The 134338-nt window shown below is 40.9% G+C and overlaps 4 protein-coding genes and 1 long non-coding RNA gene across 8 annotated transcripts; 3 read left to right on the plus strand and 2 right to left on the minus strand.

Moving 5' to 3' along the window:
* Positions 1 to 9445: 9445 nt before the first annotated feature.
* On the minus strand, positions 9446 to 32390 carry LOC100559143 (nuclear receptor coactivator 5). 3 transcript variants are annotated; one of them, XM_003223997.4, is made up of 15 exons: positions 32252 to 32390; positions 30216 to 30282; positions 27072 to 27104; positions 26489 to 26569; positions 24994 to 25026; positions 24426 to 24506; positions 22931 to 22963; positions 22364 to 22444; positions 21199 to 21278; positions 20834 to 20960; positions 15091 to 15290; positions 14199 to 14474; positions 12957 to 13178; positions 11650 to 11793; positions 9446 to 9783 (listed from the first exon to the last, which is right to left on the minus strand). In XM_003223997.4, exons 2-15 carry the CDS (start codon positions 30272 to 30274, stop codon positions 9725 to 9727), a joined length of 1509 nt encoding a protein of 502 aa, XP_003224045.2. In that variant the 5' UTR covers positions 30275 to 30282; positions 32252 to 32390; the 3' UTR covers positions 9446 to 9724. The 3 variants fall into 3 exon arrangements, with proteins under 3 accessions (XP_003224045.2, XP_016850954.2, XP_008113838.1); XM_016995465.2 differs by lacking the exon at positions 14199 to 14474; XM_008115631.3 differs by lacking the exons at positions 22931 to 22963; positions 24426 to 24506; positions 24994 to 25026; positions 26489 to 26569.
* A 258-nt stretch (positions 32391 to 32648) lies between these two features.
* On the plus strand, positions 32649 to 41366 carry cnep1r1 (CTD nuclear envelope phosphatase 1 regulatory subunit 1). Its single transcript, XM_016995464.2, has 7 exons — positions 32649 to 33190; positions 33410 to 33776; positions 35072 to 35143; positions 35471 to 35544; positions 37440 to 37549; positions 38436 to 38490; positions 39499 to 41366. Exons 2-7 carry the CDS (start codon positions 33752 to 33754, stop codon positions 39538 to 39540), a joined length of 378 nt encoding a protein of 125 aa, XP_016850953.1. The 5' UTR covers positions 32649 to 33190; positions 33410 to 33751; the 3' UTR covers positions 39541 to 41366.
* Positions 41367 to 41711: 345 nt separating this feature from the next.
* Positions 41712 to 75819, plus strand: heatr3 (HEAT repeat containing 3). 2 transcript variants are annotated; one of them, XM_062961894.1, is made up of 15 exons: positions 41712 to 41851; positions 55159 to 55331; positions 56688 to 56775; positions 59225 to 59337; positions 59465 to 59574; positions 60868 to 61008; positions 63004 to 63284; positions 64861 to 64951; positions 66276 to 66430; positions 67356 to 67438; positions 71838 to 71974; positions 72261 to 72349; positions 73431 to 73574; positions 73667 to 73843; positions 75066 to 75819. In XM_062961894.1, exons 2-15 carry the CDS (start codon positions 55279 to 55281, stop codon positions 75180 to 75182), a joined length of 1779 nt encoding a protein of 592 aa, XP_062817964.1. In that variant the 5' UTR covers positions 41712 to 41851; positions 55159 to 55278; the 3' UTR covers positions 75183 to 75819. The 2 variants fall into 2 exon arrangements, with proteins under 2 accessions (XP_062817964.1, XP_016850952.2); XM_016995463.2 differs by lacking the exon at positions 41712 to 41851 and adding an exon at positions 46481 to 46718.
* A 4192-nt stretch (positions 75820 to 80011) lies between these two features.
* On the plus strand, positions 80012 to 115025 carry tent4b (terminal nucleotidyltransferase 4B). The gene is made up of 12 exons (XM_003224002.4): positions 80012 to 80922; positions 94275 to 94398; positions 96824 to 96870; positions 99346 to 99466; positions 102144 to 102251; positions 104141 to 104269; positions 104563 to 104776; positions 107478 to 107604; positions 107701 to 107804; positions 108860 to 109041; positions 110193 to 110351; positions 111941 to 115025. The coding sequence occupies exons 1-12, from the start codon at positions 80420 to 80422 to the stop codon at positions 112118 to 112120; spliced, it is 1998 nt and encodes a 665-aa protein (XP_003224050.1). The 5' UTR covers positions 80012 to 80419; the 3' UTR covers positions 112121 to 115025.
* On the minus strand, positions 92439 to 100412 carry LOC134293664 (uncharacterized). Its single transcript, XR_010000610.1, has 3 exons — positions 100365 to 100412; positions 99064 to 99149; positions 92439 to 92754 (listed from the first exon to the last, which is right to left on the minus strand). It is a non-coding gene; the product is annotated as an uncharacterized LOC134293664 (long non-coding RNA).
* Positions 115026 to 134338: the final 19313 nt, after the last annotated feature.

Below are 134338 nucleotides of genomic sequence, written 5' to 3' on the forward strand. Positions count from 1 at the left end.
GTGCAGCCATTGAATTCTTGACAGCTGAAGGTGTCACCCCAAAGGAGATTCATCAGAGAACGCAAGATGTTTATGGTGATTGTGTTGATGTGAGTTCTGTGCGTTATTGGGCGAGTAAGTTTAAAGATGTTGAGGTGGGAACATCTGACTTTGTTTGCGTGACAAAGAGTTGGATGTCCTGTGACAGCAACCACCAAGTTTCACAAGCAAAAGGTTGAAAGATTGATTCAGGACGATCGCTGTATCACTCAGAGAGAAAATTCATGCATAATCGGCATTTCACAAGAATGTGTGGGTCACATGATTGCTTTGCTTGGCTATTGGAAGATCTGTGAATGATGGGTCCTGTGAGACGCTGGTTGCGGAAACGGAGTGTCGACTTCTTCCGTGACGGCTTCAGAAAACTTGTTCATCATTGGCAAAAATGTATCCAATTGTCTGGTGATGATGTGGAAAAGTGAATAGTGGTAGTTAAAGAGCACATTCTAAGGATTATTTCTGTGTTTGATTTATTAAAATATTCCCATCCAAACCCAAGTAACGAAGGTGGAGGCGTTACTTTTCATTAAACCCTCGTATTAAGCAATTTGAAAAGACTTCCCATCTGAGCTCAGTCCAGCCATCAAGGAATAGAGAATCTACAGCCACCCAGGTATTGTTAGACTAAGCCTCCATCATCCCTTATCATTAACTGTGCTGAATGGGGCTGATAGGACCTGGAATTCTTCATTTCAGAAATGATACAGGTTTTGCACTTTTGATATAACAGGCCTCCCTTCCCACTGAAATTTCTGGACCGGAATAAAAAGCAAAATTAGTTTTTATGTATGCAATAAATGTGTGAGGAACGTAGCCTCTCTCCCCAGACTCTCAGCTTGCTTACCTTGAGCAATCTTTGGCATTATATCGAAATAAGGCTGAAGACGTTTTTAAAAAATGCCTTTAATAAAGCCTTGCTCCTTTTTGGGGGGGATGTTGTTTTGTTTACTTTTGCACACAAACTCGGTGGAACAAGAAAATCAATTAGGCAAAATTACTTTGCACAGCCAAGCCGTAACTGTTTATTGAACAGTTATGCTCAGAGACCAGAGTTCAGGAGATGACCTTAAAATTCCCAGTCCGTTTGGCTAGTGGAAAGCAGGATAATGTTGGAGTTTAATGTGTTTGATTTCCAGGAGGATTAAAACAGGAGGCATTAAGAGCGCAGGACTGTTTCTTAGGCAAGTAGAACAATGCTCCATAAATAACACTCTTAAAGAGGCGGCAACCCATTTTGCCTAGTTAATAAAAGGCATAAATTAACCAAATAACAAGGGTTGATCCTTTTTCTGTTGGCAGGGCAAGCACGCCTTTAGTTAAGCAGATAATTGACTTGGTTCAGAGTGTGAAGGAGAATGCCTTTTGCTATTTCCCAATGGCTAGGAAATCGGGGTGTACTTTAAAACCAAAAGTGTAGGCAAGTTAGTACAAGTTTAGTCTAAAAAGGATGGTGATATTGGATAACAAGAGAATCAGGCTGATATTTATTTATTGACAATATTTATATTCCGCCTTTGTCACCCCAAAGGGGACTAAGGGAGGATCACAATGCACATATACATGGCAAACATTAAATATATGACATACGACATATATATAGACACAATTTAACATTTCAGCTTCCAGCTTCATGAGGGTATGCTCGATTCTGGAGCTGCTGCTTCACTGTCCATTTGTGACACTGAGTCCTTGATGGAGTACTTCCTCATTCTTCCACACACTGCTGGAAGGTTTTATTATATCGTAAATTTGTTAAATTAGCCTCCCCGCATAAAGCGGTACCTAAATTTCCTACTCAACCGATGCAACAATCTTTCGGGCTGCATAGGTCAACAGCAAGCTAGGCTATTAATGGTCGGGAGCTTATTCTGATTCGGGCTGGCTTCGAACTCATGACCTCTTGGTTAGTATGCCATCATAACTTTGGTGAAACACTTCTTGCTGTGATTTTGTTGACTCCCTCCATGTGTGGGTGGCATACAATTGCAGCCGTGGCATCCATATCACTGGTCCATTGAACCTGTTCTGAATTTCAATTCAAATTTCAAAGAAGCCAGTCATGGGCAAACTTCTTTGCCTTGGGACCTGACCGAGATGGCTGGGCAAGGAAGGAGAGCAGCTGGGCACTCACTGGGTGGGACGGGCCTGGGAAGGAGGGGGATGGTGAGAGGGTGGAGATGGGAAAGGGCAGGACAGGGCCCGGGTCATCCTTAGGTTGTCCTCCTGAAATAAGGATGAGTCTGCTCACCCCATCCTTATGCCAGGAGGAAAATGAGACATGAGGCAACTGCCCCGATCCTCTTCCCTGATCCTCCTCTTCCAATCTTTGAGCTGTCCTCTCAGCATCATGAGGGTGAGACAGGTGATGGCCGAGAGAGCTCCAGAGGGCTCTTAGCTGCTGCGTGAACTCCTCAGGCTGTCCTCTCAGCATAAGGACAGGGCTGCTGGCATCGTCTTTATGCTGGGAGGAGGACGAGACATGCGGTGGCTGAGAGAGCTCCAGAGGGCTCTCAGTTGCTGTGTGCCTTCCTCCCCCGTTTTCTGTATAAGCATGCGGTTGGTCACTATGTTCTTATTCTGAGAGGACAGGGAATGCTGTGTGTCCTCCTCAGGCTGTCCTCTCAGCATAAGGACAAGGCTGCTGGCACCGTCCTTAAGCTGGGAGGAGGACGAGACATGCGGTGGTTGAGAGCGCTCCAGAGGGCTGTATGCCTTCCCCTGCTTTCTGTGTAAGGATGCGTTTGGTCATCACGTCTTTATGCTGAAAGGAAGAGCAAATGTCCTGAGGTAAGCACCCAGGAGGCCGCATCCGGTCCCTGGGACTTAGTTTGCCCATGCCTTGTCTAGACAAATTCACCATCCCACTGACATAAAAACCATAATTTACCATGTTTCATGTGAGTGTCATTTAAAAAGTTGAACATCATTAAATACTCACATCACTAAGTGAGCATCATGAAAGCAAGAGCTGAGTTTGGTGACTGCCATGTTTGTGGCTTGCATTGTCTGTATTTTGCATTTCCCCTTTGGAATGAGTAGGAGGCTTCAGTGGTTATACCTGACCTCTCCTTCCTCTCCTACAATTGCCAAACCAAGCACAACTGGTCTCTAAAACCGCTTGGTTCATTTCTGCCTTAGTTTAGTCATCAATTATTGGATTAAATTAATCCACAGCTCGATTCATTCCTTTAAATGAGCGATCCACAAAAGAACGTTCTCTCATTGTGTTTCCCGCATCCCGGGAGCCAAATCCAACTACTTTCTTCTCTCGCTCTGTAAATGTTTTCATTTTGTTGCTGCAAATGGATGGGGAAATTACACATGGGATTGGGCAGGAGTTCTCTCTTGTACCGAGACCCCCGCTTGCATCGCTTGCATCTTCGCAATGCTTCACATTGTCTAAGTGATGGCGTCTCCGCCAGGCAGATGCTTTGAAGCATAACAGAAGGTGATTCTAGTAAGAACTTGGCAGGCTTTGGTCTAGGAGAGAGAGGTTTCGGAGGGCAGCCTAAGAGGAGACGGAGTAAGCTATAATGAAGGAGCTACTGCTCCGGAGGGAAGAAGTATTCTGGGAGAAGTGATCCCCACTGAATACAGAAGAAGTTTCAGACAGCTGCGAGTGCCGGAGGAGAGAACTAATGGTAGTCTCTTCCATGACCACAAGGTCATTGCAAAGGAAGACGCCGTCCACGGCCAGCCCCACTCGGAACAGGGCGCTTGCTACACAACAGCTGTACGATGCCCTCAAGGAAAGGTCACACTTTTCAAAACTCAAAAAGTGATATTTTCTTTTGCTTTCCTCTCGCTCGCCCCGTCTCCACTTGTATTTTCATTCATGGCAGACAACAGCAGACACAGGGGAGGGCTCCCTTCTCCTTTTTTATATATAGTTCCTCAAATAACACTTGCCAAGCATCAGCTCCAAATGTGTTGTGCAAATTCTAGTTGGAATAATTTGTCCGTGTTATCATTTATTATGTGAAAGGGCAAGGACCCAAAGGCAGGCTAAAAATGCAAAGAAACCTTCGGGAATTCCTGCTTGGCCTTGGACTATTGCTATCAATTCTAGTTAGCAAATCGCATAATGTTGTCCTTAAGAACCTTGCCTTCTAAATATTAATAGGCATTAGGAGATCTTCTTACAAGGAAGCCCAATAAATTCAAGACCTCCACGACCACCTTTATCTGCAGCAGATACATGTCATGACTTTGCATGGATATAGGGATTGCTATTGAATGAATGGGTTCTAGCAAAAGGGTACCATAAAACCAGCTGAATGACCTAGAAAATTCCTAGAGAATACATATTTTATTGGGGATAATGGATTATAACCTATTAAAACCATAACCTATAGGAGATTATGACCTGTTAGGATCATAACCTACTGGGTATCAGAGTTTTAGGAGTGTTCCTTTAGTTTGAGTAGTAGATGATCACTGGACACATAAATATCTTGTTTATATTTGACGCTGTCAGCAGACAAAGATTCAAGCAGACTTCTTTTAAAATAACATGCTTGTTTACTCCTAACTTCATGTATTTAAATATACAGGTACATTTCTTGTCAGGTTAAGCTTTAAAATATATCTGTTTGTATCTTTAACTTACCATCTTTAAAGGTTTCTTCATAACTATATTGCTCTGTACTGCTATCTTTCATAACAGTCTATTTCTAAGGAAACTCAAGCCTCAACGTCTTCTAAGTCCTAACACTGGCTTCTGCACTTTAACAGACTCAAGCCTCAACGTCTTCTAAGTCCTAACACTGGCTTCTGCACTCTAACAGACTCAAGCCTCAACATCTTCTAAGTCGTAACACCACTGGCTTCTGCACTCTAACAGACTCAAGCCTCAACATCTAAGTCCTAACACTGGTTTCTGCACTCTAACAGACTCAAGCCTCAACATCTTCTAAGTCGTAACACCACTGGCTTCTGCACTCTAACAGACTCAAGCCTCAACATCTAAGTCCTAACACTGGTTTCTGCACTCTAACAGACTGAAGCCTCAATGTCTTCTAAGCCCTAACACTGGCTTCTGCACTCTAACAGACTCAGGCCTCAACGTCTTCTAACTCCTAACATTGGCTTCTGCACTCTAACAGACTCAAGCCTCAACATCTTCTAACTCCTAACACTGGCTTCTGCACTCTAACAGACTCAAGCCTCAACTGTCATCTTTTCAAAAGTGAACATTCTAAACGGTCACATGGCCTGCAGCCCCTCCCACTACTTTAAGTACAAAGAGCTAAGAAAACTGCAAACCAAATAAGACATATACTTCAGGAAATAAACGGACACATTATAAAATATTAAATAGAGGAGACTTGAGAAGGTTGCTGTCTTCAACATATTTTGTCTGACACAAGTACATGACATAACGGCTACAGGTTTTCAAACTAGAACCCCGTTTGCATGCATATCAACATCTATACGTCTCCCTAAAGATTTCACGCTAACTACTGTTATCATAGCTATATTTGGTTTGTGGCTTCATGATAAGGAGTATTGTGGGGTTTTTTTTTGCTGGCTGCGATGTCTAGCACAACATTGGTGTAATCCATTGTCTCCAAAAGGGTACAAGATTTGAAAGTCAAGCCCTATGAAGAGCATCTCAGGGAGTTGGGTATGTTTAGCTTGGAGAAAAGAAGGCTGAAATGGGACACGAGAGCCATGTTTAATATTTGAAAGGATGTCATATTTTGGAGGGGTCATTCTTGCTTCCTTTTGCTCCAGAGATTAGGTTATACAGGCAAAGAGACTGCATCTAAACATTAGGAAAAGCTTCCTAATGGTAACAACTGGGGTTCGTCTAACACAAAAGCATCTTGCGGCTTTTCGGCAAGAACTTTCACTGCGTACGACCCACTTTCTCAGATGCATGAAGTATCATCTTAGAGCTTGAGGTATGTATCAACAGCGTATGGTTGTGGGTAGGATCGGAGTGGGATAGGCAACCCAAATAAGAACTGCATGATCAACGCTAGGCTTGTAACAAAACTCTTGGTGATAGTGCAGACATCCTGGCAATGGGTCAAGAGACAGCTAACAAATGCAGTGTGACACCTGCTCAGCAGTGTATCAGAATGATTTATCTCTGAAGTTGTAAAGCAGAGCAACTATATGTCTGGAAGGCAATATTTTGCCTCTGGGTCCCTCTGGGGGCCTCCTGAACTGCCAAAAATGTCAGAAAGAAATGAAAACCAGAACTAGCCAGGAGTCAAATGCTGATTTTGAAAAACGTATTTTAAAACATGTTCAACTAGAAGGAAGATGCAATAAAATAAAGGTGAGTTGCCATTCTGGGAGACATTTCACATCCTTTGTTTCTCTGACTACCAACTTGGAAAGTGGTGTTCCTGTAGAAGGGACCTAAAAACAGGTTTCGAGGTTCCACTATACTCATCTCTTGTTAACGGTTTGATTTGTTCTGTGGTGCAAAAACTATAATGGTCCTGTTGCACTTTGTAGATTTTCTAATATCCTCTCTATATGAAGCTGATATCTTCATATCAGCTTCATATATGGTGGCGCGCTAGGTTAAATTGCTGAGCTGCTGAACTTGCTGACCGAAAAGTCAGTGGTTCAAATCTGGGGAGTGGGGCGAGCTCCCGCTATTAGCTCCAGCTTCTGCCAACCTAGCAGTTTGAAAATGTGCAAATGTGAGTAGATCAATAGGTACTGCTACAGCAGGAAGGCAACAGCGGTCCATGCAGTCATGCCGGCAACATGACCTTGGAAGTGTCTATAGACAACACCGGCTCTTCGGCTTAGAAATGGAGATGAGCACCAACCCCAAGAGTCAGATTAGACTTAATGTCAGGGGAAAACCTTTACCTTTACCTATCTTAAATTACCTAGTTGTGACAAGTATGTGGCTTTCATGCAAAGGATTTTGGATTTATTCCAAACTATCTTCAGTTAAATAGTATCTCAGGTAACAGGACTGCAAAAGGCCTCTTTGTCTGTGATACTGGAATGCTACTACAAGTCAGAAGATACTGCTCTGGGAAAGACAGGTGGTATTTTCAACAGAAATGAAAGACAAAAATAGGTAATGGCTATGTTCATACTGACCTACATGTAGCTGCATTAAAGAGCAAGGAGAAAATGATGGTATTCATCATCCTAATCCATCTTTGACTAATAACTTGCTGGCACTCTGTTCTTAGTCACTTAAGGCTGCCAAATTAGGCTTGGTCAAGTTAATAAGAAGGGTTAAAGCCTCTGTAGAGACAAGTATATCATTCAGCTGTCAAATGACTGTACTAAGGTCTCTTATTGGGAGAGTGCTTTCTGGATGGCACTCTATGTAAATCATTTATACCCAATCTGTTGCACCATTTTTAGGCAAGTGAACATATCATTTCTAGGAATTCTTACATGACAGTTTTCAAGACTCACTGCTTCTAAGCTTTGGAGAGTGAAGCAGTTTTGGTCACCTTCATGGCCAAACTGTATTAGTATTGAGACACTCAGAGTATATCAGAGTTTGTTCTGCTGGCTCTCTCTGGCTTTCAAAAACATTAGATATGCTGTTTGGACCTCCTGTTTGGGAACACTGTTGTGCAGTGGTTCAGATATTCAGTTTTGCCACGATGCGCTACTATGGTCCCTTCGCAGCTCTATTATTATTATTATTATTATTATTATTATTATTATTATTATTATTATTATTATTATTAGAGACCTTATAGGATGTCCCTCCTACATAAACAAAGTTTTTGCACTTTAATAAACATTTTCCATGTTTTTATGATACATGTTTTTCCATGTATAATGGAAATGACATTTATAACCCAGGAACAAAAATTGTGTTACATAGTGTTATTCCCAAACACAGCAAATTCATTGAATTAATGGGAACTTGAAAACTCACTTACATAAGTATGTCAACCTGCATTGATTCATTAGGCCTACTCTATTTGAGACTAATGTAGGATTTAAGATAGAAAGTTATGTGCTGAACATGTTTAGTATAAACCTTTGCAGAAATGGGCTGCAGTTTATAAAGACTATATCAGTTAAATCCTGTATTTAAGTGTCACAAAACCTTCAGTGGCATATTATTCATGAGATGGTTTCTGCTAAAGAAATTTCATTTCTTCCTTCTTATTGATTCCTACCACCGGTATTTTTCCAATTTAAAAGGAAGCAGAATTTTTGCTTGGGCAAAGGATGCCCTCTTCTGGTGAAAGTCAAGTTTTCCAGTAAGCAGAAAAATGCAAGAATAGAGCGAAAACTTACCTTCAGAGAGATTATTTGTATGAGCTACAGGTTCTTCTGTGAAGGAACAAAGCTGGCTAATGAATGTTTGTGCAGTTTGAAAAAACTCTTAAATACCCACAATGGGAACTGTAAAAATACAAGAATGTTTCTTTAAATTAAGATTTTGCTAAGATGAAAGATTTGTTGAAGGAAATTTGTTATTTTTCAAGGTTAGACTGCACTACTCAAGCAGGAGAGCACAACAACCATAAACCAGTTTACATATACATTTTAGGGGTGTATTTGAGAGGTCTATTTTACAGTTGTGCCCTAAATTCAGTGTAGCATTAGCAAGATGTATACTAGTAGAATTTTGTATTGTTTTGCAACTTCTCAAGTGATAAAAGGTTTGTTTTTACTTGTGCATACACTGCCATTTCCCATCTTGTGGGTTATTCAAAACAAATGCTAGTGATTTGCTATAAATAGAAAGGTAATTTGTTTATGCAATAAGCCAACTTGCCCTTTTGCTAGTGACCTAACCAGCTGCCATCTTGATGTAACAGGCTTAACGAATTGTGTTAAAACTCTGAAATTCACAAAAAGGTGTGGAGGGTTTGTAAGAGAATGAGAAGCTTGAAAGGAAAGCTTCACAAAACATAAATTTTAGAAATGAACATTTGATAAGTGCTAGCATTTATTAATAAAATGTGTTGATGCACCAGTAACACTCTCAATGCACATCTTGGGTTCAAACAAAGAGCTGGAAAGCACATACTATTTTTAAAAGGAAAAGTTTATAATATTTTTATAGTGTGTTCATATGCATGAATTAGGTATCTAAACTAACAAGAATTCTGGTGGAAAAATAGGTGTGATTATTTACTATGTCATGATTCCAAAGTATCTACAGAAGTCAGTAGGATTGCTCTAAATTACTGGAAGTCCTGACTCTGCAAGACAGCTGTATACACTGAACATCAGAAATCAATTTCCTGAGCAAACCACACATTATTACAGATCCTTCGGGCTGGAATACTTCAAAACAATTCACCAGGAGATACCGGTAGCAAAATAGCCCCAGGTTGAGTCCATCTCTGGCTGAGAAGCTGTGTACATTAAAGAAAAAACTTCTCATGGGCTAAAAACTGAATGGTTAAGTGATGCCTAAGCCACAAAGAACTCAAATTACAAACTCTGGAAATAAATTCTTTTATTGGGGGATTTTACTGTTTCAAAACATATTAGTACTACGAATCTAAAACTGACCCTCCCACAAATGTGTATTTTTATTTTTCCACTCAAGTAAAAAAAAGAAGAAAAGAAAGTTCTCAGGAATGTGTACAACAAAAATTGATGCATGTTTAAGCTTGCCTGGAGGTATGAACAATATATGTACGTCACGCTCTGTTGTTTTGGAAGAAGACAGTTGCCATTGGGGCTGACAGTTCATTCCGTTATTAATCCTGGAGTCCCATCAAGCCAGGAACTTTGGCTTGGGCACCCAATGGTGGTGTGCTGATCTCGCCTGAGTAGCTGCAAAAAGGAAGAGCAGGTATGTGATCCAAGATGGCTGGCTTGTTACACCTTAGAACAAGCCTCTTCAACCTGTGGCCCTTCAGGTCTTTTGGACTTCAGCTCCCAGAATTCCTGACCACTGAACAAGCTGGGAAGAGCTTCTGAGAGTCAGAGACCCAAACAGCCAGAGGGCCGCAAGTTGAAGAGGTCTGCTTTGGAACAATGCACTCAGACCATGGCTATTCTTTCTACAATAAGGATGTGCAGGCTTGGCCAAAACCCAGTAACAAGAGCTTATCAGTACAAAATTGAAAAACTGCAATCATAACAAGGCAACTATCCATTTTCTGAATGTTTCCATTTTCCCCAGAATGGCCTATCTTGCTTTTATGGCATTCTAAAGGTACTAGGAACTTGTATGCTTTCCTTCCTTCCTTGTACTCAAGACTGGAAAAGAGAACCAATAAAAGCAGCAATGACTCAGTGACACTTGACAAATGTACAGCCTGTAAATGTACAGCCTGTTTTCTGTTCTGTTAACTGGTAATTTCTTTGGCGATTAAACTGTTTGATAAGTATTTTTGAAATACTTGTAATTTGCTCCTCTTTCCGTTAAAAGTAGAGAGACGTGCATGTGGCAAAAGCAGTATCTCTCCTTCCTTTTCTAGCTCCTCTGACTTACAAAGTGCGAGAATTAAGCCACTTCAGGGTGCCCACACATGAACAAATGTAAATACAGAACGGAAGCAGGGGAATGTAATGCAACAAACACATTTTTCACTCAGCAAATGAAATTGAAAAGCCCTAGCAATTCCTGAGCACATCCTAAATCTGCACAAAAATAATTTTTGGAGAAGGAAGACAATCTAAATACAGCAATTCCCCCGCCTGACCTTTTGAACTTTGAAGATATTATTTCCAAACTCTTGGCAGTCAGGAAGGCTATAGGCACACATTACAAATGGCTCTGGCCCACATTCACATGACTGTAAAGCTCAGTTCTCTCATATACAACTTGAAATTAAACATGAGCTGCTTTTAAGTGATGTCTAAAGTTATATACATGCAAAGGGCACTGGCTTCTAGCTTAGCTCATATACCAAAAGTCTGCCGTGATTCACCATTAATGAGAAGTATCTGAAGTTCAGTACTTTGCAATACTCGGGGACTCTGGCGGATATCCACCATGTCAAGCCAGAAAATGGTATAGCTAGCTAAAAATATCTGGAGCCATAACCTTCTTGGAACTTTTTATTTGACTAATCTTAGGCCAAACACATAATCTTGGAAAAAAGTACTAAAGGTGAGAAGGCCTGTAACCTTTTAATTAAGAATTCCCAGCCTCATTTAAGTGGAGTGACATTCAAAAGTAGAGCAAGACTCTAATCTCCCAAATCTTTACTCTGGAAATTTGGTAACATAAGATCCTTATCACCATGAAGGAAAGGGTTAGTAAAAGAAAGATTTCTACTTGAAAAGAGGGCAGAAATTTAGCAGGATAACAGCCTCTTGAGACATGTCATAGAGCAGAATGCATGGAGTTTACAATTTAACACTCTTGTTTTCTCATCTATATCTTTATTCCTAGATTTTATTGTAATTATGAAGAAGCCTGAGATATTGTAGTTGCCCGATGCCACCTTGTGACTTTCAATTTGAATAGGGATTGAAAGAAAAATGCCAACCAGTGTTTGGAAAGTAACTAGAAGGCGTGGGATTCAACAACAGGGATTTGAAACCAGTCCAAAAGTAACTTTCCCCAGCTCTGAATCCAACACACTATCCACTGCACTTTATAGTCTCTGGCCAACATGAATTAGGGTGAGAGCTTACAGGAAAGCACAACAAACAGTCCTCAACCCTCCAAGCACACCCAGCCATTACCTGGCGTTGGCAACAGGCCTGGTCGGCTACCAAGCAGTGGCCGCTTTGCAGGTAGATGTGGAGGAGGAGTAGTAGTGAGGTGGATCGGCCTTTTCACGGACTTTGTCAGGAGAGGTGGAGGTTTACCCTTGGGGCCAGTCAGTGCTGTTTCAAAACAACAAGGCAAGCAATTATATGGGAGTTGGGGTAGGCCAGGGGCTTCTACTTGCAAATATATGGAACTTTAAAAATTACTATTAACTTACTCTTGAAATATATAACCCATCAAAATGATGTACGATAATAATAATACAGAATTATAATGCAATCGTAAAAGCAGAACAGGAGAAACACGTCAAGAGAATCTGAGCAACAGGGAAGCAAACAGCAACAACTGGCTAAAAAATATTCTGGTGAACAGCATCTAATAAGAGGAGCAGTCATCTATAAACTACACAGCCCAACCAGCTTTTTTTTTCTTGGTGTCTTGGTTTTAGGCCTGTTCCTGGGATTATTTGGAGTACTGGTTCTGAAAATTGCATTGGATAGACGGAATCAACTCTAGTTTCTTAGATAAGAGTTATCACAGTTTTCTATGGGTGAATGGTAGATGGCATATTTTCTGTATCTCAAAAACTAGAGCTGATAGGAGAGACCTGGTGCCATTTTTGGTATCAGCAGGTCAAAAGGGTCTAACATTTGAAGCACCAAAATGTGTTGGCCAGTGCAATGTCCCAATACTCAGCTGCACAGGTATATAATCATATTGACAGGAAAAAAGACTCTTTAATAAGAAGTCTTTGCTTACTGCTGGAAGACTAAGGGGAGATACTATACTAGCAGCCCTATTTTCCCACTGCAACCACTGAGAAGGTCCGCTCGTATTTTCTCCAAATCTGCCTCTGATAAGATCTTAAAACTCATACTGACAAATACTGAAGAAGTTGGCATTCCAGATAAAATATTCTCCCTCAGCAAATAGCTACCTATTGTCCACCACATGTCTCATCCAAAGGACTAAATCCAGATTTCCCTAACCTGTTGTCCCTTTCCTAATTTGCTCATTGGGAGATACTGGAAGTTAAACAACTATAATCTGGAAGGTATTTGGTTGGAGAAAGCTAGATCAAATCTTACAATTAATCCAAACAGTGATTCTGTGCTACAAAATCACCAAGAATAGGGACACTGCATTTGTGAATTGTACATTTCATTTTACACTACCATATCGGGTCTTTTGTCTCAACTAAGATCCCCACAAACTCTTTCCTACAGCATCACCAGCTTAATTGCAAAGCAAAGTTAATACGATTAAGAGTCCTACCAACCTGGTGTTGGAAGAAGGGCGCCCAATGGTCTTTCACCCAACAAAGCTGGCTTAGCTGAAGACTTGGAAGATTGGCTTAATGCAGGATTGCATCCCAGCATTGGAAGAAGCGGTGGAGGTTTGCTTAGAGTCTGGGGGAGAGAGCTTGTACTTGGCCTGACGCTTGGTGGGTATGCAGCTTTTTCAGTGGCAGTGGATAAAGAGTTCGCTTCTGCAACAAAGCCTGAAGGACCAAGAGTCAGCAAGTGACACACATCGATTAGGGAACAGACAAGTTATTCACAGCAGAAGCTAGTTTTGTGACTTACGCACATTCTCTTTAACTGTACCGTTCTTTCGTGCAAGCAAATATTTAGTATCTTTTGATGGTGACGGGATTGACTTTTACAAAGGTTGTCTGATCTATTTCAAGTTGTAGGGGGTCTAGATTTTTCTGTTTATAGAATACAGAATAAAGTGCATGAGATCTGGAGTTGTTTGTGTGAGTGTTAAGATTGTACTGAATCCCATTTTAGTTAGAAAAGGAATGGGTTTTGTCACATGAATTGTGATTGTAACAAGAAGACAGGCAGGAAACAAGGGAAGTGTGTTTCATCATCATTATCATTGTTATTATTTAGACGCAGTGTTTTTCACCACAACAGAAAATGTCCTGTTAATATGTGACAATGTTTCCCCTTCTTAAGAGTCCACCCTGTACAGGGCAAACCTTGTTTCTTCTTTCCTTCAGCCTGCCCTTTCATCACTAAAAGTGACTTAATAAGCAGAAAAATCAATTCTACACAATAAAGGCAAATAGCAACTCCCCTCATGCAAACAGAGCTTAAAAGAAATTAATTAAAAAACAGCAATAAGGATATTATTTCAAGTTTTATAGAAGGCACTGCTAGGAAAAAGATGTATGTATGTACAGACATAGGATGAACATAGGAATGTTTGGGTCTAAACTGTTATCATCATGACATATACCCAGGTAAGAGCTTCTGTCAATATTACCCTACCATTTTGGAAAAAGTATATGGAATTTCCTTTGTATACAAAGTAAGATGTTAAGCTAATTTGAAGGTTTGTATTAATATAAGAACCGAGATTTGAGAGATTCAGGATGGGTCAAAATCAGCCTTCACATTCTGTATTTTCTCGTTTTTTAAAAAATATATGAAACGCGCTCTGGGGCCATTTTTGAGACAGTGGCATTTACAGGGAACAGGACTTAGGGAACAAGTGGGGAAATCATGAATACCTTCAAGCTTATTTCTCCTGGTCTTCAGGTAGTCACTTACTGAGTTCAATTCTTCCGCATATAAATGTTTTCCCTCACTTAAAAGAAAGAGGAGATGCCTAATGGCTAGAGGCACATGGTAGCTCTCATAAAGCTCCCGCTCTAGGTAGTCATCCACCAAATCAGCTGCTTTGTGAGAAATCTTGGTGCGTTCCTGTTCGCCACGCTCCGCATTGATTTTCTCAAACTCCTTAGTTATGAGAGCCAACGCATCGTCCATGGGCATATTACGATGTACTACGGAGAAGAGAGATACCTTGCTTTTTTAAAAGGTTACTTTTAAGACAAAACCAGACACAAAGGGGCAGTGTTTTTTTGGTACTTGGAAGTTAAAAGCCAACTTTCGATTTAACATCACCGAGTTTCTGCTTTTAACTGAAAGGTTATATGTTCAGGATTCCGCATAAAAAAGGTCCAGTTCTATTGGGTGCAGTGTGTGTTTTCATTTCATTTGTTCATTGATAATAAATTAATTTAAAAACTGGAATAATTTTATGCAGCCATTATGGACAAGAGGAACAGTGTTATAATTTCCAACCGTAAGCTGTAAATTATAAATTAGGATGTTTGTTGCTGAAGGTATATTTTAATTCAATAAAAACACCCAGTACAAGGTGGTTTTTTCATAGACAGAAATGGGACATTAGGTTTAGCAAATTTCTGCTCAGCACAATGTATGTTTCTTAAAAAAAGAAGTTTTATTTTTATTTTTGAGCATATTCAGCAGTGTTTTGGAAGTGTTTCAGTTAAAAAGTATTCTATCGTGATATATTTTAATGTTGTGTATGTTGAAGAAAAGCTCTAGAAAGCGTGGTTCTGAATGGGGATTGTTTCAGTATGGAGCTAAACTTACTTTTAATATACTGGTGAAGCATGATTGCGGTGCAAGAGGTAAGGGCTACATTGGCAGGTTCAACAAGAACACAAAATGGGGAACCGTCATTTTTGACGTCTTGGAGGGCCCGGGCAAGACCTGATTCAGATGTAAGGTATATCATTTCCACCACAAGGCCACGATCCTGCAACCGATGGCCTATGACTGTTGAGTATTCCCTTGAAGGAAAAAGAAGGAGAAGCAAGTTATTTTACAAGTAATTCCAAAAAATAAAAAGTTAGTGACAGTGGTCTGATCACGGCAACCTGCGAAGATTCAGGAGTCCAAGCTAGTTATGTGGATAATATATCTGGAATTCATTCTTGATGTGGCAAGGTTGAAGGGGTTATGAACTTTGTTATAAATGAGAACTGTCCCAAATGGAGATGTGCATTCCCAAGTTGGGTTAAACCTATTATTGAATGATAAAAATATCAGGAAGTATAGTATACTTTTCAAAATAACCCTGCAAACCGGTCTTTTTGATAGTTGGTTATGGAATATTTTGCCATCTAGGTTTATTTTTTTAATGGGGAAGTGGTATCTGGTCTTTCATATAGGAAATATTGATGCCTTCACAATGCCAAGCAGCATGGTGAAAGCTTTGCTTGTGTGAAGTATTTATATCAAGAATGTACATCAGGATTATGGAATTCTGGGCTGGATTTGACAGGTTTAGTTTTACAAATTATTGGGCTTAAGTTCCAGTTTTATGTACAGTAGTTAACTGAACAAGAACACAATTCTTGAACAGCTCCCATTTCAACACCTGTGAGAGTGTCTAATGTTGATAATACTGAGAAAGTGCTTAGCATTTCAATATGGATTCTTGCATGCCTGAAAACAAACGAACAGGGATTTGAGGAAGTATGTTTTGGAGATTTGTTTAGTGAAAGTGGTCAATACGATAAGACGGAGTAATCCAGTATTAATTTGCTTTCTTTCAAAGGATCCTAAATGCATTTTGTATCTATTTTTCACTTTGTATGTAGTCTTTATGCCTATTGTTATGAAATCATGCCAGTATAGAATTACATTCCTTTTTGGGTCATATCATATTAATAATAGATATGAACCGAATTTCAGAGGTTTTACATGACAAAAGGTAAAGTCACATAGGCAAGAACACCAAATTTTATCTAGTTAGATGCTATTTACATCGAGACGGTGATGAAATGTGATTTACTACAGATATCCTGTTTTATATAAATGTTGTTCGACTCATCTGGACCTTCGGTGATTTTAAAAAAATATTTCTGCAACAAACAACATATCCACTCCGCACCTGAGCTATTAAGAAATCTGTGTCCATGAAATACAATCTGTAATGTATGCTGACATTAGGAGTTGAATATGAGGATGTTTTTAAAACATATCTCAAAACTTACTTGCAAACAGTTGAGACTAACATATTATTAGATGTAAATAAGGATTTTAGTGGGAAAAGTATTTGGGTGACTCTTTTGGAATACAACCGGAAAGAAAGATTGCCATATGTCTGAAGGCTGAAAGACGTTTTGTGTGAAACTGAAGGATCAAGACTTCCAGTGTTTTCAGCTGTAAATGGACTTCCAAGAATAGTTTTATTGTGTTGAGAGCAAATGGATGAAGGGAAGAAATGCATCTGACACCATTACCTACTAATGGATGGGAAATTACAAGAGATTGGAGAAATATTTTACTAAAATATCCAATACAGCATCTTAGAGCTGAAATAACAAAGGGAAGTTAGGAAGATACAAGTTATGCTTAAAATTACATTTAGGTAGATTCACCATATTACACAAATAATAAATTGCTTATTAAATTCTTTTGATTACTTGTTCAGTGAAAACTTTTATCATACTTCAACAGAAAAAGTACACTTGAATATTATTCAGAGAAGCAGAAAATATCTTTTAGGGAATGATCTATATATATAAAAGAGTGATGGCATCACGGCAATTCACAAAACAACAAAAGTACAGGCCCCCCAACCTCAAAATTTGACAACACAACCCATCATCCACGCCTCAAGGTTGATACAACAAAAAGAAAAGAAAAATAAAGTCCTAATTGGAGGGAGAGCAATAATTTTTTTATCCAATTGCTGCCAGTTTAGAGGGCTAATCTCTGCCCACTTGGTTGCCTAGCAACCAAGGGACAGCCAGGTTTCAGTTAGGGGACAGGCAGATTTAGGCCTCACTTAGACTTCTTCCACAGATTATCTAATTTGCACTGGATTATATGGCAGTGTAGACTCAAGGCCCTTCCACACAGCTATATAACCCATTTATAATCTTATATTATCTGCTTTGCACTGGATTATCTTGACTCCGCACTACCATATAATCCACTTCAGTGTGCATTTTATACAACTGTGAAGAAGGCGCCTCATATAATCCAGTTCTGAGCACATAATATAAGATTAGAAATATACAGTAGAGTCTCACTTATCCAACGTAAACAGGCCGGCAGGATAAGTGAATATGTTGGATAATAAGAAGGGATTCAGGAAAAGCCTAAACATCAAATTAGGTAATCGTTATACAAATTAAGCACCAAAACATCATATTATACAACAAATTTGACAGAAAAAGTAGTTCCATGCGCAGTAATGCTATGTAGTATTTACAGTAGAGTCTCACTTATCCAACACTCACTTATCCAACGTTCTGGATTATCCAACGCATTTTTGTAGTCAATGCTTTCAATATATCGTGATATTTTGGTGCTAAATTCATAAATACAGTAATTACTATATAGCATTACTGTGTACTGAACTACTTTTTCTGACAAATTTGTTGTCTAACATGATGTTTTGGTGCTTAATTTGTAAAATCATAACTTAATTTGATGTTTAATAGGGTTATCCTTAATTCCTCATTATCCAACATATTCGCTTATCCAACGTTCTGCCGGCCCGTTTATGTTGGATAAGTGAGACTCTACTGTACTGTATTTACAAATTTACCACTAAAATATCACAATGAATTTAAAACACTGACTACAAAAACATTGATTATGAAAAGGCAGACTGCGTTGGATAATCCAGAACATTGTATAAGCGAATGTTGGATAAGTGAGATTCTACTTTAATATGAAATAATTACTGGGATAGAATAATGCAGAACAGTATAATCTCTAAAACCAGGACAGTAAATAAACAGGGGAATTCCACACAGGAAACAATCAGGGCCAGCTAACACCTCCCAACAAAGTATTCCCATCATCAAAGTCTGGCAAATCCTCTGTTTTCTCAGGGCCACAGACAGTAGAACCACATAAAATATCGCAAACAACACCACTCTGAATACAAGGGAATTCCAGACAGGAAACAATCAGGGCCAGCTAACACCTCCCAACAAAAAATTCACTCAGGGAGGAAACAGCCAGGCTTTACAGCTGCAAGGCCATTACATCCTAATCATTTTTCCTAATTGCAGCATTCATACTTGCCTCCAACAAACAAAAAAAACCAATCAGAAATATTGTATATTCACAACCTTTAGGAAATAATATCCCCTGATGGCGCAGCGTGTTAAAGCGCTGAGCTGCTGAACTTCTGGACTGAAAGGCCACAGGTTTGAATTGGGGGAGCGGAGAGAGCCCCCACTGTAAGCTCCAGCTTCTGCCAACCCAGAAGTTCGAAAACATGCAAATGTGAGTGCATCAATAGGTACTGCTCCGGCGGGAAGGTAACGCCGCTCCATGTAGTCATCCCACATGACCTTGGAGGAGTCTACGGACAACGCCGGCTCTTCGGCTTAGAAATGGAGATGAGCACCAAACCCCAGAGTTGGACACGACTGGACTTAACGTCAGGGGAAAACCTTTACCCTTTACCTTAACTACCACCAATTCCTCAATACTTTATTTCCCATACCACCAGACTTCGCCACAGCAACGCGTGGCCGGGCACAGCTAGTATATTATAAAGTTGGAAATACTATTAATACTATGACAGACTGAAAAAATAGGTAAGATGATAAGTTGAGAAAAGCTTAATTGAATTATCATGGAGCTCCCAATTTTTTTAGCATTTAACAAATTGAGAGCCATTAGATGTGCCATGAACAGAATTTTTGAATTAGAAGACATTGAAGAGAAATCAAAATATATTTGAGATAAAACCAATTAAAGATGTTAATATGTAGCTTTGCTTATGTGACTGAAGACTGTCATTTTGTTTCAGAGAACAGACACAAAATAATTTAAGTGGAAACACTGAATACTTAATACAAAATGCTGAAGGCATTGCTTGCCCTAAGGTTTCTGACACTGAACGCGATACAGAGTATTTGAAGAGACCTCATCATGCCCACTCCAAGTTTATGAGGGCAACCCAACTTTATGTTTCCTGAATCGGCTTCATTAGCAACAACTCAATGTAATCCAAACTTTCATATAAAACTATCATATAAAACATTAAACTATCAAATGCTTTTAAATTGTATATATATATAAAACATTAAACTATCAAATGCTTTTAAAAATGCAGTTATGGCAAACTCCAAATTATGTTTACACAATCAAGGGACACCACCAAAATCATATCCTCTCAATTCAGGTGCCTATAATTAACATGCAAGGATGATAAAACATCAACTTCTTTTGATCATATTACTTGAGTCTAATGCACCATCAAATCTAATCACAATTTTTCAAAACCCTGAAACCAAAACAAGATGTATTTGCTGTCAAATGTAATGCACAATGGCAAAAAGTGCACTCTTTGGCCCATAAAGGTGTGCATTACAGGGATTGCAGGCTTAGAACTCCTTTCAAAACAAAAATGTCAGAACATCAAAGCTTCCAGCAATGAAAAAGAAAACCTTGGAGTGCATCTATGCTATAGATTAAACCCATTTTGACTACCCTGGCTCAAAGCTATGGGATCATGGAGGCTGCCAAAGAATGCTGATGTCTCACCAAACTACACATCCCAAGATGGCACAGCATTGAGCCATGGCAATTTATAGGGATAGCATCCGTCAAATAGGAGCTCCAAGTGCTCCTGAAGTAGCTTCTCCTTTTGTTTTGGCTAAGCACTAAGATTACAGTATGATGAGAACTCAATATGCACCGCAATTTTGGGAAGATAATTTAGCCAAAAAAAGTGCACAATAGATTCGGGTAAATACAGTAAATTCAAAAAAGTGCCTTGTTGATAACCAGAGTTGACGCTACTGTGATTATAGCCTTGCAATGCACCATTCAAATGAGCCTTCTTGTTATGTGAAATAGGGTCATGAGATTTAGATTTAATACTTGCAAATCTGAAAGAAATACATGAGACAAGTCCTACTATGATCCAAACTATCCTGGAATAGTGACAGACCCACATTTGTAAAGACAGGTCCATACATGTCTGGAATAATGGGCGAGACTACAATTCAAAATATCCAGAATGCAATGCGAAAGGTAGGTACCCAATCCTCACCCAATTTACTACCATCCCTCCCTGTTTTATCTAAATAGGGTCTCTAACAAAAAGGAACCTGGCTAGAAGAAAAACAGGGAGCGAGTTCAGCATTTTTTCTCAATTCTCAATCTTCTTGTGTGAAAGAGGCAGATCCATATGAAAAGACAGTAATGTGGCCATGAAACATGTATTATTTGTGTCACAGATTTGTGTCGCTTTAAATCAAATTGTTTACCTGCATTGCTGAAGACAAAACCAAATATTAAGATTTTAGTTTAAATATCATTACAGTCTGAAAAGTTTTTTAAAAGGACCTACGATTGATCTTTGCTGAAGGAAACAATGACACAGTCGGAAGGTCGCCCCTTGTCACATTCCTTCTCTACCTGCTGGTAAAACTGCAGGTACAGCTTCTCGCGATGGACATCCTTAGTATAGTCATCATCTGAAATAATAACAAGCACACACACAACCACACTGAAAAAGTGCGACCACTTTAAGAAGGAACAGCAAGAAAGAAAACACATAATTTGTCATGATTTGGAAATCTATTCTGGATATGTCAGCTTAAAAAGCAACGTAAGCCCAATAACAAGAATTAGAATTTGGAAAAGCAGAAGGCAAGTTAAGGATTTTTTTGATATTTATGTGATCACAAGGTAATAATAAAGGAGCCATGTTACCTTTCTGAGAATAGTGATATCTTTCATAATTATCTTCATTTCCTCCTGATGGATACTGCTGCCCAAAGAGTTCTTCAAAGCTAAGGAAGTCACACACACATACAAGATAATCAGACAGAATAAAAATAAATTTCTTGCCATCACATATAATATTATTGGGAGGGGTGTTATTGTTATTATTTTCAATGGTCTACATCACTAGTCAACTCAGGTAAAGCTAAGGGCAAAGACATCCTAAATTGTTGACCATATTGTTGAAATAGATTTGGTTCTAAATTTGAAGCTCAGCTAGTTATGCAAACACATGAAAATAAGGCAAATGTTATTTATGCAGTATTATTTAAATACTCAGAGTATACATCCACATACATTTGCTACTGTTTCTTCCTTGTGTCCTTAGTTTCTTTAAGATCCTTTAGCTTTTGGCTCTTGCTTTCATTGACTTTATACATTCTCTTTTCTAGAGTTTAAGCTGAATATTCCATTAGAAATATTGATGTCATATATCTTCAAATTGACTCTGACTTATGGGGACCTTGTCATAGGGTTTTTTCTCAGATAGATTTTTTTCAGAAGAGGAAGACTAGACAGTGTGACTTCCCAATGACTTGGGGTTTCTATGTCTGAGTGATATTTCAAATCCTGATCACCCTCAGTTCTAGACCAAGACGTAAATTACAGTGGGTCATTATAAATATCATAGATACTAAAGTACTATTTAGGGAGATAAAAAACTACTTTATATCACAGAAGCTTGTCTAGCTAGTTCAGCATCATGGATATTGACTAACAATGTCTATATTGGCTGACAACTTAGAGATCTTTCATTTCACCTTTCTGAAATTGGAAATGTTAGGAGAGTGAATATGGAATTTTCATTGACTTGCATGTGTGTTTCAAATTTAGGGTGAATTCAAATGTGTATTAACAGAATGAAATTGTGTCTCATCTATGTAGTAGTGGGTCTCACACACAGAATCAAAAGCTTTGGAGATCAATGTCCAAAGTCATATCATCCGGTTTGGGGATACAAAGTTTATGCCTAAAATAACTCTGATGTTAATTTATAGTGGGAATAACAAATATCTTAAGAACATCCAGTTCATTATTACTCATCATAAGCCCTGAAAGTATACATTAGAACTACTGTAATCACATTTCTAACCTGTTGGCATCTTCATAGTCCTCTGAATAACCATCAGGGGGAGAGTAAGAGCTCTTCGTAATGGTTTCGAAAGGGTTTTTGCTAGAAGAAATAAAATTAAGGATTGTCAGAAGTCTTTTACGTGCAAGACAAATACTACTAAGGAATTCTGAATTCTGCCTCAGGTAATGCAAAAAGGAAAACACTAGTGTCTTACTGTAGAAACTGCTACATGGCCATTAGTGAAAAGCTAGAGAAAAACTGTGGTGAATTATCCAGATACGATGTCTTTGAACTGACATTATGTATCTATACCACAATTCAACATTGGATTCATACATGTTGCACAGATTCAGTGAAAGGTTTCTTATATTAAGTTCAAGAGGGTCACTTTGGAGGAAAAAAATAGCATATGGACACAGAACAGTCAAATTGTGTGCAGATATAATTTTCCTGAAAATGTATCACTAGCACTTTTGTTTATCAAGAAAATGTTCAAAGGGCACCCTGGTGCTTGAGACTATCTGAAAGCATATTACCAATGCACGTTTTTCACAACCTAAAATATATTTACTGTGGGTTACTTACTCCAGAAGTCGTGGGATCTTTCCTTGTCTGTGCCTGGACCAAAACATGAAAGAAGGGGAAGGAGTGCAGGTTAATTTCTGTTGAAGATACACTGCAAATAGCAGTCAATAAATCAATGTTACAAACTACAGCTACAAAAGACTGAACAAAGGGAAGGAATGGATATAACAAGATTCTACACTTCCAACATCTTAAATTAAGAACTCTTAATATATTATTTGCTATTTAACACACATATCAACTCTTAAAAGCGGTTGGCTGGAATTTGCCATCAACATGCTCAAATAGATTTTTCTTTTCCCTCACTTCCTGAGGAAGATATTTCGTGCTAAATCAGTGCCTGCTCTCAGGAAGGGACTGGATAAGATGGAATAAGCTGAATCAAGATAACACAGAGGTCCTCCCAATCAGTTGAATGTCAAACCTGCAAATAGGGGGTTCAGCCTGTACTGAGGGAGGGCCACTCCACCTGAGGTTCATAGCTCGGTATTATTCCTGGACTTAAATCTGATCAGGGTGTCCAGGTTTCAGCAGTGGCCAAGAGTATGTTTCCAAACTAAATGTAGTGTAGTCACTGCACCCATTCCTGGAAATGTCCAATTTGGCTATGATGGCACATGTCTTGTTCAAATCCTATCTCATGCACTTGACAAGGGTCTGCTATTGGAAACTATTTGGAAACTTAAGAGGGTCCAAGATCCTGCTGACCAGGGGTGGCTACAGGAGTAATATAGGTCTGTTGTGGGAGCCATTTCATTGGCTACAGTCCATGATTGGGCAGAATTCAGACACATAAAGCTCTGTGTGGCCCAGGTTTACGCCACCATATGGAAGATTATATCACTCTAGAAGACCCTGAGTCTCCAGTTCGTTGGAGGAGGGCTTTCTCTTGTCCCACCATCACCATAGGCATGTTTTGTGAGTATAGGGGACAAATAATCATTGGTTGTTTCCCCTCCTTACTCTCTTTTCACTGACAATTGACAACATTTTTATTTAGATAGTTCTTTGGCTGTATACTGACTGTGGGAAAATGGTCTTTTAACACAAGTGTCATACTTTCATCACCTCTATCATGTTTTAAATATGTTTTAAGCTATCTGTGTTTGTAACAGTATTACTTGCTTGATTATTTTTTAAAAGGTTTTATTATTATGTTTCTATCTGCACATTGTTTTAATCTATACTGAAGTTTATATTGGGTACTCTTCTGGGGAAAAGGGGGGGAAATGAATTAAATGAATGAATATTAGATACTGAAAGAGAGAAATAGAGTGGAGAAATGACAACTAAGGAAATTGCACACAAAGAATCAACAGCTTTGGAGATCAATGTCCAAAGTTATATAACCTGGTTTGGGGATACAAAGTTTATGCCTAAAATAACTCTGATGTTAATTTATAGTGTAACAAATATCTTAAGAACATCCAGTTCATTATTACTCATCATAAGCCCTGAAAGAATACATTAGAACTACTGTAAACACACTTCTAACCTGTTGGCATCTTCATAGTCCTCTGAATAATTATCAGGGGGAGAGTAAGAGCTCTTCGTAATGGTTTCGAAAGGATTTTTGCTAGAAGAAATAAAATGTAAGGATTGTCAGAAGTCTTTTACGTGCAAGACAAATACTACCAAGGAATTCTGAATTCTGCCCTCAGTTAATGCAAAAAAGAAAACACCAGTGTCTTACTGTACAAATTGCTACATGACCATTAGTGAAAAGCTAGAGAAAAACTGTGGTGAATTATCCAGATACGATGTCTTTGAACTGACATTATGTATCTATACCACAATTCAACATTGGATTCATACATGTTGTACAGATTCAGTGAAAGGTTTCTTATATTAAGTTCAAGAGGGTCACTTTGGAGGAAAAAATAGCATATGGACACAGAACAGTCAAATTGTGTGCAGATATAATTTTCCTGAAAATGTATCACTAGCACTTTTGTTTATCAAGAAAATGTTCAAAGGGCACCCTGGTGCTTGAGACTATCTGAAAGCATATTACCAATGCACGTTTTTCACAACCTAAAATATATTTACTGTGGGTTACTTACTCCAGAAGTCGTGGGATCTTTCCTTGTCTGTGCCTGGACCAAAACATGAAAGAAGGGGAAGGAGTGCAGGTTAATTTCTGTTGAAGATACACTGCAAATAGCAGTCAATAAATCAATGTTACAAACTACAGCTACAAAAGACTGAACAAAGGGAAGGAATGGATATAACAAGATTCTACACTTCCAACATCTTAAATTAAGAACTCTTAATATATTATTTGCTATTTAACACACATATCAACTCTTAAAAGCGGTTGGCTGGAATTTGCCATCAACATGCTCAAATAGATTTTTCTTTTCCATCACTTCCTGAGGAAGATATTTCGTGCTAAATCAGTGCCTGCTCTCAGGAAGGGACTGGATAAGATGGAATAAGCTGAATCAAGATAACACAGAGGTCCTCCCAATCAGTTGAATGTCAAACCTGCAAATAGGGGGTTCAGCCTGTACTGAGGGAGGGCCACTCCACCTGAGGTTCATAGCTCGGTATTATTCCTGGACTTAAATCTGATCAGGGTGTCCAGGTTTCAGCAGTGGCCAAGAGTATGTTTCCAAACTAAATGTAGTGTAGTCACTGCACCCATTCCTGGAAATGTCCAATTTGGCTATGATGGCACATGTCTTGTTCAAATCCTATCTCATGCACTTGACAAGGGTCTGCTATTGGAAACTATTTGGAAACTTAAGAGGGTCCAAGATCCTGCTGACCAGGGGTGGCTACAGGAGTAATATAGGTCTGTTGTGGGAGCCATTTCACTGGCTACAGTCCATGATTGGGCAGAATTCAGACACATAAAGCTCTGTGTGGCCCAGGTTTACACCACCATATGGAAGATTATATCACTCTAGAAGACCCTGAGTCTCCAGTTCGTTGGAGGAGGGCTTTCTCTTGTCCCACCATCACCATAGGCATGTTTTGTGAGTATAGGGGACAAATAATCATTGGTTGTTTCTCCTCCTTACTCTCTTTTCACTGACAATTGACAACATTTTTATTTAGATAGTTCTTTGGCTGTATACTGACTGTGGGAAAATGGTCTTTTAACACAAGTGTCATACTTTCATCACCTCTATCATGTTTTAAATATGTTTTAAGCTATCTGTGTTTGTAACAGTATTACTTGCTTGATTATTTTTTAAAAGGTTTTATTATTATGTTTCTATCTGCACATTGTTTTAATCTATACTGAAGTTTATATTGGGTACTCTTCTGGGGAAAAGGGGGGGAAATGAATTAAATTAATGAATATTAGATACTGAAAGAGAGAAATGGAGTGGAGAAATGACAACTAAGGAAATTGCACACAAAGAATCAACAGCTTTGGAGATCAATGTCCAAAGTTATATAACCTGGTTTGGGGATACAAAGTTTATGCCTAAAATAACTCTGATGTTAATTTATAGTGTAACAAATATCTTAAGAACATCCAGTTCATTATTACTCATCAAAAGCCCTGAAAGTATACATTAGAACTACTGTAAACACACTTCTAACCTGTTGGCATCTTCATAGTCCTCTGAATAACCATCAGGGGGAGAGTAAGAGCTCTTCGTAATGGTTTCGAAAGGATTTTTGCTAGAAGAAATAAAATGTAAGGATTGTCAGAAGTCTTTTACGTGCAAGACAAATACTACCAAGGAATTCTGAATTCTGCCCTCAGTTAATGCAAAAAAGAAAACACCAGTGTCTTACTGTACAAATTGCTACATGACCATTAGTGAAAAGCTAGAGAAAAACTGTGGTGAATTTTCCAGATACGATGTCTTTGAACTGACATTATGTATCTATACCACAATTCAACATTGGATTCATACATGTTGTACAGATTCAGTGAAAGGTTTCTTATATTAAGTTCAAGAGGGTCACTTTGGAGGAAAAAATAGCATATGGACACAGAACAGTCAAATTGTGTGCAGATATAATTTTCCTGAAAATATATCCCTAGCACTTTTGTTTATCAAGAAAATGTTCAAAGGGCACCCTTGTGCTTGAGACTATCTGAAAGCGTATTACCAATGCACGTTTTTCAGAAGTTCAAATTTGACAACCTAAAATCTATTTACTGCGGGTTACTTACTCCAGAAGTCGTGGGATCTTTCCTTGTCTGTGCCTGGACCAAAACATGAAAGAAGGGGAAGGAGTGCAGGTTAATTTCTGTTGAAGATACACTGCAAAAGCAGTCAATACATCAATGTTACAAACTACGGCTACAAAAGACTGAACAAAGCGGAGGAATGGTTTTAACAAGATTCTACACTTTCAACATCTAAAATTAAGAACACTTAATATATTATTTGCTATTTAACACACACATCAACTGTTAAAAGAAGTTGGCTGAACTTGCCATCAACATACTCAAATAGATGTTTTTCTTTTCCATCACATCCTGAGGAAGCTATTTGGTGCTAAACCAGTGCCTGCTCTCAGAAAGGGACTGGATAAGACGGAATAAGTGAATCAAGATAACACAGAGGTCCTCCTAATCAGTCAAATGTCAAACTTGTAAATAGGGGATTCAGCCTGTACTGAAGGAGGGACACTCCACCTAAGGTTGGTAGCTTGGTATTACTCCTGGACTCAGATCTGATCAGGATATCCAGGTTTCAGCAGTGGCCAAGAGTATGTTTGCCAACTACAACTAGTGTGCCAGCTGCACCCATTCCTGGGAAATGTCTGAATTGGCTATAGTGACACATGTTTTGTTCAAATCCTATCTGGATTACACTTATACACTTGACGAGGGTCTGCGTTTGGAAACTATTCGGAAACTTCAGAGGGTCCAAGATCCTGCTGACCAGAGATGGTTACAGGAGTAACGTAAGTCTGTTGTGGGAGCCACTTCACCAGTTACAGTCCACGACTGGGCAGAATTCAGACATATAAAACTCTGTGTGGCCCAGGTTCACACCACCACATGGAAGATTATATCACTCTTGATGATTCCGAGTCTCCAGTTCATTGGAGGAGGGTTTGGTTGTTTCCCCTCCTTACTCTGTTTTCAAGTTACAACATTTTTATTTAGATGGTTTTTTGGCTGTATACTGACTGTGGGAAAATGGTCTTTTAACACAAGTATTATACTTTCATCACCTTTATTGTGTTTTAAATATGTTTGAAGCTATTCATGTTTTAACAGTATTACTTGCTTGATTATTTTTAAATTTTATTATTATGTTTCTATCTGCAAATTGTTTTAATCTATGCTGACATTTATATTGGGTACGCTGCTGGGGAAAAGAGGAGGGATATAAATGGAATGAATGAATGAATATTAGATACTGAAAGAGAGCAATAGAGTGGAGAAATGACAACTAAGGAAATTGCAAAAATGCTATTATACACTACTGTCAACATTCTGTTCCCTCAAACCAAATTATAATGTATCAAGATATATACTCATATACACTGTGCCTTCTCCTCAAGTAAATTTCAGTAGGTGAGTTACTGTACACACTTTTGCTTAAGTTGCCAGGTTTAAAGCCTAAACAGGTGCAGACAGAGAAGCTCAATAAAACACAGTAAGAAAAGATCTGTCAAGCACCCGAAGCAACATAAGGATGACAGCTGTTTGGTCCTGCTTCATTTGCGGTTAACTATCTTTCTAAATACAGACAGAAAGAAAATCTATTCTGCTAAGTAAGTGACTGCTTTAACTCTGAAAATGAAAAGCAAATGCTGATCCCTTCAGAGTTATGAAGCAGTGGCCACTATACAAACAAGGATAAGGTCCTTCAGGGCCCAAGAAGGTCTAAACCATGGATGGGAATTATGCAAATGTTGCTGGATTGCAACTCCTAGCAATCCTTAACCTCAGTTATGCTGCCAAAAGTCATCAGAATTTGCAATCTGATAAGATATTGAGCATTGCGCAAACACCAGCCCTGATCTATGTTCATTTGGGTGTCCAGCACTCCCACTGTGCAAAATATATTAAATGTCAAAGGTTTTTTTTTACTTTAAGTCATTCTTAGGTATATAAATGTCCCATGTTATACAAATTAGTTGGAGTGTTAAAGCAACTAGAAAACAAGATGGGAAGATCATACAAAGTCACCAAAGAAAGTAACAATAAAGACAACTATCTCCCAAAAAGAAGCACAAGGCACTTATAAGACGTACTCTTCCAAACAAGGACTATTTATAAGGATGTATCTTAATCTATCAGGGTACCTCACTAGCACACCACCTGCTAGCAGCTAGTGAAAAGGCTATTTTTAACTCTTAAAATGGAAGAAAGTTGCTAATATTCTTCAGTAAAGCCAAAACTCCAACTGCTTCTCCTCAGTAAGAATCTGTTTGTCTGACCCAAACATTTCTGTGTGGGAAGGGGCTCTCATTTTACAACGCCGCTTGTCTTGCACATCCAACAAGGGAGCAGTACGGCTGCAAGCAATCCAATATGATGCTGGTGATATTGCAATTTCATTGAGTAACCTCTAGAACTTCTCAGTACAGGCAGTCGCCGAGTTACAAACCTTCAACTTACAAATGACTCACAGTTAAAAAAGGGGGTGAGACAACAGGAAGTGAGATAAATCTACCCCTTGGAAGGGAAATACAGTCCTGAAAGAGTTATTGTGGGAAAAAGGAGTTTCCACTGAAACTTTCTCACCAATCCTTGTTTCCACAACAAGCTATTTTTTCTTAGCTGTCTACATGGATTAACAAAGTAGTGAACAATTTGGATGCAGCTTGTTCGCAGTATACCAATCTTACTGCCATATAATCCAGCTTCTGAATCCAAATTATCCGATTAGAATTGGATTATATGGTAGTGTAGACTCTTATAATCCAGATCAGAGCAGATAATCTGGATTCAGAAACTGGATTATATGGCAGTGTAGATCCAGCCTCAGAACAGCTGGCTACTAACAAAGAGGCTATGGAACAAGGATATAGGATGTGATTAACTTTCAACAGTATTATTTCAAAAAGGTTTCCATCTGTATTAAATTCTATGCACAAAATTCCTAGTGACGTCAAAAGGATTATAGTAATGCAAACTTCAAGTCATTTAGATTAAAACTATCAAACAGCATATCATGTATTTTTTAAAACAAAACAATAATTACATCGGAATAAAAAAGAGTTAAGAGCATTTTCCTAACTCTCTAAAGTGCAAGTATTTGCAAAACAATGAGATTATTAAAATTCAAATCATTTTATAACTGGTAAAAACAACATCAAAATAATAGCAAATGCAATCCAAATATTATATTACCTCTTTTCAGGATCAGGTGCATGGGGTTTGTCTGTTGTTACTTTGACCCATGAAGACATTTTAATTTCTAAATGGGACGAAAAAACTATTATAGATTTCAGAAGCATTTTTAAAATCTTTTTAATTTGTTTTATCTATCATCTTTTTCCAACTGCAAAACAACTGTTAACCATTCAGTTACATTTTCCTTCAGTGTTTACTACATTACAAAAATAATAAAAACGGTTAAAACTCTCATCTTTCTTACTATGAAATTGACATGCTGGCAAATTACATACATACACATACGAAGATATTAATAGTAAGTTAGTTCAGTCTTTTTCACATCTTCTTTCATCACCTTCACTGGAGGAGACTACAAAAATAGATACTAGGTCAGGCACACTTGGGTTTCCATTTGTAGTTGTTCTGAGGCTGGATCTACACTGCCACACAATCCAGTTCCTGAATCCAGATTGTCTGCTTTAAACTGGATTATATGAGCCTACACTGTCATATAATCCAGTTCAAGGCAGATAATCTGGATTTAGAAACTGGATTATATGGCAGTGTAGATTGGTCCACACTCTCTGTATCCTCTTGATTCCTCTTGATCTTGTTTTTAGGCATTGAATTTTTGCCTATTTATTGTAAACCGCTTTGAGTCCCCTCGGGGAGAAAGGCGGGATAAAAGTGATGTAAATAAGTAATAAATAAATAATTCACTTCCTAAGTCTAGTGGCTAAGTCTCATCCTATCCTACTTCAGAAAGCTGTTGGGAGGAGAATATGGGGGTGGAGAAAGAAGGACAATGATAACAACAACAAGGACAACCATTTTATTTATTTGTATTCTTCTTTTATCACTGTGATTGAGATACAAAGTCACAAAAGGCCTTTATTTTCTGGCAGATTTTTAAAGATGGTTTTTAAGATCAAGTTGATGGTGTTGTGTGGTGTTTTATGTATTTTAAATAGGCTTTAAAGACTTTAAAGGGCAGAAGAAAACAAGCCTGCTCCGTCTTCCTTATCATACCCTTTCACATATTTATACATGGCTATAATGTCTCCTCTCAACCTTCTCTTCTGCAAGCTAAACAGACCCAATTGTTTAAGACACTCTTCGGGGAACGGTCTCCAGACCTTTGATCATTTTAGTTGCCCTTCTCTGTACACCTTCCAGCTTGTCAATAATAGTTTAGTGTTTAGTGTACTACAGTAGAGTCTCACTTATCCAACACTCGCTTATCCAACGTTCTGGATTAGCCAACGCATTTTTGTAGTCAATGTTTTCAATATATCGTGATATTTTGGTACTAAATTCATAAATACAGTAATTACTACATAGCATTACTGCATACTGAACTACTTTTTCTGCCAAATTTGTTGTCTAACATGATGTTTTGGTGCTTCATTTGTAAAATCATAACCTAATTTGATGTTTAATAGGCTTTTCCTTAATGCCTCCTTATTATCCAACATATTCGCTTATCCAACATTCTGCCGGCCTGTTTATGTTGGATAACTGAAACTCTACTGTATATAGTATTTTAGTGTTTTTATCAGTGTAATTTGTTGCATATATATTATGCTTGTATGTTTTTGACTTGTACCCATCATGTCATAAATAAAATGTATTATTACCATGAATAGAGTAGGTAATAAATACAATGGATTAATAATAATTGAAAGGAATGTGCACAACATGAAAATCTATGTATTTCATACTAAAGACACAGATTTATGATACAACCCTTTATACATTTTATAGATTTTGTAAATTCAACCATATCTATGAAACTAGAGCTGATGGGGTCTATCCAATACAATTTTCTGAATCAGCGCCCCAAAGAACCCTAAGAAGAGGCCTAAAAACAAAGAAAATGCTTTTGTTTGGCTGTGAAATAAACAAAATAAATGCAATTTAAAATATATCCAGCAAATAGCCATTAAAGTAGCTTCTTAAGACGGGGGAAAGAGAGGTTAACAGAACAATAACACAAAGGTTAAACCCATGATGCAGATTTGGAATAAATATGGCAACAAGCTCCGACTCACTCCTTCAGGGCGCCTCTCGTCCCGGAGAAGGCCTTGGTTTTTCTTACGCCTCCTGCCTCTCTTCTCTTTCCAGTCTCGGGCCCGAAGACGGCGTGAATGGAAGGCAGGCCGACTCCCGCCCCTCTCCGGCTCCTCCTCTTCCGAGACGGGGCATTCTCGACCCGCCCCACGAAGGCGGAGGGAAGCGCGAGGCCTGCTTTCGTCAGCGAACGCGCAGCTACTACTTCGACCGGCTGAGGCCTAGTCCGTTTCCTAGGCAACGCATCTTAGGGACCGTGAAGCTGCCATTGGCTGCCTGGTCGGTTTCCTAGGCAACGCAGGGACCGCGCAGCCGCCATTGGCTGCCTGGTCCCTTCTCTAGGCAACGGGACCGTGCCTCGAAGCAAACCGTATTCAAAAAACCACTGCGGCCTACTCCCTTTCCAAGGCAACGGGGCGCCTCATTGTCGTGGTCCTTCCTGATTTCAGCCACATTGCATCCTATGGGGACTGCTGGGTGGGGAGGAATGGCCAATCTGAATACAGGTTTTGGCACCATTGGCGTTTAATCTACCATGGGAAGAGTAATGGCTCTAAAACAGCCCCTTTCCCTATGTTTGAGAAAGGCCTGCGCTTGAGAGAAAATGCTCATGTTTGGGAAAAAGAGTTGTTCCAGAGAAAAGAAGTTAGGTAAAGGTAAAGGTTTCCCCTGACGTTAAGTCCAGTCGTAACCGACTCTGGGGGTTGGTGCTAAGCCGAAGAGCCGGTGTTGTCCGTAGACACCTCCAAGGTCATGTGGCCATGGGCATGACGGCATGGAGCGCCGTTACCTTCCCGCCGGAGCGGTACCTATTGATCTACTCACATTGGCATGTTTTCGAACTGCTAGGTTGGCAGAAGCTGGAGCAACAGCGGGCGCTCATTCCGCTCCCGGGATTTGAACCTGGAACCTTTCGGTCTGTAAGTTCAGCAGCTCATAGATGTAGATGCACCCTCTGTATATCCGATTTCTTCATTTTGTAATAAGCAGATTTGTATGATTTTAAATAAAATAGCAAGAATTTCCAATATTGACATGAAATGTACAGCACTGAAAGACACTAATCTAAATTCTCTGGTTCACTGAAGTTGTTTATCGCATTAATTCTATCCCATATGTGCATTTTTATCCCGTTACAGCTTCGCCACTGTCTTTACAAACTCCAGAATCCTCCTTAAAAGGTTCTGATGGTTAGAGAAAGAGCTTTTCAGCACGCATGCGCAATACGATTTGCCCTTACCCTCGCAGCTTCTAGGCTTTAAAGGAATCCGTCCAATCAAAGCGGGGCTTGCTAGAGAGAGGCGGACCTGCGGAGAAACATCGTCCAATAGAAAGCTGCGTTTGATGTGAAGGAAGTCCGAGAGCTGACGAATGCACGGAGGAGGAAGGCGAAGCAACAAACGGAAGGCTTTGCTATGTATTTAGGCCGCGGCTCTAACCCTGTGGCAGTCTGAGAGTTTTCTTCCTTCTCTCCCTTCGCAATGAACTCTCTGGAACAGGCAGAAGGTAATATTGATCAATTATAATACTTTATCATCTGTGGATGGCAATAAATAAAATGCAGGTTGAGTATGCCTTATCTGAAATGTGTTATCGAAGGCTTTCATGGCCGGAATCACTGGGTTGCTGTGAGTTTTCCGGGCTGTATGGCCATATCCCAGAAGCATTCTCTTCTGACGTTTCGCCCACATCTGTGACAGGCATCCTCAGAGGTTGTGAGGTCTGTTGGAAACTAGTGAAGTTGGGTTTATATATCTGAAATGATGTTCAGGGTGGGAGAAAGAACTTTTGTCTGTTGGAGGAAAGTATGAATGTTGCAATTGGCAACGTTGATTAGCATTGAATGGCCTTGCAGCTTCAAAGCCTGACTGCATTCTGCCTGGGGGATCCTTTGTTGGGAGTGTTAGCTGGCCCTGATTGTTTCATGCTTGGAATTCCGCTGTTTTCATAGTGTTGTTCTTTATTTACTGCCCTGATTTTAGAGTTTTTTAAAATACTGGTAGCCAGATTTTGTCCATTTTCTTGATTAAATAATTTTGCTAATATAATATATTGTATATACATATACTAATAATATTGTAATGTTATACAATATAATAGGGGCCCCTGGTGGCACAGTGTGTTAAAGCGCTGAGCTGCTGAACTTGCGGACCGAAAGGTGCCAGGTTCAAATCCTGGGAGAGGAATGAGCGCCCGCTGTTAGCCCCAGCTCCTGCCAACCTAGCAGTTCGAAAACATGCAAATGTGAGTAGATTAATAGGTACTGCTTCGGCGGGAAGGTAACGGCGCTCCATGCAGTCATGCCGGCCACATGACCTGGAGATGTCTATGGATAACGCCGGCTCTTCGGCTTAGAAATGGAGATGAGTACCAACCCCCAGCGTCGATCACGACTGGACTTAACGTCAGGGGAAACCTTTACCCTATACAATGTAATACTATTAATAATACAAGATAGTATTATTATATTATAATATTATTATATATAATATAATAATTATAATGCTACTGATAATATATACTAATGTATAATGGTAATACTGTTTTATACTATATCATTTTTATTTTATATCTCAGTATCCTCTTAAGGTGTATGTACTGTACTGTACAAAGAACACAGTTTGACACTACTTTAACTGCCATGGCTGAAGGCTGTGGAATTGTGAGAGTTGTGGTTTCTAGCCTTCTTTCCCAACAAATAAAAAGTAAAGCTTTGGCTGCAATGGAGATTTTAGGAGGCCATGCCTGTCAAGCCGCAAAACTGATACCTAAAACTAAATAGCTCTCTCTCACTCTTCCAGATCTCAAGGCTTTTGAAAGGAGGCTGACTGAATACATTGCTTGCCTACAGCCAGCAACTGGACGATGGAGAAGTAAGTGATGGGCTTTCCATAGGAATAGGTAAAGGTAAAGGTTTTCCCCTGACATTAAGTCTAGTTGTATCTGACTCTGGGGGTTGGAGCTTTACATTTATAACGTACATTTATAGGTTATTTGTTATTTATAAAGTACATTCTCTTATTTAAAAACATATAACAAAATAATTGGGGAGTTTGGGTTAAGAGCTCAGTCGTGGAACAAATTAAACTCTTAACTCAAGATATCACTGTTCTAGACATAACTTTGGCCAGTTTTTATGGACACTAATCACCATGTGAGCAGCAAATGTGTTGTTTCTAACTTTTCCATTTTTTTGCCAGTAATTCTTATAGTGGTATCTGTCTGTACAGCAACGGGGGCATGGAACTGGCTAATCGACCCTGAAACACAGAAGGTATGTAATTTCTTAAATATGCTATGTTTTCATTTATCTGAATTTGTGTTACAGAACCTATTCGTTCATGTTACCGTTTTCTGTGTACCTATTTGTTCCTGCCATGTGTTTCCAAGTTCAGTGTGCTTACTGAATACTGTTAACAGGTCTCTTTGAGGTGAATTGACATGCTATGGTTAGTATTAGTTATGGAAATCTATGATTAATGTGGATGAGGAGGCTCTTGTGGTGACCCTATAAATGAGAGATCCTGTTAATTCAGCTTTGAGTCTCCTTTGGAAGAACAGAAGCGGGATATACATAATAATGATGATGGTGATGTCAACATCTCTGATCAGGATTTCATTGAGTCTATCTAGCTGTAAAGGATTCACTACTTGTTATATGATCATGGTAAATGTATTTAAAGTTAACAATTTCTTTTAAAGTTGTTAGTCAGTGCTACAAATAGAATAGAACTCTTCCATTTTTTCACTGATTGGAAAAAGAGAGTTTCAAAATAATCGGTATACAGATGTAAAGGCTTTCCTTTTCAACCTCTCTGTCTGGGCTAATCTTGTCAAGAGTCAGACGCCAATTAGCGAACAAAAATAGAGTTTATTCAGCAGATAAGCCAAAAAGTAATGTTAACACAGAAAAAACCTTGAAACACTTCACTATCAGTGCTTCAAGAGCAGTTCAAACAAAAATATAATTCAGCAACACAAGCAGGTAAAAACAAAGCTAAACAAACTTAGTGCAAACTGCACTTTCTGAGTCCAAGCCCTGCCAGCCGGCTCTGTAGTTTTCAAAGGAACAGTTCCCAAAAGAAAACACCAAATTGGTCAGGAAACAAACAAACAAACTAAGAATGCAGTAGACTGCTTCCACAATGTGGATAAAGCCGAAGGCTCCAAAAGGATGGTGCAAAGACGTCATCCGGGATTCCAAGGTCAGGTCAGGAGATAACAGCGGTGTCCAAAGAGCAAGCCAGGAGTCAAAAGCCGATAGTAGTCATCAATCACAGGGCGAAGGCAGTAGCAAGGTCAAATTCCGGTCCAAGGTCTGAAGAGGGTGCAGTCATCCAAAACAGGTCCACGATAAGACACAGCGAGAGCCAAGCTAGGTGATAACAGCAGATTCAAATCATAGTCCAAGTCCAATCTTCATGGAAACACAGATCCCAATGGCGCCTCAGCAACACCTTGCCACACGCAAAGTGCAGTGGCCAAACATTCCCATTTTATTCCCCTTCCTCCTGGGTGACCAAACACTCACACCCAAACACCAGGTGTCCCAAATCTACTCAGAGTCTGAGCTCCACACAGCTAGAGCTCGTGGATCTGGAGTACCTAGCAATTCGTCGGAGTCCCAATCATCCTGCCCACACTTAGCCCCATGAACACTTAAAGAACCATCCTCCCTTCTCCAAGCATCCCAATTGGGATCAGCTCCTGCAGAAACCCCAGGTTCAGAAGTATCCATAGACCCCAAATCCCCAGACATCTCCGGTGGCTGTGCCCATTCAGTGCCCGCTTCCCCAGCCACCACCTGTTCCTCAGCATCCATCTCCCCATCTGAATCTTCCTCAGAAGATCCCCCATATAGCTCTCTAAGTCGCTTCCTGCGCAACTCCTCCAGTGAACCCTCATCACGAGGGTTTTTTCTTCCTCTTCGAATTCCATCCCCATCAACCATAATCCCCGAAGGCGCAGTCACAACAAATCTGAGTGACAGTTTTAATCTGAATTACATCTAAATTGTTTGTACACACAACATTTGTAGACAGCAACAATAATATCCTAAATGTCTACAACATAAACTCTGCTTTTCTAAAGCAAGGATCACATTTTTTTCAATTCATAATCATCTCTTTTGAACGGTGCATTTTGACAATTGTGTGATTTTTCTCCTAGGTATCTTTTTTCACCTCTTTATGGAACCATCCGTTCTTCACCATCAGCTGTGTTACTCTCATAGGGTTGTTTTTTGCTGGAATACATAAAAGAGTGGTGGCGCCCTCAATGTATCCTTTTTTGTTTTAATTATGCATGTCTGTCAAATGCAATTATTTATTGATCCATGCCCCAACAGAAAGTAATTTCAGCATAAGACATCTTCAGTTATGTGTGTGGAACCTCTGATCTGTGGGCTACATGTTATCATGTAATCCAATAACCTCTCCCCAAAACCTTTCCTGACTCTTCTTGTTTGTTAACTACCATTAAGTTGACTTCAATTTATGGTGACACTTTGAAGGAGATGCCTTCAAGTCACCCTGTCATCAGCAGTGTGCCTCAGTTCTAGCAAACCACCTGGATTGACTCTGTCCACCAGTTATTTCCTCGGGCTTAGCTAAATATGGGGATGTGTAGAGAGAGCTGATGATGCAGGAAGAGGACTGCTTTCTCTGACAAAGAGTATGGATGCCTCACCAAACTACAACTCCCATGATTCCTCTTGTAGCATCATGAATTTGTTCCTTTCTGTAAGAAGAGAAAGAACTGCTTTTACTGTGCAAAAGGGGAGTACAGTGAACTGACAGAATAATAAGAGAAATATTTTCTTACCTTCCCAGTTAGCCTTTCTCTCTGCAGCCTCAAGAGAGAGAGGAAAGGATTGTGTGTGTGTGTACTGTTGTGGCGAACCCTGTAGTTTTATCTCTCTTTTTCTGTCTCTCACGAACACTTATGTATGCACAGGACTCCACGATTATCTACAAATGAATGCCACTAGCTTCCCTTACAGCTGGTGATCTCAGAATTTCTTTCCTTCGAAACTGCTTACTGTCCATTGACTCAGAGCATCAAAGACATCCATTTACTTTGTCAATTTGATAGAGACACATGTATATGTTTCTCAGCTAGTCTAACCACACAGTCTATCATTTTCCTTTGACCTATTCTGTGCAGCATAGCGGCTCGATGTCGGACGGTCTTGGCAGAATACAACATGTCTTGCGATGATGTAAGTGGCTCTGGTTTCCTTGGCTGAGTGTGTCGCGTCTGTTGCTGGAAATAGAACTGCGCTCTGGGGAAAGAGCAGCGATTCTGCTTTACAGGTTTAATGGGCCACTATTCCCTATCCTCTTTATAACATTAGTTCATAACCCATTTCCTAAATATTGGTATTAGATGCACCTTGTTTCTACATTTCTATCAATGGGTATTGGAATGATCCATTTTGCATAGGAAGGCAGGCTTGGGGTTTATGGTAAGTCCTCCACATTCACCGTGGTTTAGGGGTACAGGATCCTAGCAAAATAATAACAATAATCATCATAATAATAATCATAATAATAACAACAAATTTATTTATATTTCACCACCATCTTCCAAAAGGGACTCTGGGCAGCTTACAGAAAGCACATACTAGTGCCATAAAACACATAGAATATAAGTAAATTATATCAACCTTTATCAATATCAATTAACATAAAACAACACTTAGAAAAGGTAAAAGCCCAACTCAAAGTGGAATAACTGAATTATAATAACTGCCTTTACCTGAGGAGTTTCTGGATTCTCCAAAATGACTATGGCCAACTTCTGGCAGATATTTCTAGAGAGAACAATTAAATCAAAGCTGCAAAAGTCAAACAAATGTGGAGGGTCTACCGTATTCACCTATGTAGTGATTCCTTTGTACGATGTGCCCTCAACACCTATAATGTTGGGATGTTACCCATTTCATGTCCCTTATCTTGCATGGAATGTTAGGACCTTCTTATGAAATGAAAGAGCATCTAGATCTCTTTCATTCCATAAAAAGATCCTTATGTTACAGAGCATATGATGGTCTGTTACGCTAAATTTGAAGAGCTGGGTACTGATTCTGGCAAAACCTTCTTTTAATTCTACAAAGTTGGGAAATTTGGTTGATAAGAATCAATGTAAGCCTACTAATGATTGATATCTTGGATTTGTAACTATTACAGATTTCTGAACCATTAAAAGTGCGTTCTTTTCTCCACAGACTGGAAAGTTAATATTGAAACCCCGGCTTCATGTCCAATGACACACGGTTTGCCTTCAGCTCTGTCTGCCATCATGCAAACATGACACAAAGGACTTTTCCTCAACACAGTGAGGCCAAAAAGGACTGTGCAATGTGCCCACATGTGTATGGCGGTGTCTGAATGGTTGACTGCAGATGTGGGAAACATTGGCTATGGTGAATCTCCTTGCCTTTTTTTCCTGCGTCCTGTGCGTTTGCAGTATTGGTATCCCTTTAACACAGAATATGGGACTCGCTTGTTTTTATAAATGTACAAATCACTGTAAATAGAAAATGGAACTAGTATTTGAAGAACGTACATTTGCCATTTACGTTGCTTTTACCAGTACAATTATTGATAACCTAATCCAATTCCTGGCTTATCTTGTCCGCCACCAGCAGCAAAGCCCTATCTTCATGATAACGTCGCTGTACATGTTAGTTTTTGTCGCATAGGATACAATGGCCTCGTTCACACAAAGAGTCAGCCAGAATTTATTTGTTATTTGGGTTTGTTTCTGTATCCTACCCTGTTTGCGAGTTACAAACCAGGAATTGGATTGTCATGTAATGTTGGGCTGTTTCTTTCTAATGATTTTATTATTACGGACCTCTGTTCATGGGAGGAACCAATTAGGAAAAACTGGGCAGCCTGCAGGAGCATATTGCTTATGAATCTTGAATTCTGGCCTATCGTTTCAAGCAAATATAACCAGAAGGACTTAAGTTCCCTGTTTCTACCTGGAGCTTTTGAATAAATACAGTGCATTATGCCTGAAAGTTACACTGTGATCCCCATGAAACTAGTATTGCTCAACTTCAAAATTGTACTGTAAAAGAAAGTGCCACAAGTGTATTTACACTTAGGATTGATTTAGGCTGTCCTTTGTGTCCTTCTTGGGTCTAGCGAAGGCTTAATGCTGTCTGCCCAAACATTATGAGGAAATTGGGAATATTCTACAGACTTACATTGTCTTTTCCATCTAATTTTTAAAAATCCATTAGTAGGTTTGTTTCATACAAAACCAGTATCAAATTCGTTCTAAGTTGTGTTTTGGGGTTGCCTTTGGTTAGCAGAAGTTTAATGCTTTGGCAGGACAATGAATACAAAGGAGTGGCCGATGCCTTGGAGAATGTGTAAGTTTCTAGCATTCTTTTGTTCAGAGCATATTTTGAGTAATTAGGCACCATTACATTTTCCCTAATGAGGCCATGTTGAAACTTGACTATTTTTCACAAGGCTAAAAAAAAAGCTTTGTCAAAAGGATGCTGGCCTTTGGGTTCAATCCTAGCTTCTTAAATTGGCTTCAGAATTGAATTTATTATACAGAGTGTGAGAGGTGGAGTCCTGAAACCAACTACATTGTGCAGAGGTAAAAATTGGAGCTTAGAAATGTCATTTTGAGAAATGTGGTCCAAATAAGTAACTTTCCAAGTTCTGGCAGCAGCGAAACTACAATCAGACTCTCCCCATTGTTACATAAAAGTGTTAGAAAACAAAAAATAGTGACTGTTGTACGCAGTATGTACAGGGTATGATCCTGAAATATTGTCAAAATTTTTTTAAAATCCATGATGTGCCTTTTTTTTAAAAAAAAAGCCCTGATCGAAGCTATTTTAAGTAGTATAAAGCTTTAAGAGCCCAGCGGTGTGAAGCATGTCTTCTATCAATCAAGAATTACCTTTTAAAGTTCCTAGAAACCCAAACTATAGTCGCATCAATGGATTTTGTACGATCCCAGCAATCAAACCTTGTGCTCTCCTACATATCTCTTGTCCCATCACTGTTTTAAAGTTGCTCTGTGTTTTTGCAGGAAATATGTATTGAATAAATATTTTAAGTATAATAGTATCCTTGTCATTTTTTAAAAATCAAATAAGTGTTTTGTATTGAACATTACTATGTATTTAATAACCCTGTTTTGTTTTCCATCGCTTGGAGATCAAAGGGAGACACATCATTTCTTCCTTTTTTATTCACTGATTTGTAGGAAGGGAAACATGTACTGATACTACATGTTCGATTTAGCAAAATATTTATTTCAGTTGGTTGTATTTGTTTCTCTGAAAACTAGTGACTGCAGAATCGGGCCCATAAGCGTTCAGGGACTAGTCCGGACATGTCTTGCTCTGCGTAGTTTAAGAGCGCAGCCCCTTCCGATAATTCAGACAAACTGAGACGACAATGGAGTCGGAGACCTTAAGCCATAAAGGGAAACTCTTCTGGCCATAAACAACCTGAAGGATACAAATATTCAGTCCTCCTACACAACAAGTGAAATTCCGGACGTTTTTACCCAGACCGACTGCAGCTACTCACCGACATGATAAGGTATAGAAGAGATATTTTACGTTTTAACGTTTTATTGTAAGTCACAGCCTGTACTTAGTATCAATGTGTTTGGTGTGTTGGTGAAACGAAGGCTGTAATCCTAGACAAACATGCCTGTGAATAAATATTTTAGGGAAATAACGGGCCGGGGGGGGGGGGGGGACTACCTTAAGGTTTTTTTTAACAAAAATATCCAAGATATTTGGAGTGGTCAATGCTTAAAATTGGAATAGTTACAATTGAATGATAAAAGTACAACTAAGCAATACAGTAGAGTCTCACTTATCCAACATGAACGGGCCGGCAGAATGTTGGATAAGCGAATATGTTGGATAATGAGGAGAGATTAAGAAAAAGCCTATTAAACATCAAAATAGGTTATGATTTTACAAATTAAGCACCAAAAGATCACATTTTACAACAAATTTGACAGAAAAAGTAGTTCAATACGCAGTAATGCTATGTAGTAATTACTGTATTTACGAATTTAGCACCAAAATATCACGATTTATTGAAAACTACAAAAAGGCATTGGATCATCCAGAACATTGGATAAGCGAGTGTTGGATAAGTGAGACTCTACTGTATTTACAATTGATTTTTTAAAAGGAGGATTGTATATCGAGCCATAATGCAATGTACATTTTTCAGTCCTGCTGAAAAGAATGAGAACGACTTCTAAGGAATGGTTATATGTAATATCGTCCTACTTGGTAAGGTTGCCTTAGTGCTGATAATTTAGAAATTTCAACTTTTGCTAACAGCAAGAGAAGGGAATGCGTCATAGGTTTGACTTGAGCTTCCCTGTTTCCAAAATTGAGACTTGGCAGTGTAGATGGGGGCTGAGTGCTTGTAAGTTTTTTTTAGTATTGTACGGCATTGAATGTTTGCCGCAACTTGTTATAAACCACCCTGAGTCCCCATGGGGGGGGATATAAAAAGTTTTATTTCTTAATTTATTTATAATTCACATTATCTGCTTTGAACTGGATTATATGAGTCTACACTGCCACACATTCCGGTTCAAAGCAGAGAATCTGGATTTCATATGGCAGTGTAGAAGTGGGCCTCAGAGGAATGTTTGGAACTGCAGTCCAAAAATATCAGGAGAGTCCTGCGATTTGGGAGTTTTATATCAGAAGGAATGCTGGGAGTTGCAGTATCCAAAACACCCCAAGGGGACTACTGGGTGGTGCAGTCTACATATATCCTATAGTAAAGGTAAAGGTGACATTAAGTCCAGTCGTGTCCAACTCTGAGGGTTGGTGCTCATCTCCATTTCTAAGCCGAAGAGCCAGCGTTGTCCATAGACACCTCCAAGGTCATGAGGCCAGAATGACTGCATGGAGCACCATTACCTTCCCGCCAGAGCAGTACTTATTGATCTACTCACATTTGCATGTTTTTGAACTACTAGGTTGGCAGAAGCTGGAGCTAGCAGCGGGAACTCACTCCGCTCCCCAGATTTGAACCGCCGACCTTTCGGTCAGCAAGTTCAGCAGCTCAGCGGTTTAATCCACTGCACCAGAGCACCCGGTGGCATAGTGGATTAAAGCCTTGTGACTTGAAGATTGGGTTGCTGACCTGAAAGCTGCCAGGTTCGAATCCCACCGGGAAGAGCGTGGATGAGCTCCCACTATCAGCTCCAGCTCCATGCAGGGACATGAGAGAAGCATCCCACAAGGATGGTAAAAACATCAAAACATCCGGGCGTCCCCTGGGCAACGTCCTTATAGACAGCCAATTCTCTCACACCAAAAGCAACTTGCAGTTTCTCAAGTTGCTCCTGACATGAAAAAAAAATCTGCTGCACCACCAAAGAATCATTTCATTATATATATATGTGTGTGTGTATTTGTGTGTGTATGTAAGTGTATGTATACACACACACACATATGTATCCTATTCTTGAACTGCAACTCCCAGCAGTCTTCCAGATAGATAGATAGATAATCTATCTCTATCTATGTGATCTATCTAATCTATCAATATCTATCTCATCTATTTAAACTATCAAATCAATTTATCTATATCTAATCTATCTAAACTACAGTAGAGTCTCACTTATCCAAGCCTCGCTTATCCAAGCGTCTGGATTATCCAAGCCATTTTTGTAGTCAATGTTTTCAATATATCGTGATATTTTGGTGCTAAATTCGTAAATACAGTAATTACAACATTACTGCGTATTGAACTACTTTTTCTGTCAAATTTGTTGTATAACATGATGTTTTGGTGCTTAATTTGTAAAATCATAACCTAATTTGATGTTTAATAGGCTTCTCCTTAATCTCTCCTTGTTATCCAACATATTTGCTTATCCAACGTTCTGCCGGCCCGTTTATGTTGGATAAGTGAGACTCTACTGTATCTCCTTAATCTATTTATTTATTTATTATTTATTTACAACATTTATAACCCGCTCTTCTCACCCGAGGGGACTCAGGGCGGCTTACAAAAATTGGCAAAATTTAATGCCCAAATTGCAATCATAAAAACAAAACATTATAAACAGATCTGTTAATAACATTGTTAAAACACATTATAAAAACCTTAAAAACGTATATATAATTAATTCCATTCATCCGAGATCCTCATGCTTCATCCTTAATCTATCTATCTAATCTATTAATATCAATCTAATGTAATCTATCTAAACTGTCAAATCAATTTATCCAATCTAATCTATATCTATCTAATCTGTCTAAACTATCAATTTATCTAATCTATACTACAGTAGAGTCTCACTTATCCAAGCCTTGCTTATCCAAGCCTCTGGATTATCCAAGCCATTTTTGTAGTCAATGTTTTCAATATATTGTGATATTTTGGTGCTTAATTCATAAATACAGCAATTACTACATAGCATTACTGTGTATTAAACTACTTTTTCTGTCAAATTTATTGTATAACATAATGTTTTGGTGCTTAATTTGTAAAATCATAACCTAATTTGATGTTTAATAGGCTTCTCCTTAATCTCTCCTTGTTATCCAACATATTTGCTTATCCAACGTTCTGCCGGCCCGTTTATTTTGGATAAGTGAGACTCTACTGTATCTCCTTTATCTATCTAATCTATCAATATCCATCTAATGTAATCTATCTAAACTATCAAATCAATTTATCCAATCTAATCTATATCTATCTAATCTGTCTAAACTATCAATTTATCTAATCTATACTACAGTAGAGTCTCACTTATCCAAGCCTCGCTTATCCAAACCTCTGGATAATCCAAGCCATTTTTGTAGTCAATGTTTTCAATATATCATCATATTTTGGTGCTAAATTGGTAAATACAGTAATTACAATATAACATTACTGCGTATTGAACTACTTCTTCTGTAAAATTTGTTGTATAACATGATGTTTTGGTGCTTAATTTGTAAAATCATAACCTAATTTGATGTTTAATAGGGTTATCCTTAATCCCTCCTTATTATCCAAGATATTTGCTTATCCAAGCTTCTGCCGGCCCGTTTATGTTGGATAAGTGAGACTCTACTGTATCTCCTTTATCTATCTAATCTATCAATATCCATCTAATGTAATCTATCTAAACTATCAAATCAATTTATCCAATCTAATCTATATCTATCTAGTCTGTCTAAACTAATTAATTTATCAAATCTATCTATATCCAATCTAGCTAAACTATCTAGCTCAGAGGTCCCCAAACTAAGGCCCGGGGGCCGGATGCGGCCCTCGAAGGTCATTTACCTGGCCCCCACCCTCAGTTTTATAATATAATATTTTTATATCAATTTTAATAATATAATATATTGTAGATACATATAATATTGATAATAATCTTATGTTATACAATATAATACTAATAGTAATACCATATAATGATATTAATTATATGTTATATATTACAAAATAGTATAGTGGTATAGTTCAATATAGTAATATATAATGCTAATATTGTGCTATGCTAATAATATAATATGTTGTATGTACATACAGCTGCTCTGAGTCCTCTTCAGGGTGAGAAGGGTGGGATATAAATGTAGTAAATAAATGCAGTAAATAAATAATTAATTTTAGACTTGGGCTCGGCCAAAGTCTGACATGACTTGAAGGCACACAACAACAACAACAACCCTAATTAACTTGACTATCTCATTGGCCAGTAGCAGGTCCACACTTTCCATTGAAATCCTAATAGGTTTATGTTGGTTAAAATTGTTTTCATTTTTAAATATTGTATTCTTTCATTGTTGTTGTTGTTGCACTACAAATAAGACATATGCAGTATGCATAGGAATTTGTTGGTATTTTTTTTCAAATGATAATTCGGCCCCTCAACAGTCTGAAGGATTGTGGACCGGCCCTCTGCATAAAAAGTTTGGGGACCCCTGATCTAGCTAATCAATTGATCTAATCTTTCTATCTATAACTAATCTATCTGGAGGACTGCTGGAAGAGGAATAGGAAATTGGGATGCTCTCAAAGAAATCCAAGGAGAAGAAAGCTTGCAGTTTGGAAGCAGTGCATTTGGAGCATCCTCCTCTTCCCTCCCCCCCCCCCCCAAAAGGGACAGGCCTAGGGGATGCTGGGAGCTGTAGTCCGGAAAAGAAGGCGAGAGCGCCTTTGCAGCTTCGCCTTTGCGCGACGCATGCGCAGGAGCCGCACACGTGGGAAAGCGGGGAAGAGGAAGAGAAAGGGGCCGGGCCGGGCCTGGCTTTCCGCCTGCTTCCTGGGGTCTCTCTCCGGGATCATGGGCAAAAGCAAGGCCCGGCGGCTCCGGCAGGCCCCCTACGGCCCCGCGGTGGGCAAGATGGGCCCGGAGAAAGGCAAGGAGGAGGAGGAGGCAGAGGACGAGGAAGGCGGCTGCCCGGCCGAAGAGCTGCTGGAGAAAGTAAGCTGCAGAGAAAGGCTAGAATGAATGCATGCGTGCGAAGAGATCCTGGGAGCTGTAGTTCCCCAAGGGCTTTGGCTTGGATCTGGGCTACCTTATATCCCAGGATCTCGTCCCTGATTCCAGATTACCTGGCAGTGTAGACTCATATGATCCAGTTCAAAGCAGATAACCCGATGGCCCCATCTACACTGCTATATAAAATCCAGATTACTCTGCTTTGAACTGGGCTATATAATAATAATAATAATAATAATAATTACGATCTGCCAGCTGCAAAAGGCCACCCTGCTGGGATCTGCGCGCATCATCCGAAAATACATCACACAGTCCTAGACACTTGGGAAGTGTTCGACTTGTGATTTTGTGATATGAAATCCAGCATGTCTATCTTGTTTGCTGGGTCATAATAAAATAATAATAATAAGGTAAAGGTTTTCCCCTGACTAATCGAAACACAACATTAAAATAACCTGATTGTTTATAGGCGAGCAGAACGAAGAGTGGTAGATGGCTTATGTTCTGTATCTCAAAAACTAGAGCTGATAGGGAGAAATTGGTGCCATTTTTGGAATCAGCATAGAGTCATAGAATAGTAGAGTTGGAAGAGACCTCATGGGCCATCCAGTCCAACCCCCCGCTAAGAAGCAGGAAATCGCATTCAAAGCACCCCCGACAGATGGCCACCCAGCCTCTGCTTAAAAGCCTCCAAAGAAGGAGCCTCCACCACAGTCCGGGGGAGAGAGTTCCACTGCCGAACAGCCCTTCTCACAGTGAGGAAGTTCTTCCTGATGTTCAGGTGGAATCTCCTTTCCTGTAGTTTGAAGCCATTGTTCCGTGTCCTAGTCTGCAGGGCAGCAGAAAACAAGCTTGCTCCCTCCTCCCTATGACTTCCCCTCACGTATTTGTACATGGCTATCATGTCTCCTCTCAGCCTTCTCTTCTGCAGGCTAAACATGCCCAGCTCTTTAAGCCGCTCCTCATAGGGCTTGTTCTCCAGACCTTTGATCATTTTAGTTGCCCTCCTCTGGACGCTTTCCAGCTTGTCAACATCTCCCTTCAACTGCGGTGCCCAAAATTGGACACAGTGTGATTCCTTGTGTGGTCTGACCAAGGCAGAATAGAATAGAGGGGAGCAGGACTTCCCTGGATCTAGACGCTATTCCCCTATTGATGCAGGCCAGAATCCCATTGGCTTTTTTAGCTGTCGCATCACATTGTTGGCTCATGTTCATCTTCCTCCCCACGAGGACTCCAAGGTCTTTTTCGCACACACTGCTGTCAAGCCAGGCATCGTCCCCCATTCTGTATCTTTGCATTCCATTTTTTTCTGCCGAAGTGAAGTATCTTGCATTTTTTCTTCGTGTACTCTGTGAATGCACACTAATGGAGAAGCTGCGCCTGCGCAGGTTCCGACGGAAACTCTTCCAAGCTGAAGTTCAAATTTTGGCGGTAACCACGCCCCCCTTCCCAAGGGGCATATAAGGCAGCCCCAGGCGCCCGCTCTCCAGTTCCTTTTTTTCCGCCGCAAGGTTCACTTCGGACTCTTCGCATGTCTACTACTCGTTTCAAGCGTTGCACGCAGTGTGCTGCTAAAATTCCTGACTCGGACGGCCACGCCAAGTGCCTCTTCTGTCTTGGCGAGGCTCATGTGGTCAATACTTGCCGTTTTTGCCTAGCTCTCACGGCTCAGGCCAGAAAGAACAGAGCCGCTAGGCTTAGAGCGGCGCTCTACGAAAAATCTCTCGCGCCAGAACCGACTCCGTCGACGTCGGGTACGTCGGCGTCCTCAGCTTTGAGAGCTATGTCGGCGCCACCAACTAAGCCTCCGGCAGCCAAGGCTTCCTCGGTCTCGTCCAGAGCGTCCAAGACCTCCAGGGTCGCTAAACCGGTCAAACCACCGTGTACTGTGACGACGGCGACCGTGTCGACCCGCTCCGGAAAGGTGGGACCTTCCTCGACGTCGAGCTCTCTGGCTTCGGTGACCTCGATCCGCTCTCGTATCGGTTCCCCTCCGTCCTCCTCTGCTATCAAAATAGCCTTTAAAAGGGCTCACGAGGAGTCTCGTCGAGCGCAATCTGACTCAGCTGTGGTTCCTCCCACACCTGGCAAGTCCTTGAGGGTTGCATCCAAGCAACCGCCGGCGAAGAAACGGCTAACTCAGCGCTCCTCCTCCTCGGCCTCCTCTAAGAAAGACCCGCCATCTTCCTCGACAACTTCCTCGAGAAGGTCTTCTCCTATTGTACCAGCCCAGAGGCCTAGAGATGTTTCTCAGTCTCCATTGCAACCCCTGTCTGATGGGGAGCTGCAGGACTCACCCCACCACTCTACCCAAACGGTGGTTAGGGTGCCGGTGCCGGAGCCCCCTGCGCCGCCTCGCTCGTCGCGCCAACAGCTCTTCCCTCCCACCTCGACACCGGAGCGTGGCAGACAAACGGCTCGCCTGGCTCGGGCAGCCCAGGCCTCAGCCTCTAAGGACATTCGGCCTCCGGCCCTCTCTTCCCGCGAGGCCTTGCCTCCTCCCGAGACTGTGCTGTCTTCTCCCCCTCAGTCCCCCCAAGGGGCTGAGGAGGAAGATGTTGATGTCGACCGTCCAGACTCTGTCCTCTCGGCCTCGGTGGTCTCTCTCGGTCTCGACCTCTCTCCTCCCCACGACGCGTATGAGGCGGACCCGCCTTCTCCTACTGACAATGTTCGTGCTTTCGCTGAGCAAATGGTCAGGATGGCCGACGCCCTGGGTTTGGAGATCAAGCAAACCTCCAAAGCAGTGTCTGACCCAGTCTTCAAAAGGGTGCAGGCCCAAGCTCCGCCGGCCACGCTACTCCCCTTTCTGCCTTATCTGTTGGACGTTATCCAGGCCTCCTGGAAAAACCCTTCCTCCATTCCTCCGACCTCGAAGAGGATCGAGACTTGGTACCGTACCGACGATGATACCCTGGAGTGGCTCAAACACCATCCCGACCCTAACTCCCTGGTCGTTAAGGCCTCTCAATCCTCAGGTCGTCAGTCGAATACTCCGGCCGACAGAGAGGGGAAGCGCTTCGACGCCGTGGGTCGAAAACTTTATTCCGGAGCCCTTTTGCTTTGCCGCATGGCGAATTATGGAGCCTGCATGGGTGCCTACCAACAAATTATCTGGGAGAAGGCGCAGCCCTTCTTCGCTAAGATGTCGGACGAAGACCGCTCCGTCCTCACTACCCTCCAACAGGAGGCAGACTCGCTCGCTCACCACCAAATACAAATGGCGAAGCATACAGGTGATACTGCGGGTAAAATGATTGCCCACGCGATTTCCATTCGCCGCCACGCCTGGCTGAGGTCTTCGGGTCTCTCCTCATCTTCCAGACAGGTCATTGAGGACCTTCCCTTTGACGCGCTCGGATTGTTTCACGCCGGTACCGATGACAAACTCAAGTCTAATCATGACTTTAAAATTCTTGCGTCTAAATGTGGCGACCAACCTCAACCTCAGCGTACTCGCTGGTTCCCGCACCGTTCCCGCCGTTTTCCGCCGCAATCTTTCAGACACCATTCTTTCAGGCGGCCTTCGGGCTCGAACAATCAAGCCCATCACCAACCTCGCCGGGGACCTCATCCGCAAAAGCAACGCGGTCGATCCACCCCTGCTCCTCCGCAGCCCAATCGGCGTACCTGACGCCAACTCCTGCCAAAGCTCCTCGCCCGCTACCGTTGTAGAGCCCACGCTGCCTCGTCCCTTCGGTATCTTTGCAGACCGACTAGCCTCTTTCTACAATCAATGGGACTCTATTACTTCAGATGCGTGGGTTCTCCGCATTGTCCAAGACGGCTACGCCTTAGAGTTCATGGACCTCCCTCCTACAGGTCACGTTCTCCACTCAAACCCTTCCCCAGAGATACTGGCCGAAGTCGAAGCGCTACTGGCCAAAGGCGCTATCCGTCCCTCCCCTCCCGAACTGGACCCTCTAAGTTTCTTCTCCAGATACTTTACAGTCCCGAAAAGAGGAGGCGGGCTACGCCCGATTCTGGACTTAAGGGCACTCAATATATTCATTCGCCCCTCCAAATTCAGGATGGTCTCTATTGCCTCTATCCTCCCGATGCTGCAGCGGGGAGACTACTTTGCCTCCATAGACTTACGAGACGCCTACTTCCACGTGGCGATACGAGAGGCGCACAGACGGTTCCTATGCTTCAAAGTTCTCGACCAAACCTACCAGTTTACCGTTTTGCCCTTCGGCCTCGTCACGGCCCCGAGGGTCTTCACCAAGGTTGTCGCCGCCGTAGCGGCTCACCTCAGGCTACATGGCATCACGGTCTTTCCTTATCTGGACGACTGGCTTCTCGTCGGGCCCGACCCGGTTCTTCTCCAAAATCACGTCTCTTTCACGCTGCGTCTTCTAAAATCTCTCGGCCTCCAACTCAACTCCGAGAAGTCAAATCTCTCCCCGTCAACCCGAATCCGGTTCATCGGGGCCCTCTTCGACTCCGTCGCAGAGACTGTGTCACTTCCGTTCGACAGATTCCTGGCTCTCCGCCACCATATCGCCCTTTGTCGATCTGCCCGGAGGGTCAGAGCCCGTGTCATTCAGGTCCTTCTAGGCCACATGGCCTCCACGGTTCTCACGACCCCGTTTGCCAGGCTGCGCCTTCGGACCCTGCAAAGGTGGTTTATAGACACTTTCAAACCGTTCCACCACCACAACTCCAGATACCTGTCGGTACCGTCGTCCGTCCGCCAGTCTCTCTCATGGTGGATGTCTCACCAAAACGTGTGCAAGGGCCTTCCTTTCCATCCAGCCCCGCCATCGCTAACCATAACCACAGACTCCTCCACCTACGCTTGGGGAGCCCACATGAACGGTCTAACGGTTCAAAATCTCTGGTCCCCGTCAGAGAGGGCCAACCACATAAACTTCCTCGAACTTCTTGCCATTCTCAAAGCCCTAAAAGCATTCTCCCCCCTCATCCGCCACAAGTCCATCCTCATTCAATCGGACAATCTAGTAGCAGTATTCTACATCAACAAACAGGGTGGTACGGGTTCGAGGAAACTGATGCTCCTCTCCTCTCGTCTCTGGGTTTGGTGCATAGCCCACAACGTACAGGTCTCTGCAATCCACCTACCGGGCGCCCAAAACGGCTTAGCGGATGCCCTCAGCAGGATGACTTCTTCCTCTCACGAATGGAAGCTCGATCCCGAGGTCCTCGACGGTCTGTTCCGCCTCTGGGGGCGCCCTACTCTGGATCTTTTCGCGTCTCCCCACAACGCCCAGCTACCCCGCTACGGAGCGAGGCTTCCCCCGAACTCTTTCCCCGGCTGCCTAGGGGATGCCTTTCTTCTGGACTGGTCGGCGGAGATGCTTTATCTTTTTCCACCGATTCCCCTCATACCGAAAGTTCTCGAAAAACTTCTCTCGATCTCGGTCACGGCGATTCTCATAGCTCCGGCCTGGCCCCGCCAACCGTGGTATCCAGCCCTTCTTCGCCTCTCCAGAGGTTCGTTTCACCCTCTGCCTCTCTCGCCGCACCTTCTCTCACGGGAGGACGGCAAAATTCTTCACCCGGACCTTTCTTCCCTTCATCTCACTGCATGGAAGATTCTTACCTAGCCTCTCTTCCGCAGAATCTGCGAGACGTCCTGCGAGCAGCCCATAAGCCGTCTACTACCAAGGCTTATTCCTACAAACTCTCTCGCTTTCATGCCTTCCTTCGATCCCGTAACGTCGACACCTTCCCGACCTCGGTATCGGTGGTCCTCGACTTCCTCATGACTCTCGTCGAGAAGAAACTTTCTCTTGCCTCTATAAAAGCTTATCTCGCAGCTCTTTCCTGGTCTTTTCAGCGCCACGGCCAGCCATCTCTTTTTTCTCACCACCTGATCAAAACCTTTCTCCGGGGCTACAATAACATCTGCCCGCCGTCGCTACCACCTACGCCGGGCTGGAGCCTCGAACTTGTACTTTCTCAGCTGTCTTCTGCTCCCTTCGAACCGCTTGCCTCGACCGATCTACGCCTGCTCTCCTGGAAGTTGGCCTTTCTGGTGGCGATCACGTCGGCACGACGGCCATCCGAGCTCGCTGCCCTCAGAGTCGACGAGCCTTATCTTCGTTTCCACCATGACCGCGCTGTTCTTCGCCCGGACATTACCTTTCTTCCTAAGGTGGTGTCAGCCTTCCACCTCAACCAGGACATTGTCTTACCAGCTTTCTTCTCTAACCCCTCCTCTCCTCTCGAGCAAAAACTGCACCTTCTCGACGTTCGGAGAGCACTTCTTTTCTACAGGGATCGTACTAAGGACATTCGTAAGTCACAAAGACTCTTTGTCGCCTATGCCCAGGACAAGTTGGGTAATCCCATTTCTTCCCAAAGACTGTCCCACTGGATCGCTCAGGCCATTGAGTTGGCCTATGAACTAGCCAAGCGACCTCCCCCTCCTTCCATCCGCCCGAGGTCGACTAGGGGCCTCTCGGCGTCGACCGCCTTCCTTAGGGGTATTCCGCTTGACTCCATATGTAAAGCGGCTATCTGGTCAAACCCTCTCACGTTTGTCTCTCACTACAGGCTGGACAGTAAAGCCCTTAAAGACTCGGCCTTTGCAAGATCGGTACTCTCATCTTGCCTCTCCTGACTCTCAGACGTTTTTTCTCTTCATATTCACCCACAGGTGACTCTCTATACCTCTCCTTCAAGTTGGACGGGGTTTTTTCCCCATACCTGCCTCTAGGGATATGTGTTTTTTCCCATGATTGTATTGAGCAGTTGCCCTGTTGCTTTGTACCGCCTCGTTGGCCCTGGCGGATATGCCAAAGACCAAGATGTGTTTGTCCCTCTCCCCCTGGGAGAGCGTTTATATGCACTACACAATTGTGTATTTTTCTCTATCATGTTTATTGAAAAATTCCTTCCAGGTTATGTTCTTCTTCTATGATGCTCATGTTGCATTGCACTGGTCCTTTCGGACAATTTATTGCACTGGTCCCTTGGGACGGTTGTTTCTTCTATGTCCTAATAAACATGTGTTTGGACATTCACTGATTGTCGGGTTTGCCTTGTCCCACCATCCGGGACCTTAGCGTGTTAGTCTCCATTAGTGTGCATTCACAGAGTACACGAAGAAAAAGGACAGGTTGCTCACCTGTAACCATGTTTCTTCGAGTGTACTCTGTGAATTCACACAAACCCGCCCTTCCTTCCCCTCTGGCAAACCTCTCCCTTTCTCGTTGCCTTGGCGGCGTAGGAACTGGAGAGCGGGCGCCTGGGGCTGCCTTATATGCCCCTTGGGAAGGGGGGCGTGGTTACCGCCAAAATTTGAACTTCAGCTTGGAAGAGTTTCCGTCGGAACCTGCGCAGGCGCAGCTTCTCCATTAGTGTGAATTCACAGAGTACACTCGAAGAAACATGGTTACAGGTGAGCAACCTGTCCTTGTCCCTGTTGAACTTCATTTTGTTAGTTTCGGCCCATCTCTCTAGTCTGTTAAGATCGTTTTGAATTCTGCTCCTGTCTTCTGGAGTGTTAGCTATCCCTCCCAGTTTGGTGTCGTCTGCAAACTTGATGATCGTGCCTTCTAACCCTTCATCTAAGTCGTTAATAAAGATGTTGAACAGAACCGGGCCCAGGACGGAGCCCTGCGGCACTCCACTTGTCGCTTCTTTCCATGATGAAGTGGATGATGATTCCATGATGATTGGTGAGCACCCTTTGGGTTCGTTCGCTTAGCCAATTGCAGATCCACCTAACTGTAGTTTTGTCTAGCCCACATTTTACTAGTTTGTTTGCCAGAAGGTCGTGGGGGACTTTGTCAAAGGCCTTACTGAAATCCAGGTACGCTGCATCCACAGCATTCCCTGTATCGACCCAACTCGTAACTCTATCGAAAAAAGAGATCAGATTAGTCTGGCATGACTTGTTTTTGGTAAATCCATGTTGACTATTAGCAATGACCGCATTTGTTTCTAAGTGTTTGCAGACCACTTCCTTAATGATCTTTTCCAGAATCTTGCCTGGTATCGATGTGAGGCTGACCGGACGGTAATTCTTTTTTCCTTCTTGAAGATAGGGACCACATTCGCCCTCCTCCAATCTGCTGGGACTTCTCCCGTTCTCCAAGAACTCTCGAAGATAATATACCCAGGTCAAATATACCCAGAAACAGGGCTAACATTTGAGGCCCCAAAATGTGTGTTGGCCAGTAAGGTATAGTACTTAAACTGACCCACGAGTAAATCGAATCTGGTATTTTTGGGTTGGTTTTTTGACTAAAATGTCTAGATTTGTGCATGTAGGTGCCAATCAGGACACTAAAGAGTAGATATTCTCAAATTGGGGGCCACTGCAGAGAAGGTCCTTCTCATTTCCTCCAACACTTAATGTCCTTCAGCTAAGTCCCATAAGCCATTCGTGAAGGGATCCTGCTTCTTTTGGTTACCTGGTAAGCTGCCCTTTCTTTCCTCTTTGTAGCTGCAGCACCCCAGCGCTGACGTCCGGGAATTTGCTTGCGCCAGCATTTCCAAGCTCTTGCAGCAGAAACAGACAATCCCGGCTTTTGTGCAGAGAGACGTGGTCCGGTGTTTGGGGCCCATGCTGCTCGATCCGAGCCTGGCGGTTCGAGAGACGGCGACGGGAGCACTTCGGTGAGTGTCATGGCCAAGGCGAAATGATAAAATCCTAGAGTTGGAAGGGACCCCAAAGGCCATCCAGTCCAACCCCATTCTGTCAGTTAGGGACACCCAATAAAAGCACTCCCTACAGATAGCCATCCAGTCACCTCAAAGGGGACTCAGGGCGGCTTACAAGTTATATATATACAATATATTATATTATTAGTATAGCACAATATATGCATTATGTATTATTATATTGTACTATACCACTATATTGCAATATTACATGTAATATAAATATACAATTATAATAGTGTCTTATTGTTATTATATTGCATTACATTATAATATCAATATTATCTATATATATATAAAAGAGTGATGGTATCACGGCAGCGGACAAAACAACAAAAGTAAACACCCCACAACCTCGAAAATTGACAGCACAACCCCTCATCCATGCCTCTAGGTTGATACAACAAAAAGAAAAGAAAAATAAAGTCCTAATTAAAGGGAGAGGAATAATTGTTTTTATCCAATTGCTGCTAGTTAGAAGGCTAAGCTCCGCTCACTTGGTCTCCTAGCAACCCTCTCAGCCCAGAGGACCCTTTACCTTAACTACCACCAATTCCTCAATACTTTATTTCCCATACCACCATACTTCGCCACAGCAACGCGTGGCCGGGCACAGCTAGTATGTATATATAATACAGTAGAGTCTCACTTATCCAAGCCTCGCTTATCCAAGCCTCTGGATAATCCAAGCCATTTTTGTAGTCAATGTTTTAAATATATCGTGTGTATTTTGGTGCTAAATTTGTAAATACAGTAATTACAACATAACATTACTGCATATTGAACTACTTTTTCTGTCAAATTTGTTGTATAACATGATGTTTTGATGCTTAATTTGTATAATCATAACCTAATTTGATGTTTAATAGGCTTTTCCTTGATCCCTCCTTATTATCCAAGATATTCGCTTATCCAAGCTTCTGCCGGCCCGTTTAGCTTGGATAAGTGAGACTCTACTGTATATTATGTTATTAGTATAGCATAATATGAGTATTATATTATTATATTGTACTATACCACTATATTGCAATATTATTAGTAATATTGCATGTAATATAAATATACAATTATAATAGTGTCTTATTGTTACTATATTGCATTATATTATAATATTATCAATATTATATGTATATACAATAAATTATTTTATTAGTATAGCATAATATGAGTATTATATATTGTTATATTGACACAGGAGACATAGTGGAATATAATTATATAATTATAAATATCATGCAGTTCATACTGGACTTTGAATAAGACATCTGATCCAAAGGTGAACATTTTGTGTGCTTTTTTTTTTTTTTTCAGGAATCTTAGTGTTTGTGGCGGGTTTGAAGTCTGTGATGACATGGTCACCAAAGACGTCATGACACCTCTTGTGGCTTTGTTGAAAGAGGTATGTTGCGTGGTGGCCCAAAGAATGGATCGAAGTGTGAATTGGAAAGCCCTGGGTTTAAATCCTATGATAGCTGTTTACTCTGACGAAGAATGTTTCTATCCCCTTCTTCTAGCTGTGGTCATTCTAGCTGGAGTTGTTTAGAGATTGAACCCTGAATGTTGATGAAGAACTACAATACTGTAACTCTATGTAGGCAGTGGAACAAGGAAGGGAAAAGGCAGCAAGTTATATTTACAGGAAGGAAGGAAGGCCCTGTAGAAATACACTACTCAGAGCCATCCAATATTGTCTGCCTCCCGTCAAAACTAGACAATCTACAAAGATATGAACAAAATAAAAATGTATTTTAAAAATCCATATTCTTTAAAGCAGGGGGTCCCCAAACTAAGGCCCGGGGGCCGGATGTGGCCCTCCGAGGTCATTTACCTGGCCCCCGCCCTCAGTTTTATAATATAATATATTGTATATACATATAATATTGATAATAATATTATAATGTAATACAATATAACACTAATAATAATACCATATAATAACATTAATTATATATTCTATATTACATATAATATTACTAATAATATTACAGTATAGTGGTATAGTTCAATAAAGTAATATATAATGCTAATATTGTGCTGTGCTAATAATATAATATATTGTATGTACATATAATTTGTAAGCCACTCTGAGTCCCCTTTGGGGTGAGAAGGGTGTGATACAAATGTAGTAAATAAATGCAGTAAATAAGTAAATAATAAATAAATACATTTTAGACTTAGGCTTGCCCAAAGTCTGAAATGACTTGAAGGCACACAACAACAACAACAACAACAACAACCCTAATTAACTTGACTATCTCATTGGCCAGAAGCAGGATCACACTTCCCATTGAAATCCTGATAAATGTATGTTGGTTAAAATTATTTTTATTTTTAAATATTGTATTGCTCTTTCATTGTTGTTGTTGTTGTTTTTGCACTACAAATGAGACATGTACAGTGTGCATCGGATTTGTTTGTATTTTTTTTTCAAATGATAATCCGGCCCCTCAACAGTCTGAAGGATTGTGGACCGGCCCTCGGCTTAAAAAGTTTGAGGACTCCTGCTTTAAAGAGTTTTAAAAGCACAGTTAGCCCTCCACATTTGCAGATTGAATCATTTGATAAATATGCTCTTTTTAGGAATCTTTATGGTCAGTTTCTTCCTATGTTGGAGAAAGTAGAGATTCTATTTAAATGCCATGCGTTGACCTAGCACTAAAAAAAGAAAAGCCAACATTGACTTTATTTTGGAGATGAGGAAAGAGCTCGGTGCGCTGGATATCATCGCTACATTAAGCAATAATACTGCCATGGAGTTCTGGGATCTGCAATTTAGTGAGGTATCAGCACTCTAGCAGAGAGGGATGAATAATAATAATAATAAACAAAGTATGGCTGGACGATGTTGCAATCCCAGCTGACAGCAGGATTGAAGAGAAACAACTAGAAGACACGATATGAGGATTTAAAGATTGAACTGTAAAGACTCTGGCACAATCCAGTCAAGGTGGTCCCAGTGGTGAGCGGCACACTGGGTGCAGTGCCTAAAGGCCTTAGCCTGCAACACAATCGGCGCTGACAAAATTACCACCTGCCAGCTGCAGAAGGCCACCTGACTGGTATCTGCAGGCATTATACGCCGACACATCACACAGTCCTAGACACTTGGTAAGTGTTTGATGTGTGATCCAATACAACAGCCAGCAGAGTGTCTGCTGTGGACTCATCTTGTTGTGTTACAAATAATAATAATAATAATAATTGTAATAATTATTATTATTATTCAAAGACTCTGGCAGAAACCAGTGCAGGTGGTCCCAGTGGTGATTGGCACATTGGGTGCCGTGCCAAAAGATCTCAGCCGGCATTTGGAAGCAATAGACATTGACAAAATCACGATCTGCCAACTGCAAAAGGCCACCCTACTGGGATCTGCGCACACAGTCCTAGACACTTGGGAAGTGTTTGACTTGTGATTTTGTGATACAAAATCCAGCATGTCTATCTTGTTTGCTTTGTCATAATAAAACAACAACAACATTATGTTTGTACCCTGCCTCCATCTCCCCAAAGGGATTTGGGGCGGCTTACATGTGGCACAAAGTGCCTAAAACAACTGATAAAATAAACACACAGTACAATACAAAATAAAACCACTAGTCTATAAAACAACAATTTGAACTCAGAATAGTGCCAATAACCTAAAGTGTCATCTGTTGTCAAGAGCTTGTCAAAGCACAACTCACAGGTTTCCATAGCATGGAGCCATGGCAGTTTCACGTGGTGTCAAACTGCATTAATTTGACGAGATAGAGGCCATCCTAAGTGTGTTCTGATTTATTCTGCTGTTGGTTTCTGATCGCATTTTTAACATTGTGTTTTTCGGACTGTCGTCGTCCAAAAAATAGTGTCGGGCAGGCCTTGAGGAAAGCAACGGCTCACTAAAGGAAGCCAAAGACTCCAACAAGAACTACATTGAAGACATTGCTTACGAGGCGGTGAACTTGCTCTGGAATGTCTGGTGAGTTCTACCCGAGGCAGGTGTGTTTCATGGCACACATTGAGGAGAATTAATTCAGTAATTCCCACTAAGGGTCCAGTGTGATTCCAGGGTCGATGACTAAATCTCCTTTCCTTTTCTCTGTTAGCGAATGCAACAGCACGGCAGTATCTGTCTTCAACAAAGAAGGCTGCTTGTCTATTTTGTTGCAATATCTGAAGAGGTTTCATGCCAATGTGGGCCTGGCCATTGCGGCAGGTGAGTATAGAAAAAGGTTTTATTCCCATATACAAACTACACATTTGAGCGTTCATCTACTGCAGGGGTCCTTAAACTTATTAAGCCGAGGGCCGGTCCACAATCCTTCAGACTGTTGAGGGGCTGGATTATCATTTGAAAAAAATACAAACAAATTCCAATGCACACTGCATATGTCTTATTTGTAGTGCAAAAACAACAACAACAACAAGAACAATGAAAGAACAATACAATATTTAGAAATAAAAACAATTTTAACCAACATACAGTAGAGTCTCACTAATCCAAGCTAAATGGGCCGGCAGAAGCTTGGATAAGCGAATATCTTGGATAATAAGGAGGGATTAAGGAAAAGCCTATTGAACATCAAATTAGGTTATGATTTTACAAATTAAGCACCAAAACATCATGTTATACAACAAATTTGACAGAAAAAGTAGTTCAGTACGCAGTAATGTTATGTTGTAATTACTGTATTTACGAATTTAGCACCAAAAAATCACGATATATTGAAAACATTGACTACAAAAATGGCTTGGATTATCCAGAGGCTTGGATAAGCGAGGCTTGGATAAGTGAGACTCTACTGTACATTGATCAGGATTTCAATGGGAAGTGTGGTCCTGCTTCTGGCCAATGAGATAGTGAAGTTAATTAGGGTTGTTGTTGTTGTTGTTGTTGTTGTTGTTGTGTGCCTTCAAGTCATTTCAGACTTTGGGCGAGCCTAAGTCTAAAATTTATTTATTATTTATTTACTGCATGTATTTACTATATTTGTATCACACCCTTCTCATCCCAAAGGGGACTCAGAGGGGCTTACAAATTATATGTACATACAATATATTATATTATTAGCATAGCACAATATTAGCATTATATATTACTATATTGAACTATACCACTATACTGTAATATTATTAGTAATATTATATGTAATATAGAACATATAATTAATATTATATGGTATTATTATTAGTGTTATATTGTATTACATTATAATATTATTATCAATATTATATGTATATACAATATATTATATTATAAAACTGAGGGCATCCGGCCCCCAGGCCTTAGTTTGGGGACCCCTGATCTACAGTGTAGAATTAATGCACTGTCATCAGAAGTCATTGATAAAGCATAGCTACATATGAGGATGGAAAAAGGGAACCGGGACTTGTGGAACAACATTGCTTGCACTAGGTTGAATCTTTTTGCAGCTGAAGTAGCTCAGACATTATTGACACATAACTTGGATTTGTGGCCTCAGTTGCTAATGTTTTCCTGTCCCCACAGCATCCTGTTTGCAAGCAGTGACGGAAGACAATCCCGACCTCCTTGCATCCTTTGACACTTCAGCGCAACAGATCCTGGAAGCGGTCATGGTATCCTCTGACAAAACCATGGAGCACATTCTCTTACAGACGCTGGTGGCAGGCAGGTTTTAATGGAATAATATGCTTTTGAATATGTTGTTGCTCAGGGGCGTTTTGAAAAGGGATGTTGCTCGGAGGGGGAGCACCTACCTGTTTTGCAGGTAGAAAGTCACAGGTTTCATTATGTTTTTACTTTTTGCATTGATGTATTTGCATTTTGTGTTGTCGAAGGATTTCATGGCCGGGATCACAGGGTTGTTGTGTGTTTTCTGGGCTGTATGGCCTTGTTCCAGAAGTATTCTCTCTTGATGTTTCACCCACATCTATGGCAGACATCCTCAGAGGTTGTGAGGTTTGTTGGATTCCTCCAGGTAGGAAGCAGCCAGGCTTTGAAGCTGCAAGGCTATTCACTGCTAATCTAGGTGGCCAGCTGTAACATTCACACTTGCCTCAACAGACAAGAGTCCTTTCTCCTACCCTGGATCTTCCACAGATATATAAACCTCCCTTATATAGTTTTCCAACAGACCTCACAGCCTCTAAGGATGCATGCCATAAATGTGGGTGAAATGTCAGGAGGGAATGCTTCTGGAACATGGCCATACAGCCCAGAAAACACACAACAACCCTATTTATATTTTATTGCACCATGTGTATTGTTACATTACGAGTGCCTTGTAAGCCGCCCCGAGTCCGTTTTGGGAGATGGTGGCGGGGTAAAAATAAAGATTATTATTATTATTATTATTATTATTATTATTATTATTATTATTATTATTACCATGTCCAGGTGGCATTGGAAAATCCTCATTGCTGAAATCTTAGCCACTGGAAGTGAGATAATGAGATATACAAATGCTCTTGGTGCCAGTCCCTATTGGTCGTGGGATCGGACTAAATGGACTGAAGCACCAAAACAAATACAGGTAGTCCTCAAATTAAGAACAAGATACATTCTGTAGGTTCATTCTTAAATGGAATTTACATGTAAGTTGGAAGTAACTCCAGTACAGTATATATATTGCTTAGGTTTGGATAGCACCCTTGTGGGTTTGTTTTGCTATCTGTGCCTCTGTTCAGAAGATTTGACCTCATTCTGTCCCTGTGATCATTGGATTTTGAAAAATTTGGCTTGTTGTGGAAACAAGAATTGTGGAGAAAGCTTTTTTCCCATGATAATAACTCTTTCAGGAGTGGATTTCCCTTCCAAACAATAGATTTCTCTCACTTCCTGTGGTCTCACCCCTGTTCTTAACCAGGAGTCATTTGTAAGTCAGATGTTTGGAACTCAGGGACTGCCTGTAGTCTCATCTAGCTATTATGTCTCTAACATCATGCTCCATCAGTTAGTTTATGATACGTCCCACAACATTTAGAAAACGCCATTAGCCTGGTGTTCGCTAAACAGCTTGCAAAGCTTGTCCCTATAGAATTCTTCCCAGATTCCGCCTCTCTGCCGTTGTCTCGGGAGGAGATCATTTTTATGGAGGCTTGTGAAGTTGTTTTAATTATGACTTCACCCCCCGGGACTTGAAGGCATGCTGGCAATGCAATCCAATCTGCGCTTTAACTGGGTTGACGGGGCTGCTGTCTTGGCGAAAGAGTGCTCCTTCGATGCATTGGGGTTGGGAATTGTGCAATGAGCCGCACATCAGTTGTCATGATTGCTTTATAGTTTCGTGATGCAAAAATCAGGGATATCAGTCAATGGCAATAACTGCTCCTGTGCCATTTTGACCCTCTTGTGCTGGGGCAAATTCCCAACAGTTTGCACACTCCTATGATCCAGTGTAACAAACTGACTTTGTTTTAAAACGAGTCCTTTCCCATCCTAGTGACCCATTTCCGGACTGCTTTCCCAAAGAAAACCTTGAGTCCGAGCTTGAAAACATTACTTCTTGCAATGATGAGAGCTCTTAGCATTTTCCAGCGTGAATGGAAAAATAAAATATCTGGATCCAGCCGTTGGCTACCACCTTTGTTTTGCTGTCCTGTCCTGCGGATGCTCCATTGTGCCGTCTTGGTGGCTGATTTCTCCTCCTGTTCCTTGCTTAAGGTGTCACTTGGAATATAAAGAATGCCCTTCCTTCTAGCAGCCAAGCAGGCTCCATCAATGCCATCCTGAAGATCTTCTCTGAATGCCTAGCCATAGACGCTGGGCAGACGCTTCTCCGGATGAAGGAGGCGGAAACGGAGAGGTTAAAAAACTCCACCGAGTCAGAACCGGAGGGAAATGTGGCGGAGGTGGCCGACGCAGCCCTTAAAGAAGACGAGGAGATGGAGGAAGGGCCAAAAGAAGTAGCCAAAAGGCAAAACGATGTTTCAGATCTGCTTCCAGTGAGTTCATGCTGGCCCGTTGAGTGCTTGATGCTATGGAAGAGAGGCCAAAAGAGAGCATAAGGATTTGGACTGGTTTTTAGTGAGATTATGAAAATGAAATGGAGCTGAGCTGCTGAACTTGCTGACTGAAAGGTCAACGGTTTGAATTCAGGGATTGGGGTGAGCTCCCACTGTTAACCCCAGCTTCTGCCAACCTAGCAGTTTGGAAACATGCAAATGTGAGTAGATCAATAGGTACTGCTCCGGCGGGAAGGTAACGGCGTTCCATGCAGTCATGCTGGCCACATGACCTAGGAAGTGTCTACAGACAACGCCGGCTCTTCGGCTTAGAAATGGAGATGAGCACAAACCCCCAGAGTCAGAAATGACTAGACTTAATGTCAGGGGAAGACCTTATTATTTATTTATTTATTTCCAGCATTTATACCCCGCCCTTCTCACCCGGGGGGACTCAGGGCGGCTTACATTATAACAATTAAAACATATGTAAATTAGATCAATTTGTCTAAAAACCTCATGCTTCAGCCTTCAATCGGACCATGTCGACATTATTGTATTACTCATTAAAAGCTTGTGCACACAGCCATTGTGCACACCTTTACCTTTTCCTAATAGGTTGACCATAAGATGTGCCTTTGACTTGATCTTTTAGGACTAATCTTACACTCTTACGGCTGTTTTGTGATATTATTACTCAATCCATAGTGCCCCAGATGGGTTATAACATTAAAATAATTGAAAGTGTTGTTTGTTCACTGCTTTGTTTACTTTGTCATTTGCCATCAAATCTATGCAATGGTGACCTTATGAGTAAGAGACCTTTAAGGCCCTTTTGACGCAGCTGTATAAAATCCACATTATCTACTTTGAACTGGATTATATGGCAGTGTAGACTAAGATAAAGGTAACAGTATTCCCCTGACATTAAGTCTAGTCGTGTCAGACTCTGTGCTCATCTCCATTTCTAAGCTGAAGAGCCGGCGTTGTCCATAGACACTCTCAAGGTTATGTGGCCAGCATGACTGCATGGAGAACCCTTACCTTCCCACCAGAGCAGTATCTATTGATCTACTCACATTTTGCATGTTTTCGAACTGCTAGGTTGGCAGACGCTGAGGCTAACAGCAGGAGCTCACTCCGATCCCTGAATTCGAACCACCGACCTTTCGCCTCAGCAGCAGCTCAGCAGTTTAACCCGCTGTGCCATCGGGGGCTCCTTTAAACTAAGATAATCCAGTTCAAATCAGATGGTGTGAATTTTCTGTTTTGATAATCTGGATTATCTGGCTGTGTAGAAGGGGCCTGAGATTCCCAATTATCAACCTCAAGAACCCCAATTATCAACTCTTATTAATAACAAGGTATCTTGAAGGCCTCTCTTCCATTGAATTGCCCTAAATTAAAGTCAAGTCGGCAGCAGTTAGCAATCAATCACGGGATGGGAAAGACCTCTTGTCAGAGAGCCCATGGAAAGAAAACCTTTTCCAAGTCTGAGTAGATAGCGCTCTAATACTTTTCAGGTTGCAGAAGTGGTATGACAAATCGTAGATGGGTATGATGTTTTGTTTTGTAGTGCAACACACAGGAGGTGAAACAGGTAGCAGCTTTACTTCTGGCTCAGCAGACAGCCCTGGAAGTCATTGTCAATATGTGCTGCAATGAAGGTATGTATGTATATTGGCTTGTTGATTATTTCGTACTAGCAGGATTAGCAGTTTTGCTTGTTGTTCTTTTGCATTTCCTTTTTTCTCTTTCTCCCTCCACTGATTCGACATCATTATTATGGTGATGGTAATTATTTGTATCTCGCTTTTTGATACATGTGCCTCAGTCCCTATGTTTGTTCTCCATCCTGCAGCAAAGCTTGATACCAAGTCTATTGTAATGTCAACATTTACTTAATTTATAGACTACTAGCTGTGCCGGCCACGCGTTGCTGTGGCGAAGTGGTATGGGAAATAAAGTATTGAGGAATTGGTGGTAGTTAGTATATGTTATTTCCTAAAGCTTGTGAATATACATTGGCATTCTGGGTTATATAGCTGTGTGGAAGGGCCTTGAGTCGACACTGCCGTATAATCTAGTTCAAGTCAGATAATCTGTACAGTAGAGTCTCACTTATCCAACACTTGCTTATCCAACGTTCTGGATTATCCAACGCATTTTTGTAGTCAGTGTTTTCAATACATCATGATATTTTGGTGCTAAATTCATAAATATAGTAATTACAACATAACACTACTGCATATTGAACTACTTTTGCTGTCAAATTTGTTGTATAACATGATGTTTTGGTGCTTAATTTGTAAAATCATAACCTAATTTGATGTTTAATAGGCTTCTCCTTAATCTCTCCTTATTATCCAACATATTCGCTTATCCAACGTTCTGCCGGCCTGTTTAAGTTGGATAATTGAGACTCTACTGTATTTTATAGGCAGTGTAGAAGAGGCCTAAGTGAACCCTGCCTGTCCCCCGGCACCATTGTGACTGAGGGGGTTGCTATGACACAAAGAAGGGCTACCCTTCTGACTGGCAACCAGGGGGAGAACGGCTCTTCCTCGTCCTCTGTAATTTGGATTTTATTTTTCTAGGGTTTACTCTTGAAAGACATATTTTGGATGACTGTCTTTTGTGGCCAAATTTGGTGTGATTTGGTTCAGTGGTTTTGTTGTTTACTCCATAATAAAACACACATTACATTTTTATATATATAGATGGAGCAAGCATGGGCAAACTTCGGCCCTCCGGGTGTTTTGGACTTCAAGTCCCAGCATTCCTACCGGCTGTTAGGAATGGTGGGACTTGATTGATGGGGCCGAAGTTTGCCCATGCCTGCTCTGGAGAGAGTTGATTTGAGGGGGACCTAAATAATTTCAGGGACTCTTCTTTGACACTTATTTCTACAATTACACAGCTGATGAAGTTGAATCACAGTGCTATGACTGAACAATGTGAAAAAGGCTCAGGGGTTTTGCATGTTTGCAGATCCTTCCGACGATGAGTGGGAAGAATTATCCAGCAGCGACGAGAGCGATAATTTCATGGAGAACAGCTACGAAGAAGGGGAGAAGTTGCTGTCCCCCTTGTGCCTTTCGGCCGAGGTCCACACAGCCCTCATGAACCACCTTGTGCCCAAGAAGGTAGAGACCATATGCCATCCTTGACTCCTCTAGGAATTTACTAAGTCCTCCAGTCAGCTCTATGGTATCTTTCCCCCATAAGTTATGATAGAATTGCATTGGAGGACATAGTACACTCCTAGTGGACACCTCGCTAGGAATCTTTAGGTTTTCCAAAGCAAAAACTAGGATATACTGGGGTTGGAAGTCATAATTTAATGCAGTGGTTCTCAACCTATGGGTCCCCGGGAGTTTTGGCCTACAACTCCCAGAAATTGATACAGTTTCTCATGTTGTGGTGTCCCTCAACCATAACATTTTTGTTGCTACTTCCTAACTGTAATTTTGCTACTGTTACGAATTGTAATGTAAATACCTGATATTCAGGATGTATTTTCATTCACTGGACCAAATTTGGCACAGATACCAAATTTGAATACTAGTGGATTTGAAGAGGATTGATTTTGTCATATGGGAGTTGTAGTTGCTGGGATTTATAGTTAACCTACAATCAAAGAACATTCTGAACTCCACCAATGATGGAACTGAACCAAACTTGGCTCACAAAACTCCCATGACCAACAGAAAAAACTGGAAGGGTTTGGTAGGCATTGGCCTTGAGTTTTGGAGTTGTAGTTCACCTATATCCAGAGAATGGACGCAAACAGTAATGGATCTGGACCAAACTTGGCACAAAGACTCAATATTCTCAAATGTGAACACTGGTGGAGTTTGGGGAAAATAGGCCTTGAAATTTGGGAGTTGTAGTGTTTTCTGATGGTCTTTGGCAATCCCTCTGACCCCTCCTCACAACACCCCCCCCCCCGGGATCCTGACCCCCAGGTTGAGAAACACTGGCTTATAAAATCCTTATCTAGTGAAGCATTTTGACTCCAGTTCTCTTGCCAGTTTGCTGAAATGTAGCAGCTTTCCTCCGCTTTCCTAGATACTCGAAAAAACGGCTTTCCCCAGCAGCGTTGCGGTTGAGATCTGCACCCGTAGCCCGGCTTGGAAACCGCTGATAAAAAAGTAAGTGTTAATTCATTGTTTTGATCTGATGAGATACATTGCTGGGAATCGCACTGTTTCTCTTTGTACTGTTAATTGGGCTCTTCTGTTAGCTTTCTTAGAAAAGAAATAATAACAACAACAACTTTATTTTTATACCCCGCCTCCATCTCCCTGCAGGGACTCGGACCGGCTAACATAGGACCAAGCCTAAAATTCCAAAATAAACAAATTAAAAATACATTTACAATAAAAACATCATTAACATTTAACATTACACAGGTCAAACCAACAATTTACAGCAATATAATGGTTAGAAATAATAATCTATATTGAGCGTTAGTGAGAGCCAACCAAGTCACTGAGGTTTTGCTCTCCAAACAAGCGATACCATTTGAGGACTGATGTTTTCTTATTATGTTGACCCCACTTTAACTCCCAAGTCTCAATGCTGGGTGATATTGGGATTTGTAGTTTGGTGAAGCACCAGCTATTATTATTATTATTTTATTATGACACAGCAAACAAAATAGATATGCTGGATTTCATATCACAAAATCACAACACTTCCCAAGTGTCTAGGACTGTGTGATGTATTTTCGGATGATGCGTGCAGATCCCAGTAGGGTGGCCTTTTGCAGTTGGCAGATTGTGATTTTGTCAATGTCTATTGTTTCCAAATGCCGGCTGAGATCTTTTGGCACGGCACCCAATGTGCCGATCACCACCGGGACCACCTGCACTGGTTTCTGCCAGTGTCTTTGAACTGTCTTTGAATTATTATTATTATTATTATTATTATTATTATTATTATTATTATTATTATATTTATATCCCACTTTATCTTCCCAAATGGGACTCTTCGGCATAGAAAGAGCTAACGACCTTGTAAAACTACATCTCCCAGGACTCCCATTGCACCGAACCATGGCAGCTAATGTGGAGTCAAACTTTCATTAATTCTAGATGAAGTCTCCTTTTTATGGAGTCCCCTTTGGCCATGCCTTCTTTATGACATCACTGGATGTCATTCCAGTTTTCACATGTCTATGACATCATCATTAGGCGTCATTCCCCAAAGGATTGAAAATGCCTATCCTCTAAGGCATAGTTGGCAAACTTTGTTGATCTTCTTATTACATTGGTCCCACCCATCAAAGGAATGCAGCTCCTGAAAACTCTTTGAAAGTTGGTTTGGCCTTTGCCTGAAAGAGGTGCCATTCATTTGCTTTGCATTTGGGATGCGTTCCAGCCTTTTTTTGGTGCACAGAACCCTTGCAGCAGTGTCCCAATTCCCAGGACTCTCACAGTGTTTTGCCCCCATGGAAATGGACAGAAAGTAAAGAGAGAAAGAAAAAATAATCCAGAAATTCACGTGATCTAAATTCCTGTCGTCTTATTTCATGGCATAACGCATGAGTGAGAAATTCTCCATGCCGCCTCTGTAGTTGCCCAATTGTAGTTTAAATGATTATGTTTAAGCATGTATAACACATCCACACTTTATTATGCAGATAATGGAAGACGTGATAGTCCCTGTCCTCGGCCTTTTATAAACTACACCAGGCATGGGTAAGCTTCGGCCTTGCTGGTGTTTTGGACTTCAACTCCCACAATTCGTAACAGCCTCAGGCCCTTTCTTTCTCCCCCCCCCCCCCCCAAGATACACACACACACAATAAAAGTGAAAATGTATATGTGGCGCAGGTGTCCACTTACACAGACAGACTTCCACCTCCATAAACATACTGCAGGGGTTAGTGAGAATGGACCTTTGATTTTGGGAGTTGTAGTTCACCTCTATCCAGATAAACTGACCCCCCACTGAGAGTGGACCGGGATCAAACTTGGCACAGAGAAGCCCCATTACCAGCTGAACATAATACAGGGGTTTGGGTTAATGGAACTTGATTTTGGGAGTTGTAGTTCACTGCCATCCAGAGAAACAGTGACCCCTACCAACAATGGACTGGGACCACACTTGGCACAGAGAAGCCCCATTACCAGCTGAACATAATGCCAGGGTTTAGGGGAATGGAGCTTGATTGTGGGAATTGTAGTTCACCTGCACCCAGAGAGCATTGAACCCAACCAACACCACATCTGGACTAAACGTGGTGTGCAGACCCAACATGGCCAACTGTGCATGCAGGCCTGGTTTAGGGGTGACTGACCTCGGATCTGGGAGTTGTAGTTCACCCTTATCCAGAGACAACTGAACCCAGCCAATGATGGATCTGGACCAAACTTAAGTGATATTACCTAGCATCCCAAAACAAACAATGCCTTTTAATAACCCGGGCACCGCCGGCTCCCCAAGCTAGTTTGTGTGTGTGTGTGTATGCATATATATATATACACACAACACTCTTATAAGGGGTTGGTTTAACCTCCCATTTGGTAGTAAAACTGAATTACCGTGTCAGGAAAGGATATGTGGTCACCATCATGAAAAGTTTGGAAAGCTCTGAACTAGATGTCACATGCAAGACAAAAAGAAAGCAATACAGAGCAAACACAGGAGGAAACGAATGGATAAATCCAGTTGGTTTTCCCCTTTGGTTGAATGTGTTCTTTAGGCAGGCGGTGCGAAATTGATGTTGCATTCCATTCTTTTTAGAATTCCACACCTGTCTTGAAAGTAGACCTTTGTGTGGGCGAATTTACTTGGGGTCGTTTTTTAAAAACATCTCCCTGTCTGCACTGACTTTTCAAGCCAGGATTTTAGTTTCCAAGACAGGTGTCTCATTGAATTGCAATTTGCACATTTTTTTTAATTTCCTTGGCTTAAAAACGTGTCGGGAAGAAACTCAATTTGGAGATCTCACTGTTTTCAGAGCAATTGTGTTATGAATATGGAATAGACTGAACAGATGAGAGAAAGCAGAATTTTTGCTCAGACGAACAGTAAATACCATCTCTCCGCAAAACATACCTATATCCATATAATTGCAAGCTGGTTTGTTGGATTTTTTTTAAAACTATGTATCTCACTTTTCGGTGCTTACTCAAGGTAGAGGCATCAAAATCCGGCGTAAATCCAATAAGATTCCCAAACAGCAGCAATGTAATGAAAACTGGCAGATGCTGTTGATAAAACTTAAGATAAAATTTGCAAAGCAAATGCCTTAACAAGAAGGTTCTTGCTATCAGTAAAAGCTGCCAAAGGGGATGCCAACATTTCCATAGTGAAAAATTCCATCGCTTAGGTGTGGCCGCCTTGATATCGGTTGTGTGTGTTTCAATGTATGTAGATACATAGACATCTGACATGCTGCAAGCAACGTCTTGTTCCCAAACTCCAGTCCCTTTTCATCGAGTGTTTTGTTTTCCTTCTCACAAAACACTTGCTCTTAACAGAGACCAAATGGAACAACATTTATGTCCCTGTCCCCATTCAAGTGTATAACTTGGGAAATTTATTTTCGTTGCTACTTCATAATTCATTTTGCTACTGTTATGGATCCTATTGTAAACATCTGATATGCAGGATGTATTTTCAGTCACTGGACCAAATTTGGTACAAATACCCGATACACCCGAATCTGAATACTGGTGGGGCTGGGTGGGGCAGGTTTTTGTCATTTGGGAGTTGTAGTTGCTGGGATTTATAGTTCACCTGCAATCAAAGAGCGTTCTGAACTCCACCAACAATGGAACTGAACCAAACTTGGCACACAGAACTCCTAATGACCAACAAATACTGGAAGGGTTTGGTGGGCATTGACCTTGAATTTTGGAGTTGTAGTTCACCTACATCCAGACAGCACTGTGGAGTCAAACAACAATGGACCTTGACCAAACTTGGCACAAATACTCAATATTCCCAAATGTGAACACTGGTGGAATTTGGGGAAAATAGACTTTGGGAGTTGCAGTTGCTGGGATTTATAGTTCACCTATAATCGAAGAGGCTGTTGAACCCCACCAGTGATCAGATTGGGCCAAACTTCCCACACAGAACCTCCATGAACAACAGAAAATGCTGGTCTTTCACGACCCACCAGGGATCCCGACCCACAAGTTGAGAAACGCTGTGGTGTATGAAATGCCCTTTTGATGCATGGATATTTTATGCTTCCTTTTTTAGTTTGAGCTGTGATGGACAGTTAGTGGTTCTTTACTTCATTGTAAATGATTTAGTTTCTAAATCCTGCTGTAAAACGATCCGTTCTGCTCCCTTTGGCCTTTGAGAGAAAGTGGGGGCCAAAGAGAACCAAAAAAGAGAGGTAGCATTATCCTAGAGTTTGGAAAAGTTACTCTTTTGGCCTACATCTCTACATCCCACCGCCAATATGACATTTTCTCCAAGTCCTGCCCTCAAACAACACATGCCTCAACAGATTATGCATGTAGGGATGGAACAGACGAAGAAGATTCACCCCTATGTATGTCTTGTCTCTTTCAATTTCCTCCCCAGACTGAACATGGTTCAATACAGAGCTCTGACCTGCCTTCATAGCATCCTGTTAGTATCCGATGTGGATTGTCTCGGAGGTGCATCTGTGCTTCAGTCCCTCTCGCAGCACCTCTCCCAGTTAATATTTTCTCAACCAGGTATGTTTTGGGCTTCTGTGCCATGCTGATATTCTGCTTCTTTCCCTTTTCTGCTTCCCTTTTGCTCCCCGTTATCCCTTTTGCCTTGAATGGCTCTGTTTCCAGGTCCAACCCCATTCTGTCCTGCAGGAATATACAAACAAAGCGCTCCTGAATGACAGATCTCCAACTGCTCAGCAGAGATGTCCAAGGAAAAAGAGTCCCATTAACATTCATTTCAGCAAAATAAACATCCAAAGTATATCTTTGTTGTGCCTTGAACTAACTTTATTGTACTTTTGGGCAGAATTTTCAAAAGAAGTGGAGTTTCTGGAAGCCGTCACCAGTGCTTTGCGGGCGCTCCTGCAAATGCTGGCATCGAACAATATTTCTCAGGTGAGATTTCTTGTTTTAATGGCACCCTCCTCGTGAGTTTTGCATTGCACAGAATGGCAGGACTGTTCGCTCAGGATAATAGCAAGTGCTGCATATACACAGAGAACTGTCTCGGGTGCTGGAGGAGAACGGGAAGTGGTTCATAGGCAGACCTGAAGTGCTCTCTTCCTTCTTTTGTACTTGTGATGCCTGAAGGAAGCCAATGTATATTATATGTATAACAATATATTAATAGATAGTACTAATATTATGCTATACTAATTATATAATAGATTGTATATACATATCTTGATAATATTATTATAATGTAATACAATATAATAATATATAATATAATTAATAATATTAATAATATATAATATAATTAATAATATTAATAATAATATAATAATAATAATAATAATAATAATAATAATAATAATAATAGTAATATAATACATAATAATATACATCACACAATCCTAAACACTTGGGAAGTGTTCGACTTGTGATTTTGTAATGCGAAATCCAGCATATATATCTCGTTTGCTGTGTCATACTATGTCTTTGTGTCAATAATAATACACTATTATAATTATATATTACATGTAATATAACTAATAATACTGATATATATATATATATATATATATATATATATATATATATATGGGATATAAACGGCGCTAATAAATAAATAAATATAGTGAGGAGCCTCCGGTGGCGCAGCATGTTAAAGCGCTGAGCTGCTGAATTTGCAGACCAAAAGGTTGCAGGTTCGAATTCAGGGAGCGGAGTGAGCTGTTAGTTCCAGCTTCTGCCAACCTAGCAATTCGAAAACATGCAAATACGAGTAGATCAATAGGTACTGCTCCGGCATGCAGCAACTTTAATGCACACATTTTGGATCAAATTACAAAGAAGTCCCTTTTTTGCTGCTGAGCATTACATTCGGCAGCAAATACTTTTATGCTTTCAGAGTTTTGAAAATTGAGATGCGCATTGTATTCAATGGCACATTAGTAAATATGGATAGTATCCTACTCTTTTCTCATTGTTCTTCTCTTTCATCTCCCTTTTTTTTGTAATTCTTTCCAAACAGAGCATGACTCCTGAGCAGCTGATGACTTTGTGTGAGGCTGGCATTCACAGTAGTAACGTCAGTGTCCGTGTGAACGTCGTGAGCATTTTGGGAATTGCTGGCAGCGTGCTGGCAAAAGTGGAAGACACGGCAGAAACACTAAAGGTAAAACCGGACGGTGAGATCGCTCTCTTATTTTGGTAAGGCAGAGGCTTGCAAGATGGTTGTCTTGATCCGCAGTGTGTTTAATGTTCCAGATGATCGGGAAATTCCTCCTTGATGTTGCGACCAAGGATCCGTCCCTCGTGGTTGTTGGAGAAGCTCTGGATGCCCTTTTTGACGTTTTCGCCGACGGCAAAGAAGCTGAAAGGGCAGCGGAACAAATAAGGCTGCTTCATGTCCTTAGGGAATTCCAGCCCGTTTTCAAATCGCGGGTAAGTCTCGTGCATCACAGCAAGAGTGAGGAATGGAAGTGTGATTGTGTAGTCTTTCGGTGCATCAGACCACATAATCTAACTTTGCAAATGTACTTATAATCGCCTAAACAACTCAATTGTTTTTCCGGTTTTGAAAAGCGCCAACAAAATATTAGCTTTCATGTTGCACTAATATATTTAAAGCTGAGATGGGCATTGTGAATGCCTTGGATCTTGCTGCAGTAATCTCCCAATTCCAATTAGTCCCTAAATGCCCCCAAACTAACATTTCAAAAAACATCTACAATGTGATTTTTCTGGATGCTTTAACATAGAAAGTCCATAGAAAACTGCAAAATACACCATACAGACACCCCAGAACTTTGTATTATCTCCAAAATATTGGAGTAATTCCTCAGAGCATACCAACTTTGTTAACTCTCTAGTTTGAATTTCCAATCTTCAGTTTCTGAGGGAGTGAAGGGGATTATTTTTCATCCAAACTACCATATATACTCGAGTATAAGCCAACCCGAATATAAGCCGAGGCACCTAATTTTACCACAAAAAATGGGAAAACATTGACTCCAGTATAAGCCGAGGGTGGGTAAATTTCAGAAATAAAAATAGATACCAATAAAATTACATTAATTGGGGCATCAGTAGGTAAAATGTTTTTGAATATTTACATAAAGCTCAAATTTAAGATAAGACAGTCCAACTCTGATCAAATCATTATTCTCATCTTCGATGTTAATGTGCTTATGTATCCTTTTAATAATAATAGTGTAAAATAATACATGTAATAATAATAATAATAATAATAATAATAATAGTAAATACAGGAAAATAATACATGTAATAATTATTATAAATACAGGAAAATAATACATGTAATAATAAATAGAGAAAAATAATAAATGCAATAATAATAATAAGATCAGAGTGAAATAATAAACTTATTAATAATAATAATAAAAATAGAGTAAAATAAATGTAATAGTAGCAACAATAATAGAGAAAAATAATAAATGTAATAATACCAATAATAATAGAGAAAAATAATAAATGTACCATATATTCTCGAGTATAAGCTGACCCAAATATAAGTCAACCAGGACCCTCACCCGAGTATAAGCCGAGGGGGGCTTTTTCAGTCTGTGGACTCATCTTGTTTGTTTCTAATAATAATAATAATATAATATAATAAAATACCTCCCCCCCTCTTTTTGAATTGCAGATCAGGAAAGAAGGAAAAGGACAATACAGCACCGATCAGTTATGCGTCCTTGACAATGTGAAGCTGAATTTAAGACGATTCATTGCTTATCAGGAAACTTTGGAGAAGAAAAAATAACTTTTTTGGTGTAGCATAAAGAATGTAAAGCTGTATTTTTTTGGTATTGTTTCTGAGATATTTTTGACCTGGAATTATCTAGCACCTTGCGGTGGCCGGTGGTTGGGTATTCTGATTGCTTTGGGTGATGGATTCATTATGGATAAAAAGTGGGATTGGAAATGAAAAAGAATTCAGTTTAACACCACTTTAACTGCTATGATGTAGTGCTATGGAATGATGGGAGTTGTAGTTTGGTGAAGCACCGGCATTCTTAGGCAGAGAAGGCTAAAGACGTCGTAAACCTACATCTGTCAGGATGGCATCGCATTGACTCATAGCAGTTCAACTCATGTCAGACTGCATTAATTTTTCAATGTAGATGTAAACAAATGGCAGTGAACTAGCTCAGCCTTCCCATTGATGCCAACCATGGCTGTAAATTAACGACACTGTACTTGCGTTTAGCTTTAGAAACTATTATTATCCTGAATCATAGACATTAAATGAACGCTCATGGTAATGATTTATAACAGGGAAGAAAGGGAAAGTAGAATTTGGGTGGAATTTATTATCACTGAAGGGCGAGCAGGAATTGTGCCTTTTGGGTGCCGAAGTGTCGTTTTGAAAAAAAGAACAAAATAAAATATTTTTAATATTGGGGTCTGCTAAGTGTCTCTAATTGCAAAAGCAACACATTCCCTTTTGCTGGGCTGCATTAGTGCAATATTTTGGCCTGAAGTGGCTCTAACCGAGGGCTGGCTTTGTCATATCGGACAAAGAAACCCAAGAGTTGTTTGTATATTTTTGATATACAGGAGCCCCCGGTGGCGCAGCGAGCTAAACCGCTGAGCTGCTGAACTTGCAGACCGAAAGGTTGCAGGTTCGAATCTGGGGAGCAGAGTGAGCGTCTGCTGTTAGCCCCAGCTTCTGCCAACCTAGCAGTTCGAAAACATGCAAATGTGAGTAGATCAATAGGTACCGCTTCGGCGGGAAGGTAACGGCACTCCATGCGGTCATGCCAGCCACATGACCTTGGAGGTGTCTACAGACAACGCTGGCTCTTCGGCTTAGAAATAGAGATGAGCACCAACCCCCAGAGTCGAACACGACTGGACTTAATGTCAGGGGAAAACCTTTACCTTTACCTGTATATATATATATATGTGTGTGTGTGTGTGTGTGTGTGTGTGTGTGTGGGGGGGAGTCACCAGTGGCGCACCATGTTTCAGTGCTGAGCTGCTGAACTTGCGGACTGAAAGGTTGCAGGTTCGAATCCGGGGAGCAGAGTGAGCGTCTGCTGTTAGCCCCAGCTTCTGCCAACCTAGCAGTTCGAAAACATGCAAATGTGAGTAGATCAATAGGTACCGCTTCAGCGGGAAGGTAACGGCGCGCCATGCAGTCATGCCGGCCACATGACCTTGGAGGTGTCTACGAACAACGCCGGCTCTCGAGCTTAGAAATGGAGATGAACACTAACCCCCAGAGTCGGATATGACTGGACTTAATGTCAGGGGAAAACCTTTACCTATGTGTGTGTGTGTGTCTGTATTTTTGATAGTCTTTGACAAACTGGAAAGAGGGAAACACCAGTCTCTGGGAACCAGCACTGATCCTGGAGGTGCAATGGATGGACAAATATTCCACATTCCATAGACTTCTTTGCAGGCGATGCCTCGCCAGGGTTTTATTTCCAGTCTTGGCTGCACAAATGACGGATTGCCATTGGCCTCTATGGCTGAGTCATAACAACAGGTGCTCGGCGAAACTGCGCACACCTGTCACCTTGAAATGTGTTTGCGGAACGGTTGGCAAACACAGTGGCACCAAACTGGCTCCCTTTACCTTGAGCCAGTAAAGGAACATAGGCCGTCCCCGAGCTACAAACATCTGACTTGCAAACGACTCCTAGTTAAGGACAGGGCTGAGACAACAAGAAGCGAGAGAAATATACCTCTAGGAAGGGAAATTCACTCCTGGAAGAGTTGTTGTCATGGGGAAAAGGTGTCTCCACTGAAGCTTTATCACCAATCCTTGTTTCCACAACATGCCAAGGCATCCAAACTAAGCCAATGGGTTTTATAACTATTTTTGACATACCGTATATACTCGAGTATAAGCCGACCCAAATATAAGCCGAGGCACCTAATTTTACCACAAAAAACTGGGAAAACATTGACTCCAGTATAAGCCGAGGGTGGTAAATTTCAGAAATAAAAATAGATACCAATAAAATTACATTAATTGAGGCATCAGTAGGTTAAATGTTTTTGAATATTTATATAAAGCTCAAATTTAAGATAAGACTGTCTAGCTCTGATCAAATCATTATTCTCATCTTCTTCGATGTTAATGTGCTTATGTATCCTTTTAATAATAATAGAGTAAAATAATACATGTAATAATAATAAATACAGGAAAATACATGTAATAATAAATTGAGTAAAATAATAAATGCAATAATAATAAGATCAGAGTGAAATAATAAATGTACAGTAGGGTCTCACTTATCCAACATAAACGGGCTGGCAGAACGTTGGATAAGCGAATATGTTGGATAATAAGGAGAGATCAAGAAAAAGTCTATTAAACATCAAATTAGGTTATGATTTTACAAATTAAGCGCCAAAACATCATGTTATACAACAAATTTGACAGAAAAAGTAGTTCAATACGCAGTAATCTTATGTTGTAATTACTCTATTTACGAATTTAGCATCAAAATATCACGATGTATTGAAAACATTGACTACAAAAATGCCTTGGATAATCCAGAATGTTGGATAAGCGAATGTTGGATAAGTGAGACTCTACTGTATTAATAATAATAATAAAAATAGAGTAAAATAAATGTAAAGTAGCAACAATAATAGAGAAAAATAATAAATGTACCATATATTCTCGAGTATAAGCTGACCCAAATATAAGCCAACCAGGACCCTCACCTGAGTATAAGCCAAGGGGGGCTTTTTCAGTCTTTAAAAAAGGGCTAAAAAACTAGGCTTATACTCGAGTATATACAGTATGTTGTCTTGCAAGCTTTTGTAAGCAAGGGACTATTTCTAGCAAATAGCTTTTTCCCACTGACACCTATATCCCGTTATATTCTATTTCTATTATCATGCAGGCCAGGATAGGGTAGTCTTCTAGTATATTGACCCCTATTTGCCATCCATGAGATTGATCCAAAATTGTAATTTTTAAAAATATATCCCTATGGGCGCTTTTGGCCACACAAATATTATATAAGTATTTCAATAAATAAATAACACTCCTCAAAGGAGGAAATATTGTGACTGATCTATCTTCTCTTATACTTCCCATTGCAAAATGTAAATCTCCTCTAAATAGATGTACCTGTATGTACCTGGCATGCATTTAATTCCATGGTTTTTGGATAACCATGTGCCACATATTACTATATACAACTAGATTCTGTTGTGAATAATGCACATAATGAATGAACCACATCAAATGCAATTTTTGCCTTGTGCTATATAGATTGATATAGAGAAAATAGACATATTTCTAACAAAACATATGGGACGTAAGGCTATTGCAGGCATGGGCAAACTTGGGTCCTCCGGGTGTTTTGGACTTCAACTCCCACAATTCCTAACAGCCTACCGGCTGTTAGGAATTGTGGGAGTTGAAATCCAAAACACCCGGAGGACCCAAGTTTGCCCATGCCTGGACTATTGGGTTCTCGCTCCAAACTTTATTTGTATTTTTATGTATACAAATATGACAGAAAACGTAGTTCAATACGCAGTAATGTTATGTTGTAATTACTGTATTTACGAATTTAGCACCAAAATATCACGATATATTGAAAACATTGACTACAAAAATGCATTGGATAATCCAGAAGCTTGGATAAGCGAGTCTTGGATAAGTGAGACTCTGCTGTATTATCAATCTATGCAAGTTATGTATATTGCTAACAGGCCAAACAACTGTGTTTTAGGCTCCGGAGTTATTTTGAAATGTTTGAATGGAAATTTCCCCTCTTGTCCTTAACCTCAAGTGGAAAGAATAAACAGCTGCTTTGGGAGGGAAAATACCTTTGATACTGAGGATGCATCTACACTGCAGAATTAATGCAGTTTGACACCACTTTAAACAGCCACAGCTCCACAGAACCATGGGAGCTGCAGTTTTACAAGGTCTTGAGTCTTTTCCCAGGATCAGAAAGGATCTGGGGCTATATAGGGCCAGGCCTGGAAAACAAGTGGCCCCTACAGGTTTTTTTTTTGAGACTCCAATTCCCAGAAGTCTTGGCCAGGTTTGCTTATGGCCAGGAATTCTGGGAGATGAAGTCCAAAATGCCTGGAGGGCCACCGGCCTGCTTGAGGGTATTTGAGGCCTTATCTAACCGTAGCATTAGATAAAACAGATCTCTGGGAATGGACTTACGGTTTTGTTGAGGCCAGATAGATTCTGCACAGCTTTGGGACTCCAACTCCCAGAAGCCTTGGCCAGCTTTGTCTATGGCCAGGAATTCTGGGAGACGGAGTCCAAAACGCCTGGAGGGCCACAGGCCTGTCTGAGAGTATTTGAGGCCTTATCCAGGTGTAGCATTATGAAACAAATCTGAGTATGGACTTAGGGCTTTGTTGAGGCTAGAGATACTATGCACAGCTTTGGGACTCCAACTCCCAGAAGCCTTGGCCAGCTTTGTCTGTGGCCAGGAATTCTGGGAAACAGAGTCCCAATCGCCACAGGCGTGAGGGCCTTCTCCAGGCCTCCTCACGGCGCGGCTTTGGGCCTCCAACTCCCAGAATTCCCAACCGTTAGGCAAGCCGGCGAGGCCTTCTGGGAGTTGTAGGCAGGCAGCAATGACCCAATAGTAAAACGGGCCGTTAGGGTTAGGGCAGGCTGTGCATTCGGAGGCCTTCTCTGAAGCGAGGCTTGGTAAGAGTGGGTTTGCTGGGGACTGAGGGGCGGCCTAGCCTCCAGGGCCCACCCGGGCCGAGAGTGCCGAGGCCTAGTCGGGCCTCGAGCGCGGGCGGCTCCTCCCTCCGCCTCCCTCCCACGCCTTTATTACGCGAGGCCCCGGCCGCCTCTTCTCCGCCTAGGCCCCGCCTCGCTGGAGGGGCGGAGAAGGCGAGGAACGAGGCAGGCAGGCAGTCAGGCAGTCAGTCTTGGCGCGGCCTGCATTGGGACTCGGAGCGGCCTTCTCTTCCTTCCATTGCCAGGGAGGGAGGAAGAAGGAGGCGGCGGCGGCCAGGCGCTCTCCCGGCCCGGCTCCGCGTTTGATGGATCCCCGAATCGCCTGGTTCCAGCCAGAGCAGCTCGGCCCCTCCAACCGCCTGTGGATGCAGATCTGGGAGACCACGCAAGGGGTGCGCAACCTCTACTTCCAGCAGCAGCAAGAGCAGCCTCCGTCCTCGCCTCAGCCCCCTTCTTCCGTCGTCGGCATGAACTTCTTGCCGCTGGAGAACAACAACAACCACCACTACAAAATAGGCCCCGCTTCAGCCTCGGCCTCGATTGCGGCGCCTTCCCCGGCCGCGGCGACGGCAGCGGCAACGTCGTCGTCGTCCTCCGCGGCGGCCAGCAACAAGAGGAAGCGCGTCAACAAGGCCAGCACCTTCGGGCTCAATTTCGCGCTTCTCCTCGGAGGGGAGAGCGGAGGAGGGGGCCCCAAGGCGCCCGGGGACGGGCCCCGAGAAGAGGAGCCTCCCGCCGCCGTGGGCTACACCGGCACGCCCTGGAAGAAGGACGAGGCCAAGGGCGGCTACGCGCCCGGCGTGGTCGGGTAAGCCTTTCCGTGGGGCGCTTCTTTATGCCCTCCAGGCATATCTGGTTATGGGGCAAAGGGGTGTCCACGGTCTTTTGACAGCAGTGCGAGCGAGGGAAAGAGATCTTGGGGCCGTTCCACACAGCCATATAACCCAGAATAGCAAGGCAGGAAATCTCACAGTATCAGCTTCGAACTGGGATATATGACAGTGTGGACTCAGGGCCCTGTCACACAGCCACATAACCCAATATCTGCTTCGAACTGGGATATATATTAGTGTGAGCTCAGGACCCTGTCACACAGCCTTATAACCCAATTTCTGTTTCAAACTGGGATATATATCAGTGTGAACTCGGGTCCCTGTCACACAGCTATATAACCCAATATCTGCTTCGAACTGGGATATATATCAGTGTGAGCTCAGGGCTCTTCTACACAGCCATATAACCAAGAAAGTCAAGGTAGGAAATGCCACAATATCTCATTCAAACTGGGATATATGACAGTGTGAACTCGGGGTCCTTCCACCCAGGCATATAACCCACAATATCAAGGCAGAAAATCCCACAATATTTGCTTTGAACTGAGATATATGACAGTGTGAACTCAGGGCCCTGTCTACAACCATATAACCCAATATCCGCTTCAAACTGGGATATATATCAGTGTGAGCTCTACACAAGCATATAACCAAGAATGCCAAGGTAGGAAATGCCACAATATCTCATTCAAACTGGGATATATGACAGTGTGAACTCAGGGCCCTTCCACCCAGAAATATAACCCACAATATCAAGGCAGGAAATCCCACAATATTTGCTTTGAGCTGAGATATATGACAGTATGAACTCAGGACCCTTCCACACAACCATATAACTAGGGCCCCTTCCACACAACCCTGTATCCCAGAATACCAAGGCAGAAAATTCCACATTATCTGAGTGTGGACTTGGACAACCCTGTTCAAAGCAGATATTGTGAGATTTTCTGCCTTGATATTCTGGGATATAGGGCTGTGTGGAAGGGCGCTCAGAATATCAAGGCAGGAAATCCCACAATATTTGCTTCGAATTGAGATATATGACAGTATGAACTCAGGGCCATTCTACACAACCACATAATTAGGGCCCTAGAAAGACAGCAGGGAGGGAGCCATTCTGACTTCCCCGTGCAGGGGGTTCCAGAGTCAAGGAGCAGCCACCGAAAAGGCCAGCTCTCTCGTTCCCACCAACCAAGCTTGAGATGAAGGTGGTACCAAAACCTGGGCCTCTCCTGAAGGGGAACTCAGGGCCTGGGCAGAATCGTACAAGGGAATGCAGTCGGCCAAATAACTTGGACCTGAACTGTCTAGGGCTTTAAAGATCATAGCCAGCACTTTGAATTGTGTCAGGTAACTGACTGGCAGCTAGTGAAGCTACTTCAGCAGGGGGATTGGAGATAAAACTTCAATTGAGACACCTTTCCCCATGACAATAACTCTTCCATGAATTAATTTCCCTTCTTAAGGGTAGATTTCTCTCAATTTGTGTTGTCTCACCCCCGTTCTTAACTAGGAGTCATTTGTATGTCAAATATTTGCAACTTTGGGATGGCCTGTACTTCATTGATCCCCAAGAGCAAGGGCTCCAAGCCAAGGCGGATAAACTTCCTGCGTAGGAGGAACACCTTTGGACCCAGGGGTCCCATGGCTTTCGCCCCAGATGCAAAAGAAGGCAATTCCATTGGGGCCCGTGCAAGCATGTGTGTGTGTACGTGGGTGGCTCCACACCCTTTGACCTGTACTCTGTTTTTATATCTTTGGACCTAGAGATCCCAGATGCCCAGGATGCCTGGTGTTCAGGGTAGACATGTTCAGGCACATGTATGGTTGTGCACATGATCATGCATATATGGGTGGTTCCACACCCTTTACCTGTTATTGTTTCTTGGGACCTGAAGATCCTATGGGTTTTATCCCAGAGGTCCAGGATGCTTGGTATTCAGCACCATGGCAGTTCCATTTCCGGCACATGCAACACATGTATGTATATCTCATGGTTCCACACCCTTTCTCCATTTATGTAGGTGGCTTCATGCCCTATCACCATCCCCATGGACCTTAGGTCCCATGAACTTCATCCAAAATGTTCAGCATTGAGGCTGTTCCATTCAGGCACATGCAGTCAAGTTCTCTCTGTATTCATATGTATAGATGGGTGGTGTTATACCCCTTACCTGTTTTTATCCCTTTGGACCTAGAGGTCCTATGGGTTTCATTCCAGATGCCGAAGATGGTTTGTGTTCAGTGCTAAGGCAGTTCTCTTAAAGCACTTGCAAGTGTGTTTGTGTACGTATCTATGGGTGCTTCTGCATCCTTTCCCTGCTTATATAGATAGTTCTGCATTCCTTTCCCATGTTTACCCCTTTTGACCTAAAAGTCCCTTGAGTTTCATTCTAGATGCCCAGGATGCCTGGTGTATTGTGCACATGCATATGTATATATTTGTAGTTTTGTACCTTTTCTCCCTTTATATAGGTGGCTTCATGTCCTTTCCCCATTTTCATGGACCTAGAGATCTATGGGTTTCATCCCAGATGCTGAGGATGTTTGGTGCTGAGGCAGTTCTGTTCAGGCACATACAAGCATTTTCTCTGTAGTGTGTGTGTATATATAAGTGGTCCCCTTTATATAGCTGTTTTGCACTCTTGACCTGTTTTGGTATCTTTGGACCTAAATGTCTTAATGCGTTTCATTCCCGCACATGTTTGGTGGCCAGGCAGTTCTGTTCAGGAACATCCAAGCAGGTCTTTTGTATGTATGTGTGTACATAAGTGATGTCCTACACTTTCCAATATACACAAACCCAGAGAGATCTAAGGGTTGATCTCTTAAGATCCAGAACATATTTCCAGATTTGAACCATGTGCATCAAGAAATATTGGAAAGGTGTGGAAAATCAGTCAGTATTCAAGCTTAATTTGTGTTGCAGAAGTAACAGCAATTGCACTTTCTATACAGGTAATGTAAAGAGACTTTTAGATGAGGGGAATTAGGTTGGGATAGAAATACATGGTGAGACTTTCCTGCACAAAGCAGTGGTGCCTGGTCTTAATACTTTACATTGTGAAAGGCCTTCATGCTGCAGAGATGTGCAAGACCTGCTGTGTACTTGGAATGTACAGGGTTTGTTTGCATGTTGAGCCAGATTTGTCACTTGCTAAAGATCTTTACTCAAATTTACAGTGGAAAGTTTCGCTGATAGCCGATGGGAGTGGCTGGGTGATGATGCCTTGAAAGAGGAAAACGAAACTTTAGAAGTGCTTATCCACAAACGTTGTGGCATTGGCTCTTCCCTGCAGTGTAGTAATGCATTTGAATAAGAGATGGTCTCTTTAAAATGCTGTCTGGCGGTCTTGGCCCAGAAGCACATGGCGTGGGAAGCAAGAACATGTTCCCAATTCTCATCTGAAAGACAGACTTCTCTCTCTGTTATTTTGGAGGGAGGGTTGACAATATCCTCTTAAGGCATAGAGTGAGGTTTGTCTTTCAGATGGGGGCATGCCCTTCTTTCCAGCAACACATGTTTCTGGGCTAAAATGGCCAGACAGCATTTAAAGAGGATAACCTTGGTTTGGGTGATGAATGAGCTGGAGAGGAAGCTACACGTGAAGTTCTGGAGTCTTTTGGGTGGGAGTTGTTTCCTCATTCCAACAATTGGGGGGGGGGGGGGGTGGCTGGCAACGCAGCATGCACAGCTATGGGAAGGGGTGACTGGCTGGTTGAGGACGCAAGCGGCAGAGTTTAGTGGGGAAGGAGTTACCAAGCTCCTTCATCACTATGATAAGTGCCTAGATTTGAATGGCGACTATGTTGAGAAGTGGTATTTGGGTGTGGTTTTCAATTGCATATGGTAAGTGTTTTTTCCTATACTTTGTTCATTTTTAATTCCAAAACATAATCTACTTTCTGGATAGCCCTCGTATGTTCTCCTTTGTAATGTAGGTGCATATGTTGTGTGTGTGCGGGGACCCTTTACATATTCTGTACCTTTAGACTAGTTTTTTTTAAGGAGTGTGTCCTCCACTCACACTGCTTTGACCTGTCATTGCTTTTTTTTTTTGCATGGAAAAAGGTAGGGATCTGTCTCAATGTGCACTTGCTTGTAGAGAGGGCAAGAATGAATAAATGTGCAATATGTAACCAGGACACATGCTGCACAAAAGGATACACTCAGGTTTGAACCTTCTGATCCTTGTGATGTCGCAGCATGTGCTCCGACACGTGGAGCAGGAAGCATACTGCACAGACAGTGCCTGATAAAACGCATAGTATATACACTTGGTGTGTTCAGTGAATCGGAGACACTTATATAGAAATCACCTCAAGTTGGTGCTTTCAAAACCTCTTTTTTAATGTGAAAGGTCCACATTCTTTTTTGAATAGGATCTTTGTCACTGGTGCTGTTTCATTATGCGGGATCCCCAGAGGTAGGTGCTTTTCTGAATACAAATGTGCTTGTGTGCAGAGCAAGAAGGGCGTGGAGGGAAGTCTTCTCTGCAGTTGATGCATAGCTTCTCCTTGGCATGTTAAACTTCAATTAATAAACATTTGTAACGTTTTTGAAGATCCATTCAAATATCCCACCCATATACCGTGCTGCACCTGTGTTGATTTTGCTTATCTCTTCTCCATTATTCACATTAAAAGTCCACTGGGAAGTGGTCAAGCATCCTGATACTTGGATAGTTTTTTTTTTAACTGTAGCAGTTTGTTATATTTTGAGGTAATTTTGCAGTAATGTAAAATTTGTCAGTACAATATTCATTGAAGCAACTTGATTTTTAATTTTACTTTTCCAGTTGACACCTTCAAATAGAGTTCTATTTGTATAACACCTTACTCAGTTCTAATAACACTATGTAACAAAATTTGAAAAAAAAATCTGTTCACTTTGAAAGTATTTTCCTGTACAATTATGCGGTACTTACTTTGAAAGTAGTTGTTCTATTCCACAAACTTCGTATTTGTGGCTGCCAGAATCTATGTTGAATTGGTTAAGATACTGTGATATATTCATGGAAAAACTATAGCAAAATGTGCTGCATATTTCCATGTTCTTATGATAGAACCAATGAGAAAATGACATTTATAACCCAGGAACAAAAATCGTGTTACATAGGGTAATTTCTGTACACTTACATTTTCCAGAAAGTTTTACTTAGAACTTGTTTTTATGAATAGCATCCCTGCAAATCTAGCTTCAGTTGGACAGCCAACTTTGTCCACATGCTTGTGCCATGATCCTCAGAGTGACCTAGTTGGATTATACTTTGGAAGAATAAAATTACACTCAGAGAAAAAAGAGTCATAGTCATCTGTGGAGTGTTGCATGTTAAATGCTCCTAATGTATACTCTGAGATACTATTTCTATTAAATCTGGTTTATTGCTGTTGGGCTGACCTTTGTCATCTCTGAACTCTCTTGCCCTTGGTATATGTATCTTTGATTAAAGAACATGTCCAGGCAGCAATAACACCCAGTTCTGTGTTTTTACATATTCCATTCTAACTTTTACCTTTCACGATACGGCCCCGCAATATTTTGTTAGATCCCTGCAGAAGTCACCAGGACAACAGATAAACAGATCCCCTCCTCCCCTGTTCACTCCTTAGTCAACCTGAATGTCCTGTTCTAATAACTTCCCTTATCTAGAGAAAACTTGGCTTGTGAAAGAAGCTTTTTTTGTCTTCATAATAAATATAATCAACACATATACAGCCACCCCTCTGTATTTGCAGGTTTCACTTTTGTGGATTTGATCAATATGTTCTTTCTAGGATTCTTTGGGGCCTCCAGTGTGACTCTTGGGCAGCTATCCCTGAACTTTTCAATATACAACAGGATGTGTGACAAGTGGATAGTTTAATCCCATTCATTGTAACACTTGGGAGCACTGGGGGAAATTATCATTATCATTAGGGGAAAAAAGCAGGCATATACAAGATTAAACTATTGATTGAACTGTTGGCACATCTAGCTGTGACTCTAGTCCGAGTTGATGAGCAAAAGAGTTTAGGCAGATATCTTTTTATTTCCTCCCTGCTTATTATGTTGCTTAAAGACACAATAAATTAAAACTGAGACCTCCTGCCTGCAGACCATGTACTCCACCCTTAAATTGCAGTCTCTTGGATCCTAATTCCTGGTTCTTCGAGATACTACTGTTTTGATTCCTTCACAGTTTAAATAGTTCTTTGTTTGAGATGACAAAAAAAAATCTTCCTGTATTAATTACTCTTTCAAATGATCTTTTACTTTTCCAAAGGGTAGAACCATTAAAAACAGCCTAGTGGAAATTAATAACACAGTACCCTCCCCCAATCCTTTTGCTAAGAATAAAACACAAATACTATACAAATAATTTTCTGCATGTACTGTATAGTGTTTCTTCTAATAACCTAACCCAAAACCATCCTTTTCTTTGCATAACTTGAGTGTTGCTGCTGTATTGGGAGCTATGATGGCCATTTCACCATTAGAGGGAACGATGTTGAGTTTTCTGTGTGCTTGCCATGTATGTCCTCAATGTCAAGGAGATTCTGAATTACCTGACCTGTCATTAATTTGGTCATTTTCTAATCCTTTTATATGTGCCTGGGTTTCTGGCTAATCCATTCTTACTGTTGGGCCCCAAAAGTATTTGTAGACTGTCATCTTTCAGCTAGCCAATTACAGCCAATCTGATAATGCTATACTTCTAAAGTTGTGTAGATTTTCTTTTTGCTATGTATCCTATTACAACTGCATAAGTAGCTGAATACTTGAGGTTTTGCTGCTTTTTGCATTTAAATAGAAATAAATGTTTAGAAATGTAAATTCCTGCTATTTTAAAAACAATCTATGTTATATAAGTTACTTATAGATATTATAATTTCATAAAATACTTTTTAGAACATTTTATGACGAGAATGCCATTTAAAATACAGTAGTACCTTATTAATTTTTTAAAAAGGTTACCAGTTGTTTAGTAGAGCTTGATGCATATAACTGTAGCCTTAAAGGTATTAAAATGCCATAGTTTTGTACAAGCAGGGTTTTATACATATAACTACAGTCAAAGACAGTTGCACAGTGTCATTTTTGTCATTTCTGAAGCAGGAAAAGATGAAAATGTAAAACACATATTATATCAAGTAAGTGTTTTTTCGACAGTCCTGTGTCAAGTGTTATAATTTCATTGGTGTAATTTGAGCATATGATAGGCATGGGTCACAGTGGGCAGTTTCTTCTCAGGTGAGGTTAAAGTTTGAGCATTGGTCCTAGCTATTGAGCCATGTTTTGTATCACAGATGGAGGCCAAAAGGGCATTTTTCAACTTGCTGTGAAGTATCTGGAATAATGTACTGCAGTGAGTTTGAATTATGTCTCTATCTCACTAGCAAGTAAGAGAGAAGATAGAATATTGTGGACTGGTGGCAACAGTGGAAGCAATACTCTTACATCCTTTTGCAGATTTAATTGATATGCTGGTGTTGTCAATGGTAAAGCTTCCTACTTAAAGCAGATAGATCCCATGTGAACACTTGCAGACTTGAGACTTCATTAGATGTTTCCTTGTAATAGTCACATGGCGCAGTAAAATACTTTCTATATCAGTGGTTCCCAACCCTAATGAGGTTATGAAGGGGTTCGCGACTCGAAAAAGGTTGGGAACTTCTGTCCTATATCATATTGTTATACACACCTTGCTTTATCATAATGTTCCAGGTGAAGAGGGCAGTAACATCCCTGGAAGGCTGACATTTTTCATATGATAGCAACAGTTGTCTGTTATTGCTCCTTACCAAATAGGAATTCTTTATAGACGTGCTTTTAAATATGTATATGAATGAAGTGATGAGTACCACTGCATTGTTATTATTCCTTAACATTGCGATTCAGGAGATCATCACAGCACTGAGGGAATGAAATTAATATTGCATCACGATAATAGATGTGGTTGAGAGAGTTGGGGATTTCAGGCTGTGTGAGTCCTCAATTGACTCTATTGCTTTGCTGATAAAGGAATATTTATCATAACCTTGATTCCTTTATGTGTGTACATGAAAGGGGTAAAATACTGTTTGTGTTCTATTCTGTATAATAGCACGGGAACCACTTCTTTTTAAATATGCAATGTCAACTTTAGAAGAGTGGATTTGAGTTGAATAAGTGAATTTATGTTGAATGACAATTCTTGCTAATTTTTCATTCACTGGGTTTTTGAAATTTTGTTTCCTGTATGTTTAGGCTCTCCTCTATTTGTTACAGTCACGCTTTTACAAAACCAATTAAAATCAGATCTACTGATCTGCTTCTGTCTGTCTCAAGAATAATTGAGAAGGTTGGGAGCTGAAGTCTGAAATGAGGGGCTGTCTTTCTCCACCCTTTTATTCCAAGTTTATTTCTATGTTTGGGTTTTTAAATAAGTAAGTCAATACTTGAATATCATGTCCAAGCAGAGGAGATAAATCCGCTCTGGATTATAGGGGCTTCCTCTTCAATAGCTGCTCCGAATTAAATGGGAGTTCTCCAGTTGTTGGTGTCTAATTATGTATTGCTTGACCTTATATCCAGGTATGAAGAAATTTGCCATATCTCTTTCTGAAGGGCATGTCTACAGCCAGTTGGTAACAGGAAACTATTGGGCCTGTTGGAAGTAGGTGCCCAGCATCTTTAAAACTGAGAACTTTTAGCTTACGTGTTTGAATCCTGATCCCTGGAGAGTGATGGGATACTTGAAAACTGGCTGGTTTATTCTAATATCATAAGTAATTATGAGTCAGCTCCAGAATGTATCCTGCTTATGCCTGGAATGCTTTGGGATAATTCTATTGAGAGATTGGCACATTAGGAAGCAAGTGCTTTGGCCACGGATCTGCTTTTTCTTCTTGTGTTTTCCTTGTTTCTTCCTCTATCAGTTTGAGGTTATTTCTTAAAATAACTGTCATCATGCAAAATATTATGTTGCCATCATTTGTTTTTTGTCTGCCATCAGGCAAGTCCTAAATTACAGGAGTACAGTGTCTTACATAGAGTATCTTTATAGTTACTATTGCATATTGAAAGGTATTAAAATGTTTGTGATATGTTTTCTTCATAAGCTGAATTAAAGCAGTGGACTTGAGGTTTATGAGTAATGTGTCTAAAGACAACTATCTTGCTATCCATGTTTTACATTTGCAGAATCCTCCACCTGGGAGTATGCTTCCTTCCGGATGTCCACCTGATATAAAAATGCTATCTACAGGTTGTTGTTCTTGTCTCTTCTTTCACCTTTTCTCTTTCTATTAACAGCAAAGTCTGTTTGTCCAGCTGGACAAACAGTAAGATACACTACCTCTCTGTTACAGCTCTTAAGTCCAGAGGGACACAGAAAGTCAGCTTCTTGCCTTTTTTTCTCCATAGAAAGTAAAACAAAGGGTTTACTTTCTGAGTTTCTAGCCCTAACTTGGAGAAGGTGAAAGAGCAGCTGCCATGAATTATGGAAACACAGCAAAGCACAAAAGCCTTTGCCTGACCCAGATTTCTAGCTGTTTTTGAGCACCCCCTAATTTACTTGCTTTTACAAGGACAACCTTCTAATTTTCATTGTGCTTTACAATCAATATAGTTTCACTATAAAAAGAGAATACTAGTTCCGTTTTATAGATGGCAAATTGATAGCTAGCAATTTTCCTAATACTCAGGTGTGCCACATATTAGGAATTTGCCAATTCAGACTCTCACATAGTTTCCATCCAGTCACGTTGACACATCAACTTTTGCTATTCAACTTTTATTCAATGTTAAAGTTGATATTTGTGCCTTACAATGTATATTCCAGTGAAGCAGAACTAAGACCTTATACCCCACAGTAGCACTATATTGGGTTGTAGCAAATAACTAATTCATAATTACATTTTGACAGTGATTTTGTCCATTTTAATGACATTGTGACATGGCTATGAGATAGATGAGTAACTCAAAAAATAACTCTGATCTGCTCTTTTTCATGTGTTTTTCACGTAATTGATAAACATTTTCCATTGCCCTATATGTCGTATGATACGGTTTGGCATGTTATCCAGATTATTTGAAGGAACATATTCTTCCTTATCTACCTGCCCATGGTTTGAGATCTTCCGGAAAGGCCCTGATCTTCTGTTCTATCATCCGTACAGGTACATTTGGTGGGAGAAAGATCAGGGCCTCTCCAGATGATCTCAAAAAATGGGCAGGTTTACTTATCCATGGGTCCATCTCCAAACTATACCTCAAATTTTATTTGAGAAGTAAACAAACCCTTTTCTTGCATTGAGTAGTGAAAGATGTGTTGTTGCTTCTAGCTCAGTGGTTCTCAACCTGTGGATCCCCAGATGTTTTGGCCTACAGCTCCCAGAAATCCCAGCCAGTTTACCAGCTGTTAGGATTTCTGGAAGTTGAAGGCCAAAATGTCTGGGGACTCACAGGTTGAAAACTACTGTTCTAGCTTGACTCAAGAACAGAAGCTGAAAGTGCCATCTTTGATGTTTCTTACTATGACATGTGGAATTTTTTGCTTTCTCTATGGGTGAAAGTACATCTCTGGGTAATATTTAAAAGACTGACTCACTCTTTCCTGATTTTCCCTATGCCCCACTGAAAAGAAGTTATTTGTATCTAACCTAAGTTCAGTTGCTTTAAGTAGGATCCAGTCCCAGCTCAGTTTAATTTATTTGGGATCTCTGAAGGTCAAGGTCTATGAAGAACTGGTCTTGAGAACCGAAAGGCATAATCCCAACAAAAAGCTCACTGTATATTCTCAACCTCCAGTCATGAATACTACAGTATTAGTATGTTGAGTGTTGCCTGGGCATTGAGAGCAGCAGTTTCCACATGCTTTATGTGAGCTGTCCATTAAAAAAAATACAGTGATGATGTAAGTGTTGTTAAGGGAGGGACGAGACCTTCCATGTAACATCTGGAGAGGTCAGCCTTCAGTCTATACTATACAGGACATCTCTGAATCACAGTGGCAGTGCTTTTTTTTTTTTTCTTTGAAGGGTCTGGCCTTGGAAAGGTATTGGTACATTTGCATTGTGTGTATTTGAAACTGCTTCCAGAGGAACACCCTTCCTCTCACAATTCCACTTGTGTCTTCTTAAAAGGGTGAGGGCCATTCTTTTTTTATTACCAGACCCCCTCGGCCTTCAGAAAGCCTTTTGAAATCAGTAGCATGAAAAATAATTAGCATTTTCGTGGGCTACTAAGCTCCTAATTCACAGGAAAATGATTCTTGTAAGGAAAGGAAAGTGCTTGGTCCTAATTAAGGGGCTATAGAATAAGAGATAATGGCTTTATAAGGAGTTTGTAAGAAACAGTTGAGATACTCTACAGTTCCTGATCAGTATTCTTCAGGAGCCATATTGGCTTGACATTTTCTTGCAGGCTCCTTCCGTCTCCCCAGCCCAGCATGTCTATGTTCTTTTTTTTATGAATTAAAGTGTAGTAAACTGGTTCACTATAAAAGAGATCACATTGTACTAAAGGCAGGGTGAGAAACTTTATGAAATTCTATCAAAAGGAGGCTTTTTTTGTAATAGTTGTTTGAATGTCTAAAATCTTAATGAGTCTTTGAATTGCTATTGAGTTTTTTCTTTAGTTCTTCTGGATTGGATGAGGTAGGGAAATGGATTGAGGCTGGTGCAAAAACAAATGAATAAATGTGTTTATCCACTAGTGTTTATCCATGGTAACCGTCAGAAATTGGGATTTTGAAGCAAGGGCTCCTTGTATTCTCTTGCTGGGTTATCTGCTATCATGGGACCTCTCCTGCATTTCTGAGGTTATCCATGTTTTGAGGATCCTGGAGGGCATAAAATGGCAAAAAAGTGGAAGAAGATTATTAGCTCCTCACCTCCACACTTTGTTTTTCATTTTATGAATTGGCATGTCATCCACCTCCCTCCTAACTATGAACAGAGCAGATTGGTAGATAATATCCATGTGTCTGTTTCACCTATTTTTGCTGAGCTCTAGGAATTTTGCTTTCGAAGGACAAAGTCGTGGTGGATATTAAGTGCACTTGTTCAGTTTCTTATTTGATATCAGCTCCATCTTTTTCTTTCCTCCTCTGTCTTGCATCAATACGTTTTCAGTTATATATCTGGACAGAGTTACTCTAGCTGTGTTAGATGGATATTGTCTGAATCAAACCTAAAAGTCATAGCTCCCCCCCCCCCCCCCCCCACACACACACACATACAGTGAAACTGCTTCCAGGCACCAATTCAGTTCAATTGGTTTGGCTCCTCAATCATATTTTTTGTTCAAATTTTACGACGTAATTATCAGAATGTGCTTGTCATGTTTTCTCAGCATTTTATACATCTTAGATGGAAATCACATTTTCATATACACCCTTTTTTTGTACTGTGGCTGCAATTATTTGCTGCTGTTGACAGGCTTGTGACATTTACTAGAGTATGAAATGATTGGAGGTTTTTTTCTAGGCGGCTTTAGAAGTTCAAGCGATGTTTGCTTGAATCTGGGGTGCTGTTTGATTACAATTTTGCATTAGAGTACTTTCTCTTTCCAATGAAAACCTTTATAGTATACCACTTTACATTTCTGGATAGAGGGAAAGATATATATAAACCAATAAATAAGTGTGGGCCTATCCCATAATAATATTCCTAGAATGATGTGGGTTTGACAGAAAAGAAACTGAGAACTTCAGTGAGCGTTTTTATACTAAATGTGGAGCAAAACATTTCTTGCTGGTAAATTAGCTTGGTTTCTGTGCTTTGGACCTTTTTTGAAAGGGTTTTCACTTCCCTTTTTGGAATTTCTTGTACTCCCCTACATGCCATTTCATGACCTGATTCCAGTTGTTAGTTCAAGATAGATCAGATACAGCAAACCAGTGGGAATTTAGCAGATCAATGTGCGTTCCACTGATTTAGGGAATCTTTACCTTGGTTTGGAGGAATAGATTTATTAAGGCTAGTAATGTTTAAATTTAAGTAAACAATACAAAATTAAAAGTAGTTATTCCACCTTCAAAAAAAATTCATATCCATAGATTCCAGTAATTGTGCTGTAGCCATGAAAACTTGATTAAACTTCGAATTTTTCCAAGCTACTGTTTGTGCCATAAAGGAATATTTCTATATCTCCATCATTAGTGTTATAATTATGTGGAACACAGCTAATGTTTGACTTGCTTCTAGGAAATGATATATTAAAAATGGATGCTTTCATGACTGATGTGTGTGGATACTGTGAAGTTCGGTTGGATGTCTTTCTGCATAATATCACAGTGTTCAAAGCCTTTTTCTCATATTGTTCCCCAGCTTGTCTAACTCATCGCTCTCCTTTTTTCAGTCTCCATGAAGAGATCAATGACTTCTACAAGTATATGTCTCCCAGACCCGAAGAACAGCGGATGCGAATGGAGGTGGTGAATAGGATAGAAAATGTTATAAAGGAACTCTGGCCTAATGCAGACGTAAGATTAAGCATACTTTGGGGATTGGGGTTAGGGTGGGTGATGTGATGTTACTGTATGGCTTCCGATGTATTGTATATATGCATGTATGAGTTAGGGCAGGCTTTGGGGACAAAATTATGGATCAGTGCTTACATTGACCCCTGGATAGGTCAACTCAGAGGTTTGGGGTTGATATTTTGACTAAAATATCTAGACTTATACATGAGGATATAGGGAATGTGCATGATTAGTTAAAAGTAATCACATCTACGTGTAGAACATTGAAATCTTGGAATGAAAGTATGTTTGATTTGCATAACATTTTATAATTTTAATACATATGTTCACTGCTTGTACATTTACCCTTTAAAATCAATACAGTACAACCCAATACCCACAATTACATCTATTGTCTGTCTTACAAAGTATGTCCTCTTTAGCAATTTGGTAGCTTTCACTGGAAGCTACTGTGAATGTTCTCTCAAGGACCTAGAAAATTCCTTTGTAGGGTTTCTAGGTCCTCCAGGATGTCCTTATGGTAACTTCCTGCGGAAGGTGTTCATTTCAGTAGGGTTTGCTATTATGCACTGTTTTCCACAGTAAGTTTAGAAATGTATCCCCTGCAGGTTGTACTGTATTATTGGGGATAATGAAGACAAATACACTCATGTCTGTGTGTGAATAACTAAAACCACTGATAAATGGAATGGTATAGATCAATTCTCAAGACTAATGTACTAAATATGAGAGAAAGAGGATGTAGGTCTACACCTGTCCCATAATAGTGTTTGGATTCTGCTTCACTCCTTGCAGTTTACAGTCTTCTTGACTGCCCCACTGAGAGGGGAGAGACCTGGAAACTCCCCAGAATAATGTTAAAGCAAACATGAGAGTGGGTTTTGGCTGCGGTGAGCTTTGGAACCGCGTTCTGTAACTGTAGGGATTTGAAAAAGGGCAATGTACAAACTAAGTAAGCAAAATTAGGCAACTGAATAGCAGTTGCTTTTGCCTGAGCTCAGTTGCTGCCTGCTGTAAAAACTGTTTGAAAAACTCAGCTAATTGCTTGCTGGCTTAAAAAATTATAGTGAACCTTTTGACTAGCTAGCAGGAGGAAAACCTGGGCAACCCGCTTCCTCGTTGCCAATGCAAATTTCTCAGTTTCCCAATTAAATTTTATAATTCAAATATTACTCCTTCCCCCCCCCCCCCCCCCCCATATTCTGTAGACAAGCTTTCTGATTCTGCATGCTTTATAGAAAGATTTTGGATATTTAATTTTAATGGAGAAGGATCTTTTGGAAAATCCATTGCAGTTTGCATATAAATAAAACAAAAGCAACCTATTTAGGGAAAGGATGAAGCAAAATTGGTGTTAAGAGCGCATTTCTTGAACTACGATTTTATTTATAGAAGCCAGCAATTGTGTCATTGGCTCTATGGCTCCAGGGAATGTGCTTAGACGGAAACATTCCTAGTAAGTGAGAACTGTTCTTGGCACCAACCGGACTTCACCATAAGAGTGGCTGTGTGCGGCTTTAATTATCTCGGGGCTGGAACATCACGGCCGTGAAGGAATGAAAGCATGTTTAATTCATTTGGTCAAAGAAAGTAAATTGTCTTGAGAAGAACCAAGAGTCCACAGTTAGTTAGCATGGCTTTAGATGCCTTCCAGTTTCTTGAATACGAATATAAGGCCTGTCTAGAAATGTGAGCTGAAGGTGGAGTTCTGCACATGCTGAAGGCTGTTCTTTGGAAGCACTTTTCTGCTGCCTTTGATTCTCGTCCCACATCCTGATCCATTTAAACAAAGTGTCAAGAATTAAACCCAGGTCTACATCTGAATTACATCCTTTTGTGTCATTTGTCAAAACTGGAAAACAGCTTGGGCATGTTATTTTTTTTGCTATGATTCCCAAAAATTCCCAACTCGATTCTGGGAGTTGCAGTCCAAAAAAGTATTTTTTTTCCAAGCTGTGAAGAATAGATAAAATCACTCTATAATTGGAAGTATACACCTGAATTGCTGTATTGTAACATGAGCAGAGTGAATTTTAAGTTCTGAAGAGATGTGACATATCTCTCCTTCTTTTCACTTAGGTATTTTTCACCTAAAAATTCTAAAACTGTATGTGTTTTTAATGGTAAACTTTGATTTTTGTTATATTTTAGGTGTAATTATCCAGTTTTGAACATTTTTACATTTTAGAATGTAAAAAATTGTAATTGTTGGATGCTCTTTATCAAAGGTTCTTTTTGGAAGGATTAACCTTTTAGGAGTTGGAAGTTGGATAATTGTGTGAGATAGTGATCAAATTACTGTACAGTATTATATTTTCCAAAGGCTACCAGTTGAGGGCAGCAACAATCAGTATTAACCAAATATTTATTCCATGTATTTTTGGTGAAAGCTTTTAACTTCCTGCTTGTTTGGGATTTTTTCCAGGTGCAAATATTTGGAAGTTTTAAGACTGGTTTATATTTACCTACTAGGTGAGTAGTGACTTCATTATTACATGTGTATCTTCACTTGGGCCTAAAGGTAGCATACATTTTGTTCTGCCTTCCTGATGTTGAAGTTGACTTTTATGCATTCATTTATACTTTATTTATTTATATTCTAAGAACGGAAATAATTCAACAAGTAAAATAACTGGAAAAATTCACTCTTAAGGGCTAAAAAGCACTTCTATTCACACAGGAATGTAAGCTTAATAGGCCCAATGTGCTCAGAAGAATCTTTCGATCTCAGTTGCTGGTTCTATGATCCCTTTCTGATTAGGAGTAAACTTGGAGGTGCTTGGAGAGGTGAGGGCTACCACATGCATCCTAGACCCCTGCCCATCCTGGCTGGTGAGAGAAGCCAGAGGGGGGTTGGCCGAGTGGGAAGGCATATTTCCAGCAAGCCTCAAATTGGCTGTGATCAAACCACTGTTGAAGAAGCCATCACTGGACCCCACTCAATTGGAGAACTTTCGGCCTATTTCCAATCTCCCCTTTTTGGGCAAGGTCGTGGAACGTGTGGTGGCCGCACAACTCCAGGCATTCTTGGTAGATACCGATTATCTGGATCCGGCACAGTCTGGCTTCAGGCCGGGGCATGGTACCGAGACAGCCTTGGTCGCCTTAGTCGATGATCTACGCCGCGAGCTGGACAGGGGGAGTGTGTCCCTGCTGGTTCTGCTGGACCTCTCAGCGGCCTTCGATACTGTCGATCACGGTATCCTTCTGGGGCGCCTTGCCGGGATGGGGCTCCTGGAAGGTCGGTCCCAGATGGTGTCCTTGGGGGACACCTGCTCGGCCCCACAACCATTGACTTGTGGGGTCCCGCAGGGTTCAGTACTGTCCCCCATGTTGTTTAACATCTACATGAAGCCGCTGGGAGAGATCATCCGGAGTTTCGGGGTTCGGTGTCATCTGTACGCAGATGATGTCCAGCTCTGTCACTCCTTCCCACCTGTCACTAAGGAGGCTGTTCAGGTCCTGAACCGGTGTCTGGCCGCTGTATCGGACTGGATGAGGGTGAGCAAATTGAAACTTAATCCAGACAAGACAGAGGTCCTCCTGGTCAGTCGCAGGGCTGAACAGGGAATAGGGTTACAGCCTGTGCTGGACGGGGTCACACTCCCCCTGAAGACACAGGTTCGCAGTCTGGGGGTGATCCTGGACTCATCGCTGAGCCTGGAGCCCCAGGTCTCGGCGGTGGCCAGGGGAGCCTTCGCACAACTAAGACTTGTGCGCCAGCTGCGCCCGTTCCTTGGGAGGTCTGACTTGGCCACGGTGGTCCACGCTCTGGTTACATCCCGTTTGGACTACTGCAACGCTCTCTACGTGGGGTTGCCTCTGAAGACGGCCCGGAAGCTCCAACTAGTACAACGGGCGGCAGCCAGACTAATAACTGGGGCGGCTTACAGGGAGCGTACCACCCCCTTGTTAAGCCAGCTCCACTGGCTGCCGATATGCTACCGAGCCCAATTCAAAGTGCTGGTTTTGACCTATAAAGCCCTAAACGGTTCTGGCCCAATCTACTTGTCCGAACGTATCTCCTCCTATGAGCCAGGAAGATCCCTGAGGTCATCTGGAGAGGCCCTGCTCTCAGTCCCGCCTGCCTCACAGGCGCGGCTGGTGGGAACGAGGGACAGGGCCTTCTCGGTGGTGGCTCCCCGGCTGTGGAACACCCTCCCCAGAGATATACGGCAAGCCCCAACCCTTTTGAGTTTTAGAAAAGCCTTAAAACATGGCTTTGTGCCCAGGCTTTTAATGAATAAATGATAAAGACGACCCAGATTGTTATATGGATAAAGTTGGAGGATATTGGACGAACGGATTTTAAACACGTTTTATGTTTTATATTTTATACTGTATTTAATTGGTTGTATTTTTATATGTTGTTGTTTTTAATGATGTATCGGCATCGAATTGTTGCCAATTGTACGCCGCCCTGAGTCCCTCCGGGTGAGAAGGGCGGGATAGAAATAATTGAAATAAATAAATAAATAAACTTTCTATTTTTCATAATGTTGTTCAAAGAAATAATGCAATACAGTCAGACCTTCACATTCATAGGGGTTAGAGGTTTAGGAGGTTGTAAAATGCACTCCCCAACATTAACTTTTCATACATTGATCATATTTAACAACACACATACACACACACAGTAATATATTTCTTACATTTATGACTTACTATTTTTTTTCTTTTTCTGTACATTTTCTGTTCTAGATGTGTTGCCTGCAATTTTCTGCTCTGGTGGCTGCAAAATCAGGGTTCTGCTATATAAATAACATAATAGCGAAATAGATTAACAGTTTCAAAGTTTGTTTGCCTAATAAGATCCAGAAAGCAAGGAGGCTTACAATGTATCATTAAAACAGTTTGGTTCCACTCTTTAATGTACAGGACGTAAACATGATCGGTGTGATGTCTTTAAAAATTGCACTTTTTTTGATAGACTGCTTTTAATTTCAGTGATATTGACTTAGTTGTGTTTGGAAAATGGGAGACATTGCCTTTATGGACTCTAGAAGAAGCTCTCCGAAAGCACAACGTAGCAGATAAAGGTTCGGTAAAGGTCCTAGACAAAGCGACTGTAAGTTATCACTTCTTCTTCCTATTCTTTGTTGAACCAAAATTTGGCATTCTGAAAAGTTTATTTGTTACCCAGAACTATAGACTGTCCCCAAGTAACATATAAATTAAATTGAATTTGTATGCAAGTCTGAACAGGTGCATTTTAAAAGTGGAACTCCAGCCATATGTGTGTGTGTGTGTGTATGTGTATGTGTGTATGTGGATAGCATTGGAAACGGCTCACACCCCTGTGAAGTTTGTTTTGCTGCCTGTGCCCCGTTCAGAAGATATCACCTCACTTTCTGTCCTTGTGAGAATTGGATTTTGAAAAATGTGGCTTGTGGAAGTAAGGATTGGTGCTAAAGCTTCAGTTGAGAAACCTTTCCCAATGATGAACCTTTTCAAGGGTTAATTTCGCTTCTGAGGGGTAAATTTCTTTCACTTCCTGTTGTCTCCAACCCGTTCATAACTATGAGTTGTCTGAAAGTCAGGTGTTCGTAACTTGGGGACTGCCTGTATTTGTCAAATCAGTCAATGTTTTTTGGCTGTTCTGATCCTGTTTACCTGTTGAAAGGAGTAACTGATATATTAATGAACTGGAAATCTTAATGGAGGCACCAAGTAAGATTGGGCTTCTACCAATATTCATGATCCCTTCTGCCCTTAAAATGAAATGAGACATATGTCTCCAAGTTATTTATAGTCATGGAAGATTTATATATCCTTCCTCTGATAGCAAACCATTTTCCAAGCAGAAGAAATGTGTTAAATAGCTTGTTGAAAGACATCATCAGCAAATCATTACAATAGTAACATTGATGAAGGCGAGACAAAGAAGATTGAGACCTCCCCTCTCTCCAGAAGAACCACTAGAGCCACTTTCCTGATACATAATTGTTGCAAATCATTTAATATACCTTGTTGCCAAAGAAGCAATCCAGTTTGTCCTTGGCTTTGTTTGGAATGAACAAAGCAGAGAAGGGAAGATTTCTGCTGCCAGGCAACATGCCACTGCACCTGCGGAGCAAAGTTCCATCATTTATGTAGCCATTTCCACTGCAAACAGTTGAACATCAGACAATCCCTGGCTTACTGTATTTTGCAAATTTGCCCTTAGGGATCATCTTTGTTTCCCAAGTAATGTCGCAGCAGAGAGAATTTGAGTTACGGGGTTAGGGATGGTAGGTTTCTGTTCAAAGTCCACCTTCAACATGTCTTGTCAAATCAGTCTACTATATATACTTACCCTGTTTCCCCGAAAATAAGACATATCCAGAAAATAAGACCTAGTAGAGGTTTTGCTGAATTGCTAAATATAAGGCCTCCCCTGAAAATAAGACCTAGCAAAGTTTTTGTTTGGAATCATGCCCGCCAAACAGAACACCAGAGTATGTGGGATTGGTAAATGTACATACCACAGAGTGTTGTACATGGAAATAATGGTAGTAACAAATTCTTGATAAGATTCACAGTTTGTCTGGTTATGCTGGTTTGTGAGTACAGTACTGTACAGTATATAATGTTCATTTTTTGTTCAACAAATAAATGTGAATTCTTCTTCATGGAAAAATAAGACATACCCTGAAAATAAGACCTAGCGCATCTTTGGGAGCAAAAGTTAATATAAGACACTGTCTTATTTTTGGGGAAACACGGTATGTATAAGTATAGAAATTTTAGTCAACAGATTGACCTAGAAAACCTGTGTCGTCGTATCCACGGATCAGTATAAGTGCTGCACTTTAACTCTTATCTAGAAAGGAACCATCCCCTTCTTTGAGGAGAGCGGCGAAAGGTGATCGCTTAGTCTCGAAGCACCAATCCTTTCTCCCCTCTCTATCTTTGCATCACCTCTGACTTTTTTGAATGCCTGGGTGGGAAAAGGCTCTTTGTTGCTTCCCTTCAAAGAAGAACTGAGAAAAGTAGAAAGTGTTGATGCTCTTTTGGGTTCATCCAGGACGGACTTAGCTCTCACCTTTCAGCACTTGGCTCAGAGAGGAGAATGGTTTCTTTTTTGACCAGAGTTACTGCTGTACCCTAACTTTGTGTTAAGTGACGAAAGGGCTTTTTAAATACCAGAGTTGGGAAAATGATAGTGAAAGCTGATGTTTTCCCCCTTTGTGAAATCATCCTAGATTTATCCACAAGTCATATCAAAATCCATATATTTGGTCTCAAACCAACCCTCAACGTATACATGAGATCAACTTATATGCAAGTATATATGATCATTATATGGCATTCTTTGGACCAAAGTTCTTTTGGTTCAAAAAGATATTTTGAATCCTTAATAGATTGGAATGTGAAGATCTGAATATGATTCATAAACCACTCGTTGTACATTTATAATTTTCATATTCTTTTTCAGTTCCTTAGAACAGAATTTTATTTCAAAGTACATTTTCACTTTTGTGAAGTGCATCTCTAATTTTTTAAAAGAATTAAAGTCCTTTTCCAAAGAGTTGTTTTTGTTCTTTGGTCGTCTATCTCCCCCTGCTGTCTGTTCAGGATTAAAACAAATAGCTGTGTGCCTAGGTACATATTACCCCTCAAGTGCTGTGTACAACTTCTTATTAACAGAAGTTCTGTGAAGATAGTTTTGTTTCATTTTAAGTAGGGGCCGTAATGGACTAAGAATAAGCAGAATTAAAAAAGCAATTTCTTTGAAATCAATGTGTTTTCCCCTCTTCCCTCAGGTTCCTATAATTAAGCTCACTGATTCCTTTACTGAAGTCAAAGTTGATATCAGCTTCAATGTACAGAATGGTGTAAAAGCTGCTGATCTCATCAAAGATTTTATTAAGGTTCGTGATGAATTATCATTTGTTGTTTTGCAGTATCCCATGCCCGACCCTTTTATAGCCTGGTCACTCCCATTTTGTAATTATAGTCATTGGTTTTTTGTTGAACATGGTCTGATGGTGCTTCAATATTGCTGTTTTTCTTATGCTTAATTATGTGTATACATATTGTTGTATTTATAATGTTTTTATTTTATTTTAGTGGTGGTTCTATTTTAATGGATTGTTTCCTTTTATGTCTGTTGGACTTTCTGTCCCATATGTAAGCTGCCCTGAGCCCCTTTGGGGAGATGGTGGAGGAGTATAAAAAGAAAGTTGTTGTTGTTGTTGTTGTTGTTTTAGGCCAAGAGCAGCTTGTTATTTGGTGAGAGACCGTTTTTTCAAATCAGAGCCTTTGAGCGTAAATGAAGTAGGGAAAGTCTTCTCAGATACCTCTTCTTCTGGGAATAGAAGAACGTGAACCTGTTGACAATTGCCAGGGAAGTGTATTATAGAATAATTGTCAGTGGTGGGGTCTGGATCAGTGAGGAAAGCCATGGAGACTAATGAGGACCATTCCCCAATTGTCTTTATTTTTAATTGGTCCCAGTAGAGGGCACTAGAGGCCATGCCTGCATTTGTGCATATGCTCAGCAGTGTTAAATGAGGCTTTTTGAGCAGTTTTCTACAGTGGTCATTTTTTAAGAGCTGACGTCTGCTTGCCCAGTTCATGCAAGTAGTCTTTGCCCTTCAGTGTATCACATAATTGCACATTAGCAATCGATTTGTGTACCACAAATTTCAGGGGAATTGTAAACAGGCAGGTAAAATAGCAAAATACATGAAGGTAAGAAACAAAGTACAGCAGGCCCTACACTTTTCTGGGAGTTAGGGATGCAAGACCCCCACAAAAGAAAGGAAAAATCTACTTTTTTACTGTAGAGAATATCTCTCTAGGAATCTGTGTCCTCCAGCTCAGCTCTGTTGCTAAACTGGGACCTCAGATTGAAAGCAGGAAGGACTATCAGTAACGCTCTTCTGTTGTCTCAGGATCATAAATCAGAACAATAACTGCAACTGATTAACACTAGTCAGTGTTTGTACAGTTAGCTGTGGTTCAGCTAATTTTATTATGTGCACATCTCTAGAATAAACACAGTGTCTATAGATCAAACACACAATGTTAACCAGAAAGGGTTCAGCATAAGAAAAATTGTCATTGATTCAGTAATTGCAGTCTGACAGTTATATTTGGTAATAGTGGGAACAGAAAAAATAATTTCTTTGTTGGTAGCAAACTATTTGTATTTCTGCAAGTCTAATGCAACATCAAATCTAATATGCACCTCAATTTTCAAAACTCTGAAACCAAAAAAAAGTATTTGCTAGCTAATGTAATGTTCAGCGGTAAAAAGTGCACTCTTTCTAATTTGGACAAAAAAGGTGTTCAATACAGTGTCTGCAAAGTTATAATTCCTTCCTTAGAACACCAAAGCTTTCAGCAGTGGAAAAGTAAACCTTGGGGTGCATATATGCTGTAGAATGAATCTACTTTAATTGCCTTAATTCAGTGCTATGGAGTCATGGGGCTGCCAAAGAATGCTGATGCCTCACCAAACTATAAATCTTATCCTTGCATAGCATTGAGCCATGACAATTGAATAAGAGATGACATTCCTCAAATAGGAGCTCCAGCTGCTTCTGACGTGGCTTCCCCTTTTGCTTTGGCTCAGCACTAAGATTACCATGTTATGCGAATCTAATGCGCGCCCTAATTTTTGGAAGGTAATTTAGCCAAAAAGTAAGGATTAGATTTGAGTAAATACGGTAGTAATAGAATGCCACACACTTACAGTTTTCATGTGAGAAGTAATATTAATAAAATGTGATTCTCATGTCCTTTTCTCTTCCAGAAATATCCTGTATTGCCATATCTAGTTTTAGTACTGAAACAGTTCTTATTACAGAGGGACCTCAATGAAGTATTCACAGGTGGAATTGGATCTTATAGTCTTTTTTTAATGGCTGTCAGCTTCCTCCAGGTATGTTCTGAAATTGTTCTCTGAGTAGACTTTTTAATTTCATTTATGTAGCACAGTAAACGATAAAACTCATGTTGTAGTTGTAATTTTATCCAGGGGTAGGAAATATTTGGTTTAAAGGTTTGAAGGATTTTGTATTGTCTGCATTACAGGACATGAGTAAATTGGTGGAGTATTTTTGTAGCTGTCAAACTGGCATTCCTGCAGTTCACCATTTCAAATTTCTTTTTAAAGACACTGTAAAGAAATCAGAGGTTTTCTTAAAACGTTTGTTGTGGTTTTTCTTCCACCAGCTACATCCCAGAGAAGACGCTTGCAACCCCAATGCCAACTATGGTGTCCTTTTAATAGAATTTTTTGAGTTGTACGGACGTCATTTCAACTATTTGAAAACAGGAATCCGAATAAAGGACGGGGGGTCCTATGTGGCCAAAGATGAAGTGCAGAAAAACATGTTGGATGGTTATAGGCCATCTATGCTGTATATTGAAGACCCACTGCAACCAGGTATTAAAGTGTCATAAGACAATATGTAGAATAGAAGTCAAAATTCCTAAATATCTTTCTTTGTATATTATGTTACATTTAAGGAAATGGTAGTTGGAAAATACTGTCGGATCAGTTCCTTTTTTATGAATAATAAAACACTTTAGAAATTATCGGTGGAATTAATGTGATAACTGTACCCTTTCTGTGTGATATATGGTTAAACCAGCCATAAAGTGGCAGTCTCATCTCCATCTTGTGTATCTTTGCCTCTCCTACAAAGTGCGACAACCACAAGAAAGAGTAATAAAAAGTTAGGTAAAAAGGAAATGAGACTAAGAGTAGATGGCATTTATGCTGTTATATTCTGTTTTGTAAACTTGTCTCTGGCTGCTTTTAATTCTAGTTTGCAGACCGCAATAAAACGAACAGAGCAGAAGGCAACAACATAAATATCAAAATACTGAAAATATTAAAGTCAAGAATATATTTTGCAATACAATATTGCAGAAGATAAAGTATCACCTGTAAAATAATCCCATAGGAGGGCTCAAGATGATGAGCAAAATTGCCATACAAAATCTCTCATTAAAAGGAAAATTTTTGTCTGTTTGTTTTTGTTGTATTGGGGCAACTCCATGAATTTCATAAGATTTTCTTAAGTCAGGAATCCTCAGAGGTGGTTTTGCCTTTGTCTTCTTCTAGAACAGTGGTTCTCAAGCTGGGATCGCCAGATGTTTTTGGCCTTCAACTCCCAGAAATCCTAACAGTTGGTAAACTGGCTGGAATTTCTGAGAGTTGTAGGCCAAAAACATCTGAGAACCCCAGGTTGAGAACCACTGCTCTAGAATATAGCCCACAGCACTTAGGTATTATTCATAATCATTAATAAGGCCACTCCCTGGTCCTACATGTCCATAGCTTTCTTGAGTGGTCAGTTTCATTCTGAAGAATGTTGTCTTTCAGAGAGCTTTCTTCTCAACTTTAAAGGTTGTTGGTGGATTTGAAATTGGCGAATGAAAAATAGTGCAGCTGTTTCAGCAAAGGGTGCAACATGATTCCAATTAACAATCTGGCCACTGCATTTTGGACTAATTGGAGCTCCCTTTGGCTTCAGCTAAAACATACTGCAGCAACCCAGATGTGACGTTACTAAGGCATCTTGTGTCTGTTTACCAATACAGTTCAGTGTGCCATAGCTGCATTCTTTCTGTCGTTACGGATCACTAAAACCAATGGTTTGTGGGCTGCGCATTTGTTTTGCAGACATTACTTGGAAGCTTAATTAATACATACTAGTATTTGAACGATCACTTGAATCACCCCAGCCACCACCGTTCAGTGGTCAGAGCTGATAGAAATTGTAGTCTAACAATATCAGGGAGCCATAGTTTGGCACAGTATGAGAATCAAGAAAGAATTTATTGGTTGGCTTCTTATTTCTTTGCTTAGTAGTGGGCCTTTTATAAGGTCAGTTCCAGACAAAAGAAAAAAATGGCTCTGATCTGAATGGATTCCATCCCTTTATTACTCAGAAACATGTTTTATTTGCCCCTCGTCCCTTTGTTACCCCTCTAAGGAAAACATAAATCCTGAAGTCGTGTGTGTGTGTGTGTGTGTGTGTGTGTATATATATATATATATATGGGGCCCTGGTGGCACAGTGCGTTAAAGCGCTGAGCTGCTGAACTTGCGGACCAAAAGGTGCCAGGTTCAAATCCCAGGAGCGGAATGAGCGCCCGCTGTTAGCCCCAGCTTCTACCAACCTAGAAGTTCGAAAACATGCAAATGGGAGTAGATCAATAGGTACCGCTCCGACGGGAAGGTAACGGTGCTCCATGTAGTCATGCCGGCCTCATGACCTTAGAGGTATCTATGGACAACGCCAGCTCTTCGGCTTAGAAATGGAGATGAGCACCAACCCCCAGAGTCGGTCACGACTGGACTTAATGTCAGGGGGAACCTTTACCTATATATATATATATAGGTATATATATATGTACACACACACACACACGCGCGCATTAAGATTATATTATCCTTGCATTATTTTTAGCTAGATATGGAGGTGTTTGTTGGGCAAGTGGGCTTATTAACAAAAGACCCTCTCCATAAATGTACAGTAGCGTGACCCATCACCAGTAGCCAAAAGTGATAAAAAAAGAAAAACACACAGACTAATGTTCTCTCTTCCTTAAGAGGTTTTTTTGGTAGCAAAATAATATGGTTGCACTATTTACAAAACCAAGGTTTCCATAATGGAAATTGAAGTCCTTTATACTTGCTTCTTTGCTTCCACCCTGGGCTTCTTTCTCATGCAGATAAACAGCTTCACTCTCACAGAGCCTCCTCTCACAATGAACTTACACAGGAGCTTCACACAGGAGCTTTACACACAGCAGCCTTCACACTGGAGCTTCATACACGAGGCCTTCAACCTGGGGCTTCTCTCACCGAAGATTCTCACACTAGTCCTTCTCACACTGAGGCTTACTAAGCTACAGGCACACCTGTTTATATTGAACTTCAGCTTTTATTTATAGTATTTACAGCGTTTACTGAGTCATTGCATCCATTTAACTCTTTCAGTGCTTGACTCACATTTTGGTAATTAAAAATACCTAGTTAGTTTTTAATATTTCTGACAGTGTTTAGCAGGAATGCTTATTCATAGACATTGCTTTTCTTTTTTGACCACTTTGGCTTTCCCCCCCTTCTTCAGGTAATGATGTCGGGAGGAGTTCTTACGGTGCCATGCAAGTCAAACAGGCCTTTGATTATGCATATGTTGTTCTGAGCCATGCAGTATCACCAATAGCGAAATATTACCCCAACAACGAAAGTGAAAGGTAAAAACAAATTCTTCAAGTTCGACTCATTACCAGCGTTACCTTTTTTTTCTTTTAAAATCCAATAATCCTTTCTTTATTTTAAAATACTTACAGTATATTGGGAAGAATAATCCGAGTAACGCAAGAAGTGGCAACATACCGAGACTGGATATCAAAGCAGTGGGGAAGTCAAAGTAGCACAGAAACTTCATGCAATGGTAAGTAATGTTGCAAATAATGAAGTTAGGGCTGTTTCTTATTAAAATACACACATCCCCCCCAAAAGAAGCATTCACCTGTACATTGCTCCTAAGCAATGTCTATTTTATTAAACTTTAGAGTGTATAGTCATGATTCTTGAACTTGTTCCATGGTTTGAGTGGGATCTAGCCATGGCAAAGTTATTTGACTCAAAGCCACTGTCTCTTCCCAGAATGTTTGTCAGGAGTGTCACTTAATTTGCTATCATTTGTCACTTAAAAACAAATTAAGCTGACCTAGGATTAATTGGCAGCGTTAATTATTATCATGTACTGAACTCAGTCGACAGACCCAGTCTGTTTTTTTGTTGTTTTTTTTTTGTTGTTTTTTTTAACTGAACACACCTACCTGTATTTTATAATGTGTTTTATGAATACTGATGTAAGTTAATAATTTTTTAACTGATTTATATGGCACTGTATAATTTTTATATATGCGTTTTATTGTAAGCTGCCCTGAGTCCCCTGTTGGGTGAGAAGGGTGGGATATAAATATTGTAATAAATAAATAAATAAATAAATAGGATTAGATCTGTTTTTGTAGTAACATTGATATAAAGGAATCCTGTAGGACTTCTGATGGACTAGAGTCCATGGAAGCTTATGCTAGAAACTTCTTTTTTCTCATTAAGTCTCAGAAGTCCTTTATAACTTTATCTTATTTACTTACTTACTTACTACATTTATATCCCGCCCTTCTCACCCCGAAGGGGACTCAGAGCGGCTTACAATAATATTTACATACAATGTATTATATTATTAGCATAGCACAATATAAGCATTATATATTACTATATTGTACTATACCACTATACTGTAATATCACTAGTAATATTACATGTAATATATAATATATAACTAATATTATTATATTGCATTATTATTAGTATTATATTGCATTACATTATAATATTATTATCAATAACATGTCTTTGAATACAACCATTGCATTTATGAATGTCTTTGTTGTAAAAGTTAGCCTCCTTCATTGTAGTTATTTATTGTTGTTCCAGGCAATGGTGTGACAATAGATAACCAGCAGCTGGACAAATGCAACAATAATCTCTCTGAAGAGTGTGAATCACTAGGGAAGCCTAGGAGTAAAACTTCAGAGACGCTGAGCAAGCACTCGTCGAATTCTTCATCAGGCCCTTTATCATCATCTTCTTCCACGCTTTCCAGCTCTAGTGATGTAGTAAGTTCCGTGATTGCTGCATTCAGACTAAATGACTACATTGCATTTGAGCATCTCTCAAGGACTGTAAGGTTCAGTAGGTCCAAAATGCAGCAGCCTGGATACGATTTGGCTGGTTTTAGCATTATCTATTTTATTTCTGGGCTCACTTTAAATATTGTCCCCAGTCTTTAAACATTGAAATTGTGTGGTGTAATTATTACCTTGGGATTGTGAAGGTGTTTCGCATTTTATGGGTGTACATTGTGATTACAGATAATCCCTGACTATACCATATTTTATCACATAATACCCACACTTTGTATCCTTTTTTGGATTGAAAAAAAGAGGTGCAATTATGACACGATGAAAAATATTGGCCTTAGATTCTCCAGTTTCTGTTTAAAAAGAAATTTAAAAAAGAAAGTGCCTTACCTCTAAGACAGGAGGAGGAGGGATGATCCAGCCTCAAACAAACAATTCAGTTTCCATTTTTCTGAAGGGGATTCAGTTTACAAAATATAAAATGGAGCTCCTTGGAGGAAGGAGGAAAATCTAAGTTCCAGAGACTTCCATTTCAGGGTTTTTAAACTGCCTTAAGGCCTCGGAGGAAGGAAGGGGGAATCGACCCCAAACAGCTCTGCGACTATTATGTGAGGAACACAACAATGCCAGTTTTGCCACACCAAAAATGGGGGTGCTACTATTATGGTGGTGGTGACTGTTATGCAATGAAATATGGTATGTCTTACAAAGAAGGGAGGATGTCTAGGCCAGAGTTAGGAAGGTGTTCTTTGAGCCGCTTTCAGTTTTCTTTGCCGGAGATAAAGTGGGGTATAAATATATAATAATAATAATAATAATAATAATAATAATAATAATAATAATACAAAAGCCAGCATAGTGATCTTGTTTTCTGTTTACTAACCTTGTTTATATTATTATTATTATTATTATTATTATTATTATTATTATTATTATTATTATTATTATTTGCAACATCCCTCATCTAACAAGGCCATCTGTCCACTTGCTGAGGTGTTCTGGGAGCTGTAATCCAGAGAGAACACTTTCAAGCTCTGATATATACGTTTTGAGGGTGAGCTTTTACTCGTTGTTTTGAGGAAACTTACAATCCATGTTCTTACTGATGAAGCCTGTTTCCCTGACAGGAGTCTGATGGAACACCCTGCAAAACGTCTAAACAGCTGGGCTGCCGCCAAACTACAGCAAACAGAACTCAGGACATATCACTGGGATCAACCCAGATGAGTGGGAAAATACCAAGCAGCCAGGCAATAAATACGTCTAGTGTTGGAAACAAATCCCAGGTTTGTAGCCATAAGGCTTAGTCACCTCCCTCCCTCCATGGCCTGAAGATGGGTTTCCCCTTTTTATTTTCAAGTGTTTAACTCTCAGGGGTGAGAAGGGCTGGATATAAATGCTTGTAATAAATAAATACTGTATATACTCGAGTATAAGCCTAGTTTTTCAGCCCTTTTTTTAGGACTAAAAAAGCCCCCCTCAGCTTATACTCGGGTGAGGGTCCTGGTTGGCTTATATTTGGGTCAACTTATACTCGAGAATATATGGTACATTTATTATTTTACTCTATTATTATTGATATTATTACATTTATTATTTTACTCTATTATTACATTTATTATTGTACTCTATTATTATTGCTACTATTACATTTATTTTATTATTATTATTATTAATATTAATACATGCATTATTTCACTCTGATCTTATTATTATTATTATTATTATTATTAGATTTATTATTCTACTCTATTTATTATTACATGTATTATTTTCCTGTATTTATTATTATTATTATTATTATTATTATAATTATATGTATTATTTTCCTGTATTTATTATTGTTGGGAATTGATGAGCCGCTAAGCTCTAATCACCCCCTTTATGAAGTAAATTCCCATTAAAATAGCAGAGTAAAATGCAGCAGTGAGACATACACGGTGTGAGTTTTGCAAGGCCTCTGTGTCTTCAGGAAGGCAAAGGAACGCAAAGTTAGCTTTAAAGTTTAAAAGCATTTATTGAGGTAAAAAGAAATCCATTGATGGATAGAAAAGGTTTGGAGCTAACTAGCTAATCTAACCTGATCTAATACACATAGACGGATCAAAATAACAAAGGTATAGATAGCTACATCTTGGCTAGTAGAGGGGGCAAAATGCGTCCTCTCTGGAACAAAGCAGGAAGATGGAATGGCGACCAAGCCTCGTGGGTTGCTTCTTCTCTAGGGCCATAAACATTCCAAAGGCCAAATTGGGAAGTTACGTCAAAGCCCTAGGAGAGATCACATTTCTAAAGCATCAAAGGGTGGGGTTGACCTAAACAGGACATGAAGGAGGAAACAATAGTAAAGCCTAATCAAAGCATGCATGGAACTGGGGAAGGTGTCCCTAACTCTTTTCTAGGCTTCCTATCTAACCATAGAGACTTAAGCAGTAAAGGATGACATTTTTCCAACAATTATTGTTATTATTATTACATGCATTATTTTACTCTATTATTATTAAAGAGATACATAAGCACATTTACATTGAAGAAGATGAGAATAATGATTTGATCAGAGTTGGGCAGTCTTATCTTAAATTTGAGCTTTATGTAAATATTCAAAAACATTTAATCTACTGATGCCTCAATGTAATTTTATTGGTATCTATTTTTATTTCTGAAATTTCCCACCCTCGGCTTATACTGGAGTCAATGTTTTCCCAGTTTTTTGTGGTAAAATTAGATGCCTCGGCTTATATTCGGTTTGGCTTATATTCGAGTATATACGGTAAACAAATAAATAATAGATGCGTGGATAGATAACAGCTTTAAAATGGAGTTGTTGCAAGTGCTCATGCCTTTTCTTCCTTTTCTCTCTCTTCCTGCCTTGCAGCACGGATCGACGAGGTTACTCCGCACTTCTTCCAACAAAGGGTTCCAAGGTCCAGGGAATTCAAGCCATGGCACTTCGGTGACGAACAAACCGCACCAAGGCAGCAAATCCCACCAGTTTTACCATAACAAAAAGAGGAAACACAAGAGGGACGCTGCCCTTTCAGACCTTTATAGATAGTTTTCCTATCGGAAGGAATACGTGACTGTACTTCTGTGTGCAATGATCTCAATGCTACAAAGGATAAGTTGGACACTGACTCCCCAGGCCTCATCCGGAGTCTCAAGACTGTTGAAAACGTTGATTAGCAACACATTTTAGTTTATTTTTATTTTTTTCCAGCTCGCCACGGAAAAGATCATGAAGAGACTGACAACTGCAAAAAAAGGAAAAAAAACACAAAAAACCAAATTAAAAATTAAAAAATGTTTGGGGATGGTGGGTGGGGAGGACGAGCCTGCTCATCTGATAAAGTCATATACGACAACAGGGTTGTTAAAGGTATATTTAAAAAAAGCTTGAATGTAAAATAAATATCTCCTATCAGCTTCCATGCTGAAACCGTAGGGATAGGACTCAGTGTGTTTAAGGGGTTGGTAATGAACTAAAAATAAAGGAGAGGGGGGCAAAAAAAAAAAAGCAGGGTGGGGAGGGTAGCATTTTGAGGGGAACCCAAATCTCAAAGCGGAAAGACAGAAAATGCGCGCATGATAAATTTTTAAATTATTTTTGCATATATTTACCATTTTATCGTGTATTCGATAGGCGACCATACATATTAGGAGAACTGACATTTGTAATAGTGGATTTGTTAATACTTTTTACATGACATGACTGTTGAAATGGTAGAAGACACCTTTTCCTCCCACCCACTCACCCCTCTATTTTCCTCTTTCGGGATTTGTTATTTATTTATTTTTTTAATTTGTCGGGTGAAAATACATCAGACAAACATAATAGGCTAGGATTTGTGGTGGGGTTTTTTTTTCTCCCCTTCTCCTTTTAGCCTTGAGAAATAATTATTGAATAGCACATCTCTGCGTCTGCACAAGTTGTTCCTTCGAACGAGGGAGAGAGAAAAAAACATAGGAAAGGAAGATAGGGGCAAAGTCTTGTTATGCATCCTGTGTCAATTCTTTCTCTTTGGAGTAAAAGAAAAACCAATGAATTCTTCCACTTGTTTCTAAAGTGCCATCATGGGGTATTCGAGCGTACGGTTTCCTCCGAAATCGTAACACACTTCGCTGTGTTTTAAGGGGGGAAATAACCGACGTTGGGTTATGTTTGAATTTTGGGATTTTCTTTCAACCATCTTTTCTGAAATTCATATATTATGCATTGGATAGGAAATCCTATTGTCCTTAGTGCTAACGGGGAAGCGCTCTCAATCCTATGCCTTTTTTTGTATGTGTGCCTTCATCCCTATGTCTTAGTTTTTTTGTCTTTTCCTCTGGTTACAACTTTCTTTTTTCCTTAAAGGAGAAATAGACGGTTGACGACTTTTGTGCGATTTCGTTCCCTTTTTTGAGATCTGTTTCCCCCCCCCCCCCCTAAAGCCCGCCCTTGAAAGACGAGACTTCTTCAAATAACGGAAATAAATTTGTATTTATAAGGAAGTGAATTTTTTTTCATATTCACCTCTTTCTCCCTTGAATCCTCACCCCGAGAACAAAAAACAAAACGACGAGTTCGAACATTTCCTAGCACCGCCAACGCTTTTTTGCGACCGAAGCAAACGGCTCTGGCTACGAATGCAAAAACGGAATGTGTAGAAGTTTGTAGTCACTTGCATTGTTTGCAAATATATATAGATATAGATATATAAATATATATTTGGAGCACTTTAACGGATAGAATGTAAAGTGACATTACTGTAAGCTTTTTCTTTGAAGCGGAAAGTGCGTGATTGCGTGTCTTCGTACGTACGAATGAATGTGTTTCGGGGGAAGAACGACGCCGACGATAATTGCTTCGAGGAGCAATGATCGCTTTTAGACGTTTCTTTTCTTTTTTTTAATCGCAGACCAACTTGACCTTTCGTGTGTGTTGATCGAGTGTGGAAGTTTTTAAAGTAAAAAAATAAAAAAACAATAATGCAACACGACCAAAAACTGTCATTAATGGAAACTTAATAAAACACTCTCTAGATACGAAAGCATTTTGAGAAAAAGGGAGGAAAAAGAATCAATCTTCGCCACCATAAATTCTTAAGAACACTAAACATAAGGGGGGGAAAAAGGAATGTTAACTTGACGATGTTTTGTTCAATTTTGTTTTTCCGTTAACTCGGCTGTCATATTATGCAATATCAAAATATTTATTTGGAGTTAAAATACATTTGTGTTTTTTTATAACTGTGTAGGACTACCTTCACTGCTTTGGGAACAAATTCTAAATTATCTTAATCCAGTATTACTAGCTGCTGTTCTTGAATGCTGTTACAAATGTGTAATACACCAATCTGTATTACTTATCCACACTGAAGGCTTTTTATTGTTATTATTATTATTTAATCATTTGATTATTTTTTTATTTTCGGGAAAAAAATCACCCTCTTTGTTGGAAACGAATGTTCTGTCTGGATGCAGAGATTGGTGTTCCAATAAGTATCTGATTATTTTAATGTGGTGGTAGCGGGAAGATAATCTTGATTCCATTGGGAATCTTAGGTTTGCCTCAATTTATGGTTTTCATAAATTTTAATGGAAAAATAGCTTTTCCTGGACTGCTCGAGTTTCATTTTGTAAACAGTATCTTTCTAACAGGAGAAGACGAGGACAAAGCATGAAGGAAAAACTGAGGTATTTACTTCACCTCAAATAACCAGCATTGTATTCATGAAACACTGTATATCTAGCAAAAACCTTTATTTAAGCGGAACAGTTGAACTGTTCTTTTTTTTTTTTCAATCTGAAGTTTAAAAAAAATTACTTTCAAAACCTTTTAAGTTTTGCCTGCTCATTTATCTTGTACATTTCATCTCTGTATTCAACCTAAGTCAAATTCTTTTTTTTTTGAGTTTCAATACTTTTTTGTGAAAATTTTTGTGAAATATATATATAAAAAAATAAATGTTTCCATACAAGTGTGTTTATCATTTGTGACATCCCGTTTTAGTTTGAACACATGCGAGTCTTCACTCCACCTTTTTTTTATTTTACAAAAATTCCAGGCAAATCTCATAACAGGAGCACCAAGGGTGACATTTGGACCTTCACAGATTAGACCCAACAGAATCCCTGGTTATTGGCCTTTGGTATACAGTTTGGTCGCTCAAGTCCAAAACATCTGGAGGCCACAGATTGCTCCTTTCTGACATAAATCAGTCCTGAGAGCCAGTAGTTGAGTAGGAGTTAGCCTACTCTTCAAGGGCTGAGAAGAATGAAGTATGGTAAGATATGCAGAGATGGTCTCCACATTGGCAGTTTTGATTTTATGGATTTAATTTTTCATGGATTTGATTTAAAATGTTCTCTGAATCTGTAGGTCATCTAGTGAGCCAAAGGTTGTCTATTTCTGGCATAAATCAGTCCCAAGAACCAGTAGTTGAGTAGCAGCCTATTCAAGGATTGAGAAGGATGAAGTGTGAGATGTACAGTCCTTCCACATTGGTGGTTTTGACTTTGTGGATTTAATTTTTCATGGATTTGGTTGAAAATGTTCTCTGTAACAATCTCTAGGACCTCAAGGTTAACCACATCTGACAAATCCGTTCCAAGGACCTATAGTTGACTAGTAGTTAGCCTATCATCCATGGTTGAGAAGGATGTTGACATGAAGTATGGTGAGATGCACACTTGACCCTCTCCTTTTGTGGCTTTGTCTTTTCTGGATTTATTCATGGATTTGATTTAAAATGTTCTCTGTAGCAATCTCTAGGTCCACTAGTGAGCTAAAGGTTGCCTATTTCTGACTAATCCATTCCAAAGACTTGTAGTTGACTACTAGTTAGCCTATCGTCCATGGTTGAGAAGGATGTTGACATGAAGTATGGTGAGATGTACAGTCGACCCTCTCCATTTGTGATTTTGACTTTTCTGGATTTAATTATTCATGGATTTGATTTAAAATGTTCGCTATAGCGATCTCTAGGTTCTCTAGTGAGCTAAAGGTTGCCCATTTCTGACTAATCCATTCCAAAGACTTCTAGTTGACTACTAGTTAGTCTATCGTCCATGGTTGAGAAGGATGTTGACATGAAGTATGGTGAGATGTACAGTCGTCCCTCTCCATTTGTGATTTTGACTTTTCTGGATTTAATTATTCAGGGATTTGATTTTCAAGGTTATCTCTAAGAATCTCTAGATCCTCTACTGTGGTTCTATAGTCAATACCTTCTAATTATGTCGGAAGACCTAGAGATTTCTAAAAGCAACACCTATTTCTAGGAATCTCTAGGTCCTTCGATCTGATTCTATGGTAGTCAACCATAGTGTAATGCTAGAAGACCCAGAAACTCACAGCTCAAAATAATCATGGTTTTTCAGTTGTGGGGGGTCCTGTGCCCATAACCCCAGCAAATGTGGAAGACCAACTACATCTACTCTTCTAGTCAAGTGCAGAGAGATAATAGTCTACATAGCATGGATCAAAATGTCCCTTTTCCAAAACTACATTTTTGAAAAACGGAAAACATATTTTTCTGTAGTGCATATTCCTGGTTAAAAAGGTAACTACCCATCTCAGCAGGAGCAATGCGTTTGCAAAAGATGATAAAAAGTTTTTACATATTCAGTTGATCGCATTTATTGCCAGGTTTCATCTCTGAAGCACAGACATTCGGAGTCATTTTTGCTGAATCATTGTTTTCTGTAGCCTTTTGCTCTCAATTATGCCTATCCTGCTATATAATGTAAAAAAAGTATTCAGTTTGGTCCATCTACTCCATATTTCGGGCACATTGCGCACATTTTAATCTTTAGACTGGCACAGTTGAGGGCATCAGAGGACCTCCTTGGTAGTTGGGGCCCTTTGTGTTTTCTGTCCTCTGGTGAAAAGGGATAGCATTTAAACTAGATTTTGAACTTGGATAATACAGAAGATGTTGCACCTCTTCATTTGTTGCATTTTAAATGTCCTTGGTGCTGTTTTTCGCCATTGGATTTAATATTGGTTTCAGTTGTGGGTTTAATCTATGATGGAAACCAAAGGGACCTCTTTTTGGAGATGAGTAGGATGCAAATAAGCTACAAGCAGTCTCCAAATTACAAACAACTCATAGTTAGGAATTGGGACAACAGGAATTGAATGAAATCTATCCCTCAGAAGGGAAATTATTATCACGGGGGAAAGGGGTCTCCACTGAAGCTTTCTCTCCAATCTTTGTTTCCAGAACAAGCCAATTTTTTCAAAGTCTAATTATCACAGGAGTCTCTGGTGGCACAGCGGATTAAACCACTGAGCTGCTGAACTTGCTGACCGAAAGGTCAGTGGTTTGAATCTGGGGAGTGGGATAAGCTCCCACTGTTAGCCCCAGCTTCTGCCAACCTAGCAGTTTGAAAACATGCAAATGTGAATAGATCAATAGGTACTGTTCCAGTGGGAAGGTAACAGTACTCCATGCAGTCATGCCGGCCACATGATCTTGGAGACATCTACGGACAATGCTGGCTCTTCGGCTTAGAAATGGAGATGCCAAGGGAAAACTATAACAATATACAGTAGAGTCTCGCTTATCCAACGTAAACGGGCCTGCAGAACGTTGGAAAAGCGAATATGTTGGATAATGAGAGATTAAGGAAAAGCCTATTAAACATCAAATTAGGTTATGATTTTACAAATTAAGCACCAAAACATCATGTTATAGAACAAATTTTACAAAAAAAGTAGTTCAATACACAGTAACGCTGTGTAGTAATTACTGTATTTATGAATTTAGCACCAAAATATCATGATATATTGAAAACATTGACTACAAAAATGGCTTGGATAATCCAGAAGTTTGGATAAGCGAGTGTTGGATAAGTGAGACTCTACTGTATATATATTTGTCTGGAGTTACACTTAAAAATGCACCTGCTCCGACTTAAAAATTCAACTTAATAATAAACGTACAGAACCTATCTTTTTCATAACTTGTCTTTTGTATAGTTTATGCTAACAGCTGACCTGCAAGGTGGGGATCTGCAGAAACAAGAATTTCTCACTTCCGAGGAAACAATAAAACAACTCCTAAATTATGAAACTGCCATGCATGGCAAACCATGACACACAAATAAAAAAACCCATAGTTGAACAGCTTTTGGTTTCCCACCATCTGGATTGGCAAATAGTCACATTGCAGTGAAGAAGTTAAGGAGCCCTCAGTGGCACAGTGGGTTAAACCGCTGAGATGCTGAATTTGCTGACCGAAAGGTTGGCGTTTCAAATCCGAGGGGTGGGGTGAGCTCCCACTGCTAGTTCCAGCTTCTGCCAACCTAGCAGTTCGAAAACATGCCAATGTGAGTAGGTCAATAGGTACCGCTTCGGCAGGAAGGTGATGGTGCTCCATGTAGTCATGCCAGCCACATGACCTTGGAGACGTCTACAGACAATGCCGGCTCTTCGGCTTAGAAATGGAGATGAGCACCAGAGTTGGACACGACTAGACTTAATGTCAGGGGAAAACTTTTACCTTTAATCTAGTGAAGAAGTTGCATGAATCTTGTGCCTTTATTACCAAGTAATGGGCAGTGAACAAACAGGACTGTTAGAAATATCTTTTTGTCAATGGGAAGTAAGTAGTTTTGCAGTGTGTTGGCAGCATCCCTCCTCCTGGACCTGAAAGCTTTTTAGCTTCCTTTTTGGAGACAGGTTTTGAGCACAAGCGAATGCTTTTATATGAAGCAAAACTAACCCTGATTTATTAAATTCCGGGCCAAATTTGGCTTGTAAGAAATCCCAATTATGAGAAGAAATTGAAGCACAATTTCAACATCCCTCCAGATTTGTAAACATCTGGTTTCACGCACTTTGCGCTGCCGCTCCCCCCCCCCCCCCACCACTTCCAGGACAGACCATTTGTTAAAAGCATTAGTGGCCAAATTCGTTTCCTTGTGTTGGTTTTGCTCAGTCTGGGGAAGCCGATCCATTTATTGGCTTGGTGATACAAATATTTATTAGTCTATTCTGTGTCTTGCTTTTCAAGCCTGGCTTCCCAAACAGCTTGAAAACAAAGTCTGCACAAAGTAGAACATATAATTAGGAGCAAACGTTGGTGTTTGTAGCTGTGTCTTCTGGTCTTTGGTAACACAAGTCATAGTGGTTCTCAACCTTAATACAGTTCCTCATGTTGTGGTCACCTCCAACCATAAAATTATTTTCGTTGCTACTTCATAACTGTAGTATTGCTACTGTTATGAACCGTAATGTAAATATCTGATATGCAGGATGTATTTTCATTCATTGGACCACATTTGGCACAAATACCCGACACGTCCAAATTTGAATACTTGTAGGGTGGAGGGGGATTGATTTTGTCATTTGGGAGTTGTAGTTGCTGGAATTAATAGTTCACCTACAATCAAAGAGTATTCTGAACTCCACCAATGATGGAATCGAAGCAAACTTGGCACACAGAACTCCAACAGAAAATACTGGAAATGTTTGGTGGGCATTGGCCTTGAGTTTGGAAGTTGTAGTTCACCTACATCCAGAGAGCACTATGGACTCAAACAATGATGAATCTGGACCAAACTTGGCACGACGACTCAATATGCCCAAATATGAACACTGATGGGGAAAATAGACCTTGACATTTGGGATCTGTAGTTGCTAGGATGTTTAGTTCACCTACAATCAAAGAGTATTCTGAACTTTACCAATGATGGAATTGAACCAAATTTGACACAATTCCAACAGAAAATAATGGAAGGGTTTGGTGGGCATTGACCTTGAGTTTGGAAATTGTAGTTCACCTACATCCAGAGAGCACCATGGATTCCAAACAATGATGAATCTGAACCAAACTCAGCACAAATACTCACCGGTGGAGTTTGGGGAAAATAGACCTTGACATTTGGGAGTTGTAGTTGCTGGGATGTATAGTTCACCTACAATCAAAGAGCCCCTTGAACCCTACCAGTGATCGAATTGGGTCAAACTTCCCATGCATAATCCCCATGACCAACAGAAAATACTTTGTGTTGTCGAAGGCTGTGGACAACTTCAACAGAAAGGAAGAAACCATGAAAATGAACAAAATCTGGCTACCAGTATTACAAAACTCTAAAATCAAAACAGTAGATGGGAACCTACACTCTGAGGGCAACTAATGACTGAACAAAGGATGCCCCCAGGCAAGAGACAAAAACCTTTCCAATGCTAATTAGGGTGATTAACTGAAACATTAATGCTGGCTCCCAGTGACAAAGGACTCTTGCCACACCCTGGACTCTCCACAGATATATATTCTTTCCTTTCCTTAGTTTATCCATACCTCACAACCTCTGAGGATGCCTGCCATAGATGTGGTCGAAACGTCAGGCGAGAATGCTTCTGGAATATGGCCACACAGCCCGAAAGACATACAACAACCCAGAAAATACTTTGGCGACACCTCTGAACCCCCCTCGTGATCCCTAAGTTGAGAAACACTGCTCTAAATGTACAGTAGAGTCTCACTTATCCAACATAAACGGGCCAGCAGAATGTTGGATAAGCGAATATGTTGGATAATAAGGAGGGATTAAGGAAAAGCCTTTTAAACATAAAATTAGGTTATGATTTTACAAATTAAGCACCAAAACATCATGTTATACAACAAATTTGACAGAAAAAGTAGTTCAATACATTGTAATGCTATGTAGTAATTACTGTATTTATGAATTTAGTACCAAAATATCATGATGTAAGCCGCTCTGAGTCCCCTCGGGGAGAAGGGCGGGGTATAAATGCATGTAATAAATAATAAATAAATAAATGTATTGAAAACATTGTCTACAAAAATGCGTTGGATAATCCAGAACGTTGGATAAGCGAGTCTTGGATAAGCGAGACTCTACTGTATAGTTTTTGTTAGTTATTGAACTGAATTGTTTGTTTTTGTATGCGTGTATTACTTGAAATCTAATAAAATTATTATTCTTTTTAAATCTAAAAGTAACCAGCTCCTTCTTGATCTATTGCGGAGCAGGAAATGCCTTTTCGGAAGATTTGTTTGCTGTTGCGTTGCCTTCAAATCATGACAATGTTCAGACCACCAGACCAAACAGGCTCGCTCTGCTTGTGTTCGAATCAACCTAGAATGCCCAAGCAATGCAACCATGATAGTATATATAGTCTCATTTAGTGTCCATGGAGATTTGGTACACTTGGGTAACAGAGAAGCGTATAAGAGACGGCAATGCCTAAAAATACAGCTCTTATCTTCACGCGGGTACAAGCTCACCTGCCATTTTCCGGCACAATTAACCTAATAAAGATAGGGCTGTGTAGCAACAGACACAACGCTCGTATGATTTAATGAAAAGGAAAGGACTGTATAAGTAAGGCTTGCTCAGAGTGGTAAGAAAAACACCTGGTTGTTATATTTCGATGGCTGCAAAGGAGGAGACATGCAGGAAGTGAAAGAGGGGAGAAACATCTAAGGTTCTTCCTTGTGTGGGTGAAAGAAATGTGAACTGGGCTGGATTGGATTACAAGATTTAGAGAGCGAAGGAAATGAGTTAAAAATACTGGAATGTTGCTGAGATCACAAATGGGTTTGTTTCAGGACACACTGGCAAAAATGCTCGAAAACCTTCGGAAGGTTTATCGAAGGCTCCGTTTTCTCCGCAAATGTTTGCACTGTAAATAATCATCAGATTCATCAGCTGCGTTTTTAGTTGATATAACTGGAAGCCTGTTTTAAGAAGCCAAGAGAAATGGCAGTCAATGGAGCTGAGAATAGTTTTAATTCAATCTGGGTGTGTCTGGGTGCTATACAGTTTTTGGATTTGCTTTTATTGTTCTACTGTTCTTTTGATTTTGTTTATTGTAGTGTATATTTTCTTTTATTGTATTGTTTAATGCGTTATGATTTGTTGTTTTATTTATATTTTGTTATATTGTATTGTTCTGGGCATGGCCCCATGTAAGCCGCCCCGAGTCCCCGTTGGGGAGATGGTGGCGGGGCATAAATAAAGTTTATTATTATTATTATTATTATTATTATTATTATTATTATTATTATTATTATTATTATTTTAGAGTCTGGAACCCTTGATGGTGCCGTGGGTTAAACCGCTTAGCTGCTGAACTTGCAGACCAAAAGGTTGCCAGGTTCAAATCTGGGAAACGGAGTGAATTCCCGCTGTTAGCCTCAGTTTCTGCCAACCTAGCAGTTTGAAAACATGTAAATGTGAGTAGATCATCATCATCATCATTTAATTACTTATTAATCGCCCTCCATCCAAGATGCTCTAGGCGATTTACAAGATAAAATTGTAAAGGATAAAAATACATAGATCAATACGTAGATCAATAGGTACCGCTCCGGCAGGAAGGTAACAGCACTCCATGCAGTCATGCCTTTGGCCACATGACCTTGGAGGTGTCTACGGACAACGCCGGCTCTTTGGCTTAGAAATGAAGATGAGCATCAAGCCCCAGAGTTGAGAAAAGTTTGAGAATGATGCTCAGCCTTCTTCCTTCTGATGACGCAAACTGTAGCCATGAAAGTTTACACAACAATCCGGTACCGCAATACTCTTTGTGTTTTGTTTTTGGGACAACAAAACTGTTTGATTAGCAGTCTTGAAACACAATATTTCCTGGAGTGCATTGTTTCATGACATTGTCCCCATTGACAAAAGGCGAGAGGCAGTGCGATATCCTGGTTTGAATGGTGGATTATGAATTGGTTATATGATTATTTATTTTTATTCCTTCTCCCTCTCAATGTAGGGATTCAAGGTAACATTGGAGAGCAAGGTCCAACTCCCTGTTCAGCCATGGAAACCCACTGGTTTACTTTAAGGCAGCATTTCTCAATCTGGGGGTCGAGGGGAGTGTCAGAGGAGTCACCAAAGACCATCTGAAAACACATATTACTGATGGTCTTAGGAACCTCTTTGGCAATGAAGGCTGAATATCACTCCACCTGTCCTTCTCTTCAAGGTCTATTTTCCCCAAACTCTATTCGTGTTCACATTTGGGCATATTGAGTATTCATGCCAAGTTTGGTCCAGATCCATCATTGTTTGAATCCACAGTGCTCTCTGGATGTAGGTGAACTGCAACTCCCAAACTCAAGGTCTATGACCACCAAACCCTTCCAGTATTTCCTGCTGGTTATGGGAGTTTTGGTTCAGTTCCATTGTTGGTGGAGCTCAGAATGCTCTTTGATTGTAGGTGAACTATAAATCCCAGCAACTACAACTCCCAAATGTCAAACTCTATTTTCCTCAAACTCAACCAGTGTTCACATTTGAGCACATTGAGTATTCGTGCCAAGTTTGGTCCAGTTCCATCATTGTTTGAGTCCACAGTGCTCTCTACATGTAGCTGAATTACAACTCCAAAACTCCAATACACTTCTGTATTTTCTGTTGGTCATGGGAGTTCTGTATACCAACTTTGGTTCAATTCCATCATTGGTGAAGTTCAAGACGCTCTTTGATTGTAAGCGAACTATAAATCCCAGCAACTACAACTTCCAAATGATAAAATCAATCCCATCCCCACCCTAGCATCTTTCAAATTTGGGCATATCAGGAATTTGATCCAAATTTGGTACAGTGAATGAGAACACATCCTGCATATCAGATATTTACAATTCGTAACAGTAACAAAATTACAGTTATGAAGTAGCAATGAATATAATTTTATGGTTGGGGGTCACCACAACATGAGGAACTGGATTAATAAGTCACGGCATTAGGAAGGTGGAGAACCACTGCTTTAAGGAGTCACACTCTCTCAGCCTTTGAACTAATCTTGCCAAGAAAACCCTGTGACAAGGGCCCCTTCCACATTGCCATGTGCAATCCAGATTACCTGCTTTGAACTGGATTATATTGCAGTGTAGACTCATATAATCCAGTTCAAAGCAGATAATGTGGATTATGTTCTTTGATAATCCGGATTATATGGCAGTATAGAAGGGGCCTGGATCAATTTCAGCTCAGTGTAAATCAGAAGCAAAGGCACACCACCGCAACACATCTCCAGAAGAGTCATTTCCGGCCGTGCAATAGAGGAAGCTGGTTACTTGTAGTTGTAGAAACAGCTGAGTGTAAGGGGAAAACCTGCCTGACTAATCAAGCCAGATAAGCATTTTGTAGGCAATTAAACTAATAGTTTTAACTAAACTGCTTGGTCTTGCTGGACTAGAATCACCGAATAAATTGCAGGGTTCCTCATTACCCTGAAGGCACCAAACTCAGTCTGAACTTAGAAACTAAACAGGGTCAGGCCTGCAGTTATTGGAAAGGAGATTGCTAATGCTTTCCAGGTGCTGGTGGCATAATTTAGAGAAAGGCAAACTCAAGGATAGAGTCACCATGAACTGGAGTTGACTCAAAACACAGTGTAGAAGTGTTTTAGATCAGCCTGAGACTGATGATGTTTTAAGAGAGGATTGTGGGATTGCCTGTGGAATTTCCGCAAAGGGAGGAAGATTTAAGTCAAGGGAGTGATGCTTCTTTCAAGTGAGAAAGCTGACCGGGAAAGTGCAGGCCTTCAAGGTCAGTCAAAGACTTTCTGCATATATTTCAGATTTCAATACTAATGTCAAAAAATACGTAGTATGATTTTACATAGGGTTTATTTATTTATTATAATAATAATAATAATAATAATAATAATAATAATACTTTATTTATATACCGCCCTATCTCCCGGATGGGACTCGGTTTACAGTCATAAAAGCAACACAAACATTACATAACAACATAATACACATTATTAAACAAAGTAAAATAATACAATTATAACAATAAATCACACTTACATGACCAGATTAAAGGGACGGGAACCATAAACCCAATATATTAAAATGTATCATTTTAGGCTAGGGAAATCTTGTGCAATATATTCAGGCTCAGTATTTATTTGCAGTATTTATATTCTGCCCTTCTCACCCCAAAGGAGACTCAGGATGGATTACAATGCACATATACATGGCAAACATTCAATGCCATCAGACATGCGACATATAGACAGACACAGAGGCAATGTAACATTTTCCAACTTCTGGCTTCATGAGGGTATGCTCGATTCCAGCCATGGGCGAGCTGCCACTTTATCGTCCACTTGTGACACCGAGTCCTTGATGGTAGTACTTCCTCATTCTTCTGCACGCTGCTGAATGTTTTTATGATGACGTAAATTAGTTAAATTAGCCTCCTCGCATATTACGGTACCTAGAATTTTCTGCTCAATAGATGCAACTGTTTTTTGAGCTGCTTAGATCAACAGCGAGCTAGGCTATTAACGGTCGGGAGCTCAATCCAACCCAGGCTTCGATCCCATGACCTCTCTGTCAGTAGTGATTTATTGCAGCTGGCTACTAACCAGTTATTGCTAAACCCTTTCTGGAAATACTTCTTCCTCTATTCCTGATTTTTTCCCTATACTTTAGATATATTTTACAATAAGTTGTTTGCTTATATTCTGGACTCTTGTGTGGTGCTGTAGTCATAGGGTTTCCAGGCCTGGGATGAAACAAGAAGTAGATCAAGTTGCTTTTGGCTGAAGATTTAAACAAATGTTGGGCAAATGAGACCTTACAAATGCTTCCAGCATAACTAGTAACTAGTTAGTATAATGAGAGCCAACATGGTATGGACTGAATATTGGAATCTCTACAGCTTTGAAGCTTGGAGAAGTCTTTTTTTGTACATCTTACACCTTTTCATAAGCCGTGCCTGATTGACGGTGTTGTTGTACCTATTGAGCTGTGTTGGCGGTCAGCCTCTTCTCAACACTATTTTTGGGTTGTTGGAAACAAGTGATGAAAGAATTATACTTATTTTTAGGGTGTTGCAGAGCCGGTGTGCTGGTTTGAGCACTGGACTATGGCTCCGGAGACAAAGCAAAATAAACTTCAACAAAGCAAAATAAATTTCAACAAAGCAAAATAATATGTTGTCAAAGGTTTTCATGGCCAGAATCATTGGGTTGCTGTGAGTTTTCCAGACTGCATGGTCATGTCCCAGAAGCATTTTCTCCTGACGTTTTGCCCACATCTATGGAAGGCATCCACAGAGGTCGCAAGGTCTGTTGGAAACTAGCAAGTGGAGTTTATATATTTGTGGAATAATGTCCAGGGTGGGAGAAAGAACTCTTGTCTGTTGGAGACAAGTGTGAATGTTGCAGTTAATCACCTTGATTAGCATTGAAAAGACTTGCAGTTTCAAGGCCAGTCTGATTACTGCCTGGGGGAATCCTTTATTGGGAGGTGTTAGCTGGCACTGATTGTTTCTTGTCTGGAATTCCCGTTCCAGCTAACTCTTGTCTGTTGGAGGTAAGTGTGAATATTTCAGTTGGCTACCTTGATTAGTACTGCATAGCCTTGGCAGCTTCAAAGCCTGGCTGCTTCCTGCCTGAGGAGGAGACAGGTAAAACATAATTTTGTTATGACACAGCAAACAAGATAGACATGCTGGATTTCGTATCACAAAATCACAAGTCGAACACTTCTCAAGTATCTAGGACTGTGTGATGTATTTTCAGATGATGCGTGCAGATCCCAGTCGGGTGGCCTTTTGCAGTTGGCAGATTGTGATTTTGTCAATGTCTATTGTTTCCAAATGCCGGCTGAGATCTTTTGGCACGGCACCCAGTGTGCCCATCACCACCGGGACCACCTGCACTGGTTTCTGCCAGAGTCTTTGAAGTTCAATCTTGAGGTCCTGATAGCGGCTGAGTTTTTCCTGTTGTTTTTCGTCAATGCGACTGTCACCTGGGATGGCAACATCAAGAGCCAAACCTTTTTCTTTTCCACAACTGTGATGTCTGGTGTGTTGTTTTCCAGAACTTTGTCAGTCTGGATTCGGAAGTCCCACAGTATCTTTGCGTGCTCATTTTCCAATACTTTTGCAGGTTTGTGATCCCACCAGTTCTTTACTGCTGGGAGGTGGTACTTGAGGCATAAGTTCCAATGAATCATTTGGGCCACATGGTTGTGCCTCTGTTTGTAGTCTGTCTGTGCGATTTTCTTGCAGCAGCTGAGGATTATTAGGCAAAATATCAGGAGAGAATGTTTCTGGGACATGGCAGCACGGGAAAACTCACAGCAACCCAGTGATTCTGGCCATGAAAGCCTTCAACAACAAATACTTTGGCCAAGCATGGGCAAACTTGGGGCCTCCAGGTGTTTTGGACTTCAACTCCCACAATTGTGGGAGTTGAAGTCCAAAACACCTGGAGGCCCCAAGTTTGCTCATGCCTGTCTTAAGCCCTTTAAACCAGGACTGGGGAACAGTCTCCTCCAAGATTGCACCACTATGTTATGACCCTGTTCTCTGTGGTTTTTACTCCTTTTTCTCTTCTCACCCCGAGTTTTAACTTAGTGTTCATGTGGCCTGCCCTTATTTTATTGTTTTTCTGGTTTTTGCGTAATGTAGTGTATATTATCTTTTATTGTATTGTTCAATGTGTTATGACTTGTTCTATTTATATTCTGTTAAATTGTATTGTTCTGGGCATGGCCCCATGTAGCCGCACCTGAGTCCCCGCTGGGGAGATGGTGGCGGGTGTCAAGACCCAGGCTGCAGAGCACCAATAACCATACACAGAGGCCAGAATCTATCTAATATCTTTATTGAAGGAATATATAAAATTAATAAAAACAAGTGTAGAAAATAGTCCAGAATTAGACCTTTCAGGAAAGGTCAGAATTAGTCCAAAAAAGCAATGTCCAATAAGAAATATTAAGGTCCAAAGTTGTAATCCAATAACCGAAACACTCACTTTGCCAAGCAAAGTGAGGGGAGATGACAAGGTCCTTTAGTCCATGAAACTCGAGCGAGGCTAGGAAATAACTTGATACTTGAAACAAGGCTTGAACGTGGAACAAGGTAACTAAGAACAAGAACAAGGTCCGTGGAATAACTTGATAAAATCCGTGGAACAAGGCAAGGATTGATCCTGGGAAACAAGGCAAAGTCCGTAGATAAACAAAGGCTGGGAAGCAAGGCGAAGGCTGGATAGCAAGGCAAGGCTTGAGCAGGAGCGAGGCTTGAATCGGAGCGCGCTGTCCAGACACAACTCGCTCCGTAGGCTGACGAATTGACTCCGCGAAGTTACTACGCGGGTAAAACACCTAAATAGAGTCTAACTTTCCCGCCGAAGCAGTTCTCTGGGAATCAGAACCGAAAGCTAAACTCTGAGACCAGATGTGAGACTCCCCAAAGATTCTCACGAGAAGCAGTCTTAATTGGCCACATTCTTAGCTGCAATCCTCGCACTCCTGCGCGAAGCTGATTCCAAACTTCTCTGTTGTTTACAAAACTCCCGGCGCAAGAACACGGGAGAAGTAGGCTCTGGGCTTGTTTGACATACTTCTGGGAGACAACTTTCTTGCAGGTGCAAGGTTCCCAGATCTGCCTGGGAAAGATCTGGCTGAGAAGAATCCAGTTCAGACTGAGAAGGTAAAAAACCCAAGTTTTCATCTTCATCAGGAATTACAATGTCCTGAGCAGGACTACAAGGCCCATGGGTCATCACACTATCCCCCTCCTCAAGGCCCCTCCCAAACTGGGGCCCTCTCCCCGAGGCGCGAGGTCGCGGTTTGGTGGGATAGGTCTGATGAAAGCGACGGGTTAGATCAGGAGCATGGACTGTGGAGGCGTCTTCCCAAGAGCGTTCCTCAGGGCCAAAACCCACCCAGTCAATGAGATATTGTAGGCGGCGGCGGTGAAAGCGAGAATCCAAAATGTCCTCAACCTCGAACTCCTCCTCCCCATTCATCAAAACAGAGGGGGGGCCGGTTGGTCTGTATCAGGTCGCACACCATCCGCCGGAAGGAGCAGGGAACGGTGAAACACTGGGTGAATGCGCATTGAACGTGGAAGTTGGAGTTTGAAAGTCACGGGGTTTAATTGCGCCACCACTGGATAGGGGCCAATGAAACGGGCATCTAACTTCCGGCAAGGGCGGTGGGAGGGCAGGAAGCGAGTGGACAGAAAAACCCGATCTCCTACCTTGATTTCGGGGCCCGGCTGGCGATGTTTGTCAGCGTGGCGTTTATAGTCCTCCTTGGCTTGGTCCAGTTGCTGGAGCAAAAGTTGTTGCACCGCTGTGAGTTCCTGCAGCCAATCCTCTGCTGCGGGAACTTCTGAAGTTTCAATGACAGGGGGGAAGAAACGTGGATGGAAGCCGTAGTTTGCAAAGAACGGCGTTTCTTTTGTAGAAGCTTGAACTCCATTGTTGTAGGCAAACTCAGACAGTGGTAACAGAGAAGCCCAATTGTCCTGTTGGTAGTTTACATAACAGCGAAGATACTGCTCCAAAGTGGCATTGGTGCGCTCCGTTTGTCCATCGGTTTGGGGATGATGAGCTGAAGATAAGCGAGAGTCTATGCCCAATAGTTTTTGTAGTGCCTTCCAAAAACGAGAGGTGAATTGAGATCCACGGTCTGTGACTAAACTCTTGGGCAATCCATGTAGTCTGAAAACATGTTGAAGAAATAGATCCGCAGTTTCTTTGGCCGTGGGGAGGCCTTCACAGGGAATGAAATGGGCTAACTTGGTGAAAAGGTCCACCACCACCAAGATCGTGGTGAATCCACAGGAAGGTGGTAGGTCAGTGATGAAATCCGCGGAAATTATTTCCCATGGGCGAGATGGGGTAGGAAGGGGGTGTAAAAGCCCTGAGGGCTTCTCCCTTCGTATCTTGGAGCGCTGGCATACAGGGCAGGTGTTGACATATTTTTCCACATCCTTGCGGATCTTGGGCCACCAAAAATCCCTTAGGATCAGATGCATAGTTTTAAATAGTCCGAAGTGTCCTGCTGGTTTGCAGTCATGACACAGACGAAGCGCTTTTTCCCTGCCCGGTCCGGGTGGGATATAAACATGATTTCTATAGCAGAGCAGCCCATCTTTAAGCGAAAAGGGAAAGTGCAGACCTTGGCGAAGTTGGTCCTGCGCCCAGGCATCTGCTTGCTGACTAGCCCTGATTTCTTGAGCACAGATGGGTCCTGGAGTAGGGGAAGTTGAACCAATGGGAATGGATTTGGTGTTCCCCACCGTGAGCGTGGCAAAGTTCTCGGGTTGTAGCAGTTGGGATTCAAAGGTCTCCTTGCGTCCTGCAGCGTATTCCGGTTTACGTGACAGGGCGTCTGCTTGCTTGGTTTGGGCTGGGGTCACATAATGGATCTGGAAGTTGAAACGTTCAAAGAATAAAGCCCAACGTTGCTGCCTCTGATTTAGTTTGCGGGCAGTTCTTAGATGTTCTAGATTACGATGATCAGTGTGGACTTCAATGGGAAATTTGGCCCCTTCTAGCCAATGTCTCCAAGTTTCAAAGGCTGCCTTTATGGCCAGTAGTTCTTTTTCCCAAATGGTGTAATTCCTCTCTGGTGTGGTTAGTTGACGAGAATAAAAGGCACAGGGATGGAGGTGATCTCCCACCGGTTGTAAGAGTACAGCCCCAATTGCCACATCAGAGGCGTCCGCTTGCACCACAAAAGGGGTTCCAGGATTTGGGTGCTGTAGAATTGGCTGGGAGGTGAATAGTTTCTTTAGTTGCTGGAACCCTTTCTCTGCTTGATCAGTCCAGCGGAAAGGCTGCTTTCCACGGATGCAGCTAGTGATGGGGTCGGACCAGCGGGCAAAATCTGGAATGAACTTGCGGTAATAGTTCGCGAACCCCAAGAAACGCTGCACCTCTTTCTTGTTAGTTGGCGCCCGCCATTCCAATACTGCTGAAACCTTGGCTGGATCCATGGAAAGCCCTAGAGGCGAGATGCGGTAACCAAGGAAATCTACCTCTTGTAGATCAAAGGCGCATTTTTCCAGCTTGGCATAAAGTCCATGATCCCGCAATCGTTGTAACACCATTTTGACGTGGTTCTCATGTTCTGATTGTGATCTAGAAAACACCAAAAAATCGTCCAGGTAGATTATCAAGAACCTGTCTAGATAGTCCTGAAAAATGTCATTGACAAAATGCTGGAACGTTGCGGGGGCTCCGCATAAACCGAAATTCATAACTCGGGACTCGAATAATCCGAATTTGGTCTGGAAGGCGGTCTTCCACTCGTCCCCTTCCCTGATGCGAACTAAGTTGTAAGCCCCCCGAAGATCCAGCTTGGTGTAAACCTTGGCTCCTCGAAGCCGATCCAGTAGATCCGAGATTAAGGGCAGGGGATAGCTGTTCCGCTTGGTGATATTGTTCAATGCTCTGTAGTCCACCACCAAGCGTAGTTCCCCTGACTTCTTCTTCACAAACATCACTGGGGAGGCGGCTGGGGATTGAGAGGGTCTGATGAATCCCTTGCGAAGGTTTGTCTCTAGGAATTCCCTGAGAGCTTCTTGCTCTGGTTCAGTCAGGGAGTAGAGATGCCCTCGCGGGATCGGGGCCCCCTCCACCAAGTCAATGGCACAGTCATAAGGTCTATGTGGGGGTAATTTTTCGGCTTCTTTCTCATTGAATACATCCCAATACTCGGAGTACTTCTTTGGCAAGGTGATGATGGGCTCGGTGTCTGTGGCGTGGCATACCTTGGCTACGAGGCAATGGTTTTGGCAGTACGGTGAAGCAAACTGCAGTTCTCTGTTGGACCAGGAGATGTTAGGGTCGTGGAGAGTCAGCCATGGAATTCCCAAAATCACAGGGAAATGGGGGACCTCGGTAACAAAGAAGGAAATCTCTTCCATATGTTCCCTTATCCACATCCTGGTGGGTTCCGACCACTGACTTACGGGGCCCGTCTTGAGGGGGCGGCCGTCTATGGCTTGCACCACACGGGCATTCTTGAAATCATGATATTGTAATCCCAGAGAGTCGGCATACTCTCTATCGATGAAATTGTTGGTAGCTCCAGAGTCTATCATGGCGTGGATCATGACGGGTCCCCTTTTTGCTGACCATAATGTGACCACGAGAAGGAACAGGACCCCGGTTGGCGGCTCTTGGATGGATTTTTTGACCGGGTTGGCGAGCCTCTCTACACCCGGTCGTTGGCTTCCCCCGCCGGCTGTGTGCCAGTCGGCTCAGACGTCTTCGTCTCCGTGGAGGACGCCGCCGCAAGACGGGCGGCAGGCTTCCCTTTGGCTGGGCACTCTCTGGCGAAGTGGCCCCCGTTCCCGCAGTACCAGCAGAGGTTTAAGCGTTGACGACGGGCCTTCTCGGCGGCATCTAGTCTGGGACGCACATTGCCCAACTGCATCGGCACCTCCTCGCCTCCTCTGGGGTATGGGGTTGGCGGTGGGGGTCTCCAGACCGGACGTGGCTGAACGCTGGCGGGAGCGGGGGGTTTTGCCCCGGCTCTACCGCCCTGGCCTCGAACCCACTGTTTCCTGTTGGCAATCATGACTTCAGCCCGTAAACATTGATCAATGAGTGCCTCGAGGGTCTGGGGAGGATCCACCTTGGAGATTTCTTCCAGCATTTCAATGTTGAGACCCTCCCGGAATTGTCCCCTGAGGGCTACATCGTTCCAGCCGGTGTTGTGGGCCAGCACTCGGAACTCGGCTATATACTGAGACATAGGTCTGTCTCCTTGGAAAAGGCGACGGAGTTTGTGACCGGCTGCCTCCAAATTGTCCTCAATTCCCCAAGTCTCCTTGAGGTGGTCCAAGAAGCGTTGCGCTGATCTTAGGTGTGGAGAGGCTTGGTCGTACAGTGCCGTCGCCCAGCTGGCCGCTGGCCCGTCTAGAAGACTGTAAACCCATGCCACCTTGATGTCTTCTTGGGGAAACTCGGCAGCACGGGCCTCTAGATAAGCTTGACATTGGCGACGGAAGACATGAACCTTAGAAGCTTCTCCAGTAAACTTGGTTGGCAACGCCATGGCCGGAAGACGAATTCCGCGTTCCTTCAAACCCCTTATTTCTCCATCCTGTGCATTGAGCTTATCACGGATTCGGTCCACCTCATCCTTGTCGATGGTGTAGGTAATCGGCTGGCCGCTCGGCCCAGGTACGACTCCGGTAGACATTCTGGCCGAGGTTAATTGGTGCTTAGGGTGGCGGAGTCAAACTGTCAAGACCCAGGCTGCAGAGCACCAATAACCATACACAGAGGCCAGAATCTATCTAATATCTTTATTGAAGGAATATATAAAATTAATAAAAACAAGTGTAGAAAATAGTCCAGAATTAGACCTTTCAGGAAAGGTCAGAATTAGTCCAAAAAAGCAATGTCCAATAAGAAATATTAAGGTCCAAAGTTGTAATCCAATAACCGAAACACTCACTTTGCCAAGCAAAGTGAGGGGAGATGACAAGGTCCTTTAGTCCATGAAACTCGAGCGAGGCTAGGAAATAACTTGATACTTGAAACAAGGCTTGAACGTGGAACAAGGTAACTAAGAACAAGAACAAGGTCCGTGGAATAACTTGATAAAATCCGTGGAACAAGGCAAGGATTGATCCTGGGAAACAAGGCAAAGTCCGTAGATAAACAAAGGCTGGGAAGCAAGGCGAAGGCTGGATAGCAAGGCAAGGCTTGAGCAGGAGCGAGGCTTGAATCGGAGCGCGCTGTCCAGACACAACTCGCTCCGTAGGCTGACGAATTGACTCCGCGAAGTTACTACGCGGGTAAAACACCTAAATAGAGTCTAACTTTCCCGCCGAAGCAGTTCTCTGGGAATCAGAACCGAAAGCTAAACTCTGAGACCAGATGTGAGACTCCCCAAAGATTCTCACGAGAAGCAGTCTTAATTGGCCACATTCTTAGCTGCAATCCTCGCACTCCTGCGCGAAGCTGATTCCAAACTTCTCTGTTGTTTACAAAACTCCCGGCGCAAGAACACGGGAGAAGTAGGCTCTGGGCTTGTTTGACATACTTCTGGGAGACAACTTTCTTGCAGGTGCAAGGTTCCCAGATCTGCCTGGGAAAGATCTGGCTGAGAAGAATCCAGTTCAGACTGAGAAGGTAAAAAACCCAAGTTTTCATCTTCATCAGGAATTACAATGTCCTGAGCAGGACTACAAGGCCCATGGGTCATCACACTGGGGTATAAATAAAGATTATTATTATTGACACAACGACGTTGTATGACACAGCAAACAAGATAGATATGCTGGGTTTTGTTTCACAAAATCACAAGTCGAACACTTCCCAAGTGTCTAGGACTGTGTGATGTATTTTCGGATGATGCGTGCAGATCCCAGCAGGGTGGCCTTTTGCAGTTGGCAGATCGTAATTTTGTCAATGCCTATTGTTTCCAAATGCCGGCTGAGATCTTTCGGCACGGCACCCAGTGTGCCCATCACCACCGGGACCACCTGCACTGGTTTCTGCCAGAGTCTTTGCAGTTCAATCTTG

Source organism: Anolis carolinensis, unplaced genomic scaffold (genome assembly GCF_035594765.1).
Source record: "Anolis carolinensis isolate JA03-04 unplaced genomic scaffold, rAnoCar3.1.pri scaffold_9, whole genome shotgun sequence".
Lineage (NCBI taxonomy): Eukaryota > Metazoa > Chordata > Lepidosauria > Squamata > Dactyloidae > Anolis > Anolis carolinensis.

What these genes read in the sequence shown, in the direction of transcription:
- tent4b (XM_003224002.4), top strand. Translation starts at nt 80,420, where the DNA reads ATGGATCCCCGAATCGCCTGGTTCCAGCCAGAGCAGCTCGGCCCCTCC. An exon ending in GGTTTATATTTACCTACTAG is followed by an intron (nt 96,871 to 99,345) that starts GTGAGTAGTGAC and finishes TTTTAATTTCAG; the next exon opens with TGATATTGACTTAGTTGTGT. An exon ending in TGGCTGTCAGCTTCCTCCAG is followed by an intron (nt 104,270 to 104,562) that starts GTATGTTCTGAA and finishes TTCTTCCACCAG; the next exon opens with CTACATCCCAGAGAAGACGC.
- LOC100559143 (XM_003223997.4), bottom strand. Translation starts at nt 30,274, where the DNA reads ATGTCTTCATGGGTCAAAGTAACAACAGACAAACCCCATGCACCTGAT. An exon ending in GCACCTGATCCTGAAAAGAG is followed by an intron (nt 27,105 to 30,215) that starts GTAATATAATAT and finishes GTTTTGGTCCAG; the next exon opens with GCACAGACAAGGAAAGATCC. An exon ending in AGGCCTGTTGCCAACGCCAG is followed by an intron (nt 9,784 to 11,649) that starts GTAATGGCTGGG and finishes TCCTTTTTGCAG; the next exon opens with CTACTCAGGCGAGATCAGCA.
- heatr3 (XM_016995463.2), top strand. Translation starts at nt 46,578, where the DNA reads ATGGGCAAAAGCAAGGCCCGGCGGCTCCGGCAGGCCCCCTACGGCCCC. An exon ending in GGGCCTGGCCATTGCGGCAG is followed by an intron (nt 59,575 to 60,867) that starts GTGAGTATAGAA and finishes CTGTCCCCACAG; the next exon opens with CATCCTGTTTGCAAGCAGTG. An exon ending in TGGAAACCGCTGATAAAAAA is followed by an intron (nt 67,439 to 71,837) that starts GTAAGTGTTAAT and finishes TTTCCTCCCCAG; the next exon opens with ACTGAACATGGTTCAATACA.
- cnep1r1 (XM_016995464.2), top strand. Translation starts at nt 33,752, where the DNA reads ATGAACTCTCTGGAACAGGCAGAAG. An exon ending in CTCTCTGGAACAGGCAGAAG is followed by an intron (nt 33,777 to 35,071) that starts GTAATATTGATC and finishes TCACTCTTCCAG; the next exon opens with ATCTCAAGGCTTTTGAAAGG. An exon ending in AGCAACTGGACGATGGAGAA is followed by an intron (nt 35,144 to 35,470) that starts GTAAGTGATGGG and finishes TTTTTTTGCCAG; the next exon opens with TAATTCTTATAGTGGTATCT.